This window comes from Podarcis gaigeae (genome assembly GCF_964106915.1).
Source record: "Podarcis gaigeae genome assembly, chromosome: 14".
NCBI lineage: Eukaryota > Metazoa > Chordata > Lepidosauria > Squamata > Lacertidae > Podarcis > Podarcis gaigeae.
Genome location: NC_139690.1, coordinates 11,535,607 through 11,677,493, shown reverse-complemented (window position 1 = coordinate 11,677,493; position 141,887 = coordinate 11,535,607). Strand labels below are relative to the sequence as shown.

The following is a 141,887-nucleotide window of genomic DNA, read 5'->3' as shown; positions in this document are numbered from 1 at the left end:
GACCTCATTGTGCAGTGGCTGTTGCACAAATCAAAGGGGGGGGGTGTTTTCTAAACGTAGACACATTTGCTGTGGTCAGGTTGCTTGCGAGGTATATTTAAAGGGCTTCTCAGTTAACTGGTACTCTCATACAATGTGGGGGTCATTATAAGGAGAATGTGATTTCCCTGTGACAATAATTTCACTGGTTATTGGTCCATTTGTGGGCACCATTCAAGGTTCTGGTTACATTGGGGTGGTATCAAATACTAGTCATACTCAGAGTAGAGTCACTGAAACTACAATCCTAGTCTGATTTAACTGGGAGTAAATTGGGTTAGGATCGCAGGTGTGCCTTGCCTGTTAATTCAATGGGACTTAGTCTGAGTAGATAACATAGATGTTAACACACAAAAAATTCCTTCCAGTAGCACCTTAAAGACCAACTAAGTCAGTTCTTGGTATGAGCTTTCGTGTGCATGCATACTTCTTCAGATACACTCATACCAAGAACTGACTTAGTTGGTCTTTAAGGTGCTACTGGAAGGAATTTTTTTTTGTTTTGACTATGGCAGACCAACACGGCTACCTATCTGTAATAGATATTAATGTTTCCCTTTTCTTGTGAGGAATCCTATTCGGAATAAGGGAATTTCCCTTTAAAAAAGGGAAACGCTGACAGCTATGGTGGATAGGGGCCCCACATGCCTGATACATTTAATGCTATATCCTTCCACTTTAAGCAGTCATGGATTCCCTCAAAGGCTTCTGGGAGCTGTAGTTTGTTAAGGGTACCAAGAGTTGCTAAGACACCCCCCCCCCATTCCCTTCACAGAACTACAATTTCCAGAGCAGATTAACAATCAACACCTCTTCCCAAGGAGCTATGGGAATTGTAGCTCTGTGAGGGGAATAGGAGGTCTCCTAGCAATTCTATTGGAACGAATCTACTTTAAATGTATAGGGCAGAAGGGCTTATGATTAGGATAGCAGCCTGACTTAGGTCTCTTCACTTCAGTGGGTCTTCTCTAAGGAGAACTTAGCTGGATACAAGCCAAGATTATCTGAATGGCTGTATTCCTCCAGGAGAGACCCTTCTTCTGGTCTGGCCAACATCTGAAGCCCATTTGGGAAAAACTCAGGAGAGGCACTTCTCAGTGTTGCTTCCCAGGCTTGGCAATTCCTTGGCAAGGGAGGGCCGTCTAAGCCCCTTCTTCAATGGCCTCCCACCAGCATGTAAAAATGCGTTTATTCAGACGAGCCTTCAAAGTCACGCGCTGGCTTGTTATGGGTACAATTCATATGTTGCAATTTGTTCAACTGGCTGTTGTTTCGATCAGCTTTATTGATTTTTATTGATGTTTGTACGTTTTTGACTGCTATTTTGTACTATACTTTGTATTTCACTGCTGTTAGCCACTTTGAGCATCATTTGGCGGGAAGGTGGGTTGCACAATTAATAAATAATAGCATAACATAACAACATAACATAACATAACATAACATAACATAACATAACATAACAACATAACATAACATAACATAACATAACATAACATAACATAACATAACATAACATAACAAACAACATAACACAACACAACATAACGTTGGGGGAAGCTTTTATATAAAGCTTGCTTTAAATTTTTAGGAAGGGAAAACACCCAATAATTCAATCACCTAAAGCCATGACAAATATCTTCCTTCCTTCCTTCCTTCCTTCCTTCCTTCCTTCCTTCCTTCCTTCTTTCTTTCTTTCTTTCTTTTTGGTGCAAAGCAAAATTTCCATGACTTTCCCCCAAAAAAACTGATTTTAAAGGGTGAAAGTAAGCAATGTGAGGGCTATCTTCTGTAACGTGTCAACTGCTAGCATTTTTAGGTAAAACTACTGTAAAATTGTATTGTAAAATTATTGTACAGAGGTTTTAATATGTTGCCTTATGGCAGGGGTAGGACATCTGCTTTGCAATGCAGAAGGTCCTAGACTTGATCCCTGGTATTTCTAGGTAGGACTAGGAAGATCTCTTGACTAGAAGGAATCCTGGAAGGCAGCTGCCAGTGAGTTTAGACAATACTGAACTAGACATACCAATTATTTGACTCAGCAGAAGACAGTTTATTGTGTTCCTTTGTGAAGAGAAGCAAACCAAAGTCTATGGGTCACCCGCCTGTTGTTGATCTGTGAGGATGAGACCTCAGCATAAGTGCTATGCTGAATGTCAGGCAGCAGAGGGCGCACACAGAAAATGTCATCATCCTAATTCCATCTAATATCAAAAATAAAATAAAATTAAAAATGCCAAGCAAAACCAGAGCGCTTGAGCACCTCTCAGTTTGGGAACATAATGGGGATACCCAAAAGTAAAGTACTGGCTTCTACTTGCTCGTGGGACTCCCTACACATGCAGAAGTATATATGTTTGTAAAGAAAGGTTTTTAAGAAAAAAAGAAGGCACCACTTGATAAGGACTTGTGAGCTTCCTGGATTCATGGAGTGTTGAGGTGTCAGGTGAGTGGAGGAAAGAAAGGGGAGGAGGGAGGAGGAAGAAGAAGAAAGAAACCTGCTCATTGATGTTCAGGGGTATTCTTTCTCAGAATTCTTTTTATATATATATAAAAAATTATTTGGTTTTACAAATTGATAATTACATTCAAATCACATATAAGAACAAATAACCAAGATTCTTCCAAATCTTTAGACTTCCTTCCACCCCAACCCCCCATGGGTTCTTTGCTAATCTTTTGTGCTGCATATTATTAATTGTTCGATTATCCATTGTATCCAAAGTCTTTGTTACATTACAAGTGTTATTTGAATCCTGCTAAAGAATCCAGTTGTTTACAGTCGTCTCCCATGTATAATATAAATTTTTCCCAATCTTTATTGAAGTCTTGGTCTTCCTGATTTCTGATCTTCCCGGTCATTTTTGCCAACTCTGCGTACTCCAACAACTTAGTTTGCCATTTCACTCTGGTCGGGACCTTATCTTTCTCAGAATTCTAGCCCAGTTCTAGACTTTCCCCACCCACTGATTTGCCTCTCTAAATCCACCGCCCTGTCTGCTTCTGCTCACCATGTTTGACAGGGCAAATGCTGTATCTGGAACTCTACAGAGGGGTGATGGAAGCAGCTAGGAAGTCGACCCCTCTGCTGTTTCTGAATTCACAATCCCTCCCATCCAAAAGAGCTTTTCCCCTCCAGGTGATGCTGAACTTCAGTTCCCATCAGCCCTGACCACTGACTGGAGGCTGCCACATTGACTAGCCACAGACTGGCCACTGTGAGAGGCTACTGTACTACATAGGCTTTTGGTCTAATTCAGCTGATCTCTTGCTATTTTTCCATGTTTGGATGGAAACCAGGGCCATAAACACTGCTGGGTGTGTTTCTACACACTTGGGGTTTCCCTAGGTATGGAAATTTGTACAGAAAAAGAAAAGGTGTGTTTTTGTGTGCCTGTTGTAAAGGTAAAGGGACCCCTGACCATTAGGTCCAGTCGTGGCCGACTCTGGGGTTGCGGCGCTCATCTTGCTTTATTGGCCGAGGGAGCCGGCGTACAGCTTCCGGGTCCTGTGGCCAGCATGACTAAGCCGCTTCTGGCGAACCAGAGCAGCACATGGAAATGCCGTATACCTTCCCACTGGAGCGGTACCTAATTATCTACTAGCACTTTGACGTGCTTTCGAACTGCTAGGTTGGCAGGAGCAGGGACCGAGAAACGGGAGCTCACCCTGTCGCGGGGATTCAAACCGCCGACCTTCTGATCGGCAAGCCCTAGGCTCTGTGGTTTAACCCACAGCGCTGCCTGTTGTATACACACACAAACATGTGCATTTGTTAAAAAGCAGGGACCGGTGAGCTTCGAGGAATTATGGCATGTGGATGGTAGTTGAGTCCCTAGAGGCAAGAAAAACTCGCCCCATTGGTTGCAGATGGAGTTTCCAGGCTCACAATGAATGCCAAAGAGAGCAACATATATTTTGAGTGAGGAATGGTTACAGCTGCACAATCACAGCTCTGCTGAAACTCCAGATTTCTTAGTTGTTGTTGTTTATATGCAACTCTCATTTTCTATTGTGGGAAGAGAGAGAGAGATGGTTCTAAAATGGGCTTCCCAAACTTGTTCCCTTCGGAGTGCTTTGAACAACAACACCCATAAGCCACAGCCAGCACAGTCAGCGGGGAGGAGTGATGGAGCTTGCACCCCGAAACATCTGGTCTAAAGGAAGCAGAAATGAGCCAAATTGTGTGAGCTTATTGATTAAGTACAGAACGTTAGAGTTATGGTTGTGGGTGGGAGGTAAATGGAGGGAAGGCAGGAAGAAGGAATTGCCTCTTTTAAAATAAATAAGAATCCGAACCACTTAATATTTCAAAAATCTCTAAAGTGGTGTAGGAAAATAAACCATGTGATAAAAACAGAACTGTACAACATAAAAAAACCCAGTTAAGCAATATTATAAAAACAGAAATCAGGAGTAGCGTCATGGAAAGCATGGGCAGAAAGAAAGGACTTTACTAGATGTCTGAAGCTTTTGATAGATAATGCTTCAGAGTGCAGGAGACCATGGAGAAAAATGCCCATTTTGGAGACACACAGGCCCGTCTTACCCATAGAAGCTAGTGGCACGGGGTGCCAGGGCGCCAAGTTCTGAAGGGCACCAGGCAAGAGTCCGGGGAACATCAAACGAGCATGCTGAGTGAACGAGGGTGCGTGCGCCGCTCCTCCAGAGTGTTGGCTCAGTTTTTTCCCTTTTAGCCTGCAGGCACCGAATTCTGTGGTGCGTCAGAAGGCTAAAAGGGAAAAACACCGAGCTGACACTTGGTGGGAACAGCGCAGAAACGCTTGCTCGGTGTGCTGCCTGCTGTGGCCACCGTGGTACAAAGCTGCCAGCTGAGCTGGGAGGCGCCGCATCCAGCCTCCACCTCTTCCCCACTGGAGGAGCTGGATATGCTTAAGCCGGCCCTGGAGACACAAACTGTGATGGCCTGGGATTCGGACTCGGATGCTGAACCTGAAGGATCCCAGCCTGCACAGGATTCCCCACCTCCAGAACCAGCTGAGCTGGGGCTGGGGCTTGAGCCTGAAGGGTCCTCACCTGTGCTGGATCCTCAGGTGCAGGCATCAGCTGAGTCTGCTCTGGCTCTGAGGGGGTGGAGGACCCATTGCCTGCAGGCGCTCCACTCTCAGCCCCATCAGGGGAGGCTGAGGTTGCCTCTGGGTCCAGTAACCCTCCAGCCTCTCCTGAGCTACAGGGGCTCAGAGCAGAGATGCAGAGGGAACTAAGTTCCCACAGGAGGCCAGGAGAGGTGAGTCACCTGTGGACTGGGGCTGCCCTATGCCTCAGGGCAAATAAAAGCCAGCCAGCCCCACTCCCAAGTTGTGGGAGCAACGTTGTTGGTAGCCAGTTCCTGCCTGTACCCTGTCCTGCCAGATCTCCTTACCTCACCCGACTCCCTACCTTGGACCCAGCTTCAGCTTTGACGGATGGCCTCAATACTGCTCCGTCGACCTCAGACTGGACTCGGACCTCGCCGCACGGAAACCCACGGGACCAACACACTTTGCTCCTGCCACACCCGCTCTCCCCCTTTGTAGGGGGAGCATTTGGGAAGAACCAGAAGCCATAGCTGAGCTGGTGCGGGCTCGGGTGCAGGAACAGCAACGGGTCAACGCTTGGGGGCACCTCACGGAAACCCACGGGACTAGCACACAAACCTATCATATTCTGTACAGTGCAGAGGCGTGAATAAAATCTCTTCCCAGATGGTCTAAGTGTGAACTTACAGGTCAATACAGGGTGGGTGAGCATTCAGGTCTTTGAAAACTCTGTGTGTGTGTGTGTGTGTGTGTGTGTGAGAGAGAGAGAGAGAGAGAGAGAGAGAGAGAGAGAGAGAGAGAGAGAGAGAGAGAGATTTGAAATTTAATATGCAGTCTTTAAGGTAATCATTCTAGCATGTCAGGGAATCAAGGCATCCTAGCCAGGAAGGCAGCAGAGAGTATTAATGGGGTCTGCAGGGTCCACTTCCACAGCCAGGCCGCTGAGAAACGAGACCTCAGAGTTTTAGCATCACGGATGTCTCCGATTGTAATGGGAGGCGACTGCCCACCTCTCGTGCCGTGCTTTATAAAGCTTACCTTAAACTTGTAGTTTGTACGGAAATTTGATTTCATCCTTCTTAAATTGTATTTCGCAATCAACAAATGCAATAAACGACAAGGGAAATAAGTGCATTACTTGGGGGCACAGAGGGAAATTATGACCCATTGTACATTATATGAAAATGAAATCATAGAACTCCAAAGGTTGGCTAGCCTAACCCATTTTGGACTAAAACAAACCTTCCCTATTTCACCCAGATTCGATGCTAATGAACAGTATCCTAACAGAGCAGCTGCAGAATGCACACTTTCTGGAGGAAAGAGGGAAACGGGAAACTGTGGGGGAAGGGGAATAGAAGGTCTTGAATTCCAAACTGGAGCGCTCCACACTGCAACTCTTTGTTGCTGGTCCTGCCTGCCACATTTTTATTCTTGAACATTCTGCCCCCTTCCCATTTTTTGCTATTCCTGATGCAGCTCCACGCTGGCACGGACACCACACTCGATAACAATTTTCCTGTTCTGATCTTTAATTGAAAACAGCTTTCCTAAACAGTCCGAAACAAAGGCAATCACATCCATGAGAGATGCTTAAGTCTCAGACCCATTAACAAAGACTTGCGTCTAAATTAGAAATAAAACAAAATGTCCTTCTTCGCTCCCTTAGGGTGATTTTATCCAGTAAAACTATTAAGAGGCCCCAAGAGTTGCTCCCCCCCCCCTTTTTTCTCTTTTGGTTTGCGAAGCCTTCCAAAGTTTCCTAAGAACCAAACTGATTGATAATTTTGAGCGTGTATACTTCATGTTTCTGACTTTTATCATATAAGTAGTACCTGTGTCATTGGGCTGTGATGATCAAGGGGATATGTGATGAGGGGGATCCAAATAAATAATAATAATAATAATAATAATAATAATAATAATAATAATAATTTATTTATACCCCGCCCATCTGGCTGAGTTTCCCCAGCCACTCTGGGCTGCTCCCAATCAAGTGTTAAAAACAATATAGCATCAAATATTAAAAACTTCCCTAAACAGGGCTGCCTTCAGATGTCTTTTAAAGATAAGATAGCTGCTTATTTCCTTCACATCTGAAGGGAGGGCGTTCCACAGAGTGGGCACCACTACCGAGAAGGCCCTCTGTCTGGTTCCCTGTAAGCTCACTTTTCGCAATGAGGGAACCGCCAGAAGGCCCTTGGAGCTGGACCTCAATGTCCGGGCTGAACAGTGGGGGTGGAGACGCTCCTTCGGGTATACAGGACCGAGGCCATTTAGGGCTTTAAAGGTCAGCACCAACACTTTGAATTGTACTCGGAAACGTACTGGGAGCCAATGCAGATCTCTCAGGACCGGTGTTATGTGGTCCTGGCGGCCACTCCCAGGTTAGTTCCCCACCCAAACCTGCTATAAGACCCATGAAGGAAGCTTCCTTTGGGGCTAATCATTCACTCCCATAGGAGTCAGTGATTAGGGTTCCCACTTTTGTTCTGGCAAAATACAGGACAGTATGGGGTGGGGCATATTGTCGCTGAAGTGATTTCAATCCATTACAATCTATTGCAGCCCAACAGGATGGCCCCGCTGGAATTTGTCACACGTGCCCAAACATACACATGGATTTGTAAACCTGTCTGTGCTTGGCTACCCAGAACTTAAATACATGACCTCTCACGCACGCTTTCAAACACATGCATCTGGAGAGAATAATCATCATAATTTTATTATTTATACCCCACCCACCTGGCTGCATTTCCCTAGCCACTCCAGCAAACTATAAAAACATAATAAAATGTCAAACATGAAAAACCTCCTGGTACATCTGCCTTCAGATGTCTTCTAAAAGTTGTGGAGTTCTTTATCTCCTTGACATCTGAAGGGAGGGCATTCCACAGGGAGGGTGCCCCCACCGAGAAGGCCCTGTGCCTGGTTCACTTCTCTCAGTGAGGGAACTGCCAGATCCTTAACTTGGCAGAGATAGAGGGAGGGAGAGAGAGAGAGAGAGAAGACTTGAAATATGGGACAGAACTGTATCAATACAGGATGTAGTATTTTACACCGAAATACGGGACAATCCTGTATTATACAGGACAGGTGGAAACTCAAGCAGTAATGGCCACCAACACAGATGGCTTTCAAAGAAGATTAGATAAATTCAAGGTGTACAAGACTATCAGTGGCTACCAGCCATGATATCTACGTTCTACCTTCTCTGTAGAAGGCAGAATGCCTCAGAATACCTACTTGATGGGAATCACAGGTGAGCAGAGCGCTGACACACTCATGTGCTGGACCAGATGAGTCACTGGCCTCCCCCTGTAGGGCTCATATGTTCTGAAGCAGGTCAGCTTGTCCTAGACTGCTATTAACTTTGGGTGGCCACTGATGTGGGCGGGATCCCCTTACATTCTGGCTGTTTTGGATATAAGCTTGTTTCCACTGAAAACACAGCCCTGGCACCAGGCGACGAGAGCCCCACATCACAGCTCCCTCAAGCTGAGTGCTTTGTTTTCTAGCCCACGTCAGCTTAACGTGGGCTGCCAAGCTTTCGCGGAGAACACACATCCCCTCAGAGGCCAGGTGCCGACCTTGGTTTCCAATGGCAACCCATATTTTATTTCAACACATGCACACAATGGTGCGGATTGCATCAAGCAACAGGTGGCTGGTGCTGGCGGTCAGGTTTTCAGATAATTCCAAACACCTGAACACCCAGTGGTACCGTGGAGGCATCCTGCACAGCAAGGCCTTTTTTTGACATTAGTTGCAGCAATTGTACACCTTCTGCTAGCCATAGAGAGAAGGTAGACAAGTATCTACTTGGTGATATTCATCGGATCTGGAAGGATCTCTGATTCCAGCCACACAGGTGGGATGGGGCCTCCACATCTTACTGGAGCAAGAGCAGGGGTGCCAAAATTTCAAATCAAAGGATCAGCCCCCCAAAGTTCTGTGACAGCCATGCATGCATGCCATGGGGCATCTGCACATCACATCCAGACACGTGTCAGGGGCTGGCCTGAGGAGGACTGGTGGGAGCCACTACCCCTTCTGCTGAACCTTCCCAAGGGCAAGAAGACAATATTGATTTAGAACAGTGGTTTGCAGAGGGGCATAGTCTAGAGGGGGAAAGCTGGAAATACTGGGTGAGGAACAGCTAGAAGAGGGAACAGAGAGCTGGCAGATTCACTGTCCTTGGACAGCATTCCTGACCCCTCTTAGCCTCAAACTAGACGGGCTCTGAGAGTGATAGAACAGAAAGCGTAGAGGCAACAAACTCAGATTACCCGATGTAGGAGTGACATAGATTAATGGGGACGGAGGGGGTGAACCTTTACTGGGAGCAACGCCATTTCTACAAAGATATGCATTTCTTTGTCTCTCGCTGTGATTATTAAAGAACTAACTGGTCCTTTCATTTGGTTCTGCTTATTTACTGCCAGCCACCAGGGGAGGGATCCGATTCCTCGAAGCCTGACAACACCCCACGGCATGTGCACTGATGTTATGCATACACACCGTGGGTCATGCGTGCACAGCGCACTGACATCACACAGCGCCGATGTCAGAATCGCCCTTGAGCCAGTGCCACTAACTGGACTCATACACTTCAGCCCCGACTGGGCTAGGCGAGCTGGGTAGCACTTCCAGAGACCACCTTCTGCACAGGAACAGGTCAAAGTGCTGTGGAATCGCAGCTTAGTGTTGTGAGCACCGGATTCACTCCCACAAGACAGTCGTCGCACAGCAGAGTATAGCAGAGTATAGCAGAGTATAAACGACTTGGAGAGCAGCTCTGTCTACAACTATAATATACAACTATATACAGAGCTAAATGAGGTCTAAACGAAAAAACTGAACTGCACTGAGTGTCTGCAGCTGCTCTTAGCAGCAACCTTATCTATACACACAATCTCTCTCTAACACTCAGTCTCTCTCTCTCCGACACACTGACTGACTGACTGATGTTAGGCTGGAGCGGAATAAGTAGAGAGCAGAACACAGCCCCTCCTCTCTGGAAAATCACCAGACTCATCAGCAGATTCTTGGATATGGGAGGGGTAAAATCTCCTCAGCCAGGCCCCCTCAATCATGGGGGCAAAGCGGCATGCATGAGCAGGAGTGTTGGAAGGGAGTTAAGCTATGGGGAGATTCACCCTAAAAGCAGCAATGGCCGCCAACTTGGATGGCTTTAAAAGAGGATTAAGCAAATGCACAGGGGTTAAAAGGTCTCCATGGCTACTAGCAGGGATGGCCAGAGCTGGCCAACCCATGGGGCAAGGTGAGGTGACTGCCTCAGGCAGCAGGATCCACAGGGGCAGCAGATCCGGCCTCCAAGGGATGTATTGCCCACTGCGGCTGCCATGGTAGCAGTGATGGCTGTGGTGCACTCCTCGGAGACAGAATATGTCCCCTCCTTGGCAACCCCCCGCCTCCCCGTGCCACTGCTACAGCAGCCTCTCTATGACTAGGAGGCACTGCTGGTCTCTTCCCCATGTGCCCCACTTTCCTCACCTGCCCCCAAACTAGATCTTTCTTCCTCCCCTTGTTCCTGGCATAGATATTCACTCACCCCTTGCATGGAATCATTGTACGTTTTTTGCCATTGGTGCCCACCACAAGCCTTTGGGATGTGGCAGGCTACGAATCCATGTAAATATATTCCCATAGAAACTTTAATCCATCTGGAAATAGGCACCACTCAACCGCCACATAAGTTCATTAAACCATTGTTTCACTCTCAGCTCTTCTCTCTCCCCCCCCTCGCTTTTTTTTTCTTTTCAGAATAAAAAGAAGTGACAAGATTTTCAGCACCGACACTCAATTTTCTCCAGGCATATTAATGTAGTACTTGCCACGCAAGGCTTGTTTTGCTTTATTTGGCGAGACCTGCATTTCTGAAGAAATATATTGTCGTCGACGTAAGGAATGCTGGTGTCACCTGCCCCGTGAAAATGCAAAACTTTCTCTTTGTTTCCAAGTGAGGGTGACAGATGGAATACAAGCACTTGCACAGAACGAGGTGGAAGAAATTGTGGGCTGTACCACTCAAGATTGCAGGGGAGGAGCCCTTTTCCATCTGCTTCCCCACATTTAAAACACACATAAATCCACCTATCATTACGCTTCATGCCAAAATAGGATACTAAAGTTTACCAACCTATGGAAATGAGTTATTTAACATTAATTTGTCAAATGCACAACATTAAGCTTCCATGATTAAAATATGCAATATCACGAACCTATTAAACATAAAAAAGAGGCATCCGTAATTAACATATGCAATAAAATGATCCCATTGAAAGCAACCCAGCAATCAGAAGAGGAGGTGCAGGTTGAGAGATCAAGGAAATGTTTGTGCAAACAGGTGCATCTCTGAAAGCTGTTGGAATTTCAGTACAGATGCAAACTCTCATATTTCAGCAGAGAGAACATTCCATAACAGATCACAGGAGTGGGGAGAGCAAGAAGCAAATGTGTTGACTCTCCCATTCCCCCATGTTACATTACCCTCCATGAATTGGAGGACAACTGTCTGCAGCAGGCGGCCTCCTGCCACATTGGGGTTAGCAGATGCCGATGTGGTCTAAATTACAGAGCCTAGGGCTTGCTGATCAGAAGGTCAGCAGTTCAAATCCCCGCAACGGTGTGAGCTCATTGCTTGGTCCCAGCTCCTGCCCACCTAGCCGTTCAAAAGCATGTCAAGTGCAAGTAGATAAATAGGTACCGCTCTGGCGGGAAGGTAAAGGGCGTTTCCGTGCGCTGCTCTGGTTCGCCAGAAAGCGACTTAGTCATACTGGCCACATGACCCGGAAGTTGTCTGTGGGCAAACGCCAGCTCCTTCGACCTATATAGCGAGATAAGCGTGCAACGCTGCCTCCAACAGTGAGGGTAAGGTAAAGGGTAAAGGGACCCCTGACCATTAGGTCCAGTCGTGACTGACTCTGGGGTTGCGGCGCTCATCTCGCTTTATTGGCCGAGGGAGCCGGCGTACAGCTTGTGGGTCATGTGGCCAGCATGACTAAGCCGCTTCTGGCGAACCAGAGCGGCGCACGGAAATGCCGTTTACCTTCCCGCCAGAGTGGTACCTACTTATCTACTTGCACTTTGATGTGTTTTTGAACTGCTAGGTTGACAAGAGATGGGGCCAAGCAACAGGAGCTCACCCTGTCACGGGGATTCGAACTGCCGACCTACTGATTGGCAAGTCCTAGGCTCTGTGGTTTATCCCACAGCGCCACCCGTGAGGGTAGAACATAGCTATTGAGTGTCAGGGACTGGGCAGAGGAGCAATGGTGGAGACTGCCTCCCCAGCCTGACCCTTCCAGAAAAGAAGGCAGTTCCGAATTACAACAAGGGTTTGAGGGAGGTCACAGCTCAGAGGAAGATGAGGGGAAAAGTAGGGAAATAATGGGGAGCTGGCTGACACGTTGTCACTAGAAAGCATTCCAGACCCACCACATCCCAGAACCCGGTGGTCCTTAAAAGTAGGAGAGCAAAGAGCTCAGAGGCAGAGGGCCCTAAGCGGCAACCATAGAGGAGGTGGTGCTGTTGACGAATGAGGAAATGGAAGAGAAGGGGTGTGGAGATTTACTCAGGACAATGCCACTATTCCAAGGCTGCATTCTCAGGCCTCTCTCTGTAAATATTGAAGAAAAAGCAGACGGTAAGGGCTTTCCCCTGTCTTATCCGTTCCTTGCAACCTGCCGTGGGGGTTGATTGCTCTCCCACCTGACACTGAGGCTAGTAGGAAGGACAAGAGAAAATGCCTCCATATAAGAAGACGAGGGTCTGTTGTTGGCGCAATGGGCCATCTGTAGCCCGGAGATGAAAGCAATATTGCTGCCCTCAAAATAGACTGTTCATTCTACAGTTGTTTTTATAAGTCATCCAGAATCATAGAGGCTCTCTTATTACTCTTATACTGCACATCAATCCTCTCCCTTGTGGCCCAATGACATCTCTAAAGCCAAATCCCAGGTGTGAGCCTTCAAATCAACTTGATAACCCATTTGAGTTTTCTGCTTGTTTTGGTTTATGATTCTTGTCAAAGATCTCTAATGCGTCCAGTTTAGACACACTTTGACTTTTGATTTATTAAAGGCTTCCAGCTACGCTGCGTCTCATTTATACTGAGTCACCGTTTTTTTCAAAGGATACGAAAGTTTCCCCCGTCCTTTTTAGGCTTCGGGTTAAGGAGACAGACACACACAACGTCTTATCAAACAGGATGTTCTCCCGGATGTGTCATTCAGAGACAGGCCTCTGGGCGACTCTTGCTTCCATTTTGGACAGGGAGCAATGATGAAATAAAAGACAGTAAACTGTTTTTTGTGATAATAATGATTGTGTTGAATATAAAATTGTAAAAAATTGTTTTTTAAAAAAGACAGAAAACCGAAAAGGGGAGAAGATACATACGTCTGTGTGTGTGTGTGTGTGTGTGTGTGTGTGTGTAAAGTTGTTAGTTATAAAGAAATAAAGTGATACAAAGAAAAATAAAATAAAAATAAAGGCACAAAAATGTGTAGAGAAAAAAACAATCTATGACTATATACAAAAAATACCTTCACCCATACATTCATTCATAAATTTGATATTATTATCCTAATACAGGTGTAAATATTAATAGCCTGCTACATTTTGTATAAACTCATTCCAAACATTGTCATATTTAGTCTTCCGGGTTGGCACCTCCGGTAATGGCGGAATTCCTCTGATTGGGAGGAATTTGCCTCGTGGAAATTCGGGTCTGGCCACCACGGCGAAGGCGGAGACCCACTAAAAATCACAGGCGGGTGAAGCCTGTGAACGTGGGATTCGGCTGGCACCTTTTGTGCCTCCCCTACTCGCGGGGAAATCCACGGAGCGAAGCTGCATAGCTGTTGCCGGAGAGCGCTGACTTTTTCCTGTGGACAATTTGATCTTAAAGCAACTACCTGTGAGTAGAGTGGAGAATAGGATTTTTAAAAGTCTTAATTTGGTGTCGAACGGGGGACGTCAAAAACAGGAAGTCCACCTTCCCCTTCTGTAAATAGACTGAAGCAATGAGGATGCAAGCTGAAGTCGCGGAAAGTCCATTGTAAAGGACTAAATTTCCATCGGTAAAAAATACTAAACCCCCCTTGGTGGCAGGAGAAGAGGGGGGGGAGTTTTGGACTGAATATACCTGCAGGAGAGAGCGAATAGAATTGAAATACCACCGCTCCGATCCTGGAGACGGGCTGCCAGCAGGACTGACGTGCTTTAGAATGCTCATTGACCGTGATTAGAACATTCACTGACAGCTAGTTAAATAAGAGAAATATATTGTTTCCATTGTCTCCATCTGTGTTTAAAAAGGAGTAAAAGTAACTGAAAATTGAAACTAATTTTATTGTTTGAACTGTGTTTAAAAGGACCAATACAAATAGAAACTGTTTCCCTCTAGAGGAAGCCTTTGAAACTGTTACAAGAGCTGAGCTGGGGGAATTTCCAGCTGCAAGATAAAAAGCTGTGAGATTCTGGGACTGACCTTGAATCGGTTAAGAATGTCGACAGAAGAGGCCTTAGTGGTTGCATTAAGTAAGATAAATGACTCACTGGAACAGCTCAACAAGAAGGCGGATGTGGTAACTACCAAAATCGATATTTTGGGACAAAAAGTGAACATCAATACAGAAACTACTCAGAAATTGATACAGGAATCTACTTTGACATGGCAAACTGTGGAGAAGGCTAGGGAGAAAGTTGTTGCCATTGAACCTAAAGTAACACAAGTGGAGAGAGAGAGAGCCCCAGCCTTACAGATGCAATTTGATGACCATAAGTTGATGCCTTCTATGATTGAATTTAAAGAAAATCAGATTTTGAGGATCAGAGCCCTACCTGATCTGGAGAAATAAAGTTTGATAGATCCCCTCACACAGGAATTTGCTGATTTTTGGGACATGGACTTGGGTCAAGAAGAGATTAAAATTGTAAGGGCCTTCAGATTTGGAGGAATCTTGAAAGACGTCCTGAAATATCTTTTGGATTTTAGTTTTAACTATGGAGATTTGGTTGCTCTGTCAAGAAGGAATAAAAACATTGCTAGGTGGGGGTTTCCCCGAGATCTACTCGTCAGTATCAAAGGAAGGAAAATAAAAATAAGATCAGCAGAAGACAAAGCAAAGTGCATATATAAATATGAAGAAGACTTCCAGAAGGGACTTGGAAAAGAGTTAAGAGCCTCGGACAGAAGATTACCAGGTTGATGGACTATATGGAACTGGTGGAAACGACTGGCGGAATCCGAGACCAGGGAGAAGAGACGGTGGAAGAAGATTGGAAAAAGTTTAAAGACTATTTATAGAAATATTGTAAAATTAATGAGTGTTAGAAAAATGTTGGAATGAAGCTATACGGCTTTAGTAGAAATGTTAGAAGGAGTTAAGTACAAATAGATTATTGGAGTATTAAAGGGAAAATAAGGTTAAAATATGTTAAGACAATTATATGACAGAAAATTAAGATGGAAAGGAATTGCTGAAACATTTAATAGAAGTGGAATACAAAAAGGGAGGTGTGAGGAGGTTGTCGAAACAAGGGAATGTAAGATATGATATTGAAATGGTACAATGTGTGTTTTAAATTGTTTTTGCTTTGTTTTGTTTAGTTTATTGTGTTAATGTTGTGTTGTGTATTGTTTATATATTGTATTGTATTGTTTTTTCGTTTTTCCCCCTCTTCTTTTTTCTTTCCTTTTTTCCATTTTGTAAGGTTTAAAAGTAATAAATATTATTTAAAAAAACAACATTGTCATATTTATCCAAGCAAAGTCTAAGCGTGTAAGCAGTCCGTTCATAAGTTGCAAGTGTTATTATATTGTCCATCCATTTATTAAAGAAGACTGTATCTTTATTATTCCAGTTTCATCAAGAGGAAAGTAACGTAAAGGGAAGCAATGCACCAAGATCACATGCTGTGTTTCAAAGGGAGCGGATGTGGTACTCTCTGCATATTGTTGGACTTCCATCGACTCCCATCATTCCGAGCCAGTGATCAAGTATGTATTGTCTACACTGACTGGCAGAAGCTCTCCAGGGTTTCAGATAGGCTGCCCAATTGGAGATGTCGGATTGAACCTGGGATCTTCTGCATGCAAAACAGACACTCTACCACTCAGCTACAATCCTTGTCTAAAAAAAATGGGGGGTGAGACATGCGCTGGGGAGAGGTGTGGCCTGCAGAGAGTCCCATGGGCCAGATAGAGAGGCTTGGAGGGCCACATTCAGTCCCTGACCCTGAGGTCCCCTTTCACATCTAGTTTCAGACTACAACTCCCTTCAGCGCTGGCTGGGCCTCATGGTGATTGTAGTCCAAAATATCAGAAATATCAGAAACGCTGCTATAAAGCACCACATCAGTGAGAGCCTCAATGTACATGAAATATACTCGGAGTTGAGAGTGGATTTCATGCTCTTTATTCAGCTCATAGTGGTGAGGAGGAATGGAAGTTTCCCCACAATATCTGCTTTATATACAGTGGTACATCAGGTTACATACGCTTCAGGTTACAGACTCCGCTAACCCAGAAATAGTGCTTCAGGTTGAGAACAGAAATCGATCAGCAGCGGCGTGGCAGCAGCGAGAGGCCCCATTAGCTAAAGTGGTGCTTCAGGTTAAGAACAGTTTCAGGTTAAGAATGGACCTTCGGAACGAATTAAGTACTTAACCCGAGGTACCACTGTACATTATTTACACAATGGGCCACACGTGATTGGCTAATTCCGGGATTCTCCTGTAGGCCAATCAGGTTGTGGATTCACTTCCACCTGGAGCTGGATTGGGTGGCTCCTGTGGACCACTCATACTGCTGCACTGTTCTAGGACCAATCAGACTGCTGCATTCTGAATCCTATTGTTCTAGGACCAATCAGACTGCTGCATTTTGGATCCTATTCAACTCAGTACATAACAGTACAGGTCTTTCTATGTCATTGTGAGAAGGCAATGGGTTTGTATGCATGAAATGCCTTCAACGTTACCCCAGCTCAGCCTTGTCTCACCACCCAGCAACCTTAAAGGCACCCAGCTGTATGGTCATAAACAACTGCCAAGGAGCAAGTCTGCAATTTGTCCGTCTCCACCACAATGGGTAAAAATAAAAAGATAATCGCATTACAAAGACTTGGCCAGCTGCGGATCTAAAATACGACGGCAAGTGATGCTGAATGATAAATATTCACAGAACTCAAGCTGAGCCAAAGAACTTAGCAAGACACTATGCAGACACTTCTAGAGGCCTTTTCTTCAAGGGGCCTCAGGTTTGAAGCATTTGCTCTCAACCTGTCACAGCAGAGCAGTCTCTGTAACGTAAAACAGGCACGGAGAACCTGTGGCCCTCCTGATGTTGTTGGACTCCAACTCCCATCAGCCCCAGCCAGTGTCACCACAGCAAAGGATGATGGGAGCTGTAGTTCAGCAACATGGGTTCGGCCACAGGTTTCCCACCATTGTCATAATAAGGCATTGCCATTCATGGCTCTATGGTTTCCAACAATGCCCAGTCCATTTTCAGAATGATAATATAATGGAGACATATTTGAGCAACGTTTCTGTTAATACACTAGGGGTGAAACCAGAGGTGTCTGTCCCGGTTTCTTAGTTGGGGACCATCACCACCTCTTGTTAGAGATCAAGAGACATTCGATATCTACCACGAAAACTTCAGTATGTAGAAGTTGTTGTTGCTGTTGTTTAGTCATTTAGTCGTGTCTGACTCTTCATGACCCCATGGACCAGAGCACGCCAGGCACTCCTGCAGTTTGGTTAAACTCATGCTGGTAGCTTCGAGAACACCATCCAACCATCTAATCCTCTGTCATCCCCTTCTCCTTGTGCCCTCCATCTTTCCCAACATCAGGGTCTTTTCCAGGGAGTCTTCTCTTCTCATGAGGTGGCCAAAGTATTGGAGCCTCAGCTTCAGGATCTGTCCTTCCAGTGAGCACTCAGGGCTGGTTTACTTCAGAATGGATAGGTTTGATCTTCTTGCAGTCCATGGGACTCTCAAGAGTCTCCTCCAGCACCATAATTCAAAAGCATCAATTCTTCGGCGATCAGCCTTCTTCATGGTCCAGCTCTCACTTCCATACATCAGTACTGGGAAAACCATAGCTTTAACTGTATGGATGCTGTCTAGGTTTGCCATTGCTTTTCTCCCAAGAACCAGGCGTCTTTTAATTTCATGACTGCTGTCACCATCTGCAGTGATCATGGAGTAAAATTTCTCACTTTCTCAATTTCTTCCCCTTCTATTTGCCAGGAGGTGATGGGACCAGTGGCCATGATCTATATATAGATGTGTGTGTGTGTGTGTGTGTGTGTGTGTGTGTGTGTGTAGAATACACACCCTTAATGCAATGACATCCTCCCAAGTGTTATAAGAATTCTAGGGTCTCAAATATAAATTAAACGTTCGTAAATGTACAAGGCAAACATACATATGTATATAAACCACGTGTCTGAAATAGTACAGGAGAGCAATCCTTTTTTTTATTAAATGTTTATTAGCATTTTCAATAATAAAACAAAAACAAAAATAACCAACATACAAAAATAAAAACACATAAATTTTCAATTACTTATTTTCTTTTACCTTATTTCTCAGACCTCCTTACACCTCCCCTTCTTTTATTCCAATTTAAATTGTTAACTCAGCAAATCCTTATTACTTATTTCTCAACCTTAACTTAATAATTTATTTTAACATATTATTATTTTACTTTTTCTCTTTAGTCCATTTCCTCAATTTATTTTTGCTAACCCTATTTTCATTTAATTTAGTTCATTTTAAAAACCAGTTTTGCCTTATCCAAACTTAAACATCAATACTTATACATCAATACTCATTCTTAAAACATTTTTCTAAGATCGACCAATATTCCCTTCCATGAATTTCCCACTTTTCATACCAATAACAAAACAGAATAAAAACAGAACAAATTATAATTGTGTCCCCTTTGGATTCCCAAACTCCACCCCCCCCCCTTCCCGGTTTCAGTCCCCAACAAGTATCCATCTGACTCAATCTACTATCAGCCTGGAGATCTCACATCCGAGGCTCTTAATTCTCTCTCAGTTCCTCTCTGCCAGTCTAGTACAGGAGAGCAATCCTGAAGCCATTTTTATTCTCCAAATTGACCTCAAATATTTCCCTGCAATGAGGAAGGAAATGGGAAAGCCTCCCCATTGTCTTTTTGCTTACAAATCCTGTCTTAAGGGTGCATTTGTGTATGAGTAGGGTGAGCCTGTGACCTGGATTCAGGAGCTATTAACTATTAACCATCGCAAAAGAATGGCAAGACTGCCCAGGTAATGCAATCAGTGACCATTATCAGGTATCCTGGCAGACAGGATTTCTGCTGTAGACCGCCTCCTTCTGTGATGTATGTACGATGTTTCAGGGGGGTGGTCTTGGGCTATAGGGTAGGCAATTTCAAAAGTCTATATAGGGGCTTGCACACCATTGTTCTAGGTGTCTCGGCTCCCTCCCTGCGTGGGGTGAGTGGGGGACCCCGCTGCAACAGTTTAATAAAGATCAGGCTTACTAGCTGCTTTGCTTCTCAATATTCTTGAATTGGCCTCTGTTATTTTCTCCTACAATAGGGAATCCACTTAAGTACTCTATACGGGCTCTTGGATACCCCATAAGGGAAAAGGAGCAGTTTTTTTTCTTACAACACAAGTGAGAAATGAATTTGCCCTTTTGGCCACTTGGAAGATTTCTGTTTTCCAAAAAACAGAGCACAGGGTGCAGATTATTGCGCTGAAATCCTCATGAGTAACCAGTCTCCCTTTTGCAATGAATCACAGGGCATCTCAGATGACGAAAAGCCATTGTATTAGATAGCTCTTCAGAATCCCATTAGATCTAATCCTACCAGGGAAATAAAAGCTAGGCAAGACCTTTTCTATAAATCTATCTCTTTTTTATTACTTCTGTTATTGTCCCAATTACAGAAGTTATTGGGGGGGGGGGTTTATGGACACAAAAATGCCTCACCCATAAAAACGAGTTGCAGCTCCTAGAGTTACCTTGCATTTGAAGCCTGCTTAATATTAAGGAAGGAAGAGCAGAAATCAGAAATCATTCCATTGTGGATTTCTCCCTCTTTGGGGGAGGGCGGGGGGGGGGAGAAACAGAAGGGTTGCTGGATTTAGACACCAGCTACATCTCTCAAATATGTAAACAGCCTGACCAGAAATAATTATACTGGGTGGTTGACCCATCTTTCTGTCAGATGAGTGAAGAAAAGTCACTTTGGGGGTTTATAAACAAAGGTCCGTATAGTTAAAGCCATGGTTTTCCCAGTAGTGATGTATGGAAGTGAGAAATGGACCATAAAGAAAGCTGATCGCCAAAGAATTGATGCTTTTGAATTACGGTGCTGGAGGAGACTCTTGAGAGTCCCATGGACTGCAAGAAGATCAAACCTATCCATTCTGAAGGAAATCAGCCCTGAGTGCTCACTGGAAGGACAGATCCTGAAGCTGAGGCTCCAATACTTTGGCCACCTCATGAGAAGAAAAGACTCCCTGGAAAAGACCCTGATGCTGGGAAAGATGGAGGGCACAAGGAGAAGGGGACGACAGAGGATGAGATGGTTGGACAGTGTTCTCGAAGCATGTGTTTGACCAAATTGCAGGAGGCAGTGGAAGACAGGAGTGCCTGGTGTGCTTTGGTCCTTGGGGTCACGAAGAGTCGGACACGACTAAACAACCAAACAACGACAAAAATTGGTTTTGTTTAGGATGCAGTCCAAACCTCCTTTGATCTGAGCTGGGTTGGATTGGGTGCCCCAATCCTACCCACCTTCACCCAAGAAGTAATGCCTGCCTTCTTGGGTGAGCAAAAGTCCCGCTACTGCCAGCTGACTGGGGAGGCAGGAGTGCCACTGGTGGGATTCCTGGTGATGGAAGCCCAACAAAAACCCCAAAACAGTGCCTTCTTGAGGCAAAACTGGCCCAGGATCTGCTGCAACCTGAGCCAGCCTCACTGCGGTAACATCATTGTGCCACCTCTATGAGGACTCAGCAATTTGCCAGCTGCTTGCCTTCTGCCCTGGTGGTCATGAGTGGCAGGACTTCAGATGTCTCCAGGTGGGGTGGGGGTGATGGGCTAGTTGGGATGTGCCCTGAATTACGAGGCAAATTGGGATCTTTCAGGGAAGATTCTCACAGTTCTGAGTTGGACTACACCATTAACAAGGCATCTCAAGGCAGCTCAGGGTTGCCCCAAATTTCCAATTTTGGAAGTAAAAAAACCACATGGTCATCTCCAAGATTGGGGGAGAATTTGAATTCAGGACCTAATCCACACTTTCCAAAACAATATGCAATCCAGACCATAGTCATCCTTTCAAAGGTGCACTTCTCCAAATTTTGCAATGCTGTTTTCCAGCCACTATGTGTGTGTGTGTGTGTGTGTGTGTGTGTATGCACATGCAAGGGTGAAGTGTGCATAAAAAGGAATATACAGTGTGTGTGTGTGTGTGTGTGTGTATAAAGGGGTAAAGGGACCCCTGACCATTAGGTCCAGTTGTGGCCGACTCTGGGGTTGCGGCACTCATCTCGCTTTATTGGCCGAGGGAGCCAGCGCACAGCTTCCAGATCATGTGGCCAGCATGACTAAGCCTCTTCTGGCGAACCAGAGCAGCGCACGGAAATGCTGTTTACCTTCCCACTGGAGTGGTACCTATTTATCTACTTGCACTTTGATGTGCTTTCGAACTGCTAGGTTGGCAGGAGCAGGGACCGAGCAATGGGAGCTCACCCCGTCGCAGGGATTCGAACTGCTGACCTTCTGATTGGCAATTCCTAGGCTCTGTGGTTTAACCCACAGAGCCACCTGCGTCCCATATATATATATATATATATATATATATATATATATATATATTATATATATATATATATATATATATATATATATATATATATATATATGCGAGGGTGAAGTGTGCATTAAAAAGGAATATGTTAGTGGGAAATGACATATAGAAGGATTACATAAAGGACGATTGCTCTGCAATAATGTGTATATTAGGCAGAACTGCAAGCAAATAGATGCAAACTGCACTCAAATGCTGATGGATTTTCATAAGGACTTGTTTTTTTCTTTAAAAAAATCACAAACTGCTGTGGAAATATAGAAAAGTGAACTTAAAGAGTGGGAAAATGAGAAAGCAAAACTGATAGATAGATTCATCCATACCTACTCACAAGTGACTTTGCTCTGACTTGATCAATGTTCTTGTCAGATCCACTTGCTGAGTACCACCCCCGCAACAAACAAATCCAATCTGTGGGGGTTGCAGAGGTGAGGAGATATTTCATTTCGACAGACAGGTCTAGTTTTGAATCACAGTCCTTTATTTTCCCAGGGTCCTCCAATCACAGCAATTTAGGGGAGGAGTTAAAAACGGTGTTTGCTTTTCGGATTCATCTGTGGCTGGTGGTGGGAAGAAGTTCATTCTCCAATGACTCTTCCTTGCTGGAAGAGTAACATTTCCCCTGCCACAGTCATTCTTGGGAATCCATGGTCTCTTCTCCCCTCCACCTCTGCCAACCTCGTTCCTCTAGGAATCCTATTATACCCTATTAAAATAGTAACATCTGCCTTTGCTACAGAAACAGCACAACTGTCATGCTGAGATTGGGCAGGTTTTATCCCCTCAGAAGGGGCTGATCCCACAGCTGCAAATGGCATTCAATTCTGTCAGAAAATGGGGGGAAATTGTAGGCTTTTTCTTGGTTGAAAAAAATAGAAAATTCTGGGTGCATTGGCCTACGATTTAGCAGGCTGAATTCCCTCAGGTGGTGCTGCTTTGCCTGCAAACTTCATTCACTTTGTCCAAAAGGAGGAAAAGCTATAGTCATTATAGACATTAGAGTAAACAGGGAAGTCACAGAGCTTGATTTTGTGGCTCAATCACCTAATTATAATTTGAGCAAAGGGACCATAGAGGAGCTCAGCAACAGATTGGCTTTTTTAAGAATTCATTGAGACAGGGTGATTCTAAGGGAGTCATGCTTACCCCTATTGTTTAATATATTTATATCCCAACTTTTGCATATGATAGATGATGAGAGAGAGAGAGAGAGAGAGAGGAAGGAAGGAAGGAAGGAAGGAAGGAAGGAAGGAAGGAAGGAAGGAGATCGATTGATAGATATTTAACATCGAGGGGGAACCTATACTATACAGTGGTACCTCAGGTTAAGTACTTAATTTGTTCTGGAGGTCCGTTCTTAACCTGAAACTGTTCTTAACCTGAAGCACCACTTTAGCTAATGGGGCTTCCTGCTGCTGCCGCGTCGCCGGAGCACGATTTCTGTTCTCATCCTGAAGCAAAGTTCTTAACCCGAGGTGCTATTTCTGGGTAGTGGAGTCTGTAACTTGAAGCGTATGTAACCTGAGGTACCACTGTAGTGTCTGTTACAGTTTTTCATAACTGGATGTAAACAGCATGTTTTGCCCAATTTCAATTCCCTGTTTAGAAATGGAAGTTTGAGGGACATTAGAAATGTACTTCACAAACACAAATTCTCTCCCAGCCCTTGTCCCCCGCTGAGCAACCCTTTCTCAGCTGGTTAAATCTCTCCTCCTCTGCAATTCCCATGATGACTGACCCCATTCTGCAACTTTTTCCTTAGCAGCATTCGTGGGGCGGGTGCAATTTCCATAAGATTCATAGGAGGAAAGGTTTAACATTCCTTTTCCTGCAAACCCTCCTCCTTGTGCTGCTCAACTCATGCAGTGTGAGAAGAAGAAGAAGAAGAAGAAGAAGAAGAAGAAGAAGAAGAAGAAGAAGAAGAAGAAGAAGAAGAATGTTATGTACTGAGTTGACTAGGATCCAAAAGGCAGCTGTCTGATTGGTCCTAGAACAATAGGATTCAGAATGCAGCAGTCTGATTGGCCCTAGAACAATAGGACCCAGAATGCAGCAGTCTGATTGGCCCTAGAACAATAGGACCCAGAATGCAGCAGTCTGATTGGTCCTAGAACAATAGGACCCAGAATGCAGCAGTCTGATTGGTCCACAGGAGCCACCCAATCCAGCTCCAGGTGGAAGTGAATCCGCAACCTGATTGGCCTACAGGATAATCCCGGAATTAGCCAATCACGCAGGGCCCATTGTGTAAATAATGTATATAAAGCAGACATTCTGGGGAAACTTCCATTCCTCCTCACCACTATGAGCTGAATAAAGAACATGAAATCCACTCTTGACTCCGAGTATATTTCAAAGAAGAAGAAGGTATATTGACCCCTGGGCAATATGCACATTCTCTGGTCACTATGCATTTTGGCATCAGTCAGTCGTGAGAGACAATGGAGTGACCTTCTGGGGGTAAAGTCAAACCTCTGTGGAGTTGCTCCAGTGTCAATGAAATTATTCATTGTTTCTGTTTCTGTTTTCATTATGTTTTATACATCACCTTGAGATCATCATCATCTTTTCTTTTCTTTTTTCCAGATGATCTTTATTAAATTTTTAGTTACATACTGTACAACACATACATTATATTTCACATTTGTTCTTGCTCTTCCGAGCTGACTTCCCTCCTTCCTTCTTCTGGCTTTTTCATGTCCTCTTTGACTTTTCGCATTATCTTTATCCATTTTCAATAAGATTGTTCTTCTTCATTTTTTCCATTAAATGTCCATAAACAAATAAATCTTTCTATATATACAAGTTCTTGTTGTCTGTCTATATTCATTTACAAATATTGTTCAATAATAGTCCTAATATACATTTTTAATTCATTAAGATATTATTATCCAGTAAATTACTTGTATTTTCCTGTTATATTATTTTAATTCTACTGGTTCCCTATTTCACACCATCTTCTCTATATATAACATAAATTTTCCCCATTCTTTTTGATATGTTTCATCCCCATGATGTCGAATGTTTACTGTTAATTTGGCTATTTCTGCATATTCCATAACCTTGTACTGCTTTGTAGTTGGTCTAGTTGTTCCTCATTCATGTTCTTTACCATCATTTTTGTTTTACTTTTATTAATTTTAAATCCTGCCATCGCTCCAAATTCTTCTATTACTTTTAATGCTTCTACTATCAAAGTTTGAGGTCATCATCATCAAAATACTTTAACTGTCAGAGGCCAGGGATAAAAATGTGCATCTTCAGCTGTACAATGCTGTACAATGAAGCTACTAGACACCACCGTTTAGCTACTGTTAACAGATTGATGATACTCATCAACAGTTCCATCCTTCCAAGTCCCTTAATCATACTCTAACTAGCTCATTTGGGATGCTATATCATGCAATCATGTGATTCTTGGCTCAGGAAGGTCCCTTCTGCCATCTTTGGTAAGTTGTGACCCACCACAATCTGTGCTGCTGGAACAGTTTCTAAGGCTCTGTGAGTCATCACCAAGACGCATGTCAAAGGCGTTGCGAGGCAAGTTCAACGTGCCACATGGAGAAGGAAGAGAGAGAAAAAGGGTTGCATATGCAGATCTCAGTCTTCTGTGTAACACCCTAACCCCTTCCTCCTTTTTGCTCCTAGAAGGGATGAAAGAATAGCTTCTTGCAAAGGCGTGTCAAAGAGTGAAGCAACGGTTCTCGTGTGCGATGGTGATTCTCTGAGCACATCGCTGCCTGCTTCCTTGCTAGGGTGGCCAATGATTCATCGCCAGAAAAAGAGGACAAAAGGCGAAGGCAATTTGCATAAACGAGGGAGGAGGTTAAACAATTTGCATACGTTGCAAATTCATAAATAATATCTACAGAAAAACTATAGACGTGATTTTTCCTTAAACTGGACTCTAACTTTGAATGCAGTTTCCCTTTTAGAAGACATCTGAAGGCAGCCCTGTTTTGGGAAGCTTTTAATGTTTGACAGACTATTGTATTTTAATATTTTGTTAGAAGCCACAACAAAGTGGTTGGGTGAAACCCAGCCAGATGGGCGGGGTATAAATAATAAATTATTATTATATTATTATTACTATTTCCAGAGAAAGTCCAAGATTTACAGAAGCCCTCCTGGTTTCTTTTTCTTTTTTTAAAAAAAGTATTTTTAATTAAAGATTTCTTGGTTTACAAAAGTATGTGCAATGTCTCTTTTTTCAAATTACATTTTCTACAGCTCAGTTTCATTTGTTGAGACATTAGTGTTACATTAGGAAGAAAAGGGGGGAAGAGGTAGAGGGGGCGACGGTGGGTGGGGGTAGGGTGGGGTGGCAATGTTTCTATTTTAGTTAATATATGCCCCTCCTGGTTTCTGATTTGATCCCAGAAGGTCCCGCTTTTCCTTTGGCTGTCCCTATTTTTATCAGAGAAATGTCAAAGGGTATAGTAGGGTGTCCCTATTTTCATTGGGGAAATGTTGAAGGATATGGAGTTATCTGAGCCCCGAGCCATCTGAAGGCAACCTTTTATAGTGAAGCTTTTTAATGTTTAATTATGTTTTTATATGTGTTAGAAGCTGCCCAGAGTGGCTGGGGCAACCCAGTCAGATGGATGGGGTATAAAAATAAAATTATTCTTATTATGGAATAGGATGGCCCTATCTTCATCAAAGAAATGTTAGCAGGTATGGGAATGAGAGTATTTATTTATTTATTTATACATACATACATACATACATACATACATACATACCCCACCCATCTGGCTGGGTTTCCCCAGCCACTCTGGGCAGCTTCCAACAGAATATTAAAATACAATAATCTATTAAACTTTAAAAGCTTCCCTAAACAAGGCTGCCTTCAGATGTCTTCTAAAAGTCTGGTAGTTGTTTTTCTCTTTGACATCTGGTGAGAGGGCATTCCACAGGGCAGGTGCCACTACCGAGAAGGCCCTCTGCCTGGTTCCCTGTAACTTGGCATTCTCCTGATATTTGGGATGGGGGGATGGTAATTCTGCTGTAATTTGGATGGTGACAAAAAAAAAAGAAAACTCGGAAAACTCCCTGGGAAAATTGATGGCTCACGTAACACCCAGCATGATACTTGCAATGGTCAAATAACCAAGGTCCTTGGTCTGGTCTAAGGAGCATCTTTAAAAACTGGGAATGTGGTGGGGGCATGAATCTTCAGGATGTCTCCCCTCTTTCCCATGACTTTACCTTCTGCGCAACCAGCGGCACATTGTTCCATGGGGATAGAAAACCGAAGATGTCCAGAAAGTCAGTCAATCCATCTGAACAGCTTTCAAGACAAGAACAGAAGAAGGGATCTGAATGGCTGCTAACTGCTCCAACTGACTGGGCTTTCAGCTTAGGTAGGGATCCTTTCAAGCAACTCACCTGGTCTCCTAGGAAACAAAACATTCCCCAGGATTCCACAGCTGGTTGTGAGGTCAGAGCTTGGCCAAGGACGGTAGCCAATGGGCTCTGGGCTCCAGGAACACTCTCTCTGCCAGGCCCAGGGCACCTGGGTAACCTCAGGCAGCTGCCAAGCATCTGTCCCGTCCCGTCCCCCCGCATTCACCCCCAAATAGAAGGCTCAGACATCTAGATCTAGGCTCCCCTTAGAGCTCCCCCAAATCTCCCAACTTTGCACCCTTCTGGAGAATCGAAGGAAATAAGGCAAGCCATGACTGTGGTCCAGTTTCTGGCACCTCCTTTAAACCCACCTGTTTGCCCAGGAATTGGTTGGCTAGTGGTCTATCATTTGGTCAAGGTGTATCATACGTTCCAGTGGGTTGAATGTTCTTTTTAAAAAAAATGGGGGGGGGACCTTCATTGTATTACGGAAACACCTTCTCTCTCCACCTGGGTGCTCACCCACATTTGCCGCCTCTAGGCATCTTTTTAAAAACCTGTTTGTCCACCTAGAGGCCTTTCTTGGTCCTTTATGGTATTATTACATGAAAACACCTTTTCTCTGAGGAACGTGGGAGCTGAGAGGAAGAACTAATAAGGCTAGGCTGTGTTAGCAAACACTGCTCACTTTTCCCTCTGTTTCTCTTTGGCTGAAGCCCAGAGAGGGGTGGGCATTCTCCTGAATATTTGGGGTGGGGGTGGTAATTCTGCTGCAATTTGGATAGTGACAAAAAAGGGAACTCAAAATTCATCAGAAAACTCCCTGGGAAAATTGCTGGCTCATGTAACACCCAGCATAGGATTTAGAAAGGCCAAATAACCAAGGAGCATCTTTAAGAACTGGGCATGTGGTGGGGGCATGAATCTTCAGGATGTCTCCCCTCTTTCCCATGACTTTACCTTCTGCGCAACCAGCGGCACATTGTTCCATAGGCGTAGAAAACCGAAGATGTCCAGAAAGTCAGTCAGTCCATCTGAACAGCTTTCAAGACAAGACAAGAACAGAAGAAGGGATCTGAATGGCTGCTAACTGCTCCAACTGACTGGGCTTTCAACTGACCCAGGAATCCTTTCAAGCAACTCACCTGGTCTCCTAGGAAACAAAACATTCCCCAGGATTCCACAGCTGGTTGTGAGGTCAGAGCCTGGCCAAGGACGGGAGCCAATGGGCTCTGGGCTCCAGGAACGCTCTCTCTGCCAGGCCCAGGGCACCACTGGGCAACCTTAGGCAGCTGCCAAGCGTCTGACCCTCCTTCTTTCCCTCAGAGAATCCCAGGCACTGAAGTTTACCTCACACAGAGTTACAATTCCCAGCAACTGAACAAGAATAAGAATAAGAATAAGAATAATTTATTTATATCCCGCCCATCTGGCTGGGTTTCCCCAGCCACTCTGGGCAGCTCCCAACAGAATATTAAATCAGAATTAAACATCAAACATTAAAAACTTAACAACTTCCCTAAACAGGGCTTCCTTCAGATGTCTTCTAAAAGTCAGATAGTTCCTTATTTCCTTGACATCTGATGGGAGCGTGTTCCACAGGGTGGGTGCCACCACCGAGCAGGACCTCTGCCTGGTTTCCTGTAACCTCACTTCTCGCAGTCAGGGAACCATCAGAAGGCCCTCGGAGCTGGACCTCAGAGTCTGGGCTGAACGATGGAGGTGGAGACGCTCCTTCAGGTATACTGGGCTGAGGCTATTTAGGGCTTTCAAGGTCAGCACCAACACTTTAAATTGTGCTCAGAAACGTACTGGGAGCCAGTGTAGGTCTTTCAAGACCGGTGTTATATGGTCTCAGCGGCCGCTCCCAGTCACCAGTCTAGCTGTCACATTCTGGATTAGCTGTAGTTTCCGGGTCACCTTAAAAGGTAGCATAGAGCGCATTGCAGTAGTCCAAGCGAGAGATAACCAGAGCATGCACCACTCTGGTGAGAGAGTCTGCGGGCAGGTAGGGTCTCAGCCTGTGTACCAGATAGAGTAGCTCCTTCTTCATTTCAGGGTTGTGGGTTTGAGTCCCTCATTGGGCAAAAGATTCCTGGTTGGACTAGATGACCCTTCCAACTCTACAATTCTGTGATTTGATGATTTTATGGGCAGCCTTTCAAACAGAGGACCACCTTCAAACAGAGGACCATCCTTCGTCAAGGAGGGCCCAGGGTCGCCTGCTTTTCCCCCTCTGCAATCCTGGTCAAAATGACCAACCCCTGCAAATCAAGGGTGCTCCTTCCATGCTAGCTCCCAAAGAATCTGGGTGAAAGCTGGATCTCCAGAAGAATTAAACTGAGCTTTCAAAGGGACATAGAGCTGAAAGAGGAAGTGGGAAAGAGTGCCTCTCTTCCCACTTCCTCTTTCAGCTCTATGTGTTTTTCAAGTGAGAAAACAGTAACCACCCTCTCCACCTCATGACCGAGGAGACAGGTGCCATGTTGGAGATGTGTATGCCTTTTGTGGGAATCTGTGTGCCTCCCCCCTTGTCACCTGCAGGAATTTAAATGCTAATGGCAGCACATAGATGGCAACTGGCTGAAGGCTACTTTGGAACCCTGGCAGCAAACTGCAGGGTTCAAGGCACCACAGCAGTAAAATACAGAATCACATTGGGAAGAAATCAAGTATTTGCTCTGGTGAGCAAGATCTCTGCAGACCTCTTGGGTATTGTGGGATGCCACCAGATTTATGCATTGCTCAAGGTTCTCTGACTCATTCTGGTGAGGGCAGCGTTAGGTCTCATCAGCATCCCCATGGAAGGGAAATATTGAGAAGGTACAGGAAGTAAGAGGAACTTGACAAAGGGATGTTCCTTGTTCATATAGGGAACAAGCTAGCATTGCCTGAAACTCTTGCCAACAGCGATTTTTGTCAAAGAAGCAGAGAGGTTACTGTTCCGGTGGCTGTACCTGAACCATGATTAAAGAATTCCCTGCTGCACTCCTTCCTAGGCTGAATGGAAAAGGCCTCTCAAAATTCTCCGCTTAATTGGTAGGTGCCATTAACAGGTAGAAGCAGAATTCTCTGACGGTCTGCTCTTTGTTAAACAGAGATTCTGAGAGAATACAAATGGAGTGAGCAATCTCTGAACAAAACATAAAATTACTTCATTTTTTTTAGTATAGCAAATTCTGCTTAGATAACTGTAGGTTGCATCTATGTCCATTTTTTTTATTGCCTCCAAAGAGAAAGTCTTTGTCCAGTTACCTGAAATTTTGCAAGGCCGAGACATTGAAGGGGTAGCAGAATGCCTAAAAATGTTATATTACTGTATTTTTTGCTCTATAAGACTCACTTTTTCCCTCCTAAAAAGTAAGGGGAAATGTGTGTGCGTCTTATGGAGCAAATGCAGGCTGCGCAGCTATCCCAGAAGCCAGAACAGCAAGAAGGATTGCTGCTTTCACTGCGCAGCGATCCCTCTTGCTGTTCTGGCTTCTGAGATTCAGAATATATTTTTTTCTTGTTTTCCTCCTCCAAAAACTAGGTGTGTCTTGTGGTCTGGTGCGTCTTATAGAGCAGAAAATACAGTATAAACCCAGAAATGGAGGGAGGGAACAGTATCAATGACAGAGGAATGCGGACGAAATTGATGGAATATGCAGAAATGGCAAGTTTAACCAGCAGAATAAGAGATCAGAAAGAAAGAGTGTTAAAAGAAGAGTGGAAAATATTTGCAGAGTATCTGAAGAATCATCGCGAGCAAATTAAAATACTAGCAGGATTAAAGTAAATTAATTAAGTTGGGATAAAGTGAGAAAAAAACTAATATGGAGTAATTAGAATATGTAGCAGCAGAGGATAATTAGAATGAACTGTGGAAGGTGGGGAGGGAAGTTGATGAATAAATGATATTTTTTCTTTTTGATGAATATAAATGTGAAATTTGTAAAAGTGAAAATTATAAATAATTTTTCTTTAAAAAGAAAAAAGTCCCCCACTGAAATAAATGGGGGGGTGAATGAACTAGTTACAATTTTAATGGGGAGAATGAAAGAAACATGAAATAAAGTTTAAGAATGAAAAATAATAGAGAAATGAAAGAAAGGTCCTTAGACATCCTTAAAGCGTTAAATAAACCTTAAATGGACCTCAGTCTCGAAGGGCAAACTGTGCCCAAATTAGCCACATCAGGGCAACCATTCCATTTGCTAAGTAATAGCGACCAGTGGCGTAGTGGGGAGGCAGGCTGGGGGAAGTTGCCCAGGGGCGCAAAAATTGTTGGGGTGCAAAATTTCAACTCCCGGTGCTGCCTCAGTACAGCTACATGCTTCCGTCGCTGGGCTCCTTTGAAAACAGTTTCTCTGTGTGAACCAGGAAGTGATCTCTCCAGACAACGGAGTGACCCTTCTTTTCTTATTTCTGCGGCTGCTATCTCCTGGGTGATGTGGACACCTTAGGCAGTTGAATGTGCATACTTACTGTCAGGGAACTGCCATCAGAGCCAGAGGCGGAGGGAAGGCTCCAGAGGGATGCCGGAGAGGGTCCCAGTAGGGAGAGAGGCAGCCCATCTGCTGGGGAAGGAAATCAGCGTAACACCAGTGGAGAAGGGGGGCAGATGGGGGAATCGGCGAGGAGGCTCCAGGACTCCTCACCGGAGACCAGCGGGGAGAGCACGGGTCCTCCGTTGCCCACACCCTCCCTGCGCAGAAGACTTCCGCGCAGGGAGAGTAGGAGGAAACTTGGCGTCAAAGAACTTCTTTGCTGGAAGAAGTTCAAGAAACGCCCACTGACAGATTCTGCCAGCAATTGAGACAGCCACGGATGGGTGGCTGTCCGGACAGAAAGGGTTCACCCAGGTAACCCAGCCAGGTGTGGCAACAACTTACGCACGAGCAACCCCTAGAACCATTACACTTACTCTGTCCATTTCCCTTCCACCCACCCACCTACTTCGCCCTGCGCCGCAGTGGGAGCTGGCAACCCACGCTATGCCACTGATAGCGACAGAGTTTTTGAAATCCATCTCTTCTTCTCATTACCTTTCGAGGGATTGGGGTGTGTGCCATAGGCATAATTCAGCTGGCAAGGACCCAGACAGCAAATTTCTGTGTAATTTTATTTTCTATACTCGGAAGGTAGTAGAGGTACACATAATTTGATTCCCTTACATTGCATGTTCCCAAGACTGCACATCAAACAGCTTCATGTCTGGCACGGGGGAACATTATTTATGAGAGAAAGACTACTTTATTTCTGTCTAGAGTGTGCATCGCAGTAAATCCATACCTTTCTAGCCAACAATATATTTAATTCAGTTTGCAGACATTTTTGATGAATTGTGAGGCTTTTATGTATTTACTTCTTATCTTAACGCATCACGGCTATCAGGTTTTCATCATCAGTAAGTTTATTGTGCTAGCCAAAGGCCATGGCAAAAACATAAAAACACAATTTAAAATATAAAATATAGATACATTTTAAACTCAGTCTTCCTCTAAAAAGTTCAGGATTCCACTTAGACCTCTGAGTGGGGAAGCAGATGCAACTTGACTAGTAAATCACTTAAACTACTCATAAATTAGTTGAAAATATATTAAATATAATATATGGAAGTTTATTTAGTATTTTTATTAAATCTACTGCTTCCTTACATTTTAAGGCCCTCCACCACCCCAGGGAGCCTCATCAAGGCCCTCAGATGCTGCGGGGAAGTGCAGTACACCCTCCGCCACTCTGGGGAGGTACGGAGGGACCCTCTGCCACCACAGGGAGGTGTGGTAAGGGAGGATTACCATACATCTCCAGTTCCCGGGGACTTCATATGGGGACTTCTGGCGAGGAAAATTGGCAGGCGCCATGGTAGCAAGCAGCTCCTGAAGCCAGCCAGAGCCAACTGTGCTACCAGGCTGGCTCTGGGCTGCTGATTGCCGCTGCCGCCACCACTGCCAAAGGGGAACCATGAACGTCCGGTGGTACAGATCTCCTGCCCCCTTCCCCCTTTGTTTTGACTGATCAGGGGAGGCTCGGGAGTTGCAGGCGGGCAGCCGTTGCCCAGTTTTTGAAAAACTGAGCATTTATGTTTCACAGGGTGCGAAAGAAGGGCTTTGCACCTTTATCCAACATACATGTGTGGTTGGGCCCAGGATCTTTTGCCTCACCATCCCCACTACTGATTCCCTGGTGCTACTCAGCTTCAACAACAAAAAAGTGTCCCCGGATTCATTGAAAAAAATCTGGTAACCATATGGTAAAGCCCTCTGCCACTGCAGATATATATTGTGATATATATCGTGATATGTCTGTTGTCTTTGTCCATGGAGTTTTCTTGGCAGGGATACTGGAGTGGCTTGCCTGTTCCAGGTGGATCACGGTGTGCTCTGGTCCATGGGGTCACAAAGAGTCGGACACGACTAAACAACAACAAATATTATGATATATCATTCTATCGTGATATTTAGCTGGTGATATATCATGATGTTGAGAATCAGATATCAGCCAGCCCTACATTGGAGCCCTGTCAGCTTCTCGAAGGTGCTGTGTGCTGGTGCTGAGATGAGTGAAAGAACGGAAACAGCCCTGACTCCACGAAGCAAAGCATGAAAGCCAAGAAACTGTTCTTAAGAGAAAGTGAGGAACAGTACCTCCCCCGTCTCCTAGCAACCAGCATTCCTCTGCCTTTTGGAAAGAAGCCTTCCATCCCTCCCATAGATATCCTGATCTGAAGGCTGACCACAAGGATGACCTGTATCAAGACTCCACACAGAAATTGGTTTCAGAGCCCAGTAAAAAATTGCTAAGTGTCAGGCAGCATCTGCTGAGGGCTTAATGGGATTTTTATTTGTACTTAGCCACAGCTATTTGGTTAACTCTTTGCAGTTATCGAGGGTTCCCTTTATTTCATTTTATTTTAATCAAACTTTAAGAGATGAAAAAAGAGAGTGAACGAGGGAAGTAATTCGCCCTCTCATTCTTTCTCTGGAAACGCAAAACGCATCTGCTGAAACAGGTAACAAGTCACATATAAGCAGTGCCATTTTTCTAGAAAAAGGAGGTGCTTGAACTCAACATGAATGCCTCTTATAATGGCAATGGCGCCCACCTGTAAGGTGCCAGAACTGAGTTCTGGAGAGTTCCGGCTGAAAAAAATGCCCTGCATATTATAGACCATGGATAAGGAATGTTTTCCAGACTGAGGGCAGGATTCCCTTCTCAGCAACCTTCCCAGGGCCACATGCCAGCGGCTGGCAGGGCCAGAAGCAAAGATGGGTGGAACAACTTGTCTACATTTGACCTTTGAAGAGGAGAACGGTTTCTGCACATTGTGGTCCAGCGATTAGAGCAGGGGTCAGTGTTAAGTTGTGGGTGAACATATCAGATGACACAGCGATTCTTCAACAGCTCTTGTTTATTCACAGGCCAGAACAGAACTGAACTGAAGGGTTCAGCCAGCCTGCTTATATAGAGCTCCACTACATCGCAACTGTAACAACTTTCTGTAACTATCCAATCACTGAACGTCACTTTCAATTCCTTATTTGTATATGTGGACCTGAGTGGAAACTATCTACAGTATCCCCCTGCTGGCCCAGGGTGAGAACTTCAGTACATAACAGTCAGCAAACTTTTTCAGCCATGCCCGGTCCACCATCCCTCAAACCATGTGGTGGGCCAGACTATATGTTGAAAAAATAATAATGAATGAATTCCTATGCCCCACAAATAACCCAGAGATGCATTTTAAATAAAAGCACACATTCTACTTATGTGAAAACACCAGGCAGACCCCACAAATAACCCAGAGATGCATTTGAAATAAAAGGACACATTCTACTAATGTAAAAACACGCTGATTCCCAGACCATCCGCGGGCCGGATTTAGAAGGCGATTGGGCCAGATCCAGCCCCCGGGCCTTAGTTTGCCTACCCATGGGTTAGAGTGTTGTACTCCGACCTGGGAGACCAGGGTTATAATCCGCAGTCAAGCAGGAAACTCACTGGGTGACCTTAGGGCAGTCACTGCCTCTCAGCCTAAGCTACCTCTGACTTTTACATCGCTTACATGTAACTTACTGTACAGAGGTAAGAACTGCCCACATTTATATCTGGCCCTGCTTAGAGGTTGTTTAATGTTTGGAGCATTCATGACTGTGAGGACTGGGAAGTATATTTGTCAGAATGTCAAATATAAGCACTAAAACACAATATATAACTATTAGGTAAAGTTTAAAGAGGGGACGCAGGTGGTGCTGTGGGTTAAAGCCTCAGCGCCTAGGACTTGCCGATCGAAAGGTCTGCGGTTCGAATCCCTGCGGCGGGGTGCGCTCCCGCTGCTCGGTCCCAGCGCCTGCCAACCTAGCAGTTTGAAAGCACCTCCAGGTGCAAGTAGATAAATAGGGAGCGCTTACCAGCGGGAAGGTAAACGGCGTTTCCGTGTGCGGCTCTGGCTCGCCAGAGCAGCGATGTCACGCTGGCCACGTGACCCGGAAGTGTCTTCGGACAGCGCTGGCCCCTGGCCTCTTAAGTGAGATGGGCGCACAACCCCAGAGTCTGTCAAGACTGGCCCGTACGGGCAGGGGTACCTTTACCTTTACCTTAAAGTTTAAAGACCCCTGGATAGTTAAGTCCTGTCAAATTCAACTATAGGGTGTGGCGCTCATCCCGTTTTCAAGCTGATTCCCGCTTTTCAACCCTGCTTAACAAAAAATCAGACAACAGACTGAGAAGTAAGTTTAAAAATTGGTTTACTTACACATAGTCTTGTGTTAGTTCTCAGCAACAGTAGCAGTAAAAGCTATGCAGGTAAAGTACTTATATTTACAATATAAAGTAAAGGTAAAAGATAAATAATCTCTGGACAGTTAAGTCTGGTCAAAGGCAATTATGGGGTGCGGCGTTCATCTTGCTTCAGATAGAGGGAGTCAGCATTTGTGCACAGAAAGCTTTCTGGGTCATGTGGCCAGCATGACTAAACAGCTTCTGGTGCAATAGGACACCATGAATGAAACCAGACTGCATGGAAACGCCGTTTACCTTCCCGCCGCAGAGGTACCTATTTATCTACTCATGCTGATATGCTTTCGAACTAGTAGGTTGGCAGGAGCTGGGACTGAGCAATGGGAACTCACTCCGTCGCGGGGATTCGAACCGCCAACCTTCTGATCGGCAAGCCCATGAGGCTCAGTGGTTTAGCCCACAGTGCCACCCGTGTCCCTATATAAATATTATAAACACTGAAACCAATTACAAGAAACACAACCAATAAAAACTTTGAAGTGCATCCATACAAATAGAAGACAGTCTTGCGGATCTTGCCCAACTAAAAGAGGCCATGGGCACTTAAAACCCCCTCAGATCAAGGGTCAAAAAGGGAAAGGTTTTGCCCAGTGCCAAATGTAGATAAAAATGGCACCCAATGATCCTATGTTGGAAGAGCATTCCCCAAGCAGCTGTGCAGAGCTCACCTGACTCTTTAAGGTTGTGCTTTAACACAAGGCCTGCCTACCTCATTTCTCTGGCTTCCTCTCAAGAGAGAAGAGGCTTCTTTTCCTTTCAGACAAAATAAAATAAAATTGGGCTACTGACCCGGATGCTTTTTTAAAAACAGCAGCAAGAAAACTGCTAGGTTTGTATTTTCTGGTTGGTTGGTTGAAAACTCTACAGAGAGAGAGAGAGAGAGAGAGAAGCAGGCAGATGATTGTGACATATTTATATATCTGTCTGGGAAAAGATTAAAGCAATTCCACCAAATTTCATGGCTTTCCACTTCAACAAATCCATAATTATAGTAATTCCCCCCCTGAATGTGGGAACAGAAGGAAGGCAAGGAGATGAGAGACTGCGGATGAAACGAATCTGAGCTCCGCAAAATTCAGAGTAATATTGCTAGGTATCCCTTGAGAGCAGAGCAGAGGTGATGGCGCTCATGGTCAAGCTCTGCAAAACCTCAATGGAGGCTCATCATCCATCTGCTTTCAATTCGGGGAATTATTCCCATTTCTCCCAAGCACGCTGCTGTTCACTTAAGACAAGATCAGAGCCCAGCTGAAACCCACCATGCCAACATGATAGCACAGAACTGAGGGGGGCAGGTGTCAAATTTAACAGCTCAATGGGGGTGCATTATCAGCCATTGGCATAACAGAATGTGACACACAGGCAAATTTGTCAATAGTTCTCCCAGGCAGAAGCTATCCTTAAATTTGTGGAGAGATAACAGGAATTGCAGGTGGGAGGTATGCTAAAGAACCCGCCCTTAAAAAGCAAACACAACTGCAAGTACCAGTATTTTAGTCCAACTCATGGCCGTCCAAATGTGAACACAGTCCACACCATATAGAGATGTGAGCTATATTATCCCAAAAATGTTGAACTTCCTCCCTGTAGAAAGGCATAGGGATCATGAATCAGTTCATTTCAGTTTATCTGTTTCTCGTTTTTCCAAGCTTAATTCCAGTTCTCTGCACTCCCATATTAGTTTGCATTTCACTAATATTTGCATTTTAATGTACCTCTTACCTTAATATATGCATTTTTCTACACATTTCTTGACAGGAGAACCGCATTCCAAAATTTGTAGAAGAGCAGATTCTGAGGGTGGTTGAGTTTCGTTTTGTGTATTGTTTGGAAAAGTGCAAATTAGATAGCTTTGCCTTTAAATGTGACCTGAATCAAATTTGTCCTGTATCTCTGGTGGCAGGGTCACTGGAAGGTGGATAAAGGGGCACAAATGTACTGGACCCCATAACTAGCAGGAGCTCCAAACTGCCAGCTTTCATTAAAAAAAACAAAGTTTATCTCAACTCTGCCTACGAAGAAATCTATGAAGCAAAGTATGAGCTCCACCCACCTACTGCTCTTCAGCAGAACAAACACTCAATACAGACTGGATGCAATCTAACCTCTGTGTAAGCAAATCAGGATATCCACTCATTAAATAGGTCATTTGGAGTCACCCCTAGTCACTCTGCAGTCCTGATCCTCGGTTTGTTCTTCAGTCCTACCTCTGGACTCCCAACTGGTCCTTCATCTCAATTCCTGGCTTGTTCGTCAGTCTTACTTCCTGGTTCATTTTGACTTCTTGTCCACTTGAGCCTTCGGGCTTCCAGCTCCAGGCTAACTCTAGTCCGCTTGCATGGTCTATCCTTAATACCCAGCTAGGGATCAGATTTTTGTCCTTTGCAGCCCCCTGCCATCACTATACCCTGACCCATGTTATTGTTGTAATATACCGTTACTGATTCACACTTGCGTGCATGAAAGGGTTAACCTGATCCCGGAGCTCAAGTATCCAGTGAGTGTGGCTTAGCAGGCTCCCATCAGCCTTTTCTTTCCCTCTTTCTCTCCCTGCGTCTCCTGTTTCCTGGAATGAGTAAGAAGCCATGTGGAATGGTTCCCAGGTCATGTAGAAAAACCAAGTGAAATACTTCTCTAAAAGAATATTTTTACTGCCCGCAGATGGCATGATTCTTCTTTAAGGAAACCAAGTTATTTTTTAAAAAGTTGCTTGGAACCTTTTCTTCTTTAATTTTTCTGCCAATGGATGGAGACATGTCTGCTGTAAATCCTGAGACTCTGTGTAGAATATTCCCTTATTTGCAAAAGTTACTGCCTGTGATTTATTCTAGCCTAGGTATTTTTGTGGGGAACATTTGTTTAAAGATGGGTGAGGACAGATGTAAATCTAACCAAGTTTTCATGTGTTGCAGCATTGGGAGAGTAAAGAAGCTCTCTTCCAAACCTCTCTAACAGAGATCACTACTTTCTATTTAGGCATTGGGATACTGGCTTGATTATATTGCCAGACTCACTTTTGTAAGGATTAGGGTCCAGCTCTACAACATGCTGCATTCTTAGGGGCAGCAGAACCCTGAGGAGAAATTTTAGGGCTCTCTGTGATTTCCTGTATCATCCAAGATGTGCAGTGTATTTCTAGATCTGAGTCTTCAGACAGCTGATGTAGAACCCCACCTCCAGCTAAAGCTGGCCAGTCTCAGATATTTGGAACAGGCAAGGAGGAAGTCTGTGTGGGCTGCCTCATTTGCATTTAGCAACAGCTCCATCTCTTGCAGTAGAGCAAGCCAAACCTTTTAATGAATGATGGATCACAAACAAATCACACCACACGCACAGAAGGAATTTTAAGAACCGGAGGGAGGTGTTTAGTACAAAGAGACTGATTTATATGAATAAATAACAACACAACATGCCAGGCTGTGATTCCTAGTTTGGAAAGTTGGGGAGTTTAAAAATACAGGCACAATATCGTTACATCTAAATATATCTCCTTTTACATACTACAGTCTGGAACAAGAGAGCATTGTACAAAGGCAATAAATCTGTCAGTAAGGAGCATTCCACTAGAAATGTATTTTGTAAAGGTTTTTTAAAAGATGAGAGAAACAGTGAAAAATATCAGCAGGTGCTTGTTTTTAGTTGTAGTGAGAATGGGGGGTGGAACACTAAATATAACTCAATTAACTAATTTTTCTCATTTTGATTCCCCACCCCCCAATTGTCGTTATCATGGTCTGCTTCCCTTAAAATTATATACATTTTTATAATTGGGCTTTCTGTTGCTGAAATGGTAGACTTTTCCTGATTGGCTTAAGACCCCGGTTGAAATCAAAATAGCTTTTTAAAATATAATTTCTTAATTGTAAATATTGATAAAACGAGAAACTGGCACCATCATCTTCTCTACTGTTTGGTCATGTGACTTAAATACGCCTTCAATCAAGTAAAATTCTTTAAACTTTATCACATCACTTTCTTATGAGCAGAAGTAGTTTGCCATGGCCCTCCCTTCTGTAAATACAAAACAATTAATTTCCTGAGCCAGCTGGGATATCCTTGGTGATTTCTCTACATATTTCCCAAACTTTGATAAAACACCACAGTCTTAAATGGGCTGGGACAACAAAGGAAGCTCAGACTGGCACTAAAACGGCAGCTATATGGATGCCAAGTGAGTCTGTTGGGAGATCATTGTGCATTCAATGTGCATTAAATTGCATGGATCTGCCCTCTGTTGGCACTGTTTGCCATTGGTGCTTGCTCTGCCTGTCTCTGCCTCCACCTGCTGGTGACCTCCCTGCCCCTCCTAGTTCCAAAGGGTACTAGACCCCACTGCCCCACCTGTTAAGTAAAGGTAAAGGACCCCTGGGCGGTTAAGTGCAGTCAAAGGCGACTATAGGGTTATGGCGCTCATCTCGCTTTCAGGCCGAGGGAGCCGGCGTTTCTCCACAGACAGCTTTCCAGGTCATGTGGCCAGCATGACTAAACCGCTTCTGGTGCAACGGAACACCATGACAGAAACCAGAGCGCACAGAAATGCTGTTTACCTTCCTGCCACAGTGGTACCTATTTATCTACTTGCGCTGGTGTGCTTTTGAACTGCTAGGTTGGCAGAAGCTGAGATAGAGCAACGGGAGCTCACCCCATTGCAGGGATTTGAACCTCCAACCTTCTGATCGGCAGGCCCAAGAGGCTCAGTGGTTTGAAACACAGCGCCACCTGCGTTCCACAACGCATGACGAGTGGAGAGCAAGGGTGACCCTGTGTCTTGCTTTAGAGCCCTTGATCTTCCATAGAATCCTAGAATTGTAGAGTCGGAAAGGATCACACGGATCCAACCCCCTGTAATTCAGGAATCTTTTTGCCCACCGTGGGGCTCAAACCCACGGCCTGCGATTAAGAGCCTCATGCTGAAGGTGTCTTCTCTATTCATGGCTGTGTAGCCCCAGGTTTCGTTTAGAGACAACCATATGGAGAGAGAACAGGAGCTCTGAAGTTGCCCAGCAACCGTTTGCAGCACCTAGGCAGCAGACTGAGGAGACAGACTGGTTACCTGGTCACATTCTTCCCCATGATGGGGAGATGGATTAGTGCAGGCTTCCTCAATCTCGGCCCTCCAGATGTTTTGAGACTCCAATTCCCATCATCCCTGAGCACTGGTCCTGCTAGCTAGGGAGCATGGGAGTTGTAGGCCAAAAACATCTGGAAGGCCAAGGTTGAGGAAGCCTGGATTAGTGAGTGGATTGGTTAGAAAGATCCAAACACCAGAACAACTAACTCTTCAGATGCCTGCTGTGATACATTAGGAGAGCAACTTTATCTTCAAATAAAGATGAAAGCACTATACAATGAAAGCAATATCAGGGCACTTTAAATAGCCATAGCTTCCCCCAAAGAATCGTGGGAACTATAGTTTGTTAAGGCTGCTGAGAGTTGTTAGGAAATCCTCTCAAAGACATACCATCCCCAGTGTTCCCTGTGAAGAGAGGTGGATCATGAAACCACTCTGAGAATTGTAGTCTCGGAAGGGGAAGAGAGGTCTCCTAGCAACTCTCTGCACCCTTTACCCTCACCATTCACAGGATCCCCAGTTCACTTAGGATCAGATTCAGTTGTTGCAACCTGAGGGTGTGGACAGGGCACCTACAAGTGTGTAGCCAATTGTTGTTTTATTGACCTTTGCCCATCTTGACTTATAAGAGCAAGCCATCCCATGTCTGGGCAAAGTGATGGAGAAACTGGTTGCCAGGCAACTTCAGGGATACCTGGATGAAGCTGATTATCTATCCAGACCCATTTCAGTCTGGCAAAAGGCCCCATTTTGGCATTGAAATGGCCTGATTGCCCTGACTGATGTCCTTTAACACAGCGGTTGTCAACCTGTGGGTCCCCAGATGTTGTTGGACTACAACTCCCATCATCCCTAGCTAGCAAGGGATGATGGGAGTTGTAGTCCAACAACATCTGGTGACCAAGCTGAGAACCGTTGCTTTAACAGGACAGGAGTAGGAAAGAGCACACTCCTCTTGATTCTCCTGGATCTTTGAGCAGCTTCTGAGGTCACCAACTGTGACATCCTTCTGGATCACAGTAGTGAGCGGGGCTGTGTAGGATGGTGGTTCTGCTCCTACCTGACCAAACAACCCCTTTTCCTGGACTATTTTGGGCCTTCCATAGTAACTCAGGTTGGTATAAATTAACAAGGGGAACTTTTCCCAGCATGGCAGTGGTGTAGTGTGTGCACAGGGGCACAGGGGTGGTTACCCCAGGTGCAAAATTATTAGGGGCGCAAAATTTCAAAATAAAAAATAGCATGCCCCCGCTCAGTCTGTGCCTCTCTCAAGAGGCAGGGAACGCTTCAAATCCCACCCACCATGGTCTCACAATTGCACTCTCGTGCTTTGATTCCTTCACTTCTTCCATCAGGTGTAAGGCACATATTTTGTTGGGCTGTTTATATTGTGTTTGGGGTGGCAGTTGCTGTGATCCTCATTTAAAAGAAGGTGAAAAGGGAGAAATGGGTGGGGAGGTGATCCAGGAGGTGGGTGGGCTGCAATTGCTATGCCAGTGCTGTCATATGTTAGAGGGCACAATACTTGTCTTGCCCCGGGTGCTTGCAACCCATGTTACACCACTGCAGCATGGAAATAAGTATCTCTCATCATCACCAGCTAAGGTCTGCAAATTAAGCTCCTGTTAAAAGTCCCAACACAGGAGGTGGTTTTTTAAAACGTTGGCCACTCTTGTCATGAATCACCTTGAATTGTGAAGTCATTCTGGTTAAAAAGCACAGAGAGAGAGAGAGAGAGAGAGAGAGAGAGAGAGAATATCATCATCATCATCATGATGAAGTTAAATCAATGGTGTTAATTGTCATTAGAAGCTTTTAACACTTGCTTTGGTTCATGTGGAGAGCTTGGTCTGGACCAGAAATCTCCGTGCACCAGCATCAGGACAGCAAATCAAAAGCACTTATGGAACCAGCAAGTCCTAATTATTAGCATTGGGTTTTCAGTATGTTTTCCCCTTTAGCCCCAGCGCAGTCATTAAAGTCTTAACAAATTGAGATCAGCACTTTGCTCCCTGCAAATCATTGAAATGCTATGGTCTACTCAGTTGCCTTTGGACGTACGGAGCTATGCTTTGAAAAGAAGGAAGAAGAACTATGGTGTCCTTGGCAGGTGAACATCGAGACTGGAAGGCTAAGATGCCAACAGCAGGTGGAGCCAAAGCCAACAACAGGCAGAACCAACTGATTCTAATTTGCACACACACCCCATTCTCCTCTCTACCAGGTTCTAGGCTGCTCCTTACTGTTGAGTGTGCAGGTGGTACCATTTTGGCTGCTTAAGCAACTGACACAAAGCAGAGCATCAAAAAGAGAGGGAAGGAAAAGTGCTCCTACACACAGCACACAGCTGAACTCTGGAACCTGCTCAGCAGGGCCGGCTACCAACCTCCATAGCATTGAAAGAGGATTAGAGAAATTCCTGGAGGAGAGGGCTATCTTTGCTATGCTCAACTTGGAATCAGCAATGCTTCTGATTACCAGTTGCTGGAAACCACAGGAGAAAGTGCTCTTGTGCTCAGACCCCCAGGTGTCCCTATTTTCCAGGGACAGTCCCAGATTTACAGAAGCTGTCCCAGTTTCTGATTTGACCCCGGAATGCTCCGCTTTTCCTTAAAATGTAAAGGGACCCCTGACCATTAGGTCCAGTTGTGGCTGATTCTGGGGTTGCGGCGCTCGTCTCACTTTATTGGCCAAGGGAGCCGGCGTACAGCTTCCAGGTCATGTGGCCAGCATGACTGAGCCGCTTCTGGAGCAGCGCACGGAAACGCTGTTTACCTTCCCGCCGGAGCAGTACCTACTTATCTACTTGCACTTTGACGTGCTTTTGAACTGCTAGGTTGGCATGAGCAGGGACTGAGCAACGGGAGCTCACCCCGTTGCGGGGATTCGAACCGCTGACCTTCCAATCAGCAAGTCCTAGGCTCTGTGGTTTAACCCACAGCGCCACCCACGTCCCTCTGCTTTTCCTTTGGATGTCCCTGTTTTCATCAGAGAAATGTGGGAGGGTATGTATGGAGTTATGCAACCCCCGAGGCAAGGAGTTAAGTAACTACACAACCATTGGAAGACATCTGAAGGCAGCCTTGTATAGGGAAGGTTTTTAAAAAGTTTTACAGTGGTACCTCGGGTTACATACGCTTCAGGTTACAGACTCCGCTAACCCAGAAATATTACCTCAGGTTAAGAACTTCGCTTCAGGATGAGAACAGAAATTGTGCAGCGGCGGTGCAGCAGCAGCGGGAGGCCCCATTAGCTAAAGTGGTGCTTCAGGTTAAGAACAGTTTCAGGTTTAGAACAGACCTCCAGAAGGAATTAAGTTCTTAACCAGAGTACCACTGTATTATGTTTTTATATATGTTGGAAGCTGCTCAGAGTGGCTGGGGCAATCTCCCTGTTTTCACTGGAGAAATGTTGGAGGGTACTTGTACTTGAATCCTGCTTGCACGTTTCCCAGTGAAGCATCTACTTGGCCACTGTGAGAAAAAGGATGCTGGACTAGATGGGCCTGATCCAGCAAGCTCTTTGACCCCTTACTTGCACCATTGATCCCAGACCACACACCCCACTGGCCTTTGCTCCGCGCTCTCAAGTCCCCTGCACGGCTGATTCTGCTTCTTACTCGCTGGCCTGCCTTTTAAGTTCTGCCCTCCCTTGCACACCTATGGCCCCTCCCTCCCTCCACTGGCATCTCTCTTCTCCCCACCCCCCGCCGCCCCACAAAGGTACCCCACGAGGGAGCGCGATCCTCGGGTCCTCCCAATCCTTTGAGTTACGCGCTCGGTATAAGGGAATGCACGGGGAAGTAATGTGGAGACGCCCAGAGAGAGGAAGAGGGAGTTGCTGGAAAGCGATCCAGCTGGATCTCACATCAAGGGGCAGCGAGGAGAACCAGGGAGAAAATACTGTTCCTGCTTCTTGAGCTCTTCCCCCACCCCCAGCCCCAGCCCCTCTTCCTTCTCCCCTCCCCAGGCTGCCCCTCAAAAAAAAAAAAAAAAGACGAGCCAGCGCCGGCGGCCGGCCAGCCTCTTGGCTCCGCCTGTGCCAGCAGCCCGACGCTTTTCGCTGCTAGGAAAAGGAGGAGGAGGTGGCGGCGGCGGCGGTTTGCTGCTGCATGTGGCGGAGCTGACCCGGCACTGGGCTGGGAGGAGGAGGAGGAGGAGGAGGAGGAGGCGGACCGGACCGGACCGGACCGCCCTCCTTGTCCCTCCCTCCTCCAAGTAATCTGGGCGCCCGACTTCTCGCAAGCGGCCGAGACGAGGCGTTTGCGCTCTTGGAGACGCGGAACCCGGGCAGCTGCTCCGCCGCGCCACCATGGATTCGGATTCCGGAGAGCTGAGCGAGGGGGAGCTGGTTTCTTCAGCAGGTAAAACAAGAGAGAGAAAGAGGCCGACACTTTTTTGGGAAGAGAGGGAGGCTCTTGCCTAGCCCGGGCTGCTGCCACGAGGGAGGACCAGGGAGGAAAAGGGCAGGCAGTTGATTTGGCGCTGGGGCGCGCGCGTTTCCTTGCCCGCTTCCAAGCCATCGCAAACTGGGAAGATCTAGGGAGGGGGGTCGGGTTATTGCTCGAAAGAAGAGGGGCTTGGAAGCGGCACTCGTACCTTTACCCCCGGCTCTTTTGCTCCCTGAATGAATCATATCCATCACCACCGCGTTCAGTTGGACGTGGGCGGGTCTTCTGTGGAAGGTTGCATCTCTTCAGAGTTCCTGCATGGTCTTTGGCGGCTGGGTTGGTAGGAGGAACGTACTCTGTGCATGCTCAGAGAGGCACGGTGTTGTTATTAGTGGCGCGGTGACAGAGGGTTTTGAAAGGACGGGGTGGAGGCTGTGTTAACAGGAGGATATATTCTGATATGTGAGCAACCCGTTGCCTCCAGAATGAATTTCTGCCGGATATGCAATTAGTTGTCTCTGGTGGAACAGCAGCAATTTCAACATAACAACTTATCAAAACATATCATATTCATTATTTCCCCCCTTTTTCCATCCCCAAAACCTCCCCCCTCCCCCAGAGACTTCCTTCAGCTCCTCTCTCTGATTTCTCAACACATATTATTCTCTACATGTTATAAAATTATGCAACTCCTACGTTATCTATCTGCCATGTTATCAATCAATAAATTTGTGTGTGTTTATTCAAAACCTGCCAAGGAGTCCAATTCATTTTGTTGTCTTTTTAAGTAATTTGTAAAAAGTTCCCATTCTTCTTTAAAATCACAGTTGTCCTTATCTCGTAGTTTGTATGTCAATTTAGCCAGTTCTGCATAATCCATCAATTTCTCTTGCCACTGTCTTTTTGTCGGGGTTTCCTCATTCTTCTTCCATCCTTGTGCTATCAAGACTCTTGCCGCTGCTGTTGCATACATAAATTAATTCTTTATTTTCCTTGGCAGGTCTTGTCCTACAATCCCTAATAAAAATGCTTCTGGTTTTTTAACAGATGTCATTTTAAACATTTTCTTCAGTTCATTATATATCATTTCCCAATATTTTTTAACTTCTTTACCTTCCCACCACATATGATAAAAAGTCCCTTCTACAGAGGCATAGAGCCAGTGTGGTGTAGTGGTTAAGAGCGGTAGACTTGTAATCTGGTGAACCGGGTTCGCGTCTCCGCTCCTCCACATGCAGCTGCTGGGTGACCTTGGGCTAGTCACACTTCTCTGAAGTATCTCAGCCTCACTCACCTCACAGAGTGTTTGTTGTGGAGGAGGAAGGGAAAGGAGAATGTTAGCCACTTTGAGACTCCTTCGGGTAGTGATAAAGCGGGTTATCAAATCCAAACTCTTCTTCTACTTCTACTAACAATGGAGGGGGAACATAGCCGTCATGACCGTAGCAGCCATTGAAGCCTCCTCTTCCATGACGTGTCTGTTTCCCTCTTAAAGCCATTCATGTCAGTGACCATCACTGCATGGCAATCTCATAGAATCGCACAATTGTAGAGTTGGAAGGGACCCTGAAGATCCTCTAGTCCAACCCCTCGCAAGGCAGGAATATGTCCCACCCAGCTTGGTGTTATCAGCATCATGCTGTAACCAGCTGAGCTATCCAGGCTGAGCTACCTACTTTGTACCTAATATGGAACCCTGGATTCAAATACCGACTCAGTTATGAAGCTTAGTGGGTGAGCCTCGGCTTGTCACAATGTCTTGGCCTACTTTGCAGGGCTGTTGTGATGTGGAAAATGTGTGCTGCCCTGGACTCTTTGGAAAGAAGATGGGTGGTAGTGGGGGTTTTTAAAAAACAAAACAAAACATCACAAATATGTTCCCTGGCTGGAAGTGGCTGATTCGTGTTGTACCTCACAACTTAGGCACAAGCAACAAAGGGAGAAGAAGCCTTAAACAGACTCAGACCATTTTTCCATCTAACTGAGTATTGTCTTGCGCTGACCGGCATCAGGCAAGGAGACATCCGAAACATCTGCTCTATCCCTGAGCAGTGTCAGCATTTGTTTGAGAGGTGCCTGGAAGCCCCACTTCTTGTGCCAATTTTTTTACCTGTGCTTCCTGCCCTGCAGGGGTTGGACTAAATGATTCGTGGGGTCCCATCCAACTCTACAATTCTGTGATTCCAGATGTGGGGGATGTTGGCGGTTCCTTGGCAGTTTGAGAGAGACTCCCTACAACCGCCTGCTTTCATGTAACCTGTTCTGAATCTGACCGCTTAGGCAGTTGGGGAACCTACAGTCCTTCAGATCTCACTGGACTGCAGCTTCCCTCATGCCTGAGCCTTGCTGGCTGTGGCTGATGATTTTTGGAGTCCTGCAACACCTGGAGAGCCGCAGATTAGCCATCCTTGCCCTCAAAACCTCTCCATGCTTACTCCATGATTTGGATGCCTTGCAGCCTGACTGAGGTAGTCTTCCTCCACTCCCAGTTGGTCATGTCGATCATCCACGTGCCAGTGTGGTGTAGTGGTTAGAGGGCTGGACTAGGACCTGGCAGACTAGGGTTCGAATCCCGCCTCTGCCGCAAAGCTCAGTCAGTGACCTACCTCGCAGGGTTGTTGTGGGGATTAAATGAGGAGGCCGAAATAACTATGTACACCACCTCCAACTCCTTGGGGGAAAAAGGTGGGATAGAAATGTAATAATAAACATGTGGGATTTAGAAAGCTGCCTTTCTAGAGAGTCAGACCATTGGTCCATATAGCTCAGTGCTGCATGCACTGGCTGGCAGTGGCTCTTCAGGGTTTCAAATGGAGGTCTGTGCCAGCCTACCTGGAGATGCCAGGAATGGAATCTGAGACCTTATGCATGCAAAGTTGATGTTGCCACTCAGCTATGGCCTTGTGGCAGTGCTAGAAACTCAGATATATATAAGCTAGGTGAGAAATGGCTCCTTAAACCAGGGTTGCAGTCACCAGCATGGAATGTCTAGTTGCCATTTGGGGGCCAGGCAGCCCAAAAGCCGTATTTTTCAATACAACTTTTTTTGTTTCTGAAATTCAGTCTGATTGGGCAGATAAAATATAATGGGTGGAATTCTACAGGATGTGTTGCCAGTGTGTGAAAACAGTCATGGTTCCAAGGATCCCCAGGCATGGACCTCCAAATGGTGGAGACGTCAGACGCCGCTATCCCAGCACCCTGGCACCTGGTGAATTTTGAATGCTGAGGACGATGCTGTAATAAAGGAATAAAGCAATGTGTCAGTCAGCCAAGGTGGGGACGCAGGCGGCGCTGTGGGTTAAACCACAGAGCCTAGGACTTGCCGATCAGAAGGTCGGCAGTTCGAATCCCCACGACGGGATGAGCTCCCGTTGCTCAGTCCCTGCTCCTGCCAACCTAGCAGTTCAAAAACACGTCAAAGTGCAAGTAGATAAATAGGTACCACTCCAGTGGGAAGGTAAACGGCGTTTCCGTGCGCTGCTCTGGTTTGCCAGAAGCGGCTTAGTCATGCTGGCCACATGACCCGGAAGCTGTACGCCGGCTCCCTTGGCCAATAAACCGAGATGAGCGCCGCAACCCCAGAGTCGGCCACAACTGGACCTAATGGTCAGGGGTCCCTTTACCTTTACCTTTAAGTCAGCCAAGAGTTTGAAATGAGCAATTCTAGGGCCGACTCTAAAGGAAGGTGCCCTACTACAAAGGCTGCTCATAGAATCATAGAATTGTAAAGTTGGAAGGGAACAGGACACTCATCTAGTCCAACTCTCTGAAATTTGGGAAGCTTTTGCCCAAAGCTGGGCTTGAACCTGCAGCCCTGAGATCAATGTTGGGGATTTAGCTCATTGGCACTGAAAGAGTGTCTCGCAGTTGGGTGGGATGTGCAAGTGCCCTCAGATATGTTGTGAAGGTGGCTTAGTGAAGATTTGTGTTTAACAAGAGCATAGCTAACTTGGGGTGGTTTTACAAGGCTTCAACAAGCCTGAGTGTCGGTCCATGTCACTACAGTGGTACCTTGGGTTACGAACGCTTCGGGTTACAAACCTTTGGGTTACGAACTCCACAAACCTGGAAGTAGGTGTCCCGGGCTGCAAACTTTGTCCCAGGAATATGAATGCAATTCCTCTTCCGGAGCCATGACAGGCCTATGTAGGGAATACACGTCTCGGGTTAAGAATGCTTCAGGTTAAGAACGGACTACCGAAACGAATTAAGATTGTAACCTGAGATACCACTGTATAACAGACAGCCAGTGCAGATCTTTCGATGCTGGTGTAGAACTGGGTGCCCTGCTAAGCACCCTAGCAGATGAGGTTTGCGCAAGCTGCAACTTCCAAACCAGGTACAAGGATAGCCCCCACCACAGCATGTTGCAGTAGTCTAGTTCTAAGGTTACCAATGCATTGACCACCATTTAAAGCGGGGTAGTCAACCTTTTTATACCTACCGCCCACTAATGCATCTATATTGATGGTAAAATTTCCTTACCGCCCACCAGAGCTCGATGGAAGGAGGATTCAGCTTGTGCCATAGAACCCTCTACCACCCACCTAGAATATTGAAACTCCCACTAGTGGGACAGCCCAGAATGAAAGACAGTGTTATAGACTGCAGTGGAATCTGGTCTGGAATCTGCAACTAGTGTGGAAGCCAGCGGCCAGGATCCTCAAAGGATCAGGTCACCAGCAACATGTCACTCCCTTTGCTGGGAGAGCTTCACTGGTTGCCAACTGTAACACAAAGTTCTTGTGTTAATTCACAAAGCCTTAAACAATTTAGGCAAATTGGTTCTTCATGTTCCATCTTCATCACTGAGATCTTCTGGTGGAAGACTTTTGGTGCTCCCCAATATCCCTGAGGTTCAGTCATCCTTTACCAGGGTCTGAGCCTTCAGCATGGCAAACCCTGCCCTGTGGAACTCCTTGCCAATAGACGTTCAGCAGGAATAATCCCTATTTACTTTTTTAAAATGTATTGTTCAGACAGGTCTTTGGAATGTTTCTCTTTTTTTTAACCAGTGGGTTTAATCCAGCACAAGTCCTACTCAAAGTAGACCCATTGAAATTAATGGGCATGACTATCTCAGGTGTATTTATTTCAGTGGCTCTACTCCAAGTTTGGATACTTGTTTTTATTGTTATTAATGTTTTTACCAATGTTGTTATTGTTGTGTTATTGTTATGTTGCACACCACCTTATTATAGTTCCTACTAGTGAGGGGTGTTTAACACTGCCCAGGAATTTGTTGAATATTGTGAGTTTTAAAAGGGTAGTACAATTTGTGAGTTTTGACCCATCACGCCAAAATTTGGGCAAAGTCCGCCGAAACCATGTTTTGGTCCTCCATCTTGATTCAAAATGGAACTCAACACCCAGACAGCAACTAAAACAGCCCCCCACCCACCTTGGAACCCTTGTGCTGAGTTTGGCGAGAATATCTTAAGAGGCAGCCAGAACTTTGCGAAAAAAGGATAAATTCACATTTGGGTCCACCAACTTGATTCAAAATGGCGCTCAGCATCCAAACGTTGATAAAAGCTGTGGCTGCACCTCAGGAACTCTCATGCTGAGTTTGGCAATGAGAGGCAGCTGAACCTATGCCAAAAAATGGGCAAAATTGCACCAAAGTGACATTTTGGCCCTCCATCTCGATTCAGTGTTGACACTTTTGGGTTATATGGGCCATTGATTTGAATCGGTGTGCAGTTTCTCATATTGCAGATATTGCAGGTTTTCTTTTCTTTTCAGGGCCCAGAAAAGAAGTGTTGAAAGTTAACAACAAAACAAAAACCAACTTCCGGTACATTTAGACTCTTTTTCTTCACCTTCATAAAGTCTCGAAAGATGTAGGATAAAAAAGATGTCTTCACTTTCTTTGCCTCCTCCCTGAGAGTGATTCTTACTCACCATAGGTGACCAAAGAAGGGACTCTTTATAATTATTATTATTATTATTATTATTATTATTATTATTATTATTTATTTATACCCCGCCCATCTTGCCGGGCCTCCCCAGCCACTCTGGGCGGCTTACATAAAGACCAAAAATTACAGATAAATGTTGAGAACTCCCTTGTAGGGCAAAAAAAATCTTGCATATGGCTAAGACACTGTCAATTGCAAGGATTCAGATTTAGAAAGGCGGTTTGTTTTTAGCTAAATAAACATTTGCGCCAATAAATGGACTCATCTAAACAACAAGAAAAAGAAATGTGCCTTAAATAAATAAGAAATGAAAGCCTGATTCTCTCTCTTAGGATTGTATCCTGCTAAGTCCTACTCAGAGTATCCCCATTGACATGAATGGGCCCCAGTAAGTTGTGTCCATGAATTTAAACATTGGTTAGGCTGCAATCCTAACTCTACTTGCCTGGGAGTAAACCCCATTGAATTCAATAGTGGAAATAGTTGAGATCTCACTAATTGTACTCTAGTGTTTCCCTAAGCTAGAATGGGATATAGCTCCCTTTGTTCAGTCTTGTGATAAACATCCCCAAGGAAGAACAAATTCCACTGGTGCTAAATCCTTTATCATGGGTGGTATTCTGACTCTTCCAGCTAATTTGGAACAGATGAAAAGTGGGCATGGGCATGGTGCGACGACAGAACTCTGTTTCACAGAGAGACTATAAACCAGCTGTTTTCCATGGATGGAAAACAGATAAGGTTGGGGGGAAAGCCAGCGCATGGAGAAATGTGTTTTTCCTCCCAGGTCAGTTCCCTGTGTAGTGAACAAATCAAATGAGTCACTGTTAACACATTGGCAGTGGGATAGAATTTCTCATAAAATCTCCCTGTTGGGTCTGTCATGGTACCTTGGAATGCGTAGCAGGCTTTCTGACATTTCAAAGATGAAAATAGGTACTCGTGACACTACAATTTCCATAGCAAGCATTCAAACACATAGACGTACACACACTGCTATTGTACTTTAGTGTTGGCTCTGTCCCACAATTGGGCCTTCACTCTGCCATTACCGGCTGCCCACCGGCTGCATTACCAAAAGCGAGTGTGTTCTTCCAGTTAAAGATATACTTTATGTGATCCGCCCTGAAACCTTTGGGTATAGAAATAAAACTAATACTATTACTACTACAGTAGTACCTCGGGTTACATACGCTTCAGGTTACATACACTTCAGGTTACAAACTCTGCTAACCCAGAAATAGTGCTTCAGGTTAATAACTTTGCTTCAGGTTAAGAACTTTGCTTCAGGATAAGAACAGAAATTGTGTTCCGGCGGTGCGGCGGCAGCGGGAGGCCCCATTAGCTAAAGTGGTGCTTCAGGTTAAGAACAGTTTCAGGTTAAGAACGGACCTCCAGAACAAATTAAGTACTTAACCTGAGGTACCACTGTACTACTACTACTACTACTACTAATAATAATAATAATAATAATACTAGAGGGGGAAATATATTCATCCTGTCACACAGTCTTATTGTTTGAACCACACAATGAAGATTCAGAGAGCTTTGGGGCTGGAGCCTGTAGCTGTAAAGCCCTGTCAACATTCTAGATTTAATGACGTAGCACCCCACTTTAAACAGTTGTGGCTTATTGCAAAGGATCCTGGGAACTGTGGTTGGATAAGGATGCTGAGGGTTGTTAGGAGACCACTTGTTCCCCTCAGAGAACTACAATTCCCGGGAAGGATGACTGAAGAAGGAAGGAAGAGGAAGCTCTTTCTGAAGGGCTGAACTCCTCACTTGCAGAGAGCTTTTCTCCCCTTCCTCCTCTCCAGATTTTGGTCCATGCCACACACACGCCATTTTCCCCTCCCATTTTTGCCACCCACCAGCATGGTGCCAGGGACGTGGGTGGCGCTGTGGGTTAAACCACAGAGCCTAGGACTTGCCGATCAGAAGGTTGGCGTTTCGAATCCCCGCGACAGGGTGAGCTCCCGTTGCTCGGTCCCTGCTCCTGCCAACCTAGCAGTTCAAAAGCACATCAAAGTTCAAGTAGATCAATAGGTACCACTCCGGCGTGAAGGTAAAGGGTGTTTCTGTGCATTGCTCTGGTTTGCCAGAAGTGGCTTAGTCATGCTGGCCACATGACCTGGAAGCTGTACGCCGGCTCCCTCGGCCAATAAAGCGAGATGAGCGCCACAACCCCAGAGTCAGCCATGACTGGACCTAATGGTCAGGGTTTCCTTTACCTTTACCTAGCATGGTGCCAATGGGAGATTGCCTCCCAATACAACTACCAGGAACAGTTTTCCTTAGGACCTCAGCAGGACCTCTCTGCCTGCTACAGCCCAATTGATCTTTGCATATCTTAAATCTTGCCTGTTAAATGCCCAAGGATGTGGACAAGGGGCTCGAATCGGTCAGGATGACTGCTTGCACCCTGGACCCTTGCCCCTCTTGGCTGATAAAAACCAGCAGGGGGGAACAGCTGGCTGGGTCAGGGGGGTGTTCAATGCCTCTTTACGAGAGGGGGTGGTCCCTGCCTGTTTGACAGAGGCAGTGGTAAAACCACTCCTTAAGAAACCTTCCCTGGATTCGGAAAACCTAACTAACTACCGGCCAGTTGCTAATCTCCCTTTTCTGGGCAAGGTTCTGGAGGGAGTGGTCGCATACCAGATCCAGGTGCCTTTGGGAGAAACTGAGTTTCTGGATCCATTTCATTCGGGGTTTAGGCCCAGTTTTGGCACAGAAACTGCTTTGGTCGCCTTGCATGATGACCTCTGTTGAGAGAGAGACAAGGGAAACATGTCCCTGTTAATTCTCCTCGACCTCTCGGAGGCTTTCAATACCATCAACCATGGTGTCCTTCTGAAGTGGCTATCTGAACTATGGGTGGGTGGCACCACTTTGCGGTGGTTCCAGTCCTACTTGGATGGTGGTTCCCAGACGGTGTTGCTTGGGGAATGCTTTTCAGCCCTGTCAGACCTTCAATGTGGGGTTCCACAGGGCTCAATCCTGTTCCCCACGTTGCTTAACATCTACATGAAAGTGATGGATGGGGTTATCTGGAGGTTAGGAGTACGTTGTCAGCAGTATGCTGATGACACTCAGCTCTATTTCTTCTTTACGTATGCAGATGAGGCAGTGGAAGTGCTGGACCAGTGTCTTGCCTCGGTAATGGACTGGATGAGAGCCAACAGACTGAAACTCAATCCAGATAGAGGCAGTTAGTGGGTGGTTCCCTAGACCAGATGGGTGGGAGGTTGCCTCCATTTGATGGGGCTACAGTTCCTCTGAAGGAGCTGGTTCGTAGCTTGGGGGTCCTCTTGGATCCTTTGCTGTCGCGCGAGGCTCAGGTGGCCTCAGTGCCCCGGAGTGCTTCCATAAGCTTCAGCTGGTGGCCCAGCTACACCCCTATCTGGACAGGAATAGCCTAACTATTGTTGTCTATGCTCTAGTAACCTCAAGGCTAGGTTATTGCAATGCGTTATATGTGAGGCTGCCCCTGAAAATGGTTCGGAAACTTCAGTTAGTGCAGAATTCAGCGGCCAGGTTGCTCACCAAAGCAAGACGGTTTGAGCATATTACACCGATGCTGGTCCGACTGCACTGGCTACCAATTAGTTTCCGGGCCCAATTCAAAGTGCTGGTTTAGACCTATAAAGCCTTAAATGGCTCTGAAGCCCTTCATGTGCCTCCTCCTTGAGAGGTCCGGAGGGTGGCAACACGAGAACAGAGCCTTCTCTGCAGTGGCTCCCTATCTGTGGAATGCTCTCCCCAGGGAAGTTTGCCTGGTGTCTTCATTACACACCTTTAGGCACCAGGCAAAATTCCTTTTTAACTAGGCCTTTGGTTGATTTGATTGACACCCTGTGCCCTTTTAAAATGGGTTTTTTTTCAGAGGAGGGGGTTATTGGGTTGTTGTTTTCATATTGATTATATATTTTGTGGTTTTATATTTTGCTTTTTCCCCCATGAACTGCCCTGAGACCTCCGGGGATAGGGCAGTATATAAATTAAAATTATTATTATTATTATTATTATTATTATTATTATTATTATTATTTAACGTCATGTCCGGTTTGACCCTTAAGTGTTTATTTAGTCTGGAGCAGCACATGCTGTTGAATCGTTTTACTCTTCCTTCATCGAAATAAAATAAAGTAATGGTTTTGCTGGGACACAGGTGGCGCTGTGGGTTAAAGCCTCAGCGCCTAGGACTTGCCGATTGAAAGGTCGGCGGTTCGAATCCCTGCGGCGGGGTGCGCTCCTGCTGCTCGGTCCCAGCGCCTGCCAACCTAGCAGTTCGAAAGCACCTCCGGGTGCAAGTAGATAAATAGGGACCGCTTACCAGCGGGAAGGTAAACGGCGTTTCCGTGTGCAGCTCTGGCTCGCCAGATGCAGCTTTGTCACGCTGGCCACGTGACCCGGAAGTGTCTTCAGACAGCGCTGGCCCCTGGCCTCTTGAGTGAGATGGGCGCACAACCCCAGAGTCTGTCAAGACTGGCCCGTACGGGCAGGGCTACCTTTACCTTTACCTTTAATGGTTTTGCTAACGGCTTGTTATTCATTTGCCACCACACAGCAGGCTTCTCTGAGAGCAGGTTTTTTACTCTGCTCTCTGCTCGCCCACGTCTTTACTATACTCAGTACAATACGCGGGTTTCTGGGAATGTTTGATTGTTATCCTGTCAGTCACTGCTTGAAGGCAAAAACAGAAAAAGGGGACAAAAAGATCCTTGGGAGCTGGTTTCTGGAGTAATAGCCAGAACTACCGTGGCAGAGTCACTAGGAGGGAGGGGTTCAGGAACACAGGTTTGGAGACCTAAAGTGGATTCAAGCATTATGTCATCAAATCTGCACAATAAAACTTTTCGTGGTTTGGAAAGTGGCAAGGAAAACGCACCCAAAATTGTTGGGATGAACGAAACGTTAATGGGAAGTTCTGTAAGCACCCTTCAAACAAGTCGGGGTGAATGATACTTGTCCAGGGCCGGATTTTGATGAGGCCCTCAACCAATGAAGGTAATGGGGCCCTTTATATGTCCAGCTGTCCTTTGTCAACAGCAAATTGTCACTGTTTTTTTGTGTTGAATATATGCTATAACTTTCCGCAGGGCCTGCAAGACAGAGCTGTTCAGCCTGGCCTTTGGTTTGGACTCAGTCTGACCCTTATGTTTCCCTCCCCTTATGGTCTTGATCAATGGGCTACTTTTAAAATGAGGCTGCATTTTAAATTGCATTTTAACCTGTATTTTCAATTGGTTATTATTATTGTTATCGTTGTTGTTGTTGTTATGTTTTTACTGTAATTTTAATGGTGCTAGCTGCCCTGAGCCCAGCTCTGGCTAGCAAGGGTGGGGTATAAATAAAATTTATAATAATTATTATTATTAGGTAATTTATGGATCTAATAGGTATCTAAAGCCATTTGCACATAACAAATAGGAGCCTACACAACACAAAACACTGTTGCTGTGTGTAGGTTTTATTTTATTTGTTTCTTATCTTATATTTTGGAACTGTACATCCAGGTTTTTTTCCCTTTAATTTTTGGGGGCCCCCAAGAGAGTGGGGCCCTAAGCTATAGCTTGTTTAGCTTATACGTCAACCCGGCACTGTGCTTGTCGTCCAACTGTCCTGTAAGCAGGTCAGAAATGAATGCTCAGGGAAGAGCGGATATAATGTAACTTCCACGGAAACTTTGTGCAAGCAAATCCAGAGGAATGCTCAATATGTAGGAGCCCATAGGCTGAGAGACTGAGAGCAGCATTCCTCTGTCAGATGCTGGAGGCTTTTAGCCTGCGAGGTCAGAGGTGGATTAGCCTAAGAGCCTCCCAAGTGACTTGAGGATACAAGACCCGCACGTGCAGGCTTCTCATGAGCATAGCTGCTTTTGCGCATCTTAAGTCTTTGGTGTCAGGCTGAAGTACAGTGGTACCTCAGGTTACAGACTCTGCTAACCCAGAAATAGTGCTTCAGGTTAAGAACTTTGCTTCAGGATGAGAACAGAAATCGTGCTCTGGCGGCGCGGCGGCAGCAGGAGGCCCCATTAGCTAAAGTCGTGCTTTAGGTTAAGTACCGTTTTAGGTTAAGAACGGACCTCCGGAACGAATTAAGTACCGTATTTTTTGCTCTATAAGACTCACTTTTTCCTCCTAAAAAGTAAGGGGAAATGTGTGTGCGTCTTATGGAGCAAATGCAGGCTGCGCAGCTATCCCAGAAGCCAGAACAGCAAGAGGGATTGCTGCTTTCGCTGCACAGCAATCCCTCTTGCTGTTCTGGCTTCTGAGATTCAGAATATTTTTTTTCTTGTTTTCCTCCTTCAAAAACTAGGTGCGTCTTGTGGTCTGGTGCGTCTTATAGAGTGAAAAATACGGTACTTAACCCGAGGTACCACTGTATTCAGCCGTGCCGGATTTCATAAGGTTTTGGGTGTGGCGAAAATGCCCCCTCCCCTGGAAAATTGTCTGCACTGTGTGGAGAAAGTGGAGAAAGGAGGTCCTTTTCTCCTACACTCATGCCTTGGTTTTTGAAAAGCTCAGTTCTCGAACATTTTGGCTCCTGAACGCCTCAAACTCTGAAGTGACTGTTCCGGTTTGCGAACTATTTTTGGAAGCCGAACGTCCGACACGGCTTCTGCGGCTTCCAGTTGAGTGCAGGAAGCTCCTGCAGCCAATCAGAAGCCGCGCCTTGGTTTCCAAACATTTTCGGAAGTCGAACGGACTTCTGGAACAGATTCAGTTTGAGAACCAAGGTATGACTCTACTCTCCTAATAGGAGAACTAGGGGCGTACCAACGAAGCTGGATATTGGAAGATTCGGGACAGGACTTCTTCACACATTGCATGGAATTCACTCCCACAAGAACTAGTGATGGCTCCCAACTCGGATGGCTTTAAAAGAGTTTTAGGCAAATTCGTGGAGGGTAATGCTATCAACGGCTACTAGCTGCGGTGGCTATGTTGCACTGTCAGAACGCCTCTGAATACCAGTTGTTGAGAATTCCTGTTGCTTCACGTCATGTCTGTGAGCTTCCAGGAGTCATCAGGTTGGCTGCTGTGTGAATAAGATACTGGACTAGATGGGCTGGATCCAGCGGGGCTTTTCTGACCCATTAATGCCCAGAGTGGACAAATTTTAAGGACCTCTGGTTTTTGGATGGCCTCTAAAAGGACTTTCCTTCTTTTCCTTCAACGAAAAACCTTGCCACCGCTTCATGATGGCTAAGCCGCATTGCGTTCCTGGCACAGGATGCCCCTGGGAACAGGGCAGTATCCTGACCCAGCCTTGTTTTCAAGGGCATCCTTGAGGAAAATGTGACTATCCATATTGTGGCTCTTTAGCAGCTTCCCAGGCACAAGCTAGTGCTCTCTCTCTCTCTCTCTCTCTCTCTCTCTCTCTCTCTCTCTCTCTTTTCTCTCTCTCTCTCTCTCTCTCTCTCTCTCTATTTCTCTCTTTCTTTCTTTCTTTCTTTCTCTCTTTCTTTCTCTCTCTCTCTCTCTCTCTCTCTCTCTCTCTCTCTCTTTTTCTCTTTCTCTCTCTCTCTCTCTCATATTTCTTTTCAACAACAACAAATCGTCCTTTCCCCTAAGCACTCCATGGCAACCAAAACTCCAAAACAAATGGCAGGACAAACCTGGTTGAGCCCACCTGCCATTTGACTCTTCCTGCCCTAGAATTGACTCCCAGCGCTGAACGTTACTCCTGACCATGACATGCCTTTCTTATGTAAGCGCATGAAAGATGTGGCACCCGCCTTTCGCTTAATTTCCTCTTCTCTTCCCGTTCCTTCCCAGCCACCCACACTTTTACATTGTGTCTCTCAGACTAGAAGCCATTATCTGAAATTGCACACGGCCTTGAGTGCTTTGGCAGAAAGGCAGCATGGATTGCAGTTTGTTCATTTACAGAGGAGCCCAAAGCAGGGAGATAGATCTGTCAGTGCAAAATCCACAGCATCCAAGGAGCTACAAGTGCCGCAGAACTTGCACCCAAGTCCAGCAATTCTGCCGCACCGCACAATCCACACGCATGGATCCTGGGAGGCCCACCGGCCCCGCCCACCTCAGGGCAGCCAATCAGGGACCCAAGCACACAGCACATGCTCCAGGACGACAGCCAGAACAAACACGTGTGGTGCCAGCAACACCCAAGCACACAGATATTGAAACCCCTCATCCCCATCATGCATCACTCTGTGGCCTGGAGCAAGGAGTGTGAGTTGGCTCACCCTTGGAAGCCGTGATGCCTCTGCAGGGTCATCCACCAAGGCAGCAGCATGTGAAACAAGTGGCGTAGTGTGGGTTGCTGAAGCCCGGGGCAGACAACCCGCCGATGCCACCTAAACACCACTGCACCTGAGCCACATGGGACCAAGCTGAACAGCCTGCCTGCCTGCCTGCCTGCCTGTGGGCAGGGGGGAGCCTGGCTGGCTGACGTGGCCCTTGGCAGGCAAATCTCCCTGACGCTCAGGGAGAAGAGCATGGGCCAGGCCACGCTGGGGTTGCCCCTCGCCTGTGTCCCTCTGTCTGCACCCTCTCACCGTTTGCCAGGGGAGGGTGAGGATACTCATGGAAGCCGGCACCTGTGTGGGGGCACCTGGTTGTGCCCCATCAGAAGTTTGTGCCCTGAGCCACGGCCCCCATGCTCCCCCCCACCTATGCCACTACGAAACACCACTACCACAGCAGCGAATGCAGAGGCGGCAGCTAGGCAGTCTCCCAGCTAGATGCCTTGGCAGGTAGTTCCACCAACTGGAGCCAGTGTGGTGTAGTGGTTAAGAGCGGTGGACTCGTAATCTGGTGAACTGGGTTCGCTTCCCCGGTCCTCCACATGCAGCTGCTGGGTGACCTTGGGCTAATCACACTTCTCTGAAGTCTCTCAGTCCCACTCACCTCACAGGGTGTTTGTTGTGGGGGAGGAAGGGAAAGGAGAATGTTAGCCGCTTTGAGACTCCTTTGGGTAGTGATAAAGCGGGATATCAAATCCAAACTCTTCTTCTGATGGAGTGGCTTAGAGACCTCGACCTCCAAAGCTCACCTTGGCTTGTGGAGTTTGCTTGCCTGAGCCTAAGAAGCTGTTGCCCCATATCAAACCTCTGGAAAGGCACCCACCACATAAAACTGCATCATCACATCCCTGACACTTTCGCGAGAGTGCCAGCTTCAAGGCGGCGTCTGTCTCCTGCCAGAAACACCTGGGCTCCTGCTTCTCCTAGCTCACCTGCGTCACCTGCAATATTCCTTGCCAGCAACTATGGGGGGGGGGGATGGATGACTTTGTACGGGAGGCTGCATTCCAGCCATGCAAAAGACAGCTTTTTACACACACACCTACTCTTTCTTCTAGGCAACCAAGAGGCGTTATTTCTGTCCCAGAATAGTTTGTGGAGCAGGATCAGTGAGGGGTTCTGACCTGGCGGGAATGGGCTGAGGAGAGTGCCAGGGAACAGACAGAGAATCCTGAACCCTCCAACATTTTCTCCGATGAAAATAGAGGCATGCTCTTTAATAATAATAATTCTATTATTTATACCCCACCCATCTGACTGGGTTTCCCCAGCCACTCTGGGCAGCTTCAAACAAAATATTAAAATACAATAATGCATCAAACATTAAAAGCTTCCCTAAACAGGGCTGCATTCAGATGTCTTCTAAAAGTCTGGTAGTTGTTGTTCTCTGGTGGGAGGGCGTTCCACAGGGTGGGTGCCACTACCGAAAAGGCCCTCTGCCTGGTTCCCTGTAACTTGGCTTATCGCAGCGAGGCAACCGCCAGAAGGCCCTTGGTGCTGGACCTCAGTGTCCAGGTAGAACATTGGGGGATAGATACTTATCACCTTGGCTTGGGGGTCACGTAACTCCATACCCTCCAACAGTTCTCCAATGCAGATAGAGACGTCCTAAGGAAAAGCGGGACATTCCGGGATCAAATCAGAAACTGGGACAGCTTCTGTAAATCTGGGACTGTTCCTGGAAGATAGGGACATTTGGAGAGTCTGCTATCCAATATAGCTACTTTTCCCAGGGAAAGGGTGCCTGTAAGCACCCTTTTAAAAGCAAGCACTTACTGTGTAGCTTGGCTCTACCTAATGCAGATTTTGCACATGGGGGTTCTTGATTGCCACCCAGGAAAATGACAGCAAAGTGTTTCAAGGGTGGAGAGCCAGGCCTGACCCCATCCAGCTCTGCTTTCGATTGGCATGTGTCTCTTCTTTTAAAATTGCCTTTTGCCTCTGCTAAAGCGTGGCTAAGAGATGCTTAGGCAACCGTTGCATATATCATGATACGCTTTGCGTATTTGCTAACCCGGCGACACCCACGCTGTCCCGGCACAGTGTGAAGCGTGGTATCTGAAAAGAGCTTACGGTTTTTGTGTGTGTGTGTTTGTGTGTGTGTGTGTGCGCAGGCACAAGAGAGGGAGGAGAAGCCTTATGTTACGGCGCTTCTCCTGCCCTTACGAAACCCGGTGCTCAAATTACAAAATTGCTGTGTAAGTCGGGGAGAGCTTGCATGTAATTAGCGTTTCAGCTGCATCGCATCTCGGAGCTGGAATGGCTTCATCCTGGCCCCATGCCCTGCCACCCACCGCCACCACCCCTTACACACACACACACACACACACACACACACACACACACACACGGGTTTGGGAGAACTTCAGCCAAAGTCCATGGGCATGAAGCCTGTGACAGCCTGACAGCTGGAAGCCTAGACAGAGTCTGCACACAGCAGCAGCGTTGTCTCAACCCATTATCTGCCTTGTCCCAGGATTCTGCCCATTGTCAGCCTCAGCCTTCCGAGCAATTTTTGTGTCTTTCCTTCTGGCACGAAAAACGGCGATGATGATGATGGTGATTAAATTACATGATGGATCATCTCATCTTGATCAGGGAAGAAAAACGTTGCCAGTAAACACAGTATCGGATTTATACGTTATTTATTATCATAACTAAGGCTCTAAAGCCACGGCATAATTTATTTGTTTTGTCCAGTGCTTTTTATTATCTAATTTGCAATGCCTAAGAAATCATTTTTCTTTAAACCGTTTAACATGCTTTATGACCAGCATTCTCATCGTCCCCTTTTTTTTTTAATAGGGGGGGGGGTGTAATTGAAACCAGTTTCGAATTATGTCTTTCTCTTACGCAGAACGGACACTTGCGGCTTTTCTTTACCGAATTTCCCTCCCCATGTGTAAGAATTTCCTTTCCTGGGATGGCGTGTCACTCTAGAGAGCTATGTTTAAGTTATTGGGATAAATTTAAAAAGTGCTTAGTTAAATTCCACTCGACTTTGACATCTTGTTTGCCAGCTGCAAAGGGTTTTTTTTTGGGGGGGGGTGACAATCCAGTTGGGGGTAGCTCAGTTGGTAGAGCATTTCACTCTTCAACGCAGGGTTGTGGATTCAAGTCCCATGTTTTGGCCAAAGATCCCTGCATTGCAGGGGGTTGGACTAGATGGCCAGAATCACTCTACAATTCTGTGAGTCTGTGAATCCAGCAATTCTAGTAGAGGGGTGGCGAACCCCTGTCCTTTCAACACCCATCCTAGCTGAAAACTGGCCGTGCTGGCTGGGTCTTAATGGGAGCTGGTGTTCAGGAACATCGGCAGAGCCAGTGGTTTATCACCCTCTTCTGTATGAACCGTAGAATCATAGAATTATAGAGCTGGAAGGGTGATAAGCCTTGGTGGGCTTGAACCACCAAACCTTCTGTTTAGGAGCCAGACCCATTGACCTGATACCTTCACTCGCCCTTTTACAGGTGCCACAAAATAGGTAAAGGTAAAGGGATGCCTGATCATTAGGTCCAGTCGTGGCCGACTCTGGGGTTGCAGCGCTCATCTCGCTTTATTGGCCAAGGGAGCCGGCGTACAGCTTCCGGGTCATGTGGCCAGCATGACTAAGCCGCTTCTGGCGAACCAGAGCAGCGCACGGAAACGCCGCTTACCTTCCCGCCGGAGTGGTACCTATTTATCTACTTGCACTTTGACGTACTTTTGAACTGCTAGGTTGGCAGGAGCAGGGACTGAGCAATGGGAGCTCACCCCAGCGCGGGGATTCGAACCGCCGACCTTCTGATTGGCAAGTCCTAGGCTCTGTGGTTTAACCCACAGTGCCACCCGCCCATCCTGTATTTTTGTATGTTATTCTTCTCCCCAACTTATCTATTTTTTGATAAGCCTGGGTGGGCTTGAACCACCAACCTTCTGGTTAGCAGCCAGATGCACTGACCTGCTCACTTCAGTCGCCCTTTTACAGGTGCCACAGAATACCCATCCTGTATTTTTTGTATGTTATTCTCCCAAACTTAACTAATTTTTTCTACACCTTCCCCCTCCCAACACACATATATGCACATTACTTGGCTGGAGAAGAGCCCTGTAAAATCCAAGTACAACTTGGAAAGGCTGAGTTCAGGTTTGTGCGACTCTTTGTGACTCCATGGACCAGAGAACGCCAGGCACCTCTGTCCTCCACTGCCTCCCGCAGTTTGGTCAAACGCATGCTGGTAACCTCGAAAACACTATCCAACCATCTCGTCCTCTGCCGTCCCCTTCTCCTTGTGCCCTCCATCTTTCCCAACATCAGGGTCTTCTCCAGGGAGTCTTCTCTTCTCATGAGGTGGCCAAAGTACTGGAGCCTCAGCTTCACAATCTGTCCTTCCAGTGAGCACTCAGGGTTGATTTCCTTCAGTATGGAGAGGTTTGATCTTCTTGCAGTCCATGGGACTCTCAAGAGTCTCCTCCAGCACCATAATTCAAAAGCATCAATTCTTTGGCGATCAGCCTTCTTTATGGTCCAGCTCTCACTTCCATACATCACTACTGGGAAAACCATAGCTTTAACTATACGAACCTTTGTTGGCAAGGTGATGTCTCTACTTCTCAAGATGCTGTCTAGGCCTGTCATTGCCCTTCTCCCAAGAAGCAGGCGTCTTTTAATTTCGTGGCTGCTGTCACCATCTGCAGTGATCATTGAGCCCAAGAAAGTAAAATCTCTCACTACCTCCATTTCTTCCCCTTCTATTTGCCAGGAGGTGATGGGACCAGTGGCCATGATCTTCGTTTTTTTGATGTTGAGCTTCAGACCATATTTTGCACTCTCCTCTTTCACCCTCATTAAAAGGTTCTTTAATTCCTCCTCACTTTCTGCCATCAAGGTTGTGTCATCTGCATATCTGAGGTTGTTGATATTTCTTCCGGCAATCTTAATTCCGGCTAGGGATTCATCCAGCCCAGCCTTTCGCATGATGAATTCTGCATATAAGTTAAATAAGCAGGGAGACAAAATGCAGCCTTGTCGTACTCCTTTCCCAATTTTGAACCAATCAGTTGTTCCATATCCAGTTCTAACTGTAGCTTCTTGTCCCACATAGAGATTTCTCAGGAGACAGATGAGGTGATCTGGCACTCCCATTTCTTTAAGAACTTGCCATAGTTTGCCGTGGTCGACACAGTCAAAGGCTTTTGCATAGTCAATGAAGCAGAAGTAGATGTCTTTCTGGAACTCTCTAGCTTTCTCCATAATCCAGCGCATGTTTGCAATTTGGTCTCTGGTTCCTCTGCCTCTTCTAAATCCAGCTTGCACTTCTGGGAGTTCTCGGTCCACATACTGCTTGAGCCTTCCTTGTAGAATTTTAAGCATAACCTTGCTAGCGTGTGAAATGAGTGCAATTGTGCGGTAGCTGGAGCATTCTTTGGCACTGCCCTTCTTTGGGATTGGGATGTAGACTGATCTTCTCCAATCTTCTGGCCACTGCTGAGTTTTCCAAACTTGCTGGCATATTGAGTGTAGCACCTTAACAGCATCATCTTTTAAAATTTTAAATAGTTCAGCTGGAATACCATCACTTCCACTGGCCTTGTTATTTGCAGTGCTTTCTAAGGCCCATTTGACTTCACTTTCCAGGATGTCTCGCTCAAGGTCAGCAACCACACTACCTGGGGTATACGAGACATCCATTTCTTTCTGGTATAATTCCTCTGTGTATTCTTGCCACCTCTTCTTGATGTCTTCTGCTTCTGTTAGGTCCTTTCCACTTTTGTCCTTTATTATGGAAATCTTTGTACGAAATGTTCCTTTCATATCTCCAATTTTCTTGAACAGATCTCTGGTTCTTCCCATTCTATTGCTTTCCTCTATTTCTTTGCATTGCTCGTTTAAGAAGGTCTTCTTGTCTCTCCTTGCTATTCTTTGGAAATCTGCATTCAATTTCCTGTATCTTTCACCATCTCCCTCGCATTTTGCTTGCCTTCTCTCCCCCGCTATTTGTAAGGCCTCATTGGACAGCCACTTTGCTTTCTTGCATTTCCTTTTCATTGGGATGGTTTTCGTTGCTGCCTCCTGTATAATGTTACGAGCCTCCATCCATAGTTCTTCAGGCATTCTGTCCACCAAATCTAAATCCTTAAACCTGTTCCTCACTTCCACTGTGTATTCATAAGGGATTTGACTTAGATTGTATCTTACCGGCCCAGTGGTTTTTCCTACTTTCTTCAGTTTAAGCTTGAATTTTGCTATAAGAAGCTGATGATCTGAGCCACAGTCAGCTCCAGGTCTTGTTTTTGCTGACTGTATAGAGCTTCTCCATCTTTGGCTGCAGAGAATATAATCGATGCTGCCCATCTGGTGATGTCCATGTGTAGAGTCGTCTCTTGTGTTGTTGGAAAAGCGTGTTTGTGATGACCAGCTTGTTCTCTTGACAGAACTCTATTAGCCTTTGCCCTGCTTCGTTTTGATCTCCAAGGCCAAACTTGCCAGTTGTTCCTTTTATCTCTTGACTCCCTACTTTAGCATTCCAATCCCCTATAATGAGAAGAACATCCTTCTTTGGTGTCACTTCTATAAGGTCTTGTAAGTCTTCATAGAATTGGTCAATTTCAGTTTCTTCAGCACAAGTAGTTGGTGCATAAACTTGGATTACTGTGATGTTAAAAGGTCTGCCTTGGATTCGTATCGAGATCATTCTATCATTTTTGAGATTGCATCCCAGTACAGCTTTTGCCACTCTTTTGTTGACTATGAGGGCCACTCCATTTCTTTTACGGGTTTCTTGCCCACAGTAGTAGATATGATGGTCATCCAAACTGAATTCACCCATTCCCGTCCATTTTAGTTCACTGATGCCCAGGATGTCAATATTTATTCTTGCCATCTCATTTTTGACCACCTCCAACTTACCCAGGTTCATGGTTCTTACATTCCAGGTTCCTATGCAATATTTTTCTTTACAGCATTGGACTTTCCTTTCGCTTCCAGGCATATCTGCAACTGAGCGTCCTTTCGGCTTTGGCCCAGCTGCTTCATCAGCTCTGGATCTACTTGTACTTGTCCTCCGTTCTTCCCCAGTAGCATGTTGGACGCCTTCCGACCTGAGGGGCTCATCTTCCAGCGTCATATCTTTTATATGCCTGTTGTCTTTGTCCATGGAGTTTTCTTGGCAGGGATACTGGAGTGGCTTGCCGGTTCCTCCTCCAGGTGGATCACGTTTGGTCAAAACTCTCCACTATGACCTGTTCATCTTGGGTGCCCTGCTCGGCATAGTTCATAGCTTCTCTGAGTTCTTCAAGCCCCTTCGCCACGGCAAGGCAGTGATCCATGAAGGGGTGCGTTCTTCTAGGAAAGTGCAAATTAGGTTGGTTCGCCTTCAAAAATACAATCTGAATTTGACCTCGGCCCCTGCCATCCCTGCATATCAGTGGTCCTAGCAATGTTTGTGGATTGTTCTCCCAGACATTTCTGGAGAAATGTATTGCTCAGTCCACAGCAGGCCGTTTTGAAGATCCTAACCCCCACAGAGTATTTTCCTCACCAGAGTTTCTTTTCTACGGATACCTTTCTCTTGTACGTGAGAAATATAGGGGGTGACGTGTGTATTTGTATGTTTGCATTTAATGTATCAGCCTCTGAAGACGGTTCGGAAACTTCAGCTGGTGCAGAATTCAGTAGCCAGGTTGCTCACCAGAGCAAGACTTCTTCATGTGTCACCTCCTTGAGAGGTCCAGAGGGTGGCAACACGAGAACGGGGCCTTTTCTGCAGTGGCTCCCCATCTGTGGAATGCTCTCCTCAGGGAAGTTCACATGGCGCCTTCATTATACACCTTTAGGTGCCAGGCAAAAACGTTCCTTTTTAACGAAGCCTTTTGTTGATCCGATTTACATCCTATGCCCTTTTAAAATGTGTTTTTTTGTGTGAGGGAGGTGTGCTATTGGGTTGTTGTTTTTATTTCTATTAGGTATTTTGTGGTTTTATATCTTGATTTTATTCTGTGAACCGCCCTGAGACCCCTGGGTATAGTGTGGTATATAAATTATTATAATAATAATAATAATAATAATAATAATAATAATAATAATAATAATTGGTACTAGAGCATTTAATCAGGACTGCAGCCTACAGAGGAGGGGGGGTAAATGCTCTCCCTCTAAACCCTGTCACACAAACTGTGTTGGCATTGGAAATCTCTCCGAAGTCAGTTGTTAGTCCTGGGAGGGAAGCAACATTAGAAGAGTCTAGACCAGGGGTCAGCAAACTTTTTCAGCAGGGGGCCAGTCCACTGTCCCTCAGATCTTGTGGTGGGCCAGACTATATTTTGAAGGGGGGGGGGAATGAATGAATTCCTATGTCCCACAAATAACCCAGAGATGCATTTTAAATAAAAGCACACATTCTACTCATGTGAAAATACCAGGCAGGCCCCACAAATAACCCAGAGATGCATTTTAAATAAAAGGACACATTCCACTCATGTAAAAACACGCTGATTCCTGGACCATCCGCAGGCCAGATTTAGAAGGCGATTGGGCCAGATCCGGCCCCCAGACCTTAGTTTGCCTACCCATGGTCTAGACTCTAGACCAAGTCAAAGGCTCATCAGCCAGCATCTATTCTTGCAGGATGCAACCCAGCCTATGGGAAGCCTGCAAGCTCGAACCCAGTTCAACAGTGTTCTCCCCACATGGGATATTTGCCCTTTCTCTCAACAAACAAAAAGCCTCAAATTTGTAACCTTTCTTCAAAAGGGAGCAGCTCCAAGCTTTATGGCAGGTTTATGGTTGTTTATTCATCTTTCATGGTGGCAATTTAAAAAAAGGGGGGTGCCTCCGCATGTTTGCATTTTGATCACTCTCTTATTTATTTTTCTACACTTACTTTCTGTTAACATTCAGCCACATGAGTCAGCAAGCAGTTAGGAGGGAGGGGAAGCCTGGCTAAAAGGAATTGACTTAGCGACGCACAACAATTCAAAAGTGTTTTGTAAAATATGTGGGCAGCATATTGAGGGAAAAGTTTCATAAGCCACCGCAGGCTGTTCTCCAGCAAATAGATTCTGCCGAGCAGTTGAATAACCGCAGAAGACCCTTTTGCTCTCGGAGGTTCGTAATCCTCACATTCCATTTTAAAGAAACAAATGCATTCCTGGGGGTAGTTTGCCTCTCTGTGCTGTGTTACCATTAAGGACTCCTCCAGCTGACATGAGCATTCATCCAGATTTGCTTGTACAACGCTTGCCGGGCAATTGGACCACATCCGGTCATTCCTGAACATTCATTCAGATCTGTTTAGAGGCAAATTATATGACAAGGAACATCCATCCTGATTTGCCCTCAGGTCGTACCATCAATCATTCATTCAGCCCAATGCTTTTCAGTGGATTTCCCCATCATTCTCCTAACTGCAAACATCCCATTTTGTTCTATAAAAGTGGATGAGTTGTACAAGGGTGACAGACTGCTTTCATCTGCTATTTTACATTTGTATTTTATTGTGGAAATTCTAGGTTCCTCCTCCTTCTAACTTTTGGTCTTTTCTCCTTTTTGCCTGTCCATTCATTGTCTTTTCTTCTACTGTGATCCTAGTTTAAGATTTCTTTCCCGCCTTGTCCCACATTTTCTCCATATCTCCACATATCTCTTAAAAGGTAAAGGGACCCCTGATCATTAGGTCCAGTCACGGACGACTCTGGGGTTGCGGTGCTCATCTCACTTTATTGACCAAGGGAGCCGGCATACAGCTTCCAGGTCATGTGGCCAGCATGACTAAGCCGCTTCTGGCGAACCAGAGCGACGCACGGAAACGCCATTTACCTTCCCACCGGAGCGGTACCTATTGATCTACTTGCACTTTGACGTGCTTTCGAACTGCTAGGTGGGCAGGAGCAGGGACCGAACAATGGGAGCTCACCCCATCACAGGGATTCGAACCACCGACCTTCTGATTGGCAAGTCCTAGACTCTGTGTTTTAACCCACAGTGCCACCCGCATCCCCCACATATCTCTTAAAGGTCTGCAATTCCTGAAGACTACAGGTGCAGGGAACCTCAGACCCAGGGCCCAAAGGTGGCCCCCAAGACACTGTCTGGCCCTGGAATTCTCCTCAGCCACAGCCTTCACTGACCCTTCATTGTCCCCCAAGTGCTTTTGCCTGGCTGAAATGTGTATTTGAACTCTGAGAATGCTTCTTTCCTTGTGGACCTCAGGCTGAAACATATTCCCTATCCCTGTTTTACCATGTAAGATTCATATTCCTACATATCCCCATCTTTTTCCCTTCTAGTTAGGACTCAGCTTCCTTTATGGGTTTATGGGGGCCCAAAATGTGTTGTTTTTTGTGTGCGTTTCCTTTCAGAGAACTAGTTCTGCTCACTCACTTAAAGGGGATTGAAACAAAACTGTAAATTAAATAGTTAAATAATTACTTGGTACGTATAAGCTAATATACTGTAGGATCATAAAATTAATCATCACACCACCATCTGCAAGTAAGGAAATTCATCAGCCATCTGACAGTGAAAATTCATTAGCACATTAGAGAATAAAGATTCATTAGCAAGAGCAGAGGAGAGAAGGGAAAGAAGGAGGAAAGGGGGGGTGACAAAAAAATGTTTATTTTATTATTTACATGGTTCTCTCTCCTCCCCCCCCCCCCCCCGCGGATGATGCAGATGGCGCTGTGGGTTAAACCACAGAGCCTAGGACTTGCCGATCAGAAGGTCAGCAGTTCGAATCCCCGCGATGGGGTGAGCTCCCGTTGCTCGGTCCCTGCTCCTGCCAACCTAGCAGTTTGAAAGCACGTCAAAGTGCAAGTAGATAAATAGGTACCGCTCCAGCGGGAAGGTAAACGGCGTTTCCATGCGCTGCTCTGGTTTGCCAGAAGCGGCTTAGTCATGCTGGTCACATGACCCGGAAGCTGTACACCGACTCCCTCGGCCAATAAAGCGAGATGAGCGCCGCAACCCCAGAGTCGGCCATGACTGGACCTAATGGTCAGGGGTCCCTTTACCTTTACCTCCCCCCACTCCTCATTTTGATTCCCAACTAGCCCGTGAGGTAGGCTGGACTTAGACGCCATGACTGGTGTGCTTTGTGGCTGAGTGGAGATTTGAACCCTGATCCCAGTCCCAAACCCTCAACACTATACCACACCAGCTGTTATTCTTATATTAGTCCAAATAGTCGTATTGTTAGGAAATTTCCAGTTAATTCTGTTACCACCTATAATACTGTAAATTTCAGGTCTCTCCTTTAACCAGTATGAACCCTTATAATCTTGTTCGTTTTGGTGGCGCCTGTAACAAAAAAAGAAAGAACAGAAGATTATCTTCTTGAAGAGAAAGTTATAAATAGATGTCAGTGACACAATTCTTCTATTCCTTCTCTCTCAGTAGGGCAAGAGGTGATCATCCACAGACCAGATTTTGCCCAGTCACTGATCACAGGCGGTACCCAATTAAGTTGTACTCGAAGTAGATGCACTGAAGTTAATGGGGCTAAGTGAGTCATGCCCATGCATTTCATTGGGTCTACTCTGAGCAAAAAGTTGTTTATTCATTTAACAGATGTGTAAGCTGCTGCACAGTTTGGGGCAACGGCGCTGTGGGTTAAACCACAGAGCCTAGGACTTGCCAATCAGAAGGTCGCCAATTGGGCCACATATGAACAACTGGTCATGAAAGAGGAAGGAAAGTGGAAAATGAGGCCGTACGAGCAGGTCAAGAACCAAGTTTATGATTGGCTACATTACTTCCAGATAAATGACATGTTTAGGAAAGATATCAAAGATAAAGGATATGCTGATAAAAACTCTAGATTCCAAATTGAGATCCTGGAAAATAATATAAAAACTTTGTCTAAAATGTACAATCAGTTACTGGACTGGAATCTAATTGATGAGGAAGTCAAGCCGGTAATGACACACTGGGCCAAAGACTTTGGCCGTAACATCTACTTCGAAGAATGGGAAAAACTATGGAAACAACATCTTAAGTTTACGGCTTGTGTGACACTTAAGGAGAATCTAATGAAAATGTTCTACCGTTGGTATATGACTCCCGTTAAATTAGCCAGAATGTACGGATCCTGTAATAAATGCTGGAAGTGCAAGGAAAGAGAGGGGACCTTCTACCATATGTTGTGGGAATGCCAAAAGGTTAAAGGGTTCTGGGAGAGTGTGTATAATGAAATGAAGAAAATTTTAAGCTATACTTTTGTTAAAAAACCCGAGGCATTCCTGCTGGGATTGGTAGGAAGGGAGATAAAAAGGAAAGACTACAAGCTGTTTCAGTACGCAACAGCGGCAGCAAGGGTCCTGTTAGCTAAAAATTGGAAATTAGAGGGTTTGCCGACAATTGAGGAATGGAGATCAAAATTACTAGATTATGTGGAGATGGATAAGATGACAGGGAAAATCAGATATATAAAAGACCAGAGGTTTGTAAAAGATTGGGAAAGTCTTACGAAATATCTGGAAAATTTAAGCGATGGACAGATAACACTAGTGGGTTCTAAGGGAGCTCTGTAAGAAGCAAAGGGTAATGTCTAAAGAAAAACAGATGAACTAGAATGATTAACGGCATTACAAAATAAGAAATGCGGAATTATTTGCCTTTATTAATACGGATGATTTGTGGAAAGGTTGGAGGAAGTCACTTTTAAAATATGTGTGATACTAAGTGGAATATTATAGTCTGTCTTGTATTTTGATTTATGTAAACTAATAAAAATTACACATGAAAAAAAAAAACAGAAGGTCGGCAGTTTGAATCCTCACGACGGGGTGAGCTCCCGTTGCTCGGTCCCTGCTCCTGCCAACCTAGCAGTTCAAAAGCACGAAGTGCAAGTAGATAAATAGGTACTGCTCCGGCAGGAAGGTAAACGGTGTTTCCACACGCTGCTCTGGTTCGCCGGAAGTGGCTTAGTCATGCTGGCCACATGACCTGGAAGCTGTACGCCGGCTCCCTCGGCCTGTAAAGCGAGATGAGCGCAGCAACCCCAGTCAGCCACGACTGGACCTAATGGACCTTTATGAGATAAAAAAATAGAAGGCAATCTCTTTAAAAAGAGCAGAACCATTTCTAAAGATGTACTCCTAATATCTCATAAATGGAGGGGTCACACTGCTGGGGGGGGTGCCAATGTGGTACCCCCCCCAGGGGTGAGTGCACTAGCCACAACCCCCTGGCACTGTAGGCATTTGATACTAGAGAAACCCCTTTGAGAAGCACATTGCAGGATTAAAAGCTAGGTTACCTTAATCACTGTTGACATCTTTTCGCAAACTGTGCTGAAGACAATTTAGATGAGTTCTGACACCGTGAATCGTGCCGTGTCGGATGGGGAGCGGCGAAAGGAACAAGAAGGAATTCCTGTTTCCCCTTTGAACAATGCAGCTAAAGAGGAATGTTTTTCCAGCCCTCTCATTTGCTTCTGATTCAGGCTGTTTAGCTCTTTGGCACTAACTGCAACTCTGGCATAAAAATAGAAGCCATAATTCAAAACTTCAACAATTCCCCCCCCCCTTTTTTTAAAAAAAAAGAAGAAGAAGTGCTCATTTGTCTATTGTAAAGAGATATATTTTTTCATTCCGCAGTAAGCGTCCCAGAAACAGATATTAAACAATTTGCTCATGGTTGTTTAATAACACGCAGCATTTATAGATCCTCTTTTCTTCTTTTACTCTTTGAAGCGCTTTATTCACATCGTTGCAATTGTCCTTTCCAATTCCCTGGAAATTGGTTCCCTGGGATATGGACTGGGTGCTTAACAGCTCAGGGAATTGTAGCTCCAAGAGGGAAACAGGGGTCTCCTAACGACTCTCAGCTCCCTGAGCAAATTATAGCTCCCAGAATGCTTGGTGGGGAGCCATCATTGTTTAAAGTGTTGTGTTAATGTTTTAGATATAGGTGCAGATGTGGCCTTGATAGCGCTTGGCAGCTGCAGTTTTTATATGTGTTAGCAATATGGGGAGGCGGTTGCTGCCCTCTTCCTTGGCAGCCCCTCTTTATTCCGACACATACACATGCAGAATTGAATCTGTGGTGGTAGTGTTATTGCAGAAGCCATGGGGAATGTTCACTGCCTTTTGAATTAACTTATGCACTGTTACCTTCTAAAGAAGGTAAAGGCGGTAAGACTGTTGAGCGCAAAGTCAAGAGTAGTGGTTCTCAGGGAGTGGCTGCCACACTGGTGTGGCAGGAGAGAATGGCAAGTGTGGCAGGAAGATTCAAGAACAATCAAAAAAACATTTAAACCAGTGGTAGGCAACCTAAGGCCTGGGGGCCGGATGCAGCCCAATCGCCTTCTCAATCCAGCCCACGGATGGTCCAGGAATCAGCGTGTCTTTACATGAGTAAAATGTGTCCTTTTATCTCTGGGTTATTTGTGGGGCATATGTGTTAAGTTAAAAAAAAAAAGTAGAGACATCACCTTGCCAACAAAGGTCCGTATAGTTCAAGCTATGGTTTTCCCAGTAGTGATGTATGGAAGTGAGAGCTGGACCATAAAGAAGGCTGATCGCCAAAGAATTGATGCTTTTGAATTATGGTGCTGGAGGAGACTCTTGAGAGTCCCATGGACTGCATCCATTCTGAAGGAAATCAGCCCTGAGTGCTCACTGGAAGGACAGATTGTGAAGCTGAGGCTCCAGTACTTTGGCCACCTCATGAGAAGAGAAGACTCCCTGGAAAAGACCCTGATGGGAAAGATTGAGGGCACAAGGAGAAGGGGAAGACAGAGATGGCTGGGTAGTGTTTTCGAAGCTACTAGCATGAGATTGACCAAACTGCGGGAGGCAGTGGAAGACAGGAGTGCCTGGCGCGTGCGCTGGTCCATGGGGTCACGAAGAGTCAGACACGACTAAACGACTAAACAACAACAACAGCAACATGTGTTAAGTTGTGGGTGAACATATCAGACAACACAGCGATTCTTCAAACAGCACTTGTTTATTCACAGGCCCAGAACAGAACTGGGCTGAAGAGTTCAGCCAACCTGCTTATATAGAGCTCAACTACAAAGCAACAGTAACAACCTTTTGTAACTATCCAATCACTGAACATCACTTTCAATTCCTTATTTGCATATGTGGACCTGAGTGAAAACTACCTACAGTATCCCCCTGCTGGCCCAGGGTGAGAACGTCAGTACATAACAATAGGAATTTGTTCATTATTATTTTTTCAAAATATAGTCCGGCCCACCACATGGTCTGAGGGACGGTGGACTGGCCCACGGCTTGAAAAGGTTGCTGACCCCTGATTTAAACATTTCAGTATAATATAGTACAGTATAGTATAGGGCTGTGTGATATATCGATGAATCGTCCAAAATCGGTTTGAAGTCCGTATTGTGATATCAGTTTCATAATTTTTTGACCTGGCAATATATCGCCAATCATGATGTGTGTGTTTGTGTGCTATGCAAAAATTGCAATGTGAGGGGGAAACAGTGAAGCCAGCCCATGCTTCTACAGAACTCCATCCATCTTTCAGACATCGTGATATATCAGTTTGTCATGATGTTTAGCTGGTGATATATCGTGATGCTGAAAACCAAATATTGCCCAGCCCTAGTATTGTATTGTATAATATGTGGCGCTGTGGTCTAAACCAATGTTTCCCAACCTTTGGTCTCTAGCTGTTTTCAGACTACCATTCCCATCACCCCTGACCACTGGTCTTGATAGCTAGGGGTGATGGGAGTTGTAGTCCAAAAAGAGCTGTAGACCAAAGGTTGGGAAACACTGGTCTAAACCACTGAGCCTCTTGGGCTTGCCGATCAGAAGGTCGGCGGTTCAAATCTGTGCTATGGGGTGAGCTCCTGTTGCTTTATCCCAGCTCCTGCCAACCTAGCAGTTCGAAAGCACATCAGTGCAAGTAGATAAATAGGTACCGCTGTGGCAGGAAGTTTCTGTGTGCTCTGGTTTCCGTCACGGTGTTCTGTTGCGCCAGAAGCGGTTTAGTCCTGTTGGCCACATGACCCGGAAAGCTGTCTGTGGACAAACGCCGGCTCCCTCAGCCTGAAAGCGAGATGTGTGCCGCAACCCCATAGTCATCTCTAACTGGACTTAACCATCAAGGGGTCCTTTACCTGTATCATATATATATATATATATATATATATATATATATATATATGCAGAATATGGATAGATATCTTTTAAAAATGAAAGCAAGACCAAGGCTTCTTTACGTTGATGAGGAGATGAGAGTTCATTTGTCTCAAATTAGACCGAATATAACTTTTCGTTGAGCTTGTACACATACTTAAGGTACATCTATAAGAGGCTCATTTATAATTATTATAAAGTAGGCAACCTCAGCCGTCCAGATGTTTTGGGACTACAATTCCCATCATCCCTAACCACTGGTCCTGTTACCTAGGGATCATGGGAGTTGCAGTCCCAAAACATCTGGAGGGCTGTGGTTGCCTATGCCTGTCTTAGAGATTCCCTAACTGCACAACTGTTAACTTATTCATCTGACTTCATTAGTCAACTAAACCTTGCAGGCTTAATAATAACTATTTGTGGGTTTCACCCCAAAGTCAGCTTCAGCAGATGGATTCAGGACTTTTGCAAAGGAAGGGAGGTTTAAATCCCCCCTCAGCCCCAACCCATGCCTGTTCAGATCCCATTAATTATCAGCCCCTTCCACCTTTGAGCTGATAGAATTTGCATTTTAAAAGTTCAGCTCTCTGCGCATTTGATGCAGATACACATTCAAAGTCAGGTGCACTTTCGTCCTGACGTCAGAGACGGTTGCGCGGGAAGAGCTTTTGATGGAGCGCACCCAGTCAACACATTTCTTCCCTGCGTAGGTGGACTGAAATAATTTAGATCGAAAGTGGGAAGGGGGAATGATGGCAGCAAAGAAAAAGGCCACAGATCGGGTGCGTGGTGCAGTGGTGAGAGGCGATGTATGAAAAAAGCATTTCATCTTCTTCCTTTATTCTGAGCTATTAAGCCTTAGACTGAGTCAGATCTCTGGTCCATCTAGTTTGGTGCTGTCTCCACCAACTTGGCAGATCAGCAAAGGTGACTGTGAACATTTCAGAAGACCAATTTGCAGTGCTATGCATTCCGCCAGGCGTCGATCCACTGACACCTTCCGAAGCAGATACCCATTTTTGCAAAGCAATTGCCTCTCATTTAATGTTTGTTTTTTGCTTGTTGTTGCATACATTGGTCTGCACACTTTACCCCACGATGTGCATCTTTGTACACATTATGTGATGGCCTGGGAATCCGATTCAGAGGCTGAACCAGAGGAATCCCAGCCTGCACAGGAGTCCCCGCCTCCAGGGCCGGCTGAACTGGGGCAGGGCCTTGGATCTGAAGAGCTTGCACCTGTGCCGGATCCTCAGGAGCAGGCACCAGGTGATTCCACTCTAGCTCCAGAGGTGATTAAGGACACAGTGCCTACAGGTGCGCCTCTCCCGGCCCTGCCAGAGGAAGGAGAGTCTCTCCCTGGGTCCAGTAACTCCCCAGCCTCTCCTGAACTGCAGAGGCTTAGGGCAGAGAGGCGGAGGGAGCTGGTTTCTCCCAGGAGGAGTGCTCGCCTTAAGGCCAAGAGAGGCGGGTCTCCTGGGGGCCGGGGCCGCCCCTGACCTCAGAGCAGATAAAGGCCAGTCAGCCCAGTCCCAGGTTGTGGGAGCAACGTCGTTGTTGAGTACCTGCTCCTGCCCGGACCCAGACCTGACTCTCCAGTGTTCCTGTCCCCGCCCGGCTTCCTGCTTCAGACCTCGCCCCGCTCCTTGTGGACTGTTTCCAGGCTAGTGACCCAGGACCGGACTTTGACTACGCCAACGGTAACCTTCCCCCCGGGACCAGCACACATTACTTGACTAGAGAACTGCATTGCTAAATTCGAGGAACCACAGATTTTGCAGGATGCCCATGTTTCCGTTATCACTCTGTTTCTGAAACTGTGGCTTTGGTAAGGTAAAGGTAAAGGGACCCCTGACCGTTAGGTCCAGTCGTGGACGACTCTGGGGTTGCAGCGCTCATCTCACTTTACTGGCCGAGGGAGCCAGCGTACAGCTTCCGGGTCATGTGGCCAGCATGACCAAGCTGCTTCTGGCAAACCAGAGCAGCGCCATTTACCTTCCTGCCGGAGTGGTACCTATTTATCTACTTGCACTATGACGTGCTTTCGAACTGCTAGGTTGGCAGGAGCAGGGACCGAACAGTGGGAGCTCACCCCGTCATGGGGATTCGAACCTCCGACCTTCTGATCTGCAAGCCCTAGGCTTTGGTAGGTCTGGCTTTAAATGCAGTGAATCTGCTTTCTCTCCTCTCCTGTGGTCAAAGTATCCCTCCAGGATTTCTAACAGGGGACAGCAGGGGTTGAACCTGTGATGTTCTCCATGCCAAGCTGTTGCTCCGCCACTGAGCTGGGATCATTTCATGTGTTACTGTTCCCACAATGCATGTTTACCTGGGGAAAGTGAATTGGTGTATTTCTAGTCAGAGAATAAAATACAGCCAGATTGATTCGCCCGAGGGAACCTCTGTAGTTTGATTTGTGCGCATGAGAGTGTGGGCAGAGAAGCATCGAGAGCAAGAAGATGGGGAGTTTCGTTTGATTGCCAAGTGTGTGGGGGCAGACTGGTACTCTGTTTGCCGGGGGGGGGGGTGGAATTGAATCTACTTCAAATGCTTCTCATTTTATGACTGTCATTATTAGCGTTCGTCAATATCTTTCCAGAAGGTCATTTGAAAGAGCCATTAAGTAAGTTCGAGTGGGTCTGTTCATATTTTTCCTGCTTTCCTGCTTTTTTTGTTTTTTAACGCAGCCTGTTCTGTAGGGAAAGGAACAATCGGCAATTGCACGGCCTTTTTGCAAACGTATCCTTTTGAGAAAGCTTCTTCTGCAAATGAGGGTGACTATTGTTATGATAATTATCTATTAAAGTTGTATATTGCTTTTCATCCAAAGCTCTTGGGGTGGCTCGCAGCATAAAATACAGAATAAAACCACAAAGTGCATAATACAAACAAGAACCAACCAATAACCCGCCCCCCCCCACTCCCACAAACACATTTAAAAAGACTACTTTCTTTTCTTTCTTTTTCGGAAAAAAGAAAAGAACGGAGCCAAAAGGCCAAACAGGTTCAGAGAGCAGCAGTCCCACTGTTCATTACATGAAACCAGAACTCATCACATCTGGTGACTTTTTCATTGAATGCGCAGAACTGCACAAGGCAGGAAGGGAATTGTGGATGGTAGCCAACTCACATGTCCCAACAGTCTAAGAATTTCCATGGAACGTCCCTCCCAGCTTTCCTGCCTGTATGTGCCTCTCCTTCTCACCATGCTCCAGGGGTTTTTTTCGGGGTCCCCTTAGAATATCTCACAGGGGTTGGCTAGGAGAGAGGGAGAAGGCCCATTGCACAAGCTGGAAATGGGGTGTTACACTTGGGGCTACTTTGCACGTAACCCTGTGCCTTTCTGCCTTGTCCATTGGCTGCAGTTGGCATGGTCAGAAGGTCTCAGGTTCAATCTTCACAATCTCCAACTGTCAGTGGCTCCTGGCTGGTTGCCCAGGAAAGTATAAAGAAAAGGAAGAGTTTCCTACCGTCCTTTTTCATTTCAATCTTTACAGAGAAAGGCTATAGAATGCAGCCTGTTGGATAATGGTGGTGTCCCATGTGAATCTCCACACACACACACCTGTCTCTCCACTTCCTCATTCATCATCATCATCTCCTCTTCGGGTGCTGCTACATGCCCTCTGTCTTTGAGCTCTTTGTTCTCCTACTTTTAAGGCTCGTCGGTTTCTGGGAGATAGAGGGTCTGGAATGCTTTCTAGTGACAACGTGTCAACCAGCTGCTGCTTTGGTTCTCCCATTATTTCCAAACTTTCCCCCTCATCTGCCTCTGAGCTGCAACCTCCTGCAAGCCCCTGTTGTAAATCTATACTGCCTTCCTCTTCTTCCTCCCAATGCCCAGTCCCAAGTAGGCTTGGGGATATCACCTGTTCTCACAGACTGGTTGGATTCAGAGGAATTCTCAGCTAGAGAACCCCCAGGAAAGAAGGCTAAGAGCCCTGCGAGTGGTGGTTGGACAAAAGGTAAAAGGTAAAGGACCCCTGGATGGTTAAATCCAGTCAAAGGCGACTATGGGGTTGTGGCACTCATCTCGCTTTCAGGCCAAGGGAGCCGGCGTTTGTCCACAGACAGCTTTCCGGGTCATGTGGCCAGCAGGACTAAACCGCTTCTGGTGCAATGGGACACCGTGACAGAAACCAGAGCGCACAGAAACACCGTTTACCTTCCCACCTCAGCAGAACCTATTTATCTACTTGCAGTGGTGGGCTTTCGAACTGCTAGGTTGGCCAGAGCTGGGACAGAGCAACGGGAGCTCACCCCGTCGCAGGGATTCAAACCGCTAACCTTCTGACCGGCAAGCCCAGGAGAATTGCACGGGGGAAGTCAAGCTACAGTTGTGCCTTCCCCCTGTGCTGCATTCTTCTCCAGAGCCATAAGGACAACAACTTTCCACTTTCTCATGGCCTGTAGGAAGCTGTCTCATATCAGGTTGGCTCACTGGTCCATCTGGCTTAGTATCATCTATGCTGGTTGCAGGAAACCCTTGCGGCCGCCACCAAGCTAAACTACAACTCCCACCATCCCCAGCCATTGGCCATGCTGACTGGGGCTATTGGGAGTTGTAGTTCAGCCATATGAGAAGGGCCAAAGGTCCTCCGCCCCTGTTCTATGCTGATTGGTATTGACACTCTAGTGTTTCAGAAGTGAATCTTTCCCAGTTCTACTAAAGGAGATCGAATTTGGGTGCTTCTGCATGCTCAACATGTGCTCTGACAGCTGTCCCAGGAGGTTACTTATCTGCTTCTAATATTTCTTGCAAACTCTTCCTTTTTGGGCTATAGCCAACGAAAACGACTTCGGGCGGCTTCGTTGCACAGCGCCTAAAAGCTATTTGACATTATAATCAGATGCAGAATGGAATAGTCATTGATTTTCTTTAAGATTCTCCTGCTTTTACATCGTTAAGCGGAGGAAGGAAAACAGACCTGACGGGGAATCAAAACTGTAACGTGGAAATCTATTAATACCCTTTCAATAAAAGCCGTGTCCTGCTTCTTGCGCTCTTCAGTCTCTGACCTCAAACCCTCAACAGTTGTTAGCAAACTGGCTGCGAGTGAGAGAGACAGAATGATTTTGCTCGTCCAAGATGGCTTCCTCGTTGTCTCCTGTGACACTAGGACAGGAGTGGGCCTGTCTGGGCCTCTCTGTGTGGCCATGGAGACTCTACCTGGGCCACCCTGATCGACACGCTCCTAGAGTGTTCGGTCTGGGAGGAATGTATTCTTGGATCGGGACCATGCCTCTTCGTTGCCTAGATAGAAAAGGGTTTGTGTATGTATGGAACCCTCTGAATTTTGGGTGGTTGAAATGTAATCCAGGATAAGAGAGACATGCATTTATCCCCCTCACTTTAAGCCTCCTTAATCGTACATGCCTAAGTTTGTGGTCATTCCAGCAAATGCTGGCCTTAAAGGTGACCCACCAACATTTCTTCAATGAAAATAGGTATGTCTAATAATAATAATAATAATAATAATAATAATAATATCCTGTCCACTCTGGGCAGCTTCCAACATATATAAAAACAAAATAAAACATTTTTAAAAATAAAAATTTAAAAGAAACCTTCCCTATAAAAGGCTGCTTTCTGACGTCTTCCAAAGAATGTACAGTGATACCTCGGGTTAAGAACTTAATTTGTTCTGGAGGTCCGTTCTTAACCTGAAACTGTTCTTAACCTGAGGTACCACTTTAGCTAATGGGGCCTCCCGCTGCCACCGTGCCACCACCGTGCAATTTCTGTTCTCATCCTGAAGCAAAGTTCTTAACCCGGGGTACTATTTCTGGGTTAGCAGTCTGTAACCTGAAGCGTCTGTAACCTGAAGCGTCTGTAACCCAAGGTACCACTGTACAGTCATACCTTGGTTTTTGAACAGCTTAGTTTTGGCTCCCAAATGTCGCAAATCCAGAAGTGATGTTCCGGTTTGTGAACTACTTTTGGAAGCCAAACATCCGATGGGGCTTCAACAGCTTCCGATTGGCTGCAGGAGCTTCCTACAGCCAATCAGAAGCCGTGTTTTGGTTTCCGAACGTTTTGGAGGTTGAACAGATTTCTGGAACGGATTCTGTTTGCCTTCCAAGGTCCAACTGTATAGCTCCTTATCCCCTTGGCTTGGGGGTCACATAACTCCATACCCTCCAACATTTCCCCAATGAAAATAGGGACGTCCTAAGGAAAAGCAGGACGTTCTTTGATCAAATCAGAAACCGGGATGGCTTCTATAAATCCAGGACTGTCCCTGGAAAATAGGAACACTTGGAGGGCACTGTTATTTATTTATTTTTACTTTTATTTTGGCTGCCTTGGCCATGAGTCCAAAACCCTGTCTTCAAATCTAGAGGGACCCAATGAAGAGATTCTTGGATATTTCAATAGCCTTGCAGGAGATAGTATCTCAGCCTTCCCAGCTGCACCCATTAAAATTCTGTCTTCAGCATCTGAAGGCAGCCTTGCACAGTGGTACCTCGGGTTAAGTACTTACTTTGTTCCGGCGGTCCATTCTTAACCTGAAACTGTACTTAACCTGAAGCACCACTTTAGCTAATGGAGCCTCCTGCTGCCACCGCACCCCCGGAGCACAATTTCTGTTCTCATCCTGAAGCAAAGTTCTTAACCTGAAGCACTATTTCTGGGTTAGCGGAATCTGTAACCTGAAGCGTATGTAACCTGAAGCATATGTAACCTGAAGTACCACTGTACTTTAAAATGTGCAGGAGCTTTTGACTGCATCTGTTTACCTTCATTTTCTGCTTTTTCTTCTCTGCCTGGTCATCCAGTAGGAAAAGACCACCACTTCTCTGAAACAGATGCCGCTTCTTAAACACAAGCAAACAGCCCACCATGCAGGAAATCCAGATTTGCCCCATCGCTGGGTTGGGGAAGCTGGTCCTGTTGGATTTCTGCCTGGTAGGCAGCTGCTACAAGCAAAGAGCCTCTGTCGGCCAAAAAGGTGGCTATAGTGTAGGGAAATGGGCTGGCAGCTTGCCTTCAAGAACAAACCAAGTCTTATTCCAACTCACATGCCCAGTCACTAAGAAAACCCGAAACCTGATCTATCTTGGGGGGTCTAGGGAGCAACTTAGCAACTGCCTGTGCCTTTGTAGGAAAGGCTGCTTCTCTCTTCAGAACCGCAGGTCAGGATTTTTTGTTTTCTCTTGGCATTTGGGCAGTCTCGAAATACTGCAAGAGAGATGAAGGTGAAATAGACCCACTGGCTTCGAGAAGATGGAAACAGATTTTTGGTCATCGTTATGCAGCGGCCGAGCCGAGGCCCTATTCTGCCCTCCGCTTCCCCTGCCAAATCTTCTGAATGGCGGGGCAAGTTCATGAATGAACCAATGAATAACCATTTCTTTTTTTCAAAGCCAGTTCCCCATACAACGTTTTCAAAGCACCCACCCCATTTCGCTCCCCCTCCCCACAGCTTTCTCTGCTTTGGCTAGCTGGCAGGCCAGAGCGCTCACAGTTCTGGGCGTCTCTCGCCTCCCTCCCCGTCAACGTTTATTTGTGTCCTACCTCTGAATTGCAAGAAGCTAATCGGAAAGCGTTTGTGGAGCAATGATTCACAGGAGGAAGGGTGCTGAGCCAAGCCCTGTTTTTCGCTAGCCTGCTTCTATCATGGGAAATCAGAGGTGGTGGAGAACTAGATTTGACCTGCATCTCCGCACCGCCCAACTGTTGTTGTCATTAATATTTCATTTATAAAAAGATGGTGACAAAATAAGAAAGAAAGGGAGTGAGGATGGGGAAAAAAGAAAATAAAATGCAGGTGTTTGTGTTCTTATTATCCTAATCTTCTTCTTGTCACTCATAGCCGAGTAAGATTGTCTTCCATAAACACGGTTTTAACAGTGAGTCTGTAAGTGCCTGTGGAGGCCAATTCTGGATCCACACATCCTTCCACAGTGAGGACATAGGTTTCCGGGCAGGAGTTGATCAAGGTGAGGGTTTGCCAAATGTGCCTTTGTCTTAGCACATTTCTCCCTTTCGTCCTGAGTTTGAGCATCTTCAAAGCCCATGACACCTTTGGTCAAGGCTGTTCTCCAACTGGAGCGCTCACAGGCCAGCGTTTCCCAGTTGTTGGTGTTTATACTACATTTTTTGAGATTTGCCTTGAGAGAATATTTAAACCTCTTTTATTGACCACCAGCATTACGCTTTCCATTTTAAAGTTTAGAATAGAGTAGTTGCTGTGGAAGACAATAATCAGGCATCTGAACAACATGCCCAGTCCAACGTAGTTGATGTTGAAGAATCATCGCTTCGACACTGGTGATCTTTGCTTCTTCCAGTAGAGTGGTGCCTCGCAAGACGAAATTAATCTGTTCCGTGAGGCTCTTCGTATAGCGGTTTTTTCGTCTTGCGAAGCAAGCCCATTGAAAGCTTAGCGGATTAGCGCTATTAGCGGTTTAGCGGCTTTTAGCGATCAGCTGTTAAGCGGCTTATCAGCGGATCAGCTGATAAGCGACTTAGGGAAAGGGGGGGGAAGGGGAAAAAACCCGCAGGAACTTGCAAGACATTTTCGTCTTGCGAAGTAAGCCCATAGGGAAATTCGTTTTGCGAAGCCCCTCCAAAATGGAAAACCCTTTCGTCTAGCGGGTTTTCCGTCTTGTGAGGCGTTCATCTTGCGGGGCACCACTGTACACTGGCATTAGTTTGCCTGTCTTCCCAGGTATTGTCCTAATACACAAGTTTGGCAAGTGGATAGGGTCACCCACCTGTCAATCACCTGACATCACAATGGCGTCAGGTGACACATTTAACTAGGAAACTCCATCCCATCTTGTTCTCACAATGGACAGCCAGATGCCTTTGAGAAACCTGTAAACAGGACCCGAGCACAGGAGCACTTTCTCCCCTCCTGTGGTTTCCAGCATTGAGAAGCCTTGCTGCCTCTGAATGTGGAGGTAGATCATAGCCATTCTGATAAAGTTAAATGTAAAGGGACCCCGACTATTAGGTCCAGTCGTGGCCGACTCTGAGATTGCGGTGCTCATCTAGCTTTATTGGCTGAGGGAGCCGGCGTACAGCTTCCGGGTCATGTGGCCAGCATGACTAAGCCGCTTCTGGAGAACCAGAACAGTGCACGGAAATGCTGTTTACCTTCCCGCCGGAGCGGTACCTATTTATCTACTTGCACTTCGTGCTTTTGAACTGCTAGGTTGGCAGGAGCAGGGACCGAGCAACGGGAGCTCACCCCGTTGCAGAGATTCGAACCGCCAACCTTCTGATCGGCAAGTCCTAGGCTCTGTGGCCACCCGCGTCCCTTGCCATTCTGATAGTCTTGTCCTAAATGATTCTGTCTAAACACCTTCAAATCCATCCGAGTTAGTGGCCATCACTACAGTTTCTGGGGGGAATCCCAGAGTTCCACCATGAACCGTGTCAAGAAAAGCTTACTGTTGTCTGTACTGTATTACTAGTTCGGCCTGGCTGGGGGCAGGAAGGGGCGCACAGAGCGGGGGGGGCGGGGGAGAGAGCAGCACAACCCTCCCCCACACCCACTAAACACACACACACAGTGGCAGCGGCGCTTGTCAATCACAACGGCACTGGGGAGGGGCTAAACTAAATTTGGGGGCGCTGGGCGGATCTTAGCATCCTGCAGTGGCGTAGCGTGGGGGGTGCAGGGGGGGCCAGCCGCACCTGGCGCAATATCTGGGGGTTAGGGTTAGGGGGCGCAAATCCCCGGGTTAGGGGGCGCAAATCCCCGGGTTAGGGGGCGCAAATTACTTGCCTTGCTCCGGGTGCTGACAACCCACGCTACGCCACTGGCATCCTGACACCGCATATGCTAAAGATGGACCTGTGAGTGGGTGGAAGCAGGGGGGGAGACACATAATAAAATTTACTGGGGCAGGATCTCCTGCTGCCCCTCCCCACCCTGTAAGTGAGGATCTGCAGAGACCTCAGTCCCTTTTGCACCTCGCCTCCCTTTGAGTAGGCCTTCCTGCTTCTGTTCATTATGCTTGAATTGTCCTTGTGGTCTAGGTTTGTTTTTCTCAACTTGCAGTGTTCCTCAATATCTTTTATGGTGCTATAATTTCTGCCCCCATCGCTTGGGGCTTTCCCTCCTCCTCCTCCTGCTCTCATCTTGCAATCTTTAACGTTAAATAGAATTTGTTTTTTCCCTGTCCTGTTTTGCAAATTGGCTTTACACCATATCTCGCCTTGTCGCAGGCGCATCCTGCACGGAAACAAAAAGGGAAAGGAAAGCCAATAAAACTTTCAATTAGATCGTAAAGATGTAATGGTCGAAAATCTGAGCGCACCTCATGAGCCCAAAGCCTGCCTGTTTCTTGCACAAGGGCCAATCCGCAGGTGGGTTAAGGTGGAAATCATTCCCACAAGGTGGACAATCACCAAAATATTATGATTATTAATGCCTTCCACAGACCTGCCTCGATCAACTAAAACAGCATTTAAAAGAACATGAGATACATTAAAAAACAATACAGGGAATGGCAGAGACGCATTCATTCATTCCTCAGGAAAAGCTTGTTGTTTTCAGTAATGTCTTCAGTTGTTTCCAGAAAATGCAAATAGAGGATATGTTAGTATGAAAACTTTGAACTTGGCCGTAGTTCTTTTAAATGGGATGGGTTTTTTTCCCCTCTTCTCCCTTTCAGATGTCTCTGTTTAGCTTCTTGATCACGGAAACAAGACATAGATTGAGGCGAATGAAAACGGCATAGCGTCTTCTAGAGGGTGTTCGGTATAAACATGGCCTAATAAGGTTTGGTTTAGGGAAAAACCAAGTGTAGCTGTTTAGTCAAATATGTACAATTATCATTAAGGCTTAACGAAAGAAAAGAGAATCCAAATGTCAAGGGACCAGGTGAATAATGTCATAAGACATGGAGACTGTTCTGAGGGAAAACTTTCAGGGTAGGAACTGGGGGGGACAGGTTCCCTGAAAGTTGAATTCTGGATTTGAGCTTTCCTGTGCTCTTTTTTAAAAACATTTTTTTAAGCTTTTGCAGTAATCTGCATATATTATCCCTACAATCTGGGGATTTGTTGGAAAGGGATGAAGAATAAAACCTGAATGAGTTTGGGTTTTAGAATTTCTGCTACTGGTGTGGGGTTCCTCCAAAACTGGTGTTCTGGGTTGTTTTGCAGATGTACATTCTGGAACATATCATTGATATAATAATGGTGCTTTAGGGACAGATTTATACTGGACACACACACATCCTGCCATTCTGCTTTATTTCCCCCCAAAGTTACCACATGATTGCCATCTGGAGGGGCACTCTGGTGCTGCAGCACAGTGAAAGTGGGACAGGAAAATAAATAAACCAGAACATTTGCAAAACATTGTGGCACTGTGGGTTAAACCACAGAGCCTAGGGCTTGAATCGATGGTTCGAATCCCCATGACAGGATGAACTCCCGTTGCTCGGTCCCTGCTCCTGCCAACCTAGCAGTTTGAAAGCACATCAAACTGCAAGTAGATAAATAGGTACCACACTGGTGGGAAGGCAAACGGCGTTTCCGTGCACTGCTCTGGTTCGCCAGAAGAGGCTTAGTCATGCTGGCCACATGACCCGGAAGCTGTACGCTGGCTCCCTCGGCTAATAAAGCAAGATGAGCACCACAACCCCAGAGTCGGTCACAACTGGACCTAATGGTCAGGGGTCCCTTTACCTTTACCTTCACATTAAAAGCAATCCGTTTCCCAAAGCCTGATGGAACAGGCAGATTCAGTGGGAAAGGACAGGGCATGTACTGATAGAATCAGAGCAGTACAACTGCCTGCAAACCTTTGCAGGCTAGCAAAGAAAGTGGGATTTTGTCTAACCCAAGACTAGAGGAGAGGAGGAGGAGGAGGAGTTCAGATTTGATATCCCACTTTATCACTACCCAAAGGAGTCTCAAAGCGGCTAACATTCTCCTTTCCCTTCCTCCGCCACAACAAACACTCTGTGAGGTGAGTGGGGCTGAGAGATTTGTTACCAAGTTGCTCTGGTCGTCCCTTCCTCCTCTCCTTGCCAAACTTTGGGAGCTGTTTGCTCCTTGGTTTTTGCTGCCCTATTCAGCGAGTTCCCTTTGAAGCTGATCCTGTAAAGAACCTGGTGACTTTTATTTGGGGGAGAGAAGAGCCTCTCTCTGGCTTGCAGGGTGGAAAACTGAAGCTCAGCGTTGCTGCCCAGGCTGCTGACAGCACCAGAGCCACCCTTTTTTCAATGCCTGCTCCTTTCAAAGTTTGTTTTGGAAGCGATGGGCTGCCACCTCCTTTCTGTCAGCTTGCCTGTCGCTGCTTTGTTCAAGCTCCAGGCCTAAGGAAAATTCGCTATTTTTGCTACTTTTCAAAGTTTCCTTCCAGACTCCAAATAGGACAGAACAGCTCCCCTAAAAGAGGGGAGAAAAGCCCGAGAGCATCGCAGTCTGCCCGAATTTCCTCATGTACTTTGCACTTCCACTTGTCCTCACTGCTAAACACTTGTAAAACATCTCTGAGCACTGTTCGTATATTAAAAGATAAGCAGTTCTCGGCTGCCTACAGGCAAGAAGTCTAATAGACATGATGCAATGGATGGCGTCGTGCAGTGATAAAAAAATAAATAAAAGCATCTTAGGGCAAACTGACACAGTGCGTGTTCTTCTGTTCTTTGTTATTTGTGTATCTATTTAAGGCATTTTGCAAAAGGTCCCACAGTCCCTGGATAATCCAGTTAAAACAAGGAAGAGGGGCTGGTGACAGGGGTGGAGACATTCTTTTAGGTATACTGGGCCGAGGGCTTTACAGGTCAGCACTATCACTTTGAATTGTGCTTGGAAATGTACTGGGAGCCAATGGAGGTCTTTCAGGACTGGTGTTATGTGGTCCTGGCGGCCGCTCCCAATCGCCAATCCAGCAGTCGCATTCTGGATTAGTTGTAGTTGTAGCTGTATGAACTTCTGCCCATTAAGCCTTGTTAAAAACTGAGGTTCTTTGCCCACAGAATGTGGCAGTTTTACTGCTTGCAAAGCCTTAGAAAACCTGCTGCCTGCTGACTTATTACTTGGCTGAAATGTATTTAAATTAGATTTGTAAAAGGTTTATTGCTTATATTAGGGGTGGGGGGATGTTGTAATACTTTTGCAGATCTGGATATATTTTCTGAGCCTTGAAGAAATATTCCACTTTCCAACATTAGTAAGATTGTCTCAAGATTCTTTCCGGGGTTTGGATTGCAACTGATAAATGATACCCTTGCTGGTGCCATTGCAAGACCATTTTTTTTCTTTTAAAAAAAGGTTCATTTCCATTCCTTAAAAGGCAATGGAACTTTTAAGAGCACTTACAGTATGTGTGGGCAGAAAGCAGCGTCCGTTCTTGCCCGTTCTACAAGAGAGGGTTGAGATCTGGGCGACATATTCACAGAGCTGTCCAAGGTCTCGTTCCTGCCCAGGCACTGCCAGTTTAGACCCTTATAAGCGTATACAGTGGTACCTCGGGTTACATACGCTTCAGGTTACATACGCTTCAGGTTAAAGACTCCGCTAACCCAAAAATAGTGCTTCAGGTTAAGAACTTTGCTTCAGGATGAGAACAGAAATCGTGCTCCGACAGCGCGGTGACAGCAGGAGGCCCCATTAGCTAAAGTGGTGCTTCGGGTTACGAACAGTTTCAGGTTAAGAACAGACCTCCGGAACGAATTAAGTACTTAACCTGAGGTACCACTGTGAAATTAAGTTGTTTTTGTCCCGACATGCATCACTTTTCACCTGTTTGCATTGAATTGCATTTGATACTCCATCTCCCATTCTCACCGTTTGGAGACATCCTTTCAGAGATCTTCACAATCGCTAAAAGACACGTTTTTCTCTGTGGTTTCGACTAGGGCATGCATTTTTGCAAGCGGCTTCTAGTGTAATGCATTTCTTGTACATTATTTTCACAAATGCATTCATTTTCATACACATTTCCCACTAATATGTGCAGTCCTGTAAGCCTTGGTTGGAGAACTGCACATAAAAAATCAGATAGGTGTGAGTTTTGAAGTATCTTGGGTGTCATATTGTTCATATTGGGATTTTTTAAAAATAAATTTATTTGGTTTTTCAGATTAAAATCTCACAGCCACATATACAACATACAACACAGAAACAAGATTCCAAAGAATCTCTTAGACTTCCCTTCTCCCCTTTGTGGGTCCTATTGTTAATCATTTCATCCTGCATCTTTTATAATAATCCAGATCTTTTACCTCTCCATTGTGTCCAAAATTCACCATTAAACTACAAGTGCTATTACAATCCTGCTAACAATTTCAACTTAAAAACAATGGTTTTTAAGATGAATTATAAATTTCCCCCATTCCTTATTGAAAATTTGGTCTTCCTGATTTCTGATTCTTCTGGTCATTTTCGCCCAGGCATAGGTAAACTTGGCCCTCCAGATGTTTTGAGACTACAATTCCCATCAACCCCGACCGCTGGTCCTGCTAGCTAGGGATGATGGGAGTTGTAGTCCCAAAACATCTGGAGGGCCAAGTTTGCCTATGCCTGTTTTAGCCATTTCGGCATAATCCATCAACTGGATTTGCCGTTCTTCTCTGGCAAGGACTTTTATCTTCTTTCCATCTTCATATTTTGTTTCAGTGCTTATGTTGTTTTGGAAATTGCAAATCTTAGAAATTAGTTTGCCAAGGTGGCCCTCTACAGAGATGGTGGCGTGCATCTTTCGGATGCTGGAAATGATATGTGGCTGAACGATATTATGTCAGGGATTAGGGATTGGTTACAGGCTTGAGGGTATTGGCGGCGAGCTTGGGCTCGATTGGTGGTTAGGCATTGGTAGGGGTACTATTGTGTTGTTATGCAGATGAAGGGGGGGAGAAAGCGCCATCACATTCCCCCAAATAAAGGGTAGTCCGGTAAAGGATTCCGGGGGGCGTGGCCTTGTATGGAGGTGTGGGCCCACGGCACACCCCCGCACGGTGACCCCAGGGGAGATTCCAGTTGACGAGCATCAGCAGGACTCCTCCCACTGGTGGTTAACCCTTACTGGTCTTCAAGCAAGCAGGCTGAAGCCGGTTAGTTGTTAGGACCAATGCCTAAGCCAATACCGCTCAATTCCTGTAATCAATAAAGTTGTGGCCTAATTTGACCCATTAACTCAAATTCTTGTGTCTTGTGTCTTTATTTCTGAGGGGGCAGGCAGGAATTCGCCACGCAATTGCAAATCTTAGAAATTGCCCTGCTTTAAATGTGAACTGAACTGAATGTCTCCCCCATCCCTAGGTATAAGTCGGGCGGTGAGGGAAGGACCATAATGCATTGGTACTGCATTGCATGAAAAAGGTTCCAAGCCCAGTCTGTAGCATCTCCAGCTAGGGGCAGGAAACAGCCCTGTCTGAAAACCAGGCATTGTAGGCAACACTGAGCAATGGCCTGACTCACTATAAGGCAGCTTTTTATATCCTACGAAAAATACACCACCAGCCTAGCAACATAATGTTGGCAGGTGCTGCTGCTCCATCTTTGATATCCTGCCAGTACGTATCACCCTAGACACTGACGTCAAACACATCTTTTAATCCCATGTTTGGGAATCTGGGGAGGGGAGAAGAGTTAATGCTTTCCTCCTGCACCATTTACCCCCTGAAAATCATCCTTCTGAAGGGACAGTAAAAAGCAACTTCAGAGGTACAGTTTTCAGCCAGAAAAAAAGGCAGGGGGCATTTAACTCCTCTGCAGACCCACCCCCTGAATGGGATGGGTTGAAGTCGGTGGATAATAATAATAATAATAATAATAATAATAATAATAATAATAATAATTTATTTACACTCCACCCATCTGGCTGGGTTTCCCCAGCCACTCTGGGCAGCTCCCAACAGAATATTAAAACAAGGTAAAACATTAAAAACTTCCCTAAACAGGGCTGCCATCTAAAATGTCTTCTAAAAGTCAGATAATTGTTTATTTCCTTGACATCTGATGAGAGGGCGTTCCACAGGGCGGGCGCCACTACCGAGAAGGCCCTCTGCCTGGTTCCCTGCAACCTCACTTCTTGCAGTGAGGGAACCGCCAGAAGGCCCTCGGAGCTGGACATCAGTGTCCAGGCTGGACGGTGGGGGTAGAGACATTCCTTCAGTTATACTGGGCCGAGGCCGTTTAGTTCTTTCAGGACCGGTCTTATATGGTCTCGGCAGCCACTCCCAGTCACCAGTCTAACTGCCGCATTCTGAATTAGTTGTCATTTCCAGGTCACCTTCAAAGGTAGCCCCACGCATTGCAGTAGTCCAAGCGGGAGATAACCAGAGCATGTACCACTCTGGCGAGACAGTTTGTGGGCAGGTAGGGTCTCATCCTGTGTACCAGTTGGAGCTGGTAGACAGCTACCCTGTCACAGAATTGACCTGTGCCTCCATAGACAGCTGTGAGTCCAAAATGACTCCCAGGCTGCGCACCTGGTCCTTCAGGGGCACAGTTACTCCATTCAGGACTAGGGCGTCCTCCACACCTGCCCGCTCCGTCCCCCCAAAACAGTATTTCTGTCTTGTTCTATCTTTATTTCTATAACCCAGTTGAAGATTTTAGTTGTAAGATTTGCAGAGCAGAAGGCATAGGCCCTGATGATATGGGATAATTGAAGGTTATTGAATGAGGGGCCCTTGGTCTTGGAGTTCCTTCATTGGCCCTGACAGAGAACTGCGGGGGGGGGGGGAGAGATACACAGGAGGCAAGATTGAGCAAGGCAACAGGAGTGGGGGAATAAAGAATAACCCCAGCAGGGACAGGAGAGGGGCAGAAACAGCCTGCTCTTTTTTGAATACCACTTTCTCAGTGGTGGAGAGACCAGGTGTCTCCTTTACTTATGTCATTTACACCCTGCTCCAAGGAGCTTAGGAGGGTGTCCATGGATTGCCTGATTGCCTGCTCATTTAATCCTCACAACAGAAACCAGAGGCCTTTCTCTTGGATATTGTCGGCCAATTGGTGCCAAAGAAGGATAGAACATTCTTTATGTATGCCACAACAGCAGCAAGAATACTCATCACAAAGTATTGGAAGACACAAGATCTACCCACCTTGGAAGAATGGCAGATGAAGGTGATAGACTACATGGGACTGGCAGAAATGACGGGCAGAATCCGAGACCAGGGGAGAGAGACGGCGGAAGAAGATTGGAAGAAATTTAAGGACTATCTTAAGAAACATTGTAAAATTAATGAATGTTAGAATGACGTTGGTTTAGAACTTACGTGGTTTCCAGCTGTAATGGATAAGCAAAAAAGAAAAGAAAGGCCAAAAATTAAATGAAAATTAAAGGAAAGGATTTGCTGAATTAATAAATCAGAAATTGGAATACAGAAAGGGGAGGTATGAGGAAGTCGGGGAAGTAAGTTATAAGAAAATAAGGGATTGAAATTATACTTGTTTTTATTTTTGGCTGTTTGTATTATTGGTTTGTTTTGTTTTTATATAATTTTTGAAACTTTAATAAAAAACTTTTTTTAAAAAAATAATAATAAACCTCACAACAGCCCTGTGAGACTGAGGTTAGGCTGAGAGGCAGCAACTGGCCGCCACCTCAGTCGTCCAATGCTCAAGGCTGTGGATGCCTCTGAACAATCCCTGTTCCTGGGGGGCGTTTCTCTTGCGCTCCCGCCCTGCTGCTTGTGGGCTCCCCTGAGAACAGGCTGCATGTCTGATTGGGCCTCTTGGACCTGATCCTGCTGCAGAGCTCTTGGGAGGCTGTGCTCCGACTGTCGGCCCTTCCCTGAGTGGGGGTACTGGGGGCGAGGCAAGGGACATCTCCCTCTGCTCCTGGCCCACCCAGGAAGAAGCAGAGGCCAGCGCAAGCCACAGAATAGGGGCCGGTCTGGAGGGGAAGCAGCCTTTCTGTGGATCTTAAGATGTTCTCTTTAATATAATAATAATAATTTATTATTTATACCCCGCCCATCTGGCGGGGTTTCTCCAGCCACTCTGGGCGGCTTCCAACAAAACACTAAAATACAATAACCTATTAAACATTAAAAGCTTCCCTAAACAGGGCTGCCTTCAGATGTCTTCTAAAAGTTTGGTAGTTATTTTTCTCTTTGACATCTGGTGGGAGGGCGTTCCACAGGGCGGGTGCCACTACCGAGAAGGCCCTCTGCCTGGTTCCCTGTAACTTGGCTTCTTGTAGTGAGGGAACCACCAGAAGGCCCTCAGCGCTGGACCTCTTTGGTTGGGGGAGGTGAGGGCCAGCTCCTCCTGCGAAAGGAGTTTCTCTTTATACATTCGCTGGTAAAATAATACAGTAAGAACGTGCAGCGATCTCAGGTGGGAAGCCTCCATCATAAGCAGCTCTGTGCAAAGAGGGCAGAAGGGGAGGAATGTTAGGTAGCAGCCGAATCCCAGCAGAGTCTGGAAAACACACAGCTAAAGCAGGTTGTTCTTTCTTGGGCTCTGTAGATTAGAGCGTGAGAGACAGTGGCGGGGGTGCCTTTGTTGCACAGGGCCACTGAAATGGGAGAGCCCAAAGTCCATCACTGCTATTCTGGGTCTTGTTTGGAGAGAAATTCTCCCCTGGCCGTTTTCGAGAACTCAAAAGTTCCAGGCTACCCTTGGGAGGGAGAAGGACCCAATGAAGAGAGCACCCAAGGGTGCAGGTAGGATCCCTACAGAGGTGGGGTGTTTATTTTAGGGTTGAGTGAAAAATGATCTCCCAGAATTTCCCGTCCTATTTGTGGGCGGTGAAATTGGGGGTGGGGAAATATTCTCCTGAATATTTGGGATGGGGGGGGTGGTAATTCTGCTGCAATTTGGATGATGACAAAAAAGGAAACTCAGAAAAATCATCAGAAAACTACCTGGGAAAATTACTGGCTCATGTAACACCCAGCATGGGATTTAGAAAGGTCAAATAACCAAGGAGCATCTTTAAAAACTGGGCATGTGGTGGGGGCATGAATCTTCAGGATTTCTCCCCTCTTTCCCATGACTTTACTTTCTGCGCATCCAGCGGCACATGGTTCCATGGGGGTAGAAAACTGAAGATGTCCAGAAAGTCAGTCAATCCTTCCGAACAGCTTTCAAAACAGGAACAGAAGAAGTGATCTGAATGGCTGCTAACCGCTCCAACTGATGGGGCTTTCAGCTTAGCCAGGGATCCTTTCAAGCAACTCACCTGGTCTCCTAGGAAACAAAACATTCCCCAGGATTCCACAGCTGGTTGTGAGGTCAGAGCCTGGCCAAGGATGGGAGCCAATGGGCTCTGGGGTCCAGGAACACTCTCTCTGCCAGGCCCAGGGCATCACTGGGCAACCTCAGGCAGCTGCCAAGCATCTGACCCTCCTTCTTTCCCTCAGAGAATCCCAGGCACTGGAGTTTACCTCTCACAGAGTTACAATTCCCAGCAACTAAACAAGAATAAGAATAGTTTATACCCCGCCCTAGACTGCTCTGCTTCCTTTATTTTAGCAAATGTTTTGTGCCACTGGGGAAGTGGTAATTCTGTATTGATTTGTTTTGGATGTTTGGATGTGATGCCAATAAAAGGTTTGATGATGATGATGATACCCCGCCCATCTGGCTGGGTTTCCCCAGCCACTCTGGGCAGCTCCCAACAGAATATTAAAAGCAGAATAAAACATCAAACATTAAAAACTTCCCTAAACAAGGCTGCCTTCAGATGTCCTCTAAAAGTCAGATAGTTGTTTGTTTCCTCTGGTCATAAGTTCCATTTCCTCATTAATCTATATTGAGAGGAAAATCTGCATGAAAAATTGTATTTAAATAGATATATAAATGCCAGGTTTTTTCCATGTATGTATTTCACCTTTAATGCATCTTGGTATGTTCCTTGAGCCAAGAACTGCATCAGAAAATCTGGGGATGTATAACATCTGAAGGATAATTAATTAGCCGGGAGAGTGCAGATCACACCAGGAATTGCAGGAATTACCGTACATTTCTAACTCCACACCAAGGTCCCGATCTGGATCACAGCCCCCATTTGCATCTGAAATATACTTTGTCAAAGCCAACTGTGCAGTTGGTCACACGCATCTCATGCAGTTTGGCCCTGAGATGATATAACAGATGGAGGGGTGGAGGAGAATTCGGCTCAGCACTTTCCAAAACAATGCGCAATTCAAACCGCAGCCATGCTTTGAAATTAGCCCTTCTTTGAATTTTGTGATGCGGTTCCAAATAGACGTCTATCAAAATCCACACAGCAGAGAAAAGTGTGCAGGGAAAAGCATTTATCAGTGAAATTAACCTGCAAATAATGCATTTCATTAAGGAAATCTGCTTGCCAAAATGCATTAGAGAGAATTGCATTCAAAAATGTGCATATAGAGGAAAGATTATGCTAAAATGCTGACCAATTTTCATGAGGTTTTCTGTTTTTTTGCAAACTGATGTAGAAATGTGGAGAACTGGACATAAGACTGGAAAAATCAGAAATTGAGAGAAACCAAAATGGGCAAATCTGTGTATCTCTAGACAAGCCCAAGAGCACCAATTAAGCTCCATGACAGTCATTTGAACCCTGTTTTTTCCCCATAGGTCACTGCCCAACCTTCTAGCGACAGCACCCTTCTCCCAGTTTGCACAAAGGCTTGTGGGTGGTGTGTTTAGTCTACTGCAAGCCATTGCCCGGGCCTTTCCTCCCAGTGCACCGAGAAAGGTTTCATCAACATTATTTACTCTAGTTAAAATTATTGCACTCTGTTCTTTTGAGGGACATATTTCTTCCGGACGTTTGTTTACTCTCCAAATCAACATCGAGTTACAGCAATGTTAAAAGCATTTAAATATTTTCACAAAGAGCAGGATTCAGCTATTAAAACAGGTTATTTTCAGCCAAGGGTGGGTTGTTTTAGTCAACTAACAGACTAGGCGGCGATCGCCAATTGTCGCCATGACAATAATTGTATATTTCCAGCCAAAGAGGAGAGCATAAAACATCTCTGTTTATCTTATGTGTTCTCTGTAAATACCCAATGATGGGTAAAGGCCAAAAACGAGCTGGATGTACCCTTTGTTGCCTCAACATTTGGGCAGTTCCAGGCTGTTGCAATTTTCAGGTGGGATTCAACCACATAACAGCAAAATTAGGTTGGACAGTTAGGGTTGATTTAGCAGTCTTGTGCAACGAAACCATTTCCCTCCGAGATCAGACTTTCTGCAACAAGGAATGTGATGGGGAAACGCTCTGGAAGTTGTGAGATAATACTTTCTCGGCTCAGTGTTGTCTAACCCCCTGCAACCAAATCAGGATGAATATCCAATAAACAGATCAGGCAGAAGTGGTCGGAATCCGCCACACGTACACCTTTTGCATTTTTCCATTTAATGCAAAGGAAAGCATGGTCAAAACGGCAAGTACCTGGAATGCAGAGAAATGATCCCTTATTAATAAAAAAACAGCCATGTTCACGTCTCATAAACTCATCCAGCAGCCAAGACACTGAGGTCCAGCTCCAAGGATGAGAAATAAGGATACAGGGAACCCACCTTGTGGAAAGCCCTCCCATCAGTTGTCAGATAATTATTATTATTATTATTATTATTATTATTATTATTATTATTATATTATTTATACCCCACCCATCTGTCTAGGTTTCCCCAGCCACTCTGGGCGGCTCCCAACAGAAAATTAAAAACATGATAAAACATCAAACTTTAAAAACTTCCCTAAACAGGTCTGCCAGAATGGAAGTGACGAGACAGAACCACTCATATAAGCCTGTTGACTATTACACATGTACCAACTTGCTTGTCTTTTCAGCCTGTGCTGAAGACTTTCCTCTTTCAGCAAGCCTTCTGAGATCTTTCTCAGTTGGCATCACTATTGTTGTCACTAGAATTGTTGTTACGATGTTTTACTTTTTTATCACTCCGATGAGAGGATGAGCAGGATATACATAAATAAGCACATGCAGGCAGTTTAGCACAATCAGTAATATCCAAAGCAACATAATGATCAAGTACAACAGTACGATGTCAGTGTAAACTCTTTATATAATCTATACAGAACACTGAACAGTATGAAATGTACTCCCTGCAAAACCAAATAAACAAAAATCTATAGATCTCTGAAAGTCACAACATATGCACTCTTGGTGGATTCTCTTGAAAACATAGAACCAAATGAAAGTCTTCTAAGTCTCTGAAAGTCTTTGTAGGCTATGGAAGTCTCTGAAAGAAGCAATGGGTCAGATTCTGATCTGGTGAAAACAAGCCTTTAAGTTTTTAATGTCTGATATTTCATTATGTTTCTGTATAGTATGTTGGAAGCCACCCAGAGTGGCCTGGGCAACCCAGTCAGATGGGTGAAGTATAAGTAGTAACATATTATTATTATTATTATTATTATTATTATTATTATTATTATTATTATTATTATTATTATTCCCATTTATAATTTAACCTCTCTGCAAAACCCCAAGTGTTGGACGTTTTGTGGTTATTGAATGAGTGGACATGGAGGTGACCCAGGGCTTATCTCTCATTCTCCTCCCTGCTATAAGCAATTTACATCTGCCAATAGCTTATGCCTAGCATCCCAAAATAATTCTAGAAACCATCTAGCCTAAGAGATGTTCCAAATGCACATAGCTCACAGTACAAAGGTTCAAGTCTTATTTTCCTATCTAGGAATAGAAACCCAGGACTTTCTTTGTGCATCGCATTCTTCTGCATGCGTGCAGGACCTGCATTTATTAAAAGCATATTTGCATGCAGATAATATAGTCGAGCCCCAATTGCCCCTTCCCAGATCGGCAACAATTTGGTACGTTCCCTTCTCGCCATCTGGAAGCAAAATATTTTGAGAATCTTGCAGATGCTCACAGAGTTTGCATTTACAATCCGAGGTGGGGGAGAGGAGGAAGACATTTTAAGAAGATTCCATTTCAAGATGAGAATTTTAAGAAGACTGCATATTATTTCTGGCCTTTCTATAATTATACAGGGACGGTAGCTCCTGTGTCCATGATAACTCTGAGCGTATCTGGCATGCATTTTCTGAGCTTTTGGGCTTCATTGTGGCTGGTGGAAGTCCAGGCCAAAATGTACACAGATGGGAAGGATGGGAGTATAGAAAAATATGCCTGTAGCTCTGGAATGAGGAGGCGCTGTGGTCCTCCAGGTGGTGTTAGACTTCAGATTCTATTACCGCTGGCCTTGTCAATTTGGGCTGATGAGAGTCCAACAACATTGGCCATCTTCAAATATCTGAAGGGCCATGACATGGAAGAGGAGACAAGCTTGTTTTCTGCTGCTCCAGAGGGTACAACCCAAAACAACGGATTCAAATTACAGTAAAAGAAAGGGGATTTCAACTAAACATTAGGAAGAACTTTCTGATGGCAAGAGCTTCTCAACAGTAGAATGGACTGCTTCAGAATGTGGTGGAGAAAAGGACAAATGACAAATGACTGTTCTCCAGTCAGGAGAACAGGACAAATGACAACACAAATTCAATAAAGCAATCGCACAATAATAAAAGCATCATCAGGACCATGAAAATCAGACCACAACACAGGAAATGACATGTATCTGTGGAACTGTACCCAAAGCAATTTCCCTTTATGATCCAAATGCCTGGAGAAATAAAAAAAATCGACTTTTGTTTAAAATGTCTGCTGTTGAGAACAGATCAAATACTCCCCAGCAGGGAGTTACGTCAAGGAGGTATCCTTACCAAGAATGCCCTGTCTTATGGACTACCACGCCCTTATGGACTGTAGTCTCCTAGAAATAACTCTCCTGCTGACCATAATGAAAGTTGAACAGAATGGAAACTTGCAGCTATTGGGTTGTAGCCAATGCTAGTCCTACTCAGAGTAGACCCATTGAAATTAATGGGCATTATTGTTTGTTTGTTTGTTTGTTTGTTTGTTTGTTTGTTTGTTTGTTTGTTTATGCCTCACCCATCTGGCTGGGGTTTCCAGCCACTTTGGGCAGCTCCCAACAGAATATTAAAAACACAATAAAACATCAAACATTTTTTTAAAAAAATCCCCAAACAGGGCTGCCTTCAGATGTCTTCTAAAAGTCATATAGTTGTTTATTTCCTTGACATCTGATGGCGTTCCACAGGGCGGACACCACTACTGAGAAGGCCCTCTGCCTGGTTCCCTGTAACCTCACTTCTCACAGTGAGAGAACCACCAGAAGGCCCTCGGCGCTGGACCTCAGTGTCCGGGCTGAACGATGGGGGTGGAGACGCTCCTTCAGGTATACTGGGCCGAGGCCTTTGAGGGCTTTAAAGGTCAGCACCAACACTTTGAATTGTGCTCGGAACCATACTGGGAGCCAATGTAGGTCTTTCAGGACTGGTGTTATATGGTCTCGGTGGCCACTCCCAGCCACCAGTTTAGCTGCCACATTCTGGATTAATTGTAGTTTCCAGGTCACCTTCAAAGGTAGCTCCACAAAGAGCACATTGCATGACTAACTTAGGCCCATTAATTTCAGTTATGTTTACTCTGAGTGCGATTTTTTGTTGTTTAGTCATCTTAGTTGTGTTCGACTCTCCATGACCCCATGAACCAGAGCATGCCTTGGAGACTCTCACTTTCTTCTCAAAGCTTCTCCTTTTTTATGTCCATGGAGTTTTCTTGGCAAAATACTGGAGTGGTTTCCCAGTTCCTTTTCCAGGTGGATCACATTTAATCTAAACTCTCGGCTGTGACCTGTTCCGACTTGGGTGGTCCTGCACGGCATAGCTCATTGCTTCTTGGAGTTATTCAGGCCCTTTCGCCATGACAAGGCAGTGATCTATGAAGGGGCTGAGTGCGATTAGCACTGGATACAAACCATTAGCCATAGGCCAACCTTGACCCAACTACCCACGGAGTAGTTTAGTACATCCATTGCTGCTCTCTTAAGAGATTTTTAGCAGACCTGCCCCTTCTCCCAAACAAAACCGAATTGCCATTGCTACTGCAGTGCCGAGAACGTGACAAAAAGTTGTAAGGTTAGGATTTTCTGATTGGAACTAATTTGCATTCATGGTTGGAGCACACCATTTATTAATGACAGCAGTTGTTTCTTAAAAAAAGAAAAGAATTCCCCTCATTGTTTTAAGATTGTCAAAGATGTGCTGAAGATGAATCATTTCAACCATAGCTGTGTCTGCATCCCACTCCACCCCCAACCCCCTAGTCAAAAAAAAGATACTGGGCTATTTTAGAATTAACAGGCAGTAAACGCAAAATTGGCCTCTCCATTGGAATTCTCCAGGCAGAACTTTGCAGCTGTGTTGGAGAAGCAAAGCACAGCTTCTCAGCTTTCTTGAAGAAGTTGCAAGGGCACTTCCATGCATACTACAGTGGTACCTCGGGTTACAGACACTTCAGTTTACAGACGCTTCAGGTTACAGACTCCGCTAACCCAGAAATAGTACCTCGGGTTAAGAACTTTGCTTCAGGATGAGAACAGAAATTGTGCTCCGGCGGTGAGGTGGCAGCAGGAGGCCCCATTAGCTAAAGTGGTGCTTCAGGTTAAGAACAGTTTCAAGTTAAGAACAGACCTCCAGAACGAATTAAGTTCTTAACCCAAGGTACCGCTGTATTCTCAAGAGGGATTTGCAAGGCAAGGGGGTGAGCTCTCTATCCCTGAGGGCAGGGGTCAGCAAACTTTTTCAGCAGGGGGCTGGTCCACTATCCCTCAGACCTTGTGGGGGGCCGGACTATATTTTAGGGGGGGGGATGATTCAAGAGCACCACGAACCCCAGAGGCTGCTTACCTGTGTCTTGCGAGTGAAAGGGGCTGGCGGTGGCAGCGGACGGATGATGAGCACGAAAGGGCTCCAGAGAGGGGCTGCTTAAAATGGCGGCCGCTCGAGCGCTGCTGTTGCTGGCACCAACAAAGCCCAGCCCCTTTCCTCCTCTAGGCAGGGCAGGGAGAAGCCAGGAGGAGGGAGGGAGGGAGGGAGGAGGAGGAGGCACTGCCGTGGAAGGGAGAGGGAGGGAGAGGGAAGGAACGCGTGCGCACTGGTGATCCATGCAGCGATTCCCAGACCGTCCGCAGGCCAGATCCAAAAGGCAATTGGGCTTGATCCAGCCCACGGGCCTTAGTTTGCCTACCCATGCCTAAGGGGCATTGAAGCAGGGACTACACAGCCATCGGACTGGGAGGCTCAAACTGCATTCTGAATTGCAGGTCCCACATTCCCAGCTGTTTTTAACATCTGATTTGATCAGCGCTCTATTAATATTGTTATGTGGGAATTCAGGAACTCGCTCCTGACTTTGAAACATTTTAGGTGCTTCTGACAGAAGCAGTGCCGTACTGTGACTTCTTGGAGAGCCTCACAAACACACTCCACGATGCTGCTCCCCAGACCCAACTCCTCCTAACAGACGCAACACAGCTACCTGCCACTCAACAGTGACTCCCCGTGACCAAAACAGACTTCTCCTCTCAGCAAGCGGGGTCAGCATGCTGTCTGTGACAGGCTTTTGGCCCGTTCTGCTGCTTCTGAGCCAATTCTCACCGCCTACTGCAGCTTTTTTTATTTTTACTTCTCCAGAAGCTTTTGCTGCTCTTTGAAGAGGAGGGAGAGCATATGGCTTGAAGAGCCAATGTATTTCCTCCCCCCTTTATCCTTCTGCAACGCTAGCATAGTACAAACTAGGGGTGGATGGATGGATCTGTGAATTTCAGTTATCTCTCAATTTCTCACTTTCCAGTCTTTTAAGTTCAGTTTTGCACATTTCCAGATCAGTTTTTTTTTAGTTCTCATGAAAACGTTAATGTGAATTTCTCATAGAATTGTAGAGTTGGAAGGGACCCCACAGCTCATCGAATCAAACCCTCCACATTGAGGGTATATTTCCCCAAAGGCGCATTTCCCCCTTTTGCACACATTTTTGCAAGCAGTTCCCCCCTAATAAGAGTTACAGTTTTGTACGTTACATTCACTTGTCTTATCTGTTCCTGGCAACCTGCCATGGGGCTTGGGGCTTGTGCCACCTGACAAAATCTGTTCTAATAATAATTATAAATTACAAAACAATGTGGATATAGATATAGATACAGATACAGATACAGATACAGAGATAGATAGATTAGATAGATAGATAGATAGATAGATAGATAGATAGATAGAGATAGATAGATGATAGATAGATAGATAGATAGATGATAGATAGATAGATAGATAGATAGATAGATAGATAGATAGATAGATAGATGATAGAAATAGATAGATATAGATAGATATAGATAGATAGATATAGATAGATGATTTAGTAAATGGCACTTTGAACTGTGAAATGTTCATTGCAAATTATTCAAAGATACCTTCCCCCCGTTCTTTCTCTCCTTTCTTCTCTCCCCCTTTTCCATCTCTCCCCATCCCTCCCCCCCCCACTCACCCACCCTGCCCACTACCCTTAGGTCCCGAAAACTTCAGTTCAAAGAGCCTTGCGCTGCAAGCCCAGAAAAAGATCTTGAGTAAGATGGCCACCAAGACCATGGCTAACATGCTGATTGATGACACCAGCAGCGAAATCTTCGACGAGTTATACAAAGTGACCACGGAGCACATGAAGAACAAGAAGGAAGCCCACAAAATCATGAGGGACTTGATCAAAGTGGCCATCAAAATCGGGATCCTCTACCGAAACAATCAGTTCAATTCCGAAGAGCTGGAAATTGTCGAGAAGTTCCGCAAGAAGCTGAACCAAGCGGCCATGACGATTGTTAGCTTTTACGAGGTGGAGTACACTTTCGATAAAAATGTCCTCTCGGAACTCCTGAACGAGTGCAAAGACCTTGTTCACGAACTCGTGGAACGGCACCTGACAGCCAGGTCTCATGCGCGAATCAATCACGTCTTCGACCATTTCGCAAATGTGGAGTTCCTCACTGCCCTCTATAGCCTTGATGGAGAATGCCGACCACACCTCAAAAAGATCTGTGATGGAATCAACAAACTGCTAGATGAGAAAATCCTTTGAAACTTTTTAAAAAAACAAAACAAAACAGCGACTATACAAGTTTCACTTAAGAAATGTAACCAGAGAGTTGGGACCAACTGTTAGCTTCCTGTGCATAATCCCAAAAGAGAATGGCCTGGTTTGCACACTAAACCATGGTTTGTTAAACTACAGTTTCTTTAACCATGGCTTAGTGTTATGGATGACCCCAGCAGCTTAACTATGGTTTATTAACTATGGTTAAAAGTTGTTTGTTAAGCAAGGTTTGTAGTTGGTTTATAAACCATGGTTACTGTAAACCATAGCTTAGTGTTACATGTGGACGCAGCCCAACACCTCCTCCTTAATGCTGCTTGTGGAGTCATCACCGCTCAAAAGGTACACAGCTGTAACTAAATAGCAGCTCTTCTGGGCTTGTGTCTCTTTGACAGAGAGATGTAATAAGCTAAGGCTTAAGTGACCATCTGCCAGATGTTTCCACTTTAATGATGGTTTTATTAATGACAGTTAGCGTTAACCATGGTTTAACATTTAACATTAACCATGGTTTAGTGTTGTGTGTGAACCAGGCCATTCCAGAGCATCTGTAATGGAAAGCAAAGCAAGCCACACTTCAGACCACAAATAAACTGAGCATTTTATGATGCAAGGCCATTTGTGATGGGGAGGGAAATGATTACATACCATGATCTCATTATTGCTGTGTTGTGGTTACAGTTTGATGTGCCAAAAATGAAACCTGAAGTTCCATGCCATCGAGCAAACATGCCCACGTTTGTATTGCAGAAGAATGAAACCCATAAGGTGAAATGGAAAGAATGGGCTCTGAATATCATTCTTTTTAAAACTGAAAATCTCTTTTTAGCACATGATCCAAACAGAGAATAATTCCTTATGCCAGGAATGAGCACAACAAAAGCAGGAATATTGCTTCTCTTAAGGTGTCAGCATTTTATACCAAGAAAGGAATGGAAAAGTTGTGCCAATCTCTTAAAAACTCTTAAATGGGGTGCCGCAGAAAGATTGTGCAGATTCTGCATTGTCGAAGCTATTATTCATAAGGGTGTGCATTGCCGGGGGGTGAAGAACATAGTGAATTGGGGTGATTTTGGGGCTCGTCCCTTCACTCCTGAATTTAAGCGTGATGTCAGTAACCTCCCCACAGTTGAATCAGAGTCCCCACAAAGCCTGGTGTCTCTCTGTTGTTTCTGTACCATATACAGCTCTGTGTTTTCCTATATATCTATGTTTCTCTAGGTCCTTGGGCTTTGTGAGGAATGAGGCTGTCCAAAATGTTGCCCGAAGAGCTCGTGATTGTTGCTTGTCAAAGCATAGAAATGGACACTTCAGTTTCAAAAGCTTCATTTGGAAAAAAAACAAAACCCCCAAACCCCTACAATCCTCTGCCTTAAACTGGCAACCAATATCGTTGAAGGCCTGCACCCACTAGGAATGGACGGATCCGTCTATTTCTGATCATAGCTGTCAAACGTCCCTTATTTGGCGGGACAGTCCCTTATCCCAGCGTTGTGTCCCGCTGCTGTCCAGGACTGATGATGTCCCTTACATTTCCCAGGTTTCAAAGGAAGCAGCTCCTCTCCCTCCCTCCCTGCCGGCCAGGGAGGAGGGAGGCTCCAACTGTGTTGCTTGGCTGCGTTGCTCACCCAATAAGGAGTCTAAGAATGACTAGGGGGTGGAGCTTGCATGCCTTGTGCTGATCAAATCGGCTGCGTTGCCTGGGGATTTGCCTTTGCTCAGCGCTTCCCAGCGGAGAGGTGACGGTGGTTTCCCTTGCTGTATCCCCTTTGCCGGGTTGCTGCGCTGTGGGAACCACCACTTGAGGCTTCGTTTGACTGCTGACTGGGCTTTCGGCCTTTGGCTCGGAGGGGCTCAGAAGTTGAACATACCCGTGCCCAGAAAATCCCTTACTTTGGCTGCTGATCCCTTATTTTTGAGGCTGCTGGTCCCTTATTTTCAAATCTGTAAGTTGACAGCTATGTTTCTGATCCTTAGTCGGTTTGCACGGTTTGGTTTATCTGTTCCATCCCATTTCCATATTAATCTGCAAAAAGTATAAGCGCCCTGGTGGATCAGGCCCAAGGCCCATCTGGTCCAGCATCCTGTTCTCATGGCAGCCAACCAAACGCTTACAGGAAGAAAGCCCACTAGCAACAGCACCCTCCCCAGTGCCCCCCCCGAAACTGCCATTCAGAGCCATGCTGCCTCTCACCGTGGTGAGTAAACATAGCAGTTGTGGCCAGTAGCCAAATTCCTCCAACAATTTGTCCAGTCCTCTCTGCAAGTGGTCTGAGCTGGTGACCTTCGCTACATCTTGTGGAAACAAATTTCGTAATTTTAACTATGCAGTCTCTTTCGTCAGTCCCAAATCTTCCAAAAATTGTTGGGCGGCCCCAAAGTTCTGTTATCCACTTTCTATATGCATAATCTTCTATACCACTATCTTGCCTTCCCTTTTACTCATCATTTTTTCTAAGCTAGAGTCCCTAACATTACACTCTGTCCTCATAGTGGAGCTGCTTCAACCCATTTTGGGTTGCCCCTTTCTAGCTCTCTAATATCCTTTTTGAGGCGAAGACAGCAGCCAGAGCTGTACACATCAGGCCATATATTTGACAATGTGTATTTTGATATTGACCATTTAATTTCCAACCCTAATGATTCCCCAACACGAAATTCACCTTTGTCATAGCAGCTGCACACTGGGCTGACATCTTTGTCGAGCAATCCACTGCTGTCTTGTTCCTGGTCACTGGGAAATCTGCCTGAAAACAACGAGGGGAAACTCCAGGGGTGGCTTCTTCCATTTCCACCTTCTTATATGCCTGGTGTTGTTACAGAGGACCTTCTAAGGGGATGGGATCTTGATAGCTGCCTATCAAATCCAACAAAACACTTTCCACCCTTGACATAATCATAGCCAGCTACTTGTCATTCATTTGTGGCCCTAGTTCAGGAGTGAGGAATCGTGGGACTCTCCCCAAGCTATACCCCCATGTCAGCCACACCCCCATTTCCACAGGCCACACCACTTGCCATCCTTCTTCGTATCACCGGCGAGTGGTTTTTGCCTGTGCCCTTGAGCTCTGATGATGCTTGTCTGGCTGGATGATAGAAAGTAGTGTGTAGACGCAGGTGGCACTGTGGTCTAAACAACTGAGCCTCTTGGACTTGCCGATCAGAAGGTCAGCGGTTCAAATCCCCATGACAGACTGAGCTCCTGTTGCTGTGTCCCAGCTCCTGCCAACCTAGCAGCTCGAAAGCACGCCAGTGCAAGTAGATAAATAGGTACCACTGCGGCAGGAAAGTAAACGCTGTTTCCATGCGCTCTGGTTTCTGTCACAGTGTTCCGTTGAGCCAGAAGTGGTTTAGAAAGAAAGAAAAGAGGAGGGGGAAATGAAAGGAAGCAACACCACCAGGAGCTAGCTTTCCTTGCCCAAGCCCTGCTAATCTGTTAGACCCTTCATGCCTGTGTACTGCTTAAATCTTTAGTCTGACAAGAGATGTCCTCACGGTGCTGTTCTTTCCTTTCAGGAAATCACTGTAGGGTCACAATGAACACTCTGGTCCAAGTGTTGATCATGTATTACTGAAAAGATATTTAAAAATTGTGTTCCCTCCTAGAAATTCCAGTACAGGAGAGTTTATAAGAGAAATGAAAAACACCTTACTGTACAAAACCTATAAGTGGCTACTCAGAAGTAGGGGTGCAAGAAGCAATTCTGATTTCTTCTGCCCTGTATTTCTTGCATGCAGCAGTGTTTCTGCTCTGCTGCAATTTGCCATCCACCAAAAATGACATCATCCACCTCACACGCTGCTTTGGCAAAATTGCATAAGTTACGTAATTGCCTAAGTTACGTTGTCCTTACATTATTCCAGCCCATTCGTTGCAGAGTAAAGCAGGGAAGGGCACAATCAGTTATGCACGGTTCACAAACTGAAAGCGAAATCAGCAGCAAAGGTCAATGGCATTCGCTAGATTGTTTCCAATTTTGGATAGGGAGCAAAAAGCGAGATTTTGCAATTTCTTCTCCCATTTTTGTTTTCGTCGGAATTCTCTGACAACCCTACACAGATATAAGTTTCACTGGGTTCAGCTGGGCTTACTCCCAGGTAAGCGGGTGTACAATGGCTGCTTAAGAAACTACAAAGGCGTATTGCGGCATAGCAGCAAATACATAACAATTGTTTTCTAAGATTAAACACAGGATCTGTTCTGGCAACCAGAAGAGTAAAATCCACAATGACGTATCTCCTGCTGGCTTTGATGAGATTGTCCACGAGTCACTTGTCTCTGGTAGCTTCATTGGGCAGTTTCCATTTTGCATCCGTGTCCATTCACTGGATAATGTAATTTGGGGAAGAAGATCAGCTCTTTGTCAAATCAGAGAAATACAAATAGGAATTGGCTTGTTTTGCACGTAACACTAAACCATGGTTTAACATTAGGGGAATGAGCAGGTGTGAGCCTCAGGCTCCCACTTCTGTACACCTGCAAAGAGATTTAAAACCTGTGGTTTCTGCTATTCACTTATCATAGTTAACATTACATCTAAACAGGGCAAATTCTGGTTAGTTAAGAGTATGGTTATTTTTATTTTATTAATTTTCAATAGATTTTTATTAAACCAGGACAGAAATCCAAGGTAATCACACATCAAACTAATTTTTATTAATTTTCAATAGATTTTTATTAAACCAGGACAGAAATTATACATCCAAGGTAATCACACATCAAACTAATTTTTAAAAGGAAAGACAGGTTAAAATATCACTTTGAAAACTGTTGTTTCCCAGGTGTGTCGAAATAAATTTGGCTCAATGACCCACTGCAAAACTGTCCTAAAAACTAGAGAGTACCAGTTGGCCTGTTGTCTACATACCAAAGCACAGCATGCAGGACCATAATTTTATTCATTTTAAGAAACCATAGTTTAAACTAAGCAGAGTTCTCCCTTTTTGAAGGCAACAGGAAACTGCACTTAGCGAAAAATAGAAGTGGATGCTGCTTCATGTGGCTATGCTGGTGGAGGAAGAGGGGTGTGCAAGACTTAGGCATGTTCGTGTTAACACAACTATGGTTTGGTATTGTGTGCAAAAAGGGTCATTAACCGTTACTCAATCTCAATCTGGCCAATTCTATACACTGTGATCAGCAACCTCTGGCCTTCCAAATGGTGATGGACTCCTGTTATCCCTGACCATTGGTCAGGATGGCTGGGGCTGATGGAAATGGGCTCCACCAATAGATAAGAGAGCTATAGACACCATTGCTTCCAATAAGCCGATTTCCCCAGCAGTGATGCAGGGAGGCTGCTCCAGGGAGGAAGCACAAAAAGGAGAGATGTTTATATTTTGCACACATTTGAGCTTCAAATCTGGTTATTTTTTTAAGGAAACAGCCAAATGTCTTGTTATTTATATGTATAAAAGACTTGAGTAGCCTTTAAAAGGGAGGCAAAAATATTGCGCGTGTCTCATGCTGGCATATGCTATATATTCATCGTTTACTTTTATATTGGTGGGTTAACATGCAAAACAATCATTTCAGTAGTGTTTGAGTCAGACTCAAAAAGTGTGCCATGTGTTTATCAGAAATTATGCATTAAATGATTTGTGATTAAACTATATGTCCTTTGGATTTTTTTTAATCTGCTGCAGTTATTTCCTCTAACCTTCTTTGAAGAGATTCTTATTTTTTAAGTACAGTGGTACTGTACCTTGGTTCTTGAACTTAATCTGTTCCGGGAGCCCATTCGACTCCCAGAACTGTTTGAAAACCAAGGAGCAGCTTCCGATTGGCTGTTGGAGCTTTCTGCACTCAAGTAGAAGCCGCATCAGATGTTCAGCTTCCAAAATACGTTCGCAAACCGCAACACTTACTTCCAGGTTTGCGGTGTTCGGGAGCCGATTTGTCTGACAACTAAGCCGTTTGAGAACCAAGGTATAGTTAAAATCAAAACTGTAGGCAAAATCTCCATTTCTCTGAAAGCTTGTTTCTATCCAAAGAACCATCTTCTCCAACATGAGCTGCCAAAAACTTAACCACTGCACACATAGACCCTGCTGTAAATCCTTCTACCGGCTCAAGTGGCCATGACTACAAACAGGGCCTTTTCAACTGGTGCCAACCATGATGCTGTCTTATGACCTGGTGAATTCCTTTTTCTTTTTTGCCTGACCTTCCAGCATGGTTTTATTATTTTACCCATTCCTATGGGACGCAGGTGGCACTGTGGGTTAAACCACAGAGCCTAGGGCTTGCCGATCAGAAGGTCGGCGGTTTGAATCCCCGCAACAGGGTGAGCTCCCGTTGCTCGGTCCCAGCTCCTGCCCACCTAGCAGTTCGAAAGCACGTCAAAGTGCAAGTAGATAAATAGGTACCGCTCCAGTGGGAAGGTAAACGGTGTTTCCGTGTTCTGCTCTGGTTCGCCAGAAGTGGCTTAGTCATGCTGGCCACATGACCCGGAAGCTGTACGCCAGCTCCCTTGGCCAATAAAGCGAGATGAGCGCCGCAACCCCAGTGTCGGCCACGACTGGACCTAATGGTCAGGGGTCCCTTTACCTTACGGGGCTTCTCGCTATGCTATGCTATGCTATGCTATGCTATGCTATGCTATGCTATGCTATGCTACACTGCACTGCCTTAAGGCAGCTGCCTTCTAATGAGTCAGACCACTGATCTATATTGTCTACACCAGTGTTTTTCAACCTTTTTTGGGCAAAGGCACACTTGTTTCATGAAAAAAATCACGAGGCACACCACCATTAGAAAATGTTAAAAAAATTAACTCTGTGCCTATATTGACTATATATAAAGTAATTCTCTTGAATAGGAATCAAATAAACACAAAGAAAGTATTTTATAATTACTTTATTATGAAATAGTAAGTAAACAGAAATATGAAAAATTATAAAATATTTTATTTTTCAATTTTTCCCACGGCACACCAGGCAACATCTCGCGGCACACTAATGTGCCACAGAACAGTGGTTGAAAAACACTGGTCAACACCAACCAGCAGTGGATTTCCAAGGTTTTAGACTGAAGCCTTTTCACGTTTTGATCCCTACCTGGAAATACCATGGAGCGAGCCTGGGGCTACCTGTATGCAACTGCATTGGCTCAAAGCCTGAGACATCCCTGATTCTTAAGTAAGAGGTAGTGTTAAAGGAGCCCTCCCTTGGCACATTGATTATGGCAATTTTCACCTGGTCTCAATCACCCTCTTTTGGGGAAGGTATTTAAGAGGGTCGTGGCCACCCAACTGCTGCTTTCTACTATGAATATTGGTTAACCAGAACAAAAATAAACCACTTTTGGAGGGAACCTAAAAATAAAGGGATCACACCACAGGTAAAAGTAAGCAAATCCATTTATTTTCAACCAAGTTTGATTGTTCTCTTAAATTCTGCATACTGACAGATAAATAGTAAAAGAGTTTAAGATTTCAAACAAAACGTTTAAAAAATGAATTCGGCACGTGTACATGTGTGAAAGCCATAGCTATTATTTAACATCATGCCAACACCACCTGATGGGCATGGTAGAAAACTGCATAGGAGAGAAATGGCAGCTTTGCTAGCTCTTGTAACATCCTTGGTTTTGCTCAGTTCTAGCCTTTAAATCTGATGCTGTTAACAGTCACAAGGAAGGAAAGTTCCCAGAGTTATTTATTCATTTCTCCAAAATATAGGCTTCCATTTACATCCATGAGGCATAAAGTAAACATGAGTATACATTAACATCTGGATATTGTTTTTAAGAGTTATATTTTAGTGCACTTTAGTGAATCCCCCCATTTAGACATCATTGGAAGAAAGGAGAAAAATACCTGTCTCTCAGCTTTTGCTAACTGGTCACTCTGTGCTTCTGCATCCTGTATCCTCATGTCCTCCAGAAAGTACATATTGCAGCTTTGCTTCATGCAAGGAAAAGGCAACCTGTGGACATCCAGATGTTGCTGGACTAACTCACATCATCCCTGACCGTTGGGCCCTGTTGGGTGGGGTTGACGGGAGTTGGAGTCCAATAAAATCTGAAGGTGTTGAGGCTGGTGACCATCTGGATTGGGTGGAGCTAGAACCAATGACAGGTAAAGCCGCCCTAGATATAAGAAGGTGGACCAATGGGGTGGAGGGGGAGGCTGAGGCTGGTGGGGCAGTGCCCCACTCATCCTAGTGGACCAGCCATCAATGTGAAGAGGGCCTCAAAGTGCCCACCCCTGCTGTACGCCATAGAAGGGAATGGAGAGGGGCTGTGGTTTGACACTGCTGAGACAGCTCACGAAATCGGCCCTCCCCTTCTCCGCTGTCCCCCAGTCACTGGATGGGATCTCATGGGCTGTGTGATGCTGTACTTACTTAACAAGACTTACGGGCCACCTTTCAACGGAAAACTCACAAGGCACATTACAAGTGAAAAGAATCCATACAAAATAGAAAAACAGCGCAACAGAACTTACGTCAACACACGTTTAAGACAACCTAAGGACAGCGAGAGTCTCTAATAATTCTCAAATGACAGATGTGGGGAGGGTGTTTCCAAGTTCATGTGTCTACAAAAGGGGGCCACGTAAGAACACTGCAGGAGAGCATTCCACAATCTGGAGGATGTTGCAGAAAACCTCTCCTCTCCTCTCTCCCCAGCTGTCTCCTGCCACCCACAGAGCAACAGTCTTCTCCTACTGTTTTACATTTCATACAATACAGAGCTCATTTACAAAGTCTCCAAAACACAGTGCAACTGGCCCTCCCCTTTGCATTTCCTCTGATGTGACAAAAGTTACACTATTCACACGCATTCAGCATTTTCCCCAAACATGGCCCTCGCATGGTACACTTTCCTGCATTACGCAGAACGTCAATACTCCCGAGGTTCTGGAAGGAAGGAGTCTAATCATTCCAAAAGGGAGCATTTAACTAGTCAAAGGTGACTTTTATCGCGGATGTTTGGGGGTTATTTGATGACTTCTCCTATCGTATTTTTAATCAAACCTTAACTTTTGTAAATCACACATTTTAAAAGCATACATTGAAGGGCAGTATAAAAATTGAATTATTTAACTAAAGCTGTTGTGCGCCAAGGCTTGTGGCGGCCAACTGCTCACCACTGCTATATTGATGACAGCAGCACAGCACACTATTATAGAATCTACCTTTCTCCAGATGTAGAGAAGTACAATGTTTGGTAGGCCAGGGGAGTGTCAACCCTTGCTCTCATTGTCGTGTTCACAGTGATGGGTACCATTTTGCGGGTTTCTTATTCGTTATACCAGCCGAACAAGAACTGTGACCTTAACTTAGAGCTAGTTGATACAAGCCATTATCTATTAATTATTGACTGATTTTTAAACAAGCTGAGAGCAACTCTGAGCAGCATTTTAAGATGGGAGATAGAATATTTAAATGCATATAATAAAAACAGCAGTCATTTCAACCTATTCAATAATTATCATATCAGAAAGCAGATGGGGTACACCCATGAGTTCAATGCAAATCACACACCAGTGTTTTGATGGGTTGAAGAGGTATTACATTGGCACTGCAGACAAGTGGAAATGTTGAATGTTAATGTTTTCCTTAACTACATATCTGAAAATACACATGGATTTGAAATTCTTCCCCAACATTTTCCTGTATCCATTTCCTTCTACTGGAATCATTCCAAAGGATTTCTATGAAGCAAGACATTAAAAGAGAGTGTCGAAGCACTCGTGCTTATGGAATCTCAGACTGGGAATTTAGCCTTTGGAAAATCAAAAATTGTAAATTTACAACTCAGAAAGTCCAAATCATGCCTGCTTGTCACCAATTATAAAAATAGTTGTGATCTAAATCAGGCAAGCTTTGTTTTGAAGAGAAAAATCACTTTTTCACTTTACAGATTAATGACTGTGTGGGGAATATCATTGCTTATTTTAAACTGACCAATTTAAAATGAAGAGCAACACTTTGACACTACTAGGACTGTGGTCAAGCTTTTCTTAATAAGTCTATCAAAATTTTGGTTTCCTGGTTGAATTTTCTGATGAAAATTACTCTCCTTCAAAAATGTTATAAAACCACCCAGGATCAAACACACTGAAATGCTGGTTCAACTGTGTCAATTCTCACACTCAAGCTATAAGAGCTAGAAACCTGGGCTACAAATCAAAAAAGCTTCATAACTAATATCACTTTTTTTCTAAAAGGAGGTGCCCTGTGTTGCACCTTTGAAAGGTCCTATTTCTCTCATTCACTGAACAGCAAAAAGTTTCACAACAAATGAATGGGAAAACGCCAGCCACTTGCAATGTTTCTGTTCTGCTGAAACAGCAACTAGTATTTAAAATACAGCAGAGATAAGTAGTCGGGAGATGCTACGTATGTCTAAACTTTCCTGCAAACAAAGCCATTTTATTGCTGTATACATGTGCCAGATTCACTCTGGTTACCCAGAGGAAAAATGGGTCCAATGCTAGTCCTACTCTAGACTTTGGAGCCACCGTAAACAGCAAGCCGATATCCATCTCTACTCTAGTGGTATCTTTGAATTCAACAGACAACGGCTGCCATTCATGCCTATGGATAAAAACGAAGCGCTATTCAAACACAATCCTTCAGTGGTGCAAAAACTCCGTAACAAATCTGCCCCTGACCATTTTTCCTGTTCTGGTTTCAATTTTGTCTTTTTGCTGCAGTTCTAATCTAGCTTTAATAATTGGATCTGATGGCACAGCATTATGTTTTATATGTGCTGCTTTGACAATTCGTCACAGAATTGAAAAGCAGGATATCGATTTCATAGAATAAATAAATACATGAAGTGTGCCCACTAAAATCAAGGAACTTAAGTTAGCCACACCCATTAATTTCAATGAGCTAAGTAGGGCTATCAAAGGATACAATCCTCCATCTTTTGTAAAAGCTGCTGCAAATATACAAAAGATAGCTATGGGTGGTTTTGTACTTTCATCTGCCCATCAAGGGCAACCTCTGTGGGAACTATGACACACACACACCTGGTTTAAATAGCAGAACAACCATGATACGCCACAAAATGAATATAGGAGGATATTCAAAAGCAGAATTATCTTGTTACATAGCACAAAGAGCTGCTCTTTAAGGAACACAAGCTCAGTGTCTTTGGCCATGTGGATTATGTCGTGTAGCTCTTTTGATTCCAGCTTGTATTATAATGCAAAAGTGCAAGCGTCAGATCTATGTGCCATGTGATCACCGTGGGCAATAGTACAATTAGGGAATGCTACTGATGCAGTATGAGGAAGGACAGGTCAAAACTTCTGATGGATTCATGCATGAGCCTCTCGAGGTGGTCTCTGGAGCCTAGTGTTTTTAAACACTGAAAACTGAGATTCTTGGTACACAGATGGCGCTAATTGCAGTCCTGTGCTAAACTACAGAGTCCTGCTCACAGCCTGAAGCTGCATTCTTCAGAAACCAGTATCCTATCCTCAGGATAAGACTCCTATTAAAGGCAGGTATCAAACATGGCGTTACATAAAACAGCAGTCCGTGCTGTTGCGAGGTGCAATGATATGACTTGTGTTTCCAAAGCTTGACATTTATGCGCTGGTTATTGCTGAGTCATTCAGCTTACAACCATAGGACAATCGTGGAGATTTATCTTATAGCAGAGTGCCAGCTTTTGCAACACTGGTACGAAACTGGTATAAAAAATGACAAAAAAACATCATGAACCACAGGAACAGTAGGCAAGGCTTAAGAAGTTCCTTTACACCATAAGCCACGTTAATGAAAGAATTCAAGTAGTAGCTGATCTTATGAATAAGCTGCTGTGATCTGTACAAGTACGTAACAGAAAATAAATACCTTGCATAACACCTTGCATAAAAGTACCTATACTTTTACTTAGTCCCTTAGTCAGTGACTGACTGACCCTGAGCATTTGGGGGGCGGGGAGAGAGAGGCAGCAACCTAGCAGAATCACCTCCTGTCATCCCTCCAGGATGCATGCTTATGCAACTTCACTCCTGACAAGGAGGGCGAGAATTGCCTTTCTTTTGGTAACCCCCTGGCACAATCACACACGTCCTTCTTTCCATTAGGTTAGAAGAGGAGGGTTTTGCTCCTGTTCTCCATGACGCTCAGGATTCTTCCATCACCTTTTGACACTGATAAAGTAAACAGTCTGGAAGAGCCGGACAATGGGATCTGAACCACAGTGACAACATCCCAGCATGGACACGGCAATGTAGTAAACAGGGGACGGATGGAAGCAGTCGGCAGGATGCTATTCCCTCACTACCTAAAGGGAGGAAAAAATGGGTTTCCCCCCCTATTAATGTCATCGTAATTTCATCCACAATACATTCCTACAGTTCTGTACAAAGCAGGTTATCAATTAAAAAAACATCAGTCTAGGTTTGGCACAAGACAATGTGATCAATTAAAAACCACATTTTTTTGGGCATGCAGTTGGTGTGATCAAGTTCACTTTCCAAGAACGAAGTATCCTGCAGATCGTCAAAATACATTGTGAAAAAGATAATAGGGTCATCATCTTGCAAATGTGAACTGGCTTCTGATGAACAAGGGTTGACCCTGGTTATAATTGGTCTGTTTCATTGCCTACCTAGGATCATCCTTGCTACAAATCTAAAGAAATCCCAAGCTACTTACCTATGATATCAACTATATGTAGGTTCAGCTTTTGCTGCAAAATGCTTAGGACGGCTGACAAAGATCCCTGAGATGATGTCATCTTTAGGTTCTGTTTGACATCATTCGAAATGGAGAGCCACAGTTTTCCAAATTCATCAGTGCTCATTTTCATTGGCCTGAAAATGCAATATGAAATAGAAGCAGATTTTGCAACACGTACTTATAAGAGAAAGCTGTTCCCAAGAAGACAATGAAAACAAAACTTTCTGCCCCACCGTGAAGTACTTTCACACTATCCTGCAGCCTGAAATTGTCAACCTAAACAAGATTCCATTAAAATTGTCAGCTGGGCTGTTCCTTAAATGTACTGGACTGGCATCCTCTAGCACAGGTATGGGATTAGCTGAGACAGCAAAAATGCAGAAAGGCAGTCTACAAGTTGTCTTTTTACATACCAAGGACACGCATATGGAGATCAGAAGGACCAGAGAAAAAGACATGGTTTCTTTTCCACTTTTAGAGTGGGGAAGACCCTTAAATGATTTTTCCCCATGCCCTCTCCTCTCTACACTCATGTTTCAAATTACCTAGGAAGCACCACAACGTTTCAATAATGAAGAGTCTGAGAAACAAAAGAGCCTCTCTCTCTCTGTGTGTGTGTGTGTGTGTATAAGCATGAGATATGACAAAATGTGATTACAAACAAAATAAAGCATAGCAAGCGAATTCAAATCAATATTTGCTTTAAAGCACTTCATTTGTTCCCAGCTCTTTCGCGTAGGTACCTGATAAAATCCAACAGTTCTAAAGTTACAGAAAATCTGAGGAGCGCATCAGATTCTAGAAAGTAACTGATCGACCCAGAAAGCATCTCCGAAGAGCACAGCCCCTCCATCTCGACACATGTCTGGAAGCTTTCTATGCTCTGAGCTTCTACTGCAGCGAAGTGGCAACCAAGGTTTTCTGAAATCTACAATAAAACCGGGGGGGGGGGGGGAGAGAGAGCCAAGAGGTTTACAAGCATTTTAATATCACCACCGCCAAGATTTCTTTTAAAGGAAAAGCAGTGGTAAACTTAATAGAATTACAGAACTGTAGGTTCAGAAGGGACCCAAATAGAGTCATGTGGTCCAACTTGTAGCTACTGCTCATGTTACCTTAAAATGTTCTGCGTGCTCAAATTCCAGATTCACAGCTTTAAGTACGCAAGTGCTTTTGTTGGCAAGAAATAAGAAGAGTAGGACAGAGTCATCTTTCCAGATTTTACAAGAGGACAAAACCAGTGTTTCGTTGCTGCAAAGCTCTAAGATTTCCGAATGAGGGTGTTTGGCTGCTTCTTCTGGTAAGTAAGGCATCAAAGAGAGTTGCTGGGGGGCCGTAGCCTGAGCACTTGGAGAAGGCTGGAAAACTTCCATATTGCCATCCGCAAACAGAGAGGACAACGAAAGTCTGTGACCCAAAAGCTTCTCATTCAGTTCAGCTTCCGGCAGAGAATGAGACCTATCAAGTACCACCTTTGATTCAGAAGTTCCAGCGGCACTCAGTGAAGATTTCCTTAATCTTAGGTGTCCGTTGTTTTGGAAGAGGTTCTTGTTCCTAGATATCCCATCAGGAAAAGGGCAGAGGGAAGGGCCTGCAGCACTTTCGATACTGGATGATTCCTCACTATTTTTGGTTTTGCTTGTTTTTGATTTCCTTCGGAGCTTCTGAGCGGTGGAGTCTCGCTTGCCCATCTTAGTTTTAAAAGGACACAGAAAATATGTATTAATTCAGGGAAGGGAGGGGAACACACAAATGTGGGTACAGCCTACTGTTTGCAACTTTTTCAGATTCCAGAGCCACCTTGTATCTTAGGGCTTCAGATTATGAGGGGCTTCTAAATACATGCACTCCCCCCCCAAAAAAAATAAAATTTCAAGTTTTACATAATTGGTTAAAAAAAATAAGTGGGACAGGCTAAAACAGACTGAATTAAACATTTTCACATATGCTAAGTAGGAAATCATAAAGTATTGCCATGTGAAGGTATTTCATATGCAAACTGTCTTATTGCAAAATATGTTTTAGACAGACTGTTAGTTGCTGCCTCACCTATAGCCCTGTATGAATGGAAATATAAAACTTTACTATTTCTACTGTCATTGTCCTTTCTGTTAGAATACACACCAGAGGTGGTGAAGAGGTACTGCTACAGGGCCTCTTAAACCTAGCATAGCTCAGGGTCTCAGCATGTCTTAATTTGACCATGCGTGGTTTTTTTCCTTCACCTTCTTCTATGTGCTCTTCTCCTTCCACTCTGTTATTCCCCTCTCACTCCCCTTCTCTTTGGCACATTTTTTTTTTTTTAAATGGTAGTGGTATCACCACCCACATTTTGATAGGGGCACAAGCCAGTTATGGGATCCCAGCCTATTAACTGAAAGACCAGTGTCTTACAAAAATAAGAAAATACAGTCATACCTTAGTAACCTTTCAACTTCCAAAACGTTTAGGAACCAAAGCGCGGCTTCTGATTGGCTGCAGGAAGCTCGTGCAGCCAATCGGAAGCCCTGTTGGATGTTTGGTTTCCAAAAAGAGTTCACAAACCAGAACACTCACTTCTGGGTTTGCAGTGTTCGGGAAACAGAACGTTTGAGAACTAAGCTGTTCAAAAATCAAGGTACGACTCTACAGGTGTTGCTTTCATAGTTTTGGAAGGATTTTCTGAGGATTCATGTCAGGGGAGGTCAAGCCAACTTACTCAGCAAAGGGGATGTTAACTCACATGCCATTTAGGGTCACTGGTTGTGCTGAAGGCAACATGGTAACAAGGAAATGCAATCTTACCCCTTTGGGATGTTAATCCTGCCTGTTAATATCCATGCTGTGGCTGTTAAACCGGTGGAGAATACAAAAGGCCACAGGGAAACAGTAAGGCATGTACTTGGCTAATGTTTCCCTTCCGCGGAAAAAAGGGGGTTTCCAAACTGTAGAAGGCCAAGAGATGCAAATCATGGGACTTGCATGAACACACTTAGTAGGAGGGACTTTCAGGCATTCAGCCAGAATCCAAGCAGAATCTTTGAGGTACGCCCAGGGGGTTGCACGAACCCAACAGACTGCCTGGCCTTTTCCCTATTGAACAGCTGGCTCCTGCAGCGGATTGCTACTTTCGCAACTCCCCTCAACTTCAAAATACTTTTGCAATGCAGGTCAGGGGACAGGAGCTCAGAACACATGCTTTAAAGGGTGGCCCAGCCCCTCCTATGAAACTGCAATTAGCTGCCATACCAGACTGATGCTGCTTTGAGACCCTAAGCCAACAAAGAGTGTTGACGCCAGTTGACGCTTCTCTTCCTCTCCCTCCAAGGGACCAGTCATTTCTTGCTCAGGTTGGAATGGAAAGTTGCCAACAATATGCTCTGCAAACACACTGCCTTCCAGAACAGACTTGGCGTTGTCTTCTTTTTCTGCTTGGCTTTCCTTCTTGGGGAGGTAGCCTTCTTTCCCCCATAGTTTCTTCACTCCATCTAGCTTCAGACTGTTGGCCCTAAAGAATTTGCAATCAGGAAAAGTCAACACAGTGATCAGGAGGAGTCTCTCAAAGCGCTTCCGAAAAGTCAGTCTATTCTTGTAAAGTCTTTCAGAAACCCAATTTCCCTATGTTGAACAAGCTGAAGATGTAACCTAATCCAGGCTTTGCCAACCTGGTGCCCTCCAGGTTTTTTTTTTTGGACTACAACTCCCATCATCCGGTGCTGGTTGGGGATGATGGGAGTTGTAGTCCAAAACATTTGGTAGGTACCACGTTGGCAAAGCCTGACCTAATCGTTTGCCCCTTGTGATATCTGTGGGTTGCAGCCAAAGTTAATCCTGCTCAGAGTAGAGCCATCAAAATTAATTGGCACAACTAACTTAGGTATATTAATTTCAGTGGTCCTACTCTGAGTAGAACTCAGCTGGGTAGAACCCTGTATTTTTTTCCATTAGGGTGAACAAGAATAATGGCATGAGGAGAAGAGTCAGCTCCCAGCTCTATTAGCATGGCAAGTGCAAAATGACTGAGAGCCCAACACAGCTACTTTTAAATAAAAAGTGTTGGGGGACCAAATCATAGACTTCCCATGAAGTTTGGATCTTACAGAACTAAAATTCTAAATGCAGTTTATAGTTCAGGTGTTAAACCCTGGGACTTTATGCATTTCATTTCAATACTAAATAAAATGCAGATGTGATGTGAATTAATACAATCCAGCTAATGCAGTATTGGGGGGGGGGGAGAGATGGAGGCCAACCATAGCGATGAATTATTGTTGGTGAAATAGCATTTTTGCTTACTAGGCCAGAAAGGCAATTGCTTTTTTCTGCAGAGCCAGGATTTCCCTATATAAATAGCAAGATAAGAACAGACAGGGAACTCAACTACATATTAAGTCGTTGCTGAAGCGATAAGAGATACTCACTCCTTCTGTCCAGTCTCAGCACTATTAACAGAGATGTCAGACCCCAGAGAAAGTCCAGTTGGAGATTGTCTGCCAGTAAAACCAGACGCTGAAAAGCTCTGGGAAAGTGATAGCCCATAAGGTTCAAAATTCAGAGCTGAAAAATGGAAAATTACTCATCAAAACAGAAGACCAGATTTAAAAATATTAGAGAACAGCCTGCCTCTCCTGTAATCTGCGTCACTGATGATGATGTTCTGACAAGAATATTCCACATTCAGCATCTTACCAATATTAAATACCAGTAATTATTGAAATCCTTGAGCTTTTCAGAAATACAGCACATTTTGAATTCAAGACAGAATCTATTCTGAAAAGAGGCCTACAAAAGCGACAGTTCTAAAATACCAGTTTTAACAAAAAGCATCTTTATTAAATAGATGTGCATATTAAATATTGCAATAGGCTATACAATATAACCAAGCTATTCTTCACATTTAAAACCACTTGCCTAAACATTAAAGAGCAACAAGCATTTAATGGGGAAGGCAAACTCCAATAGCTACTCGTCATGGAGCATTTCATATAGCAATTCATGAAGTGGAGAGTGGCTTGGCCACTGTGAGAACAGGACTAGATAGACCACTGGTACGATCCAGAAGGCTGTTTTTATGAGTGCCTGCATTTTGCAATATTTGAAGTCTGGTAACAGCAGGTGGCGCTGTGGGTAAAAGCCTCAGCGCCTAGGACTTGCCGATCGAAAGGTTGGCGGTTCGAATCCCTGTGGCGGGGTGCGCTCCCGTCGTTCGGTCCCAGCGCCTGCCAACCTAGCAGTTCGAAAGCACCCCTGGGTGCAAGTAGATAAATAGGGACCGCTTACTAGCGGGAAGGTAAACGGCGTTTCCGTGTGCGGCTCTGGCTCTGGCCAGAGCAGCGATGTCACGCTGGCCACGTGACCCGGAAGTGTCTCCGGACAGCGCTGGCCCCCGGCCTCTTGAGTGAGATGGGCGCACAACCCCAGAGTCTGGCAAGACTGGCCCGTACAGGCAGGGGTACCTTTACCTTTACCTTAACAGCATGTTTCATTGCAGGATCGTAAGTTAGCTACTATGGAAATCTCACTGCAAACACCGTAGGGCCCTGAAAAGCTTAAGACCAGCTTACTTGAAAGACCACCTATCCCTGTCTAGATCTGTAACTTAACATATTTGACAGAATCTCATCCCAATCCTAAAATGTTGGCCATGCAAGCTGATAACTGCGGGGGGGGGGGGGGGGAGGTGCGTATTTTTCGCTCCATAAGACACACCCGACCATAAGACACACCTAGTTTTTAGAAGAAAACAATAAAAAAAAATTCTGAACGAAACAGTAGTATGATTTTTGTGGTTCATTCTGTGGCCACAGACATGTGATTTGACGGTGAGTTTGGGGCAAGCCCAATGCAAAAATCCTTATAATCCATGTGGATCCGTGCTTTGTAACCATGTTTTTGCGCCACTGCTGTCCCATGAAACAGTGGATGAGTGATGAATTTGATCTGATGGTGAATTTGGGGTGACCCAACGCTAAAATCCTGAGGATCCATGGGCTTTTACCTCCCCCCTCCCCTGGCAGCCTCCTTTACCAGCAACCTTATCTCCCTCCCGATCGCTTACCAATCAGCTGCTTCCTTTCAACACCCCCTTCCCTCTTTCAAAAAAAAAAAAAAGCATAATCTGCATTTTCTCCCCTGGGCAATTTGGCTCCAGGGACCACACATTCGCTCCATAAGACTCACAGACATTTTGCCTTACTTTTTAGGAAGAAAAAAGTGCATCTTATGGAGCGAAAAATACGGTACCTTCCCCCCCCCCTCCCAAAAGGCGTTGTCTCTCTGATGCATACTCATCATAGAACAAGGTGCAAAACCACTGGGGGAGTTTCCCCCCCCAAAAAAAACTTTCAATGCAGTCACATTAAACATATGCTTGTCCTAGGACTATACTGGCTAGCATTTGCAGTAAAAGAAAACACGTAGTTACCTTTTTCCTGAGACAGCTTCTCCTCTTGTCGTTGGTGATGAGGTTTATACGGCGCTGCACCACGATCCAGTCCTTCTGCTACAAATCCATCTAAGAAAGATAAGGAAGCATCTACCTGCAATGAATTAGGGGGCAAGGTCAAAAGGTGATGATTATTCAGTTATCAGCCTCTTAAGAAAATACCACCCCACCATCTAAATTTGCTCTTAACTACTGTAACAATTAAATACTCCAAGTGAGTGTTTTTTTCACCCCAGCCTCGCTGGTGCAGTTAAGAAATCAGAGGGGAGAAATCCTAGCATGTTGCCTGACATAAAAGCCAAACATTATCTATTAGCTTCTACTCAAAAAGGCTATGAGATCTTGCTACTTGCGGTGGAAGTGAGATGCCTCTATATAGGTTCAAACTGTATCTTTTGCACAAGATTTAGAAACATGCACTGTGGGTTAAACCACAGAGCCTAGGGCTTGCCGATCACAAGGTCGGCGGTTCAAATCCCCGTGACAGGGTGAGCTCCCATTGCTCGGTCCCTGCTCCTGCCAACCTAGCAGTTCGAAAGCACGTCAAAGTGCAAGTAGATAAATAGGTACTGCTCCGGCGGGAAGGTAAACGGCGTTTCCATGTGCTGCTCTGCTTTGCCAGAAGCGGCTTAGTCATGTTAGCCACATGACCCGGAAGCTGTATGCCGGCTCCCTCAGCCAAAAAAGCGAGATGAGCGCTGCAACCCCAGAGTCGGCCACAACTGGACCTAATGGTCAGGGGTCCCTTTACCTTTACCTTTTACTCTCCTCTCCACTGTTCTGAAGAAACATTCAGCTTCCAAGGATGAAGCAACAACACACACACAGATGAGATGTCATTAACTCACCACTACGTCCTTGCAACTAGCATCAACAGGGAACAGTTGCTTCATCAATTCTTTGTTTTCATATAGATGCTTTAATTCAAAGGCATACTGCCTCATGCAGGTATCCAAGGAGGTACTGAATTCCATGATAAGTTTTTCAACAGTTTTTGAACAGGTGGTATGAGAAGCTATTTTAGTGGCTGCAGCCACGATCCAGGCTTTGGTTTCAGGAGTGGCATTGTTCCTAAGTATCCTATGCAAACTTGCCAAGACAACTTCTGGATCCACGTTCTTCATAAGGTATGCATATTCCCCCAACACCTGTCGGAGGACAGTTATAAACACCATGATCAGCATATGAAGGCTATGAGCAATGAGGAAATGAAAATTTGTCTCCGTGTCTTGCATTTGTGCAAGAGCACAGAAAAAGTCAAGGGGTGTAGAAAAAGCCACTGAGGTGTGCAGAGGGAAATCTGAATTTCAGAACAAAACAAAAAACAAACAAAACAAACAAAACCAGAGTTTGCAGATAAATCAATAAGATGTGCAATAAGCCGACACCTGAGCTGAAACACAAACTTTTATCCTCAAAACTTTCTTAAGCAACCCAGAATGGCAGAAGGAAATTTTACTGGACCCAGATGAGGAAATGAGCAGGTTTCAGTGTCAAAGTCCTAGGTCTGCAGAATTTAACACAGCACAAAGTACATGACTGCAGTCCCACTGAGAACTTTCAGCAGCAAATATTTTCAAAACAAAGTTAAAAACAAGTCACAGTGTAGTTACAAAAGGCATAATGATTTCACACAATCCCCCTCTGAAGCCCTGCAGGGATGTTGCCAGTCAGTCTTGACAATTCTGAGCTACATGGACCAATGATCTGATTTGGTACAAGGCAACTTCTTGTTTCTTATTGGTCATACAAGCTGACCTCAGAAATGTGGTTGTCTAGGAAAAACAAGGCAATCTACTGAAAAACCACAGGTTGCCAACCATTCTGAAAACTGATCCTGGAACAGGTTACTAAAAATGGTGAATTGTATTGGGTGGCATATAATTATTATAATTGGTTTAAATAAGAATAATTAAGCATGCAGATGCCAGACACAGAAACACTTGTCCCTAGGTGTGAAAGAACCGTCTCAGCCCTTGAAAAATCATGATCTATGAAACAAAGGATATTTTTAAAAATAGATTTTGGGGTTTTCCTCACAAACCTTCTTGTTCCTGGTCCTTAAAAAATAAAAACCACACAAATTTTAATCTTATTGGTGCAAAACAGAAGGACTTCCTTTTTTTGGAAACTCAAGATTCTTAGAAAAGCATGAAGACCGCTCCTCTAGAAAGGCAGCTGCCCTCTCAGTTTCAGTTTATCACTTTTCAGCCACTGGAAATTGGGCAATTTAATGCTGGAGGTGTGAGAAGCGGAAACACATGCTTAAGTCTCACAGTGAAATCAGTGGAATTGTGAAGCGCTTTACCTCAGCCCAATGATGCCCCCTGCCAACAGCTAAATAGAAGAACAGCATCCTATCACTTCTCCTGCCCACCTAGCAGTTCGAAAGCACGTCAAAGTGCAAGTAGATAATTAGGTACCGCTCCGGTAGGAAGGTAAACGGCGTTTCCGTGCACTGCTCTGGTTCGCCAGAAGCGGCTTAGTCATGCTGGCCACATGACCCAGAAACTGTACGCTGGCCCCCTCGGCCAGTAAAGCGAGATGAGCGCCGCAACCCCAGAGTCATCCACGACTGGACCTAATGGTCCAGGGGTCACCTTTACCTTTTATCCTATCACTTAAGAAAAACTCTGTGTGAAACAAATGACCATTTACGCATAAACAACCATGTCTCAACTTCCCTTAAAATATTATCACAACTCAAATTTCAGTTGCCTATGCTGTACCTAGAATTCCCATATTTCCTTTCTAATCTGTGTCGTTTCTTACCCAACTCATTACTTGAAGGAATTTCTGTGGATAAACTGCATTCTCGTCCTCTAGCAGCACAAGATAGGACTGGACAGCATGAAGTCGCAGCTCGCTGTCTTCCTTTGCATCTTCAAAACCTAGAAAGGACATCTCAATATATTTCTTTTTCCCGATATAGATATATATATATGTGTGTGTGTGTGTGTGTGTGTGTCTCTGTGTGTTTTCTCCATTAAAGACAAATGACACTACTCCCTACCTCCGCTACTGAATTTTGTATATTATGCTCACCTTCAGCAAGGAGCTGCAAGAAGCTGTTTGGGATGTCAGGGTGCATTTTATCTCCTCCTACAGAAAATACTGCATTCATAGTCTGGATGAACCATTCATTGTTGGGAGCATATGTGTCAGGAAACATTAAGGAAAACTGAACTTCCACAACCATACAGCAATTCTCTGCAGTCTTTTCTTAAAGCTTACTAATGCACATTTAGGAGAAGCAATACACTCATGACATAACCATTCCAAATGCATTCAAAGGATATTTTTCAGCTAATTCTGCTATTTTGCCAACTATGTTGATGATGGTATACTCCTCCTTACTTTGAGTAAGGTAATCAAGCATCTTCTGTACTATGACAGTGACATTCTGACCGTTGGTGATTCTATACAGTAGTTCCAATGTCTGAAGAAAGAAAAACGTTAACCATGCCAATGTTTAGCTGTCCCCAAACAGAACAGCAGCATAATAAGCAACATGCTTCAGGGTTGTTGCTCTAAATAAACAAGTACCATGCATCTTAACAGTTACAGAGCTTTAAGAATCGGTTAACATGAACCATAAAGGAAATGCATAAGAACGAACGTTTGCATGAACTCCCTCATAGAAACAACAGAAATGGTTCCCATTAGAGCTGTGGTTGAGGAAGCACAGGGAAGTAAGTATACTGAAAAATGCTTGCAACTGCATGTGCTCGTGTCCACACAACACACATGGAATACAGTGGTACCTTGGTTTACAACCATAATCCGTTCTGGAGGTCCGTTTGTAAACCAAAACAGGCTGTAACCCAAGGTGCACTTTCGCCAATGGTGTCTCCAAAAAAAACTTGGTTCGTAATCCCCCCCAAAAAGGGTTGTAACCCCCAAAAAAGGTTGCAAACCGGGACACACACTTCCAGGTTTGACGTGTTTGTAATCCAAAACATATGCAAACCAAGACATATGCAAACCAAGGTACCACTGGACTAGACTGCAGGCGACAACCTCACCTAGAAATCTGCATGCACTCTGGTTCACAAGGGTTTTTTTCTTTTCAGCTAGAAACCCAATCTATACTAACAATTTTATTTCACTTTTATTTTGCATTCATGGATTGGCTACTGCAAATGGAAAGAACAGACCAGTACACTCCCAGATACAAAAGTAGTCATTAGTTCCAGATGGGTATCTTGCTATACCGCCACTAGATCAGTCTAAGGGTAACATTTTTCATTTCGCTCAATATCTTTATGTCAGAGGTTAAAGAGGAATGATAACTTCTTTCAAAACCATCTAATATGCACATTATATCCCGCACAAACATGGGAAGCTGTCATTCTTACAGTAAATATCACAAATCCCCACAATGGGGGAGCAATAAGAAGAAAATACCAATTTGAAATTTATTACTAAAGATTGTGCTTGTTAAAATTCTACTTACCTCTCTTTTAATAATGGGATCAGGATGATCCAAGCACTCAATTATTGTCATTTGGTGCTGCAGTGCTAGGGCAGGATCCTGCTGGACAACATATGTTAGGGCCTTTAATCCTAGAAAGAAAAGTTACTGCAAAGAATGCAAGCTGAAAACACGGGCATTTGGCATCAAACGCACAGGGTTGTGACAATTGGGAACTTACCCAAATATTTCAAATTAATTTTAGGCGACAGGACAAATTTTCCAATGCATTTGGCGGCTTTCTCAAGTAGATCAGATTTAGGGTAAATTGTGTAAATTGTCTGGACACATTCAAACAAGATTGCTGCAGGAGGATCAATGAAAAAGAAAAAGAAAATGATTGTTTCTGTAAAAACAAATAGGCACATGAATATTAAACAAGTCCCATTAGTTTATAGAGACATCAGAGCTTTGGTGTTGTGGCCTTTGTTGAAAGCACTCCTGAGCACGTGGATTTTTATATTTCTAGCACTCCATGTTCCATTTCCACTGGATGCATTTGAAAGATAGGCTAGCTGCTTCAGGAATGCATTTCTTACATTCTGAAACACCCTTAGTTACCTTCCGATCTATGTATGGCTACCTTTAAAGGACCACATTAATCCATGTGTTAAGACCTTCTGACGTTCTTCTCTGAGTTCCCCTGCTTGCTAATGCTCAACAGTGATAATCACCCAGAAAGTCTGCTTATGGAATGATCTCTCAGGTATTCTCATGTCTTTTGATGGCAAGCCTAGAATTTCATCTCTTGTCACCACTATCCGCCTTAGTTCCCCGGACTCGCTTCCTGCAAGGGTAGTTCAGGCACTGAAATCTGCCCGATATCCTTTGTTTAGAAAATGTGCTGTAACCTACCATACGTAATGTTATGGTTTATCTCCGCTCTCCTTAAAGATTCATCCAGAACATCATACATTAATTCGCTGGTCCTGTTACAAAGAGAGAAGGAACAATGTTTTATAACACAAAATTAGTCTACGATCTCAGTCCTAAGTAACTTTTCATGTAGTCCAACAACCCCTTATCATCGTTTTAAGGGGGCACCTTCATATCATTGGGACGCGGGTGGCGCTGTGGGTTAAACCACAGAGCCTAGGACCTGCCGATCGAAAGGTCGGCGGTTTGAATCCCCGCGGCGGGGTGAGCTCCCGTTGTTCGGTCCCAGCTCCTGCCAACCTAGCAGTTTGAAAGCACCCCAAAGTGCAAGTAGATAAATAGGGACCGCTATCCAGTGGGAAGGTAAACGGCATTTCCGTGTGCTGCGCTGGTCCGCCAGCTGCGGCTTAGTCATGCTGGCCATGTGACCTGGAAGCTGTCTCCAGACAAGCGCCGGCTCCCGGCCTTGAGCGAGATGAGCGCGCAACCCTAGAGTCGGTCATGACTGGCCCTGATGGGCAGGGGTATCTTTACCTTTTCTTCATATCATTACTGGAGCAGCTCAAAGAATGAGCCGCGTCAACAGTTGAGGAACAGATGGCAAACCTGACCCCTTGCAAAACTTATTGTTTTATTTTTTGTTTCATGGGAGTACGGTAACAAAGTGAGAGGGACCAACGTGAACTGTTGAAAAGTTCAAGCCAAGAAGAGAAAGTCTACCTTGGATCATCTTTTCCAAGCAGCCCCAATATTCTTAGAAGCTGGATTTGCAACCAAGGTGCTGGCACACTGTGATAATTGAAGTCTACAGGGAGTTTTCCTCCCACTACCTGCTTTAGAATAGCGACAAAGCTGCCAGTCAAGTCTTTGTATCCAGAGGAGTTTTCCTAGACAAAGAGACAAAACACAGAGAGACCTTATAGAAACAGAAACAAAAGCTATTAATGTTTCACTTACTCATTTGTCTCTCCTTACCTTTTCATGCAAATGTTTTCTCCCCCGATTTTAAAAATCAAAATAAAATACAGCCAAGAAGCATAAAAATGTGCAAAAGAAACTCATTACGCCCATCAAAAGGTCCCGGGTTCAATCTCAAGCATCTCCTGCTAGGGTTGGGAGAAACCCTAGCTAAAATGCTGGACAGCTGCTGCAAGCCAGTGCAAGCGATACTGAATGAAATGGGCCAATGGTCTGACTCAGTAGAAGGCAGCTTTTTGTATAATAATATGTCAGAAGTGCACAAACACTGGCCTGAGCGGACAGAAATGTTGCAATGCTGATGCACAATTAAGATTTCTCTTGGCCACTTAACTGAAGGCATAAGCCCAAGTCATATTGTGCAGTGTCCAGCATTCTATGACTGCTAGCAAAATATATTGCACATTGATGAGTTGTAATGATGTCCACAAGTGGAATCCAAGTCAACATTTGCACTAGTGCAGGGGTGGTAAACCTCTGGCCAGGAGATCAGTCTTGGCCCATCAAGATGCCCTATTTGGCCAGTAATGCCATTTCCCCCAAACCACATCCACCTGCCCATCAGGCTGGTGGGAGGACAGAGTTCAATACTGCATTGGCTCCAAACCGTCCCCAACAGGGAACAGGATTTAATCCCCATTCATGAGCTGAATGGTGAGAGTTAAAGCCCTTTGCAGAAGCACTGAAACAGCTCAAAGCTTCTCCTTTAAGCAGGCGGGTGGGCAAGAGGACCAAGGATCCCCGCCCCACACCCGACTTGAATAAATGCAGAGCGACTTCAAATAATTACTTAGTACTTTTTGCAGAGTTCTTTAAACAGCCCCCATGCTGCTGTTCCAGCCGCCAGAGGCTCAAACAGGAGCGGTGGAGGAGCTGCCTGAAATCCCTTTGCAAAAAGCACTTTTTGAAGCTGCTGCACCTCTTTTCCTTTAAACATCAATGTTCAAAGTAGGGGGACAGGTGTTTCAAAGAGCAATTTTGCAAAGGGCTTAAAGCCATGGACCCTGCAGAGGCTGAAACATGAGCAAAGGAGACTGTCAGAAAGCGCTGTGCAAACAGCAAAAAGGATTTGAAGCCGCTGCATGTTCCCAGCTGGCTGCCAGGCACTTGGGAATCCTGTGCAAGGGATTTTAAGAGGCAGGCGGGGGTCGTCCATGTGTCAATCATGTGACATCATGTAACTGGCAGGTAGGCTGCCCCGTCCATCTGTAAAATTTGGCCCACAAGGCTGATCCTGAGCCAAATGGAGCTCAAAAGCTTTCCCGCCCCTGTGCTAGCGGAAACTTGTCACACAGCACATTGTGTGGTCTCTCGCGCAAGAAAATTAGCAGCAGCTGTGTGTGCACACTCTTGTGCAAGAAATTCCACTGGTGTAAAACAATTTCCCAGTGAAACAAGTGTGCTCTTAGGTGTTTTTGGATGCAGCACATGGTTATCTAGTGCTGTTGCTGTTTAAGATCCCCACCTTCACCATTTGGAGATAGATGTGCAACGAAGCAGCCATAACTCCCACGTCCCTGTCGCAAAGTGCCTTCCGGAACTTGTCGTGGATGTGCTGGACTTGGTTGGGAGCAATCAGGTAGAACTTGTACAAAGCTTGGACTGCTTTTCTTCTGATAATTTCCCTAGAAGAAACAAATTAGTACACCTTATTGGCAGCCAACTATACTGTTGTTTCATCCAGATATATCTTAAGATCCATGCTTATATCACAGTTCGGGAATTGAACTCAGGTTTCCTAGAATTTTGTAAGCAAAGACATACTTTGAATGCTGAAGCTTATCTTCGATTAGCGGAAGGACAGCTGGAATCATTTCCCGCGGAAAGATTTGGCTTGCCACGGTCAGAGCCATACACACTTCCAGGAGGTTAGTACTCTGCAAATCCTGTCAAGAGACATGAAAATAAAGCCATTAATTTCCCCATCAAGTTAAGATCTCTCATAATGCACAGTGGTACCTCTAGTTATGAACTTAATTCATTCCGGAGGTCTGTTCTTAACCTGAACCTGTTCTTAACTAGAGGCGTGCTTTCGCTAATGGGGCCTCTTGCTGCCGCTGTACCGCCGGCACAAGATTTCTGTTCTCATCCAGGGGCAAAGTTCTCAACTTGAGGTAACTCTTCCAGGTTAGCGGAGTTTGGAACCCGAAGCGTTTGTAACCCTGAGGCGTTTGTAACTCGAGGTACCACTGTACTTTCAAAACAAATGGACACAAACAAACAGAACCTGTTTACAATTTTTACTTCCATAAGCAACACTCTGTTAGGCCTCAAATCTGCCAGGTTTGAATCCAAGCTACAGCTTCACACTACAAAAGGTGGGGAGAGGCTCTTCTGCTTGGGTATAGGATGGTGAACCAACCATGAGCCAATATTACGGCTCCTGCGTGGGACGGTTAGCCTTTTTTGACTCACACTTCCTCTTTAGCAACCCATGTGACCCCCTCCTTTTGTGGCTATTTGGAGGGCATGTCCAGGACCTGAGTAAGGGACGCGGGTGGCGCTGTGGGTTAAACCACAGAGCCTAGGACTTGCCAATCAGAAGGTCGGCAGTTCGAATCCCCGCAAAGGGGTGAGCTCCCGTTGCTCGGTCCCGGCTCCTGCCAACCTAGCAGTTCGAAAGCACGTCAAAGTGCAAGTAGATAAATAGGTACCACACTGGCGGGAAGGTAAACGGCGTTTCCGTGCACTGCTCTGGTTCGCCAGAAGCGGCTTAGTCATGCTGGCCACATGACCCGGAAGCTGTATGCCAATAAAGCGAGATGAGCGCCGCAACCCCAGTGTCGGCCACGACTGGATCTAATGGTCAGGGATCCCTTTACCTTTACCAGGACCTGAAGGGGTACAGGATTTGGAAAGTCTGCTCCTCCTCCAACCAACTCACATCCCTGGTCCAGGCCTCTGTCCCATCTTGGCTGTTGTGCCATTACACCTGCACATCCCATAGGCCACAGTGAGAACAGGATGCTGCACTACACTGGCCTGATTCAGCAGACCTGTCTGACGTCGTGTCGGTATTATCTCATGTGGCAATGGCATTGGGGCAGGGGGCGTTGCTATATATCCCATAGCCTCTCAGCAAGTGGATCAAGAATAGGAATGTTCCCTGGAACTGCAATTTCAAGTGGAAGAGCAGTGTGGCTAGAAAGGGAAACCACCACTGATAACAGAGGACAACACCATCACGTCTCCTCCTGAGAGGACTCAACTATCAAGTCTGCTGCCTGGGGAAAGAACTGTGTGGCAAGAACTGCCCTGTCCTCTTGGCCTGGACACTGTCACCTGCCCTCCTCCTGAACTTGGGGAACGGCGGAGAAGAGTGCTTCCAACAAGAGACCACTCTTTATCACGACAAAACCACCACTAACGTCAGCGAAAAGCTGCTGCTCTTCCAGGCAGCCAGAATCCCCATTGACAAAACTATGTAACTGCTTTGTGAAAACTGTTCCTTGATGAGCTTGCTTTTCCCTCCTCCTGCCCAATTCCTTTTTCCTTACATGCCGTGTCTTTTTAGATTACAAGCTTAAATGAATTACGTCTTAAATGAATAATTACTAAACCTTTCTCTTTTTGGATTTTATTTTTTTGCAAAAAAAAGGTCCCACAGCACTGGTTTGATTGTCACTGGGCTTAGAACCAACACAAAGATTCTGGGTCTCAATAGCTGCATTGTACTCAAAAGAAAAGTCCCACAGACCCAAAAGATCTACCTGAAGATGATGAGGAAAGGAGCCAGAAACCATTTTGGTTTTTGCTTAACAATCACAAAAGAGCAATTAGAAGACACACAGACACAGACAGACAGACAGACACACACGTTCATACAGAGAAGAATGAAGAATGGGGTGGGGGTAACCTATTTTATTCTCCAATGACAGCCCCTCATACTATGCAGAATGCCACTATGGAGAGCCATTGGGATTCTCAGAGAGGAATTTCACCAAGGATCTTCAGGCCTTCCAGAAGGGGGGAACTGAAAAGGCCTAAGAACAAACAGAAACAACTTTGCACATTGCCCTTGTGTTCTTGTTAAGGTCCTAGCTGGCAAACGAGGTTTTTTTTTTTTGCCACATTATATTGATTTTCAGATATAACAGATTGAAGAAAGGAGTTTATTAAAAAATACATCATATGAGGGCTTTGAATTAAAGTTTTTCTTTTTTTAAAGGAGAATAACTGAGGCCTGAGGTCAGTGTGATGTTTACCGCCAAACCTGTTACCACAAAATTGTTACCTTCACAACTGTATTCACAAGCAGAAGCAGCAGTTCGTGGTTCTCATGAAGAAATAGAGAAACTGCCAGATAACCTAAAAGAAAAGAAAGATTAACCTATATCAGGTGTTCCAACTTATTTGTATTCCATTTCTGTCATGCTCTGACTTGCAAGCTCAAAGCAGCTTATGGTTTTCCCAAAACACAAAATGCTTATTTCCAAGGAAAATCTAAATAACTAACTATATGAGAAACAAAAAGGCATCAATTATTTTTAAAAAACATTTTTTTATTATACTATTCAATGATGACGACAACAACAACAACTATTATTGTTCACCCCGTTGCAGGGATTCGAACCGCCAACCTTCTGATCGGCAAGTCCTAGGCTCTGTGGTTTAACCCACAGCGCCACCCGCGTCCCGCAAATCATGGGTAGTAAAGGACTTATTATGGACGAACCTGCTCAGTTCCTGCTTTCCAGTGAAACTGCCACAGTCCTAAAACAACCAGAGCTATACATGAGTTTTGTTGAGAAGCATACTGCCACGTGATGCTTTGGAATACTTACCAACCCTTTTCTCAAAAAGGTTTCCTTGCTGTGCCAACTTGATGGCATGGATGTATCCGAAAGAGGCCTCATAGCCCAGCATCTCACAATAGATCAGCCTTACCATGCATTCCTTCATCAATCTCTGAAATGCAAGAAGCAAATCACAAACTGAAATAAGTGGGCTTCTCAAGTGCTAGTTCTACAAAGAGATACACAGCACCAACATTAACAATGCTAATGAAGTCCAGCAAAGAATTAGCAAACTGTATACAACACCAAAAAAAGAAGAAGCAATTATTTGCCACTATCTGAATGTGGCATGGGAGCTATTACCCACAGATGGCAAAAACTAAGGACCACTTCTGGTATCGTGTTTTTAAAATCATGGGAACACATAGGAATGTTAGAGGGATGCTGGAATGAAGATATGTGGTTTTAGCAATAATGTTATTAAGGGGTTTGTAAAGGTGGATTGTTAACAGGTGAAAATGTAAAGTTACAATATATTAATATAAAATATTAAGATAAAGGTAAAAAGAGTAAGGACTTGCTGAAACAACTATTGAACTACAATACAAAAAAAGGAGGTGTGAGGAAGACAGGGAAATAAGCAAATGAAAGACAAGACATGGAAAGACTGATTTATTTTTAATTGTTTTTTTTCTTTATTTTTCTGTATTTTGTATCTTTTGTTTTTTTCTTTTTCTCCTCTTTTCATTTTATTTTTGTAATTTCATTGAAACTTTAATAAATATTATTCAAAAAAATAATAATAAAATCATGGGAACACTTTCACTATTCAATCCTGTTCTGGTTAAGGCTGTAATTCCGTTAAGCTTCCCTCCTCCCTCATTTTCAAGCTTTTCTTTAACATTACAGTAAGTACAATACTATTCTGAAGATTCATTAATTGGAGAGCTATAGGATTCAAGGGAGGCCCCACTACACCACTGTGATAAATAGTTTAGGTAGGTCTAACTACAGTCATACATTGGGTTACAGAAACTTCAGGTTGTGTTTTTTCGGGTTACGGACACGTCAAAACCCAGAAGTACCGGAATGGGTTACAGTGATACCTCGGGTTACATACGCTTCAGGTTACAGACTCTGCTAACCTCGGGTTAAGAACTTTGCTTCAGGATGAGAACAGAAATTGTGCTCCGGTGGCGCAGCGGCAGCAGGAGGCCCGATTAGGTAAAGTGGTGCTTCAGGTTAAGAACAGTTTCAGGTTAAGGACGGACCTCCGGAACGTATTAAGTACTTAACCCGAGGTACCACTGTACTTCCAGGTTTCGGCGGTCGTGCATGCGCAGAAGCGCCGATTCACAACCCGTGCATGCGTACACATGGCGCTGCGGGTTGCAAACATGCTTCCCGCATGGATCACGTTCGCAACCCGAACGTCTACCGTAGATCTCATCCTAAACCTCTGGTCCTAAACTCTGATCCTAAACCTCTGGTGCCTTGCGGGAGAAGTAAGGTCTAAGGAGTAAGTCCTACACAAATTCGGAGTGTAGCCTCTAAGATGGGTGGATGGAGCCTTTCGGCAACTCCTGCAGCCAAGCTGGAGCCAAACATACAGTATTGCTCTGCTTTCCATGAGCAAAGCCGAGAAGAGGGCCCAGGACCTTCATGCACAGTGCCCAGGCTTGCACCCCGTGGAAGTCACTTTGGTGCAGCAGTTTGACTTCACCTCCAGAAGCGCACTCCATTGTCTCTCAAGAAAGACAGGTGGCAGCAACAACAGGCAAGGGGAACCATTGGTCCTCCACACATTGCTGCATTTTCAACTCCTTGCCGGGCGCAAACTACCAGAGTCTATTGTCGCAGATGATGGCAGCTGCAATCCAGCAACATCAAGAGGACCAAAGGTTCCCCATCCCTGCTCTAGTGGAACATCTCATGGAACATATACACCAGTAGCAAAAATCGTTCAAACACTAGGACAGGCAGAATTGGCATTTCTCTTTCACAACTTACCAGTGTTGTAGTGGGTGCAGAAACTGTTGCTTTTAAATTATTTAATTCCTGTTGGATTAGTTTTTCTTCCTCCTAGTAAAGGAAAAATGTAAAGCATTTTGTAAATACTTATTACTTTACTAGACATAAAACTATAATACAAAGGGCACTTTGTCACATATGTCAGCCAAAAAATATTCCTATTTTCTTGACATCTAAACATCAATAGTCTATACAATTACATTAGACTTCCGCATTCAGTTAGGTCTGTTTTTTTAAGCACACCATCTAGATGTCAAAAGGTTGTTCACAATGCAACACAATATTTCATTTTTAAAAAAATCATAATACTCTGATTGCATAACTGTTGATGCATCCTACCATAATGTCCTTAACAAATTTCTGCTGTCAATGGAAAGTTAAACACATGCCTAGATCCAGTGCTTTTTTCCTTAAAAAAATGTTTAGGGGTACTCTCATTTTCCTACTCATATTGAAATACTGCTCCTCAATGAGGCCAAACTTAGATTCACCAAATGTTTAGGGGTATGCGTACCCCTGCATCCCCCCGAAAAAAGCACTGCTTAAATCTCCCGCTGAAATCAAGGTTCATGAAAGAATGCCTACGGTAACTTTGCCTGAATCACGGCTAAACTTCGAAGAACCAAACTTTTTAAATAACCAGTTTTGACAGTATGAAATGTTGAAACAGAGCATCCTGGTCACGTTTGCAAATCTGTAATGTTCATTCCAACCTTGTTAGGCTTTTTAAGAAACTTGCTTTTCTGGGAGCTATCTAACAGGTCATATTCTTCCTTCTTAGGCCCCAAACCTGCAGCCCTTCCAAGAACTTAAGTGCCCCACATCTGATTCTCAGGACGACTTGCCCTTGCTCAGTGGCGTAGCGTGGGTTGTCAGCACCCGGGGCAAGGCAAGTAATTTGTGCCCCCTAACCCGTGGATTTGCGCCCCATAACCCTAACCCCCAGATGTTGCGCCCGGTGCGGCCGGCCCCCCCTGCACCCCCCACGTTACGCCACTGCCCTTGCTTCCCTGATAAACTAGGATTCCCTTTTCAGATTCCTCCTAACCTAGAATCATATTCTCCACATGCATGCATCCTGGGTACCTCCTCCCCTTCATTTTTGTTTTTGTTGGGGGTTTTTTGGTCTCAAATTCTTTATTGTGTGCCAGTTAGGGGCAGAAAGAAGCACTCCCTAAAAACAAAAAAATTACCACCCCACTACTGATAACAGCAGATAAGATGTGCTTGTTTTACTGCACTAAACTCTCTTTCTAATCCACAAAACCTAATTCAACCGTTCCCCACCTCAAATGTTGCCAGCATTTTTTTTTTAAAAAAATCCCCAAGATTGGCAAATTACTCCATAAACTTCCACAATATGATATGTAAACGATAATAAAATAATCTGTTTGACATCCTATACACCCTTTTAAAATGTGGCTCTTTTCTGGGTGGGGCTGTTACTGGGTTGTTGTTTTTTATTCTGATTATATACGCTGCGATCTTTTCTGTGAACCGCCCTGAGACCTCCGGGTATAGAGCGGTATATAAACTCAATAAAGAATAATAAATGAATGAATAAGAATTTAAAAGCCACTTAAAACACCACTATATTGCCCCACAAACGCTACCAAAACAAAGCCGTTTCATATATGCAAACTTCCGAGGACGCTGCTGAAGGAGGCTGGCCCTCGGCCGCGTCCTGAGGCGGGGAGCACCGCGGGGCACTCTGTGCATGTTCAGAGGCACCCTACCCATTCCCCAGATTTCCTCCGCGCCGCCAAGGGACCCGAGCCCGGCTGCGGGTGGAAGCCGAGCAAAGGCCTCGGAAGCAAAGCCCCGCCGGTTCCCAAGGAGGCAAGCCAGGCCCCGTAGCCCCAACCCCCGCGTACATGCTTGGAGGCGAGCGCGGTGATGCTCCGGATGAGGCCGCCCAGGCGAGAAGTGGCCGAGCTCCGGCCGGGTCCCCCGCCGCCGCCGCCGCCGCCCAGCCCAGCCCCCGGCTCGTGCTGCCCCAGCAAGCCGGGCAAGGCGCTCAGCGTCCGCTCCACCACGTCGCTCATGCCCGGGCCGGCGCCACGGCTGCCCGGGGCCGCTGTCGCAGCCCGGAAGAGGAGGCCCCGAGCCCGACGCCCCGGCCCAGGGAGAAGAGACGCCGGCCTGCCAGCCGCCGCTGCCGCCTCAGCGCGCACTTCCGGGCCGCCTCGGTCGGCGGAGAAGGCCGCTCGCCGCCCCCGGGAGGGCTTCCTCTCGAGGAAGGCGCCGGGCAGGGAGGCGGAGGCCGGGCTGGGATCTAGAGGGAGAGCCAGGCGCTGCCAGGGGAAGTTATTTTTATTATTTTTATTCTTACATTTTTATTATTTATTAGGTTTTTTTCCCCATCCCGTAAACGAAACTCAGAGCGGCTTACAAAAACCAGGCATTATAGAGGATAGAACGGCCTAAAACACACGTGCTATTTTTATTTTTATCTATTATTATTATTATTATTATTATTATTAGGTTTTCCCCCATCCCAAAAATGAAACTCAGAGCGGCTTACAAAAACCTGGCATTAAAGAGGAGGATAGAACAGCCTAAAACACATAAGTGCTATTTTTATTTTTATCTATTATTATTACAGTATTATTATTATTATTATTATTATTATTATTACTATTATTATTATTATTTAGGTTTTTCCCCATCCCAAAAAGGAAACTCAGATCAGCTTACAAAAACTGGGCATTAAGGAGAAGGATAGAACAGACAAAAACACATGTGCTGCTATTATTATTATTATTATTATTATTATTATTTATTAGGTTTTTTCCCCATCCCCAAAACAGCACTCAGAGCTGCTTACAAAAACCAGGCATTAAGGAGGAGGATAGAATGGCCAAAAACACATGTGCTATTGCTATTGTTGTTATTATTTATTAGGCCTTTTTGTTAGGTATTCTAGGACAATAAATGCCAAAGGAAAATTGGACATTATTCATGAACATTATTTGTCTACTATGACAGCAAGAATCTTAATAGCACAAAACTGGAAGACTGGAGAAATAGCCTCTAAAGAACAATGGCAAGAAAAACTGATGAACTATGCAGAACTGGCCAAATTGACGGACAAATTGCGTGAAATGGACAATAGTGACTTTGGAAAAGAATGGGAACCCTTTACAACTTGCAGAATCAGCAAAAAAACATAGACTCATTGGCAGGATTTAAATAAACATTTACAACCTTATTTTGTGGGACGCGGGTGGCGCTGTGGGTTAAACCACAGAGCCTAGGACTTGCCGATCAGAAGGTCGGCGGTTCGAATCCCCGCGACGGGGTGAGCTCCCGTTGCTCGTTCCTGGCTCCTGCCAACCTAGCAGTTCAAAAGCACATCAAAGTGCAAGTAGATAAATAGGTACCGCTCCAGTGGGAAGGTAAACAGCGTTTCCGTTCACTGCTCTGGTTCGCCAGAAGTGGCTTAGTCATGCTGACCACATGACCCGGAAGCTGTACACCGGCTCCCTCAGCCAATAAAGCGAGATGAGCGCCGCAACCCCAGAGTCAGGGGTCCCTTTACCTTTACCTTTTACAACCTTATTTACAGAGAACCTTATTTACAGAGAACAAGAAATATAATTAGTGATAACAGAACATTATGTATGAAATACACTCAGAGTCGAGTGTGGATTTCATGTTCTTTATTCAGCTCATAGTGGTGAGGAGGAATGGAAGTTCCCCCGAAATGTCTGCTTTATGGGCCCCACACAATGGGCCCCACATGATTGGCTAATTCAGGGATTCTCCTGTAGGCCAATCAGGTTGCGGTTTCACTTCCACCTGGAGTTGGATTGTGTGGCTCCTGCGGACCAATCAGACTTCTGCATTCTGGACCCTATTGTTCTAGGACCAATCAGACTGCTGCATTCTGAATCCTATTCAACTCAGTACATAACAATGTATAAACAGCAGGATGTAACATTTGATGTAACAAACCAGAAATGGAAGTTGGGGGAAGTCTAGAGGGAGGGGGGAATGTAGAAAATGGATGTTAAATGATGATAATTGAATAATTGTTATGAGAAAAGAAAATCAATAATTATTTTTTAAAAACCCATATGAAAACAGCAACAGTCTAGAAGCACCTCATGTCACCTATGTGCCTGCTCAGTCTACGGTCCAGATGCTAATTGAAGATGACCGACTTATAGCTGCTGTCATGGTCATTCCCCAACCAAAGGAATGCACACAGCAGATAGTTAACTTTATTGTCCGAATATCCACGCACACTAGTCTAACGTCCAGGCAGCTATTCCCCAATTTGTGCTCTATAGAGCAGTTGCAGTTTATTTTCCCTCTTCAATCCCCTCATAGTTCTGGGAGACAGTGGTGCAGGAGAAGATGGGGAAACACCCAGCCCTTCACTTGCCTGACTCTTCCTCCTCTTCTTCCAACCCATCCTGTGCTCCAGAGCTGGAGAGTCCTCTCCTTCTGAGTCTCCTGGTCTCCTGGCTGGTACAGTTCCCCACAAATCACTGCCCCCCAAGTCAGACTCCAGCCCCCCTTCCCCCAGTGCATACTCAACTGGCAGTCCCCAGCAAGTGGCTGCTCTCTTCTCTTACGGATCTTTAAACCAGACTTGGACCAAAATATCAGAAGATCAAGCAATAAAGTATGTAAATGTGCACGAGTACATTTGGGTGGCATGGAATCATTGCCTAAAGGTGAAGGGACCCCTGACCATTAGGTCCAGTCGTGAACCAACTATGGGGTTGCGGCACTCATCTCACTTTATTGGCCGAGGGAGCCGGCATACAGCTTCCGGGGCATGTGGCCAGCATGACTAAGCCGCTTCTGGCGAACCAGAGCAGCACACAGAAAATCCGTTTACCTTCCCGCTGGAGCTGTACCTGTTTATCTACTTGCACTTTGTAACGTGCTTTTGAACTGGTAGGTTGGCAGGAGCAGGGACCGAACAACGGGAGCTCACCCCGTCACGGGGATTCGAACCGCCGACTTTCTGATCGGCAAATCCTAGGCTCTGTGGTTTAACCCACAGAGCCACCCGCATCCCTAATCATTGCCTAGGGGAGCCTTTATATGAAGCATGAAGAATCCATGTCTCCAGATGTTGACTCAAACTCCCATCAGGCCCAGACAGCATAGCCAGTGATCAGAGATTATGGGAGCTGGAGTCCGAAAACATTTGGAGGGCCACAGTTTTCCTGTCCCCACTTCATGTTTCCCAGTCTGTTAAAAGGCTAGGAGAACATTTAAATCACCACAGAAAGAGGTCTCCTAGAATTTGCACTGTGACCGAAAACAGCCCTTTGCCTCAGAGATACATGAATTGTGATTTTGGTAGCATTTGGTACTTGAGAATACAGTAGCGCATCATGTTAATATTGCTGGTGCTCCTCATGAATAGATCCCGAGGAACCAGAAGATGGCACCACAACACAACTTTTAAAATAATTTAAGAGTATACAGTAGCCAACCAAATGCCTGTGAGAAAACAGCAAGCAGGATTCGAGCACAAGAATACTCTCGACTCCTGTGCCTTCCAGCAACTTGTATTCAGAAACGGCATGGCAGAACACAGCTGTCATCTCTGTTCCATGAATTGGTCTAATACTTTTTAAAAGCCATCCAAATTGGTGGCCATCACTGACTCCTGTGGAAATGAGATCCATGGTATAACTATGCAGTAAATGAAGAAGTAGGAACTTTCTTCCATGATGAGTGATTTCACTCAGTATAAGCCAGGATCCTGGATACAGTGAGCGAGGTTGTTCCTCAAGCAGAATCTAACAAAAGATTGGTCAGCAACTTACTACTCCTGGACTAAAATCAGCCCAAGTGGTCAACCAGCAACTGGCCCACCATTTCCTGTTAGAAAGTGTCCAAGAGTGGCTGGCACCATGGAGACTGGTAGGGTAGAAAGTG

General features: G+C 45.2%; 2 protein-coding genes across 4 annotated transcripts; one reads left to right on the top strand and one right to left on the bottom strand.

The window, feature by feature from the left end:
* The first annotated feature begins 45,043 nt into the window (after positions 1 to 45,043).
* TNFAIP8L3 (TNF alpha induced protein 8 like 3) lies at positions 45,044 to 105,967 on the top strand. Of its 3 annotated transcripts, XM_083712950.1 has the most exons (3): positions 84,541 to 84,793; positions 86,516 to 86,622; positions 103,230 to 105,967. In XM_083712950.1, exon 3 carries the CDS (start codon positions 103,292 to 103,294, stop codon positions 103,790 to 103,792), a length of 501 nt encoding a protein of 166 aa, XP_083569076.1. In that variant the 5' UTR covers positions 84,541 to 84,793; positions 86,516 to 86,622; positions 103,230 to 103,291; the 3' UTR covers positions 103,793 to 105,967. The 3 variants fall into 3 exon arrangements, with proteins under 3 accessions (XP_083569075.1, XP_083569076.1, XP_083569077.1); XM_083712949.1 differs by lacking the exons at positions 84,541 to 84,793; positions 86,516 to 86,622 and adding an exon at positions 45,044 to 45,561; XM_083712951.1 differs by lacking the exon at positions 84,541 to 84,793 and having other exon boundaries at positions 85,835 to 86,622.
* Positions 105,968 to 111,150: 5,183 nt separating this feature from the next.
* Positions 111,151 to 138,253, bottom strand: AP4E1 (adaptor related protein complex 4 subunit epsilon 1). The gene is made up of 21 exons (XM_083712545.1): positions 137,855 to 138,253; positions 135,960 to 136,031; positions 133,998 to 134,121; positions 133,448 to 133,521; positions 130,978 to 131,099; positions 130,679 to 130,838; positions 128,956 to 129,122; positions 128,215 to 128,288; positions 127,541 to 127,663; positions 127,342 to 127,451; positions 126,185 to 126,324; positions 125,931 to 126,043; positions 125,658 to 125,776; positions 123,734 to 124,033; positions 122,865 to 122,979; positions 120,862 to 120,997; positions 119,690 to 119,948; positions 117,577 to 118,152; positions 117,205 to 117,389; positions 116,438 to 116,595; positions 111,151 to 116,063 (listed from the first exon to the last, which is right to left on the bottom strand). Exons 1-21 carry the CDS (start codon positions 138,023 to 138,025, stop codon positions 115,903 to 115,905), a joined length of 3,459 nt encoding a protein of 1,152 aa, XP_083568671.1. The 5' UTR covers positions 138,026 to 138,253; the 3' UTR covers positions 111,151 to 115,902.
* Positions 138,254 to 141,887: the final 3,634 nt, after the last annotated feature.

Excerpts from the sequence above, each read along its gene's own strand:
- TNFAIP8L3 (XM_083712949.1), top strand. The coding sequence starts at position 45,510 with ATGGATTCGGATTCCGGAGAGCTGAGCGAGGGGGAGCTGGTTTCTTCA. Across the intron at positions 45,562-103,229 it reads GGAGCTGGTTTCTTCAGCAG|GTCCCGAAAACTTCAGTTCA; the intron begins GTAAAACAAGAG and ends CACTACCCTTAG.
- AP4E1 (XM_083712545.1), bottom strand. The coding sequence starts at position 138,025 with ATGAGCGACGTGGTGGAGCGGACGCTGAGCGCCTTGCCCGGCTTGCTG. Across the intron at positions 133,522-133,997 it reads CCTTTTTGAGAAAAGGGTTG|GTTATCTGGCAGTTTCTCTA; the intron begins GTAAGTATTCCA and ends CTTTTCTTTTAG. Across the intron at positions 129,123-130,678 it reads TCTATCTCCAAATGGTGAAG|GAAAACTCCTCTGGATACAA; the intron begins GTGGGGATCTTA and ends CTCTTTGTCTAG.